The following is a 144,179-nucleotide window of genomic DNA, read 5'->3' on the forward strand; positions in this document are numbered from 1 at the left end:
TATTTTTTTTTAAAAAAATCCCTCGAATTTTTGGTCGTTTCAAATTCAGCTCAACTCCTCCTAAATCATCATATTAATCCCCAACTGGTTTCCCATTTTATGCCACAATCCTAATTTAGTCCCTTATTCTTCAATTGACCTGGTCCTCAATTTTCTGAAAATATTCCTCAATTGGTCCTTTTAGCTTAAATATTTTCAAAAATTCTCAAAATAACTTTGATTGATTAAAATGCATGAAATTATGAAAACACCAAAAAAAATTGTATTAAAATAATGTCAATAGTATTACTTTTTTCTATTTAAAATTATGGATCGAATCTGATAGAAAATAAAAGATAATTGAAAAAGAGAAGAAATCTGTTGATTCTCTTATATTATTATTAAACCATAAAGCACTTTTATAGGCAAGTACAAAAGACAGGCGACGAAAAAGAAGATTCAAACTAATTCTCCTAAAGTCAAGCTAACAAATCAACTTATGCTTGAGACTATGACTTTATTGACTAGTTCAATAAAGTGGACTCAGAATAATACATCCAAAGATATTTATTTTTATTATCCCAACAATCCCTCTTGTAAACTTAAGTCTTTTAGACTTCAGTTTATTTGCAGAACATCATCCAATGTGCAAACTCCCATCAAACTCCTCAAATATTGAAAAGCGGCAGACTTGAGGGGCTTGGTAAATATGTCAACTAACAGTTCTTCACTTCTGCAATACCTTAGCTCAATTGTTCTAGCATTGGTAAGATCTCTTAGAAAATTAAATCTCACATCAATATGGTTGCTTTTTCCATGTAGCACAGTATTTTTAGAGAGCTTGATAGCTGAACTGTTATCACAAAATATCACAGTAGCTCCAACTTGCTTGAATTTTAGTTCTTCAAGTATATTTTTCAACCAAATTGCTTCACAAGCACAAGCTGATGCAGCCACATATTCAGCTTCCGTCGTCGACAATGGGACGATCAGTTGCTTCTTGGACGACCATGAAACAGTCCCTGTTCCCATTATGAAAACATAACCAAAAGTACTTTTCCTATCATCTTGATCCCCTGCAAAATCACTGTCAGTAAACCCAAGTAAATCAACTTTTCTATTTTTCTCATAAAACAACCCATTATTCCTTTGTTCCTTGCAGGTAACGAAGGATATTTTTTGCTGCCAACAAGTGCATTTCAGTTGGATTCTCCATATATCTGCTGATCAAACTCACAGAATGCATTATATCTGGCCTTGGGGTAGTTAGATACATCAAACTACCCACAATTAGCTTGTAAAGCTTGTCGTTCACCTTCTTCCCTTCATAGTTCTTGTGTAGCTTTACACCAAACTCAGCCGGAGTGCACACAAGATTGAAATTTGTCATCTCAAATCTGTCCAGAATTTCTCGCACAAATATCTTTTGAGAAATGAAAATTTCATTAGCAGACTGATTTATTTCTATTCCTAGAAAGAATCGCATCATGCCAAGATCTGACATTTCGAACTCAATCATCATACAAGTTTTAAAATCTTCAAACATTTCACCACCATTCCTAGTATATATAAGATCATCCACATATAAACAAACAATGAGCATTTTCCCATGGTTTCCAATTTTAACAAAAAGTGTGTGCTCATAAAGGCATTTTTGAAAGCCTTCTTTGAAAAAATACTCTTCAATGCGACTATACCAAGCTTGGGATGCTTGCTTTAGTCCATAAATAGCTTTTAGTCAATTTTTATACACTTTATGCTCATTTCCAATCTTAACATAACCTAGAGGTTGGTCAATGAATATCTGCTCTTCCAAATCTCCATGTAAAAATGTAGATTTAACGTCCAGTTGGTAGATGGGCCATGAGTTTTGCACAGCCAAGGCAATTACCATTCTGATTGTGTCATGCCTCATAACCGGAGCACATAATTCCTTAATCAACTCCATATTCTTGCTTGTACCCCTTAGCTACTAGGCGTGCCTTATATTTGTCAACTTCATCATTTTCTTTCAGTTTTGTTTTGAAGATCCATTTGAAGCCAATTGTTTTGTTCCCTTTTGGAAGATCACACAACTCCCAAGTATCATTTTTGGTAATGAATTTTATTTCATCATCCATTGTCTTTCGCCATTTTGGTTCTTTGATAAAGGAAAGTGGGTGGGTGGATCTTAAATTTTATCAAAATGATTTACCTGATAGTTTGTCATCAACGTAGGTTTCCTTCGAAATTTTCTACAGTGGAAGAAGCTCCATCCGTTGAAGTTTCATGTGTAGAAATAGCTGGAATTTTTTGTATTTGCAGCTGGTTTTCTCCTTCTTCAGCTTTATCATCAACAATAATTGGAGTAAGTTTCTCCTCATTCCAATTCCAGGTGTTCGCCTCATCAAAAATGACATCCCTACTAGTAAAAATCCTTTTTGTCAAAGGATTAAACAATTTATATGCTTTAGATGTTTCACTTACACCCAGAAACACACATTTTTCACTCTTCTCATCCAGCTTATTTCTTTTCACATCTGGGATATGTGCATAAGCGACAACCAAAAACTTTAAAGTAATATACAATAGGTTTTCTTCTACTCCAAGCCTCTTTCGATGTCATATTTTTTAATAGCAAATGTAGGACTTCTATTTAAAACATGAATGCTCCAATTCACTGCTTCTGGCCAAAAATTCTTTAAGAGTTGCCCTCTTAGAAGAAGGCTTCTCACCATATTGAGAATGGTTATGATTTTATGTTCTGATACACCATTTTGTTGCGGTGTATAATCTGTCATGAGCTCCCTCCGAATCCCATGTGCATCACAAAAAAACATTGAATTTTTTTGAACAATATTCTCCTCCACGATCTGTGCAAAGAGTTTTAATTGTTTTTTCTGTCTCATTTTCAACACGTGCCTTGAAACTTTTAAATGCACTAAAAGCTTCTGATTTATCCTGCAAGAAATAAACCCAAGTCTTCCGTGTACATTCATCAATGAAAGTAAGTATATATTTTTTTACCTCCATTGGAAGATGGTCTAATCAGTCCGCATATGTCGGAATGAACAAGCTCCAAATCATTTTTTGCTCTCCATGAATTATGTAATGGGTTGGGTGCGTCCATCTGCTTATGGCCCATCTGCCCTTTTGCTCTGGGGGACCAGACCCATACTCATGGCTTTCTCCCCACATGAATCAGAGATCAGAAGAATTTTTACTTAAGCCTGATGGTACAAGTTCGATCCCTGGGGAGGGCAAAAACTCTCCCAGCCAGGTGGGGAGAAGGCCATGAGTATGGGCCTGGGCCCCAGAGCAGAAGGCCAGATGGGCCAGAAGCAGAAGGACGCACCCGGCCCATTACAAAAAAGGGCGAGCTCAAGCAGTACCAGGGATCAAAAGAATTTGCACTTATGTATGGAGGTGCAAGTTCGATCCCTGGGGAGGGCAAAAACTCCCCTAGCCAGCTCAAGTGATACCAAGGATCATAAGAATTTGTACTTAGGCCTGGTGGTACAAGTTCGATCCCTGGGAAGGGCAAAAACTCCCCCAGCCAGGTGAGAAGAAGACCATGAGTATGTGCCTGGGCCCCCAGAGCAGAAGGCCAAATGGGCCAGAAGCAGAGGGACTAGGGGTGGAATAGGGTCAGGACCCGTCCCGTAACCCTCCTACCCAACTCCCGTCAAGAAAACAATTAGAAATTTTTTTATCTCCCGATCCCGTATCTGACACATGTCGGGACCCGAATATTCAGGATCCCGAACATTCGGGATCCCGTCGGGTAGGGAGAAAAAATCCCGAATTTTTTTTTTCAAATTCAAAATTTCGTTATAAAAACAAAAAAATGTGATTATTTCTTTAAAAATGCTATTTAGAAACTTATATTTCTAAATAAAAAATAAATATTCAACTTAAAACATATAATATTAAAATATTCCGGATATATTTCGGATAATGCTTTGAGGTTTTGGTAAAAAAAAGGAAATGCATCGGGTAATTATTATTATTAATAAAATATTCGGATACAATTAGTAAATAAATTTAGTTAAATATATAGTCAAATTTATCTCTTGTTATACATATTTGTTATAATTAGATAATTCTAAATATGAATTAATTAAGTTATTAATTTATTTTTAAAAAAAACACAATAATAAAATATTATTTCGTGATTTCACGATTCAATCGTTTCAACAATAAAAATTATGCCAATTAAATCCACAATTAATTGTTATATGATTTGAAACATAATAATATTTAACTTTATATATTAATAAAATTATTAATAAAATATATTATTATATTATTTCGGGACGGGTCGGGAATCCCGTCGGGATAAGGTTTTTTTCCCAATCCGTCTCCTGATATTAATCGGGACGGGAAAAATCCCAAAAGTTCGGGTCGGGAAAATTTCGGGAAGGGATTTTTTGGGACGGGAATGAGATGGAATTCGGGAAGGGTCGGGATTTCGGGAATTTTTTCCATCCCTAAGAGGGACACACCCAGCCCATTACAAAAAAGGGCGAGCTCAAGTGGTACCAAGGATCAGAATAATTTTCACTTATGCCTGGAGGTGCAAGTTCAAATCCCGGGGAGGGCAAAAACTACCCTAACCAGGTGGGAAGAAGACCATGAGTATGGGCTTGGGGCCCTAGACCAGAAGTCCAGATCGGCCAGAAGCAATGGGATGCATCCAGCTCATTACAAATTACCTAGAGGAAATTGAGAACGGTGTTTGCCAACAACACAATCCTCACATACTTGGGCTGGAATTTGAATTGGTGGAAGAATTGTCACCATATTCTTTTGTGCAAGAGTTTTCATTCCACCAAAACTCAAGTGACCATAGCGATAATGCCAAATCCATGATTGATCTCCCTCCTCAACTAGCAAACAAGATTGAAAACTTTCAATATTTAATGGGAATAGTCTGTTTGTGCTCATTGGGATACCTGCAATAGCTCCACTGGAAGAATCATAAATCTCACCGACACTTTTTCAATAGTAATAACACAACATTTTTCTAACAATTGACCAACACTTAACAGATTGTTTTTCAAATATGGAACATAGAAAACATTGGTGATTTTCTTCAAAAAAACCATTCTTGGTTTTTACAATAATATCATCCTTTCCCATAACATTTACTATAGAGCAATCACCAAAGCTGACAACAAAATGAAAATCTTCATTTGTGTGAAAAATAAGACTTACTTTCACTCATGTGATTACTACACCCCGTATCCAGATACCACACATCTGATTATGGTTCTTGGTTGGCTTGAACAACCATCAACAAAGTTTTACCCTCTCTATTTTCTATGAAATTTGATTTTTCACCCTTGTATTTATCATTAGACAATTTAGCATTGCGTTCATAGCAAAAATGACCAAGACCGTGACATCGAAGCACTCTACCTTAGATTTATCAAACTGTTGGCCCTGTCCTCGTCCTTTTCCTTGTGAATTATCAAATTCTTTATAATTTCTATTGCCTCGATCTCCTCTTCCTTGACCTCTGCCTCTGCCTCTGCCTCTATGATTTGAGGAATGAATAAAGGCAGAAGCTTTTAAAGCTTGATCTTCTGAAGTTGAACTTCTGTTATTTTTTTTGTTCATGAACTAGCAGTGAGCTTTGTAGCTCATCAAGAGACAATGCATCCACATCCTTTGATTCTTCAATAAAACAGACAACATAATAAAATTTATATGTCGAGGAGCGTAATCTTCTCACCATGACATTCCATGTTGTTGGCTATCCCCATAGTCCTAGCACCGTAGTTGGTAATTGATTCTACTTCTTTCATCTGAAGAGTTTCAAAATCTCTTCTTAAAGCTTGAAGATGTGCTCGCTTCACTCGAGATGTGCTCGAATATTTTTTCTTCATAGAATCCCAAATATCCTTGGAAGTTTATTTGCAAAGAATGGTTTTCAAGATAGATCGATCAATTGATTAAAACAAATAATTTTTGGCCTTTAAATGTTTGAGCTTCAATGCTTCCCATTCTTTTTGCTGAACATCAGAGAGCACTCCAACAGTTGTTGTTGTCACACCACTTTGATAATATGCCAATACTCCTTATATCTAAAAAAATTCTCCATGAGCATGCTCCAATGGTCATAATGACCATCAAACCGTGGGATTGTTGGTTGGACAAAATTATCAGAAGCCATTTGTCTCATTTTTTTGTTTTTTTGCAAAAAAAAAAAAAAAAAAAATTCTTCGCTTGTTTAATAATCCAGCTCTGATACCATTGATAGAAAATGAAATATAATTGAAAAAGAGAAGAAATATTCTGATTCTCTTATGTTATTATTAAACTATAAAACCTTTTTATAGGCAAGTACAAAAGACAGTCGAAGAAAGAAGATTCAAACTAATTCTCCTAAAGTCAAGCTAACAAATCAATTGATGCTTGAGACTAGGACTTTATTGACTAGTTCAATAAAGTGGATTCAGAATAACACATCCAAAGATATTTTTATCCAAAGAATAATGGTCGATTCTATTGTCGTGGTCTTGGGCAATCTATCTATCTATCTAACTATATATTCTATTTTTACTTTTATCTTAGAAGTGTGTCCAAATAGTGTGTTTTACGTACCTGCCTCTGGCTGTTTTGCTCTCAGCATTGGGAAAATTTAGGCATTTCATTTTGTATGTTGTCTACGTATTAACACTGTGTATTAATTTGTTCCATCAATTTGTAACGTTGAATAATTCATATTGTTTACGCATTATCATTTGTTACTCTTCCAACGTGAGGGGTATAAATCAACAGCTTCTGTGTTTGGGTTGCAAGTACTTCTTCTCTCCTTGCTTTCTTTATTGATTTAATGTATGCATCTTATTTTTGAGTTTTAGTATGTGCCTGCTCATCCTTTTAATTTCCTCTTTTTCTTCTTCTGTCTCTTGGTGTGCCGCAGGGGTTTAATTTTAAGAATTTTCGGGTATAGGAATTGGTATTCAATGTTATGGCTCAAATGCTTTTTTGTATCGTTTAATTAATGTTCTCTAAAATTTTTTTGGGTCGGTCACATGTGATATTGGATTGGGCACCATCATTTTTTTCCCAGTACAGTCCTCAGCACCTGGTACAACCCATCACTGAGTCCTTGATGAAATCCATCATCACTAAGAAACACCCCTATCAGGGTCAAGTTCCAACAACTGGTCTAGGAAAACCACCTAGACAAAACAACCTAATGAACTGGTGTAACTAAGGCTTTATTTCGGTATTTATTCTTCTATTGGGTTGTGTATTATATTGGGTTTCCAGTGGTTCATCGGTTTTATTCTGTCGGGTAAGTATTTGGTTTAAGTTTTTCACAGTTTCTCCAATTACTGTTGTTTAATCTCATGTGTAAGTATGATTAGTAGGTGATTTCGGAGCGGGTCAATACAAGTACCCAGTCATTTGCATGCATCACAGTAGGTTTGTATACTCATACTTTAAGTTCTGAGCGTAGTTACTCACGTCCATGTTGTTGTATTTGTTGGACACCCCATTCGACGGGGCAGGCGTGCAGGTGGACCAGGAGTGAGACCAGTGGTTAGTCGGTGATCAAGGCCTGGTAGCAGGGGTCACCGGTGGTTTCTAGATTAAGCTTGATATGTATTGCTATTCGTTTTAGATTGCTTCTACCAGTGGTTTTTCGCTGGATTAGTATGTTTACTTATTTTTCGTAGTAACTCTATTAAGTTATCTGATTATTGTTATTGCATGCTTAAGAATCTGGTTAGTAGGTGATCCGTGTCGGATCACTACATTGATTGAACCAATGATAATCGAAAAAGTCTTTTGATATGTGCAAATAAAGATTGAACTTGATTGATTGCATTTTGAAACTTGAGGCCGGAGTTAATGTGTGAGGACCTCAGTTCTAATCATTTAATCGAGAATACATCAAACAATAGGAAATAAGAAGCCAACTCAAGAACATATATTTTTTTTTTAAAAAAAAAGGACAGCCTCGCTCAAGCAGCATAAAACCACGCTCGAGCGAGCGTTGTTCTGCCTCAAAAATAAAAGAGGCCTCGCTCGAGCGCAAGGAGAGTGCACTCGAGCGAGAAAAGCTCTGCCCGAACACCAAAATCCTGCTCTTGCTGTCAAAACTCAATTCAAATAATACTCGGTACATAAATACATGCAATATCGTAATTTCGACAATCATATCATGCTTTCCCAAAAGGATAATGCTACATGTACACGGAGGGTTACACGTTGGGTTATACAATGCACTTGAAATTACATGATTATCCTACATGAATTTTTGAAAGATTTTTTCCGAATAAAGTGCAAGGATAAACATGTAATTTCAAGTGCATTGTGTAACCCAACGTATAATCCTCTGTGTACATGTAGCATTATCCTTCCCAAAAATACTCAATTAATCATAAATCTCAATAGTTATAATTCTAAACATGCTTCATCAAGTCTAAACATGTTTTCCAATATACAAAAAGTTTCAAAAGCTAATCGACTTCTAAACCGATGCCTCACGTCTATCATTCATTCCCGAGCTAGTCATGATGTCTCTGACCAGTTCCTGCCCCACTTGCTACCATGAACACATACAAAGCAAAGCAACAACCGGATAACTCCGGTGAGAATAAAATCCCAGTATAAACAACGTAAACATCAAATATCAACGAATATATCAAAATCATGATATATCAGAAATATTCTTCGCTGATAATTAAAATAAAATGCATGTGTTTAAAAATCGGATTATCAAATAGGATAATCAAAGGAAATTCGGTTCTTCGCTTGGGATCCCGAGGACAAGATCTTGCAACAAACCCACCTACGCTCCCGATCGGGGTGGTGTTACGTATATTCATCCTCTAGACTTTGGTGTGACTATAAGGAGTATTCGGGCTCTGGGAGAACTCACACAACCCAGGCCACTCGATTATAGCCCCCAAAACGTCTAATTTGTATCTGGGCAACTCAACCCTCTCAAATCAAGAATATAGGCTCAATATGAATGCAATATCTATTCACAAACATATCCTCAATTCATTCCAAGTTTATATCAATTCAAAACATGGATTTCTATTTCAAAATCGAACCGGCGGCATAACGACTAAAAATCGAATATCCAAAAAATTTTAAAAATCAATATCAACTTATTTCCAATTCCAAATCATCATTTAAACATCATAAAATCTGAAATCTAAGCAACCCAAAACCCATAATTTTCGAATATACTTCCAAAAATCAAAAACATGTTCAAACGGCCATCTTTTCTTGATCAGTCTTAGATATGCTATCGTCGTCTATCATAGAACATATCTAACCAATAAAAATCCAATTCCAACAACCTCTAAAAAATAAAACATAATAGAACTTAATCAAACTTACGTAAGAACAAAGCCTTCAAGTGGTGATCGCAAATATACGATCAAATCTGAATTCTACCGGACAGATCATCTTTAATCGGAGCTTGGAGCTTCAAAACCAAGCAAAAAATGGAGAGAACCCGGTTGGGGAAGGTGATACACACCTAATACACGATGCATATACATATATATATATATATAATCTTTGACTTATTCAAAGTCAAATCGCACTTAATCCCCTGAACTATTCAAATTTTTCCAAACAATCCTTGATCAAAGATACCACTTCTATTTCAATCCTCGAATTTTCATAATCTCGGAATTTAAATCTTAATCCCAAAATTTGTCGAATTAAATAAATTCAGGGCCTTACATAATGAATGTATGAAGTGCATAATTTTATTGAAATTTAGGTGCGTAGATGAGATTGAAAAATCACACACACACGAGAACTCTTGATTAAATTATCCGACATGTGGACTGAATATAAATGTCTGAGGTCGATTGTATTACAAAATAGCATGCCTCCTTGTGTGTTTCATTTTTCATGTGAATTATTTTATTGTTTGCATATTTTGTTTTGCTCGGGTCTAGAAAAAGTCTAAATTTGGGGGAATTTTATGAGTGCAATTTATGCACTTGATTGTTATATGATTTAGCTTGGATTTTGTTATGAATCGAGATGTATTATGCATATTTTGTTGTTGTTTATGTGGAATGCGGAAAGTGGATAAAATGTAAGAATTACATGAAAAGAGAGGTGTTGAGGATATAAAGGAGGTAGAAGAATTAAGACATTATTTTGGAAGCACATAGAAAGAGCCTAAGCACCAAAAGAGACGCCTAAGCGCATGAAATAATGATGGAGGTCAAAGCAGTGGCGCCTAGGTTCCTCAATATAGTGTTGGTGCGAGGGGGTGGCGCCTAGGCGCCAATACCTGGCCATGACCAGCGCCTAGGAGCTACTATCAAGCGCCTAGGCTCCGACCCCTGCAAAAAAACATGAAGGAAAAATAGTTTTGAGCAACCGAAAAGACCGAAAGTGTTGGGCTTTAATTGCCGGGATTTGAGAATTATAAAAGACAAACTCTAACCTACAGAAATGGGGATTGAGAGGCATAAAACACGCACACAATAGATTAGAACGACACGAGAGAGAGAGAGAGAGAGAGAGAGAGATGAATGCACAAGTAAGGATTTGAATAAGGATCGATTGCGAAGATGAAGAACACTGAATCTGGGGACAAAGACGTGAATTTGGCTTCACTATTCTTTCTGTTTTCTTTCATACTTTTAAAGGTTGATGTCTAGATTCATTAACATGTCTTGTTTTTGTTTTGTTTTTGTTTTGTTTTTGTTTTTTGCATCATGAACATGAACTAAATTTTTATTTCTACTAAAATAAAAACCTAATCAAAGATAAAGTTTATCAATAAGGAAATCTAGAGTTTTTATGGAATATAACTCTCTAAATTATTTCTTTATCCCAATAAAATTATCATTTATTCAAAAGTTTACCATAGATTGAATACCATAATTAGGACTCCAAAAATATGACATTATCCTCTAAAATTTCGAGCTCCCAAGTTTATAATTTTCGTTGGTCAGTAATCATAAGGTGTGCCTACGCCATATGTCAAATCCTCTTCTAGTTTGACTGCTTCAGTTTCTCTCCAAGGCGTGCCTACGCCTTGCTTTAAAAATTCTTCTATTTTGGTTCTTCTTTGAAAACTCTATCTTGAAAACTTCAAATGTGATAAAAAAAAAACACATTTTTAGCCTAAATTTTCTCAAAGATCATAAAACTTGCTCCAACTACAAAATAACATAAAAATGCATCAATTAAGCATATTAAAAAGATGAGAACAAGGGAATATGATACAAATACATGAACTATTATGAACCTATCAATGCCACTATGGTTTGATTTGGTCCGGACGGTTTGATCTGGTTTGGTCCATCTGAACCTGTCCGATGGCTCCGAGCCTCTTCGGGCCTTTCGGGCTTGTCCCAAGCTTCCCGGTACTGATTTTTGATTTGTTATGCTTAATTAACTATCTTTTAAATATGTTTTAGAATTTAATTATGTAAAAAATATTTCGGGTCACCACATTATATGAGACATTCATTTTTATATATATAGTATAGTTTTATAGATGATGATATAATTATAATTTTTTTTAGACTTCACCAAAGTAATTGAAAATTAATTAGTATTTGATGCAAAATTTTAATTAGATAGTAAGATATTTCATAATTAAATACCTCCTATGTCACATTGCCAACTCTTTCCTTTACCTTTAAAAAAAATTGCATGTACTTCCAAACGTACAATGTTTATTTTAATATAATCGGATTGGAGTTTGAGTCGATCCTATAGAGAATGAATTAAATAATATTATACTATATATTTGAAACTAAAATAATTTTAATCCTATTCAGAGATACAAGATTAATGAGTTGATTTTAATTAACTAAATATTGAAAAAATAAAATAAATAAATTTGCAAGAAGAAAGATCAAGGAAAGACAAATTCTAGAGGTTCTATTTGTAGTGACCCAAGTACTATTTTATCTGATTAAAGTATTAAACATGATTAAGAAATCATTAATTAAGCAAATCATGTCATTAAATAGTTCAGAACCAAAGGATTTTGAGTTCGAAAACACCGAACATGAGATTGGATCGTCCAAACAAAATTGGAACATCCGATAAAAGTTATTCCTCGCAAATTAAGGTGTCAAAAGTGAATGAACACGTGGGGGATCGGATCTACCGATCATGAGTTCAGAACGTCCAAACATAGTTGTACGCTTAGGTTTCAAGATGTTGTTGACATGTTGATGCATGCAGAGATCGGATCGTTTGAACTAGGTACCGGATCGTCCGATCGTTGCTTGTAAATAACCATATTATCGAGGGTCGGGCAATAGAGAATTGCTACCAGAGCTATAGCGGAGCTATGCTCGATTTATACCCTTTGAAATCAAAGGGTTATCGACGAACGCATATATAATTCTAGACTCTTAGTAGCTATTGAGAGCAGCTATTAGCTTAATTAAAGCTTTTAAACAAGTAATAATGATTGTATGTTCCCTTGATCTATAGGCTTGAACCCTACACTCTGTGTTTCTAGGATTACTACATAGAGGTACAAAAGTACTATTGCATTTTATATGACATGTCTTTATGTGCATATCTTATGCCACGACTATTATGTTGCATATATTTTCATGTTGAGTTTATATCCTTGAGATCATCTCTTAGCGAGGGTCGCTTAGCCTTATTTCTTTTAGTGGGTGGTTGGAATATATTAGTACGTGGTCAGGTCACTGTTCTTCACAGATTTTGGTATGGGAGTCACCTCCTGGTACGATTGCGCAGAGTGCTATATACCATGGCCGATGACGCCATTTGACTGAGCAGAGTCTGATTAATCATGATTTTTGGTACCCCGTACACTAACATAAATGCACTATACATACTTTGTATACTCATGCTCTCGTATAGAGTGTTCTTATCACCCACGTCTTTGGTTTTGTTTTTGGACACCCTATTCCACAGGACACGTCTTAAGTTGTATGGGCCTGCAGGAGCCGTTGTTGAGCTTGCAGGGAGTGGCTTTGTCTCGAATGACATTCCTTGTCCTTGTTTCCTTTGGGTTTTAGTACATTATTCGATAGAGTTGTATAACGATTGACATTTACATTTTTCCTTTCAACCTGGTTGTATAATGTTTATGCTTAAGTTTTCCATTGTTATCTTATTATCTATTGTTAAGTTATTGCATGCTTATAAGTTCTGATTATTATGTGAATCGGGACGGGCCACTACATGATTTTATTTTACTATCAACCAATTTAATTCCTAAAAATATATATATCATAAAATATTCTAGTTTATTAGCCAAGAATTCTTAGTATTTTATACTCACTTTCCTAATTAATAAGTAGAAATTTGTATATAATATTAAACTCAATATTCCTATCTAAATTTTAAGTGTAAAATATGGTAAATATCACAATAATTCTTCTAATGGCTTCAATGAAGTTATAGGCCCCCCGAACTCTATAAACACCAACAATATATTTTCTTATGGTCCTATTCAAACTCTCGTTTCCTGAGTGTCAGAATTCAAATTATATAACTAATCAACTAGTGTTTAGTTAATTGAAGCAATCAATTCATCATGAAAATACAAATAAATCGAATGAATAAGTCTAATATATCAATCAAAATATAAAAAAAGAAAACATGGTCTCAAGTAAATTTAAGTTTTTCCTCCATATAAAGGAATTAGTTATAACAAAAAAATGAAATAAAAGGAAAATCATGTTCTTGAACATCATCCTAAATATCAAAAGGAAAAAGAAATAAGAAAAAAAATAGAAGATTTTGATTCGTTCCTTTCCAGGATGTCGCATTCTTCATTTCCGGTCCAAAATTTCTTAAGCTTTCCAATCCTCTCTATCTCAGTTGTCATCTGATATGCAACTCTTGAAAAGTGACTAAAATTCGCCTCAAAGTTTTCTTTTAAACCCAGGCCCGGACCTGTTATATGACAAATGAGGCAAGTGCCTCAAGCCCAAAAAAATTGGGGGCACCCAAATCTTTAAAAAAAAAAAAATCAATATGATAGTTCATGGCCCATTTTAAATAAATCCATAAATAATAGTTTATAGACCCTCTCTTAATTTCTTTCCAAAGAAAAAAAATGCTCTATCTTAGTTAGTTAATTTTAAACGTGATAATTAAGAAGAAAATGAATCGACAGATTCACCATCACCGTGAGGGAAAAGAAATCTGCAGAGTGCAGATTGAACAAAATTTCACATTCAAATATTCGAGCGAGGCGAGAGAAAACAGAGCCATTGAGGTAAGAAAAATCTCTCATCCTTCTACCGCTCAAGCATATTTAGATTTTGGTTTTTCATAATACTGAATTCTTTCTTTTTGTATGTTTGCTTGTGTGACTCATCAGTTGTCACTCGTGATAAATTTTTTTCTAAGCTTACTTTATTTGGAAAGATCGAATCTAGTTTAGAATTATCATTGGATTGATTAAATACTTTTGGAATGAACTCTTTCTAGCTACCACAGACTTTTCTTCAAATTTTCCAAATTGAAGTTGAACAAAACTTATCTTCGATCAACTATGTCGCAAGAAAAACTAAATGTGTTAGCTATGTTATCTATCGAGAAAAAAATTGTTGAGAAAATTGATTATGCAAACTTAATTAATACTTTCACTTAAAAAACTAGCTATATTCAAGTAACTATATACTGGTTCATAACATGAATTTTATATTTTGTTTGGATCTTCTTTATTTTTTTAGTATTTGCTTATAACATATTGTTTTTGATGATTTATTTTTGCTAAATTTTATTTGTAGAATTCATGTTACGAATACTATTATTTCTATATGAATATTTAGCTTGAGGGTACCATTTTTGGTGCACGCCTCAGTCCTCAAAATCTCAGGTCCGACATTGTTTAAACCATGACGAAAAAATTCCAAAACCTGAAACATACGTAGCTCAGAGGCACTGGTCAACAGGTGTGGGGGTGGGGGTGTTGGTCGATGTTTTTTACGCAGCCTAGCGCGGGTGCGCTGCCCATCACTTCATATTTTCTCAATTCTCGCTCCAATCTCATTTTTTCCTTCGTCCCTTCATGCTAACTTTCTATATTTTTGTCACATTTCACACTTTTTCTAAACTAAAAATGGTTATCTAAATTCCTACAAACGACAAAAACAAAAACAAAATACATATGATATTTCTCTAGAAACAACAAAAAATAAAGTCAAATCATATAAATAGAAGTGCAAAACTTGCACATAAAAAAATAAATTTTTTTTCTTTACTTTAACTTTATATTAATTTTTTTAAAAATAAAAATAAATAAACTCTTTTATTTACTTTAACTTTATAAAATATCAAACTTTACTGTCATTTTTTTTAAAAAAAAAGTAAATTTTTTTATTGAGGTGCAATAATTATTTTTCTTAGGAAAGCGATCGAACCGTGGTGTTTGAGCTGTTGTACGGTTTAAAAAAAATTTGAGTTATACCATTATCAAAAGTTTTTTTGTAAAACTGCAAACACTTGGTCCTACAAATAGTATCCAAACCAAGGTTACGAGTTCAATTATCATTGATTGCAAAGAGTGAAATTATTGGGAGGGGATGCTGAGATGCAATTATTGTCTTTACTAAAAGAACTATCAAATTTAAGAAAACAACAAACGCTAGGTTCTACATCTTTTCTTTACTTTTAACTTACAACTATCAAACTTTACTATCTATGAATGCCAACATCAGCATAATTAACTGCATGTATTATTCCTAGTTCAATTCCACCAAACAGAGGACAGTAATAAATATCAAACCATATGATATACTAAATTAAGGGTATAAAATCTGTCTAAAATTTATTTAATTTATTTAAGAGTAAATAAATTTTTTACCTCATAAATACAGTAAATAAATCATACTAGCTAGATATCGTTTTACCTTCTTTCGAAGAGATAGGCAGATAGCGCTAGTAGTGATTAAAGATCAATTAAAATCTATACATATATGTATATATCAAATATTTACCAATCAATAAATTAATACACATGCAAGCTATAATATATTAATAGTGATTCTTGGCACGCCTTGCATTTTTTTAAATAATTAATTCGATTTATATTTAGATAATGATAATATTATAATTGCAAAAACTAAAAAGTAGTGAAGGGTCATAGTGCAATTTGAAAATATTATATTTCAAGGGGATTATACCGTAATTGTAAAAACTAATAAGAGACTAAACTATAATTTGATATAACTCAATAATAAAAAAAGTAAAAACACAAAGATAACAAACCACAATTTAAAATGATGGAAGAAAAAAAACTATACCAAGACACCAAATTTGTCTATGTTATGTCTAAACTTAATATAGTAGATTGTGATATAAGCTCTTGTGCCCGCCCAAACAATAATATCCCATTTCATTTGAGTTCAAAATAACCATAGCAATGCCCTCACGGGGATGTTCAAGTTGGTGGAATAGGTGAACTCTTGGTCAAAGGTCAGGAGTTCGATTTTCCCTGCTAACACATTTTTGGACTAGCCTATCGCACAGGGTTTATCCAGTGTGGTTTACCTGACTAGCGTAGTTTGCAGGCTATTGCGTTAGTTTGGGGGTTTACCCAGAGCGCACTGAAAGGTAGCGGCTTCGGGTTCCCACGTAAAAAAAAAACATAGCAATTAAATAATTAGTAACTGTGTTATACAAATTTGTAAAATATATTATCATATTAAAATTTCCGTACCTCATCCTTGATAGTTTTTAATCTTTTAAAATTCTTTATGTTCCATAAATATTATATATTTAATTAACATATTAAAAAAAAAAAGAAGAAGAAGAAAAGCAATGGCTTAGCAAACATTAACATTTAGTGGAGGCTCGGGTCCTTTTTCTTTTAATTTAACTTTAACTTTAACTTTATAAGCATCAAACTTTATCGTCTTTTTTAAAAAATTATTTTTATTTGGGCTCCACATCAAAAGGCAGTCTCCTTTACAATAATTTGAGATGTATGATTGAATTTATAATAGCCTACCAAAGCCGTCGATTGGTTCCGATCAACAAATTAAAGAAGGAATAATAATTAATTTTAATTTGAAACTCTATAAACCAATAATTCATAGTTAAAAAAATTGACAAATAATAAACATGGGAAGTCATAAAATTAAAACTGAGATTGTGGGAAGTGAATTCGTTGATGAGAAGTTATGAGTTATCACATATTTTCTTTGGGCCCACTTTTCTCAAATTGATTCTTCTTTCTTTCTTTTTTTGAGAACAAATTGATTCTTCTTTCTATTTTCATGGTTTACCGATTTCATCCTTAAACTTTCTCAAATATAATATTTTTATTTTTAATTCCGTATAAAAAACCATACAAAATCACAACGTAATTAAAACTATACAAAATCACTATCTATAATTTCGTAATTAAAAGCATACAAAATCACTACCGTAATTAAAACTATACAAAATCAATACTAACTTTTCGGCCCATTCTTAAATACAACAAAATCTAAAAATTAACAAATATATAGATAAATGAGTTATTACAAAATATAAAACATTTTCCATCTTGGTTACGAAATTAAATTATAATATTCATATAATTAAACATTCCATAATATTTGCATATATATATATTATATATATATATATATAATTAAAATTACATAGCATTATTTACATTATTGGAAAAATTACAAATTTAGTCCGATATGTTTGTCACTTTGCGATTTTGGTCCTCTATGTTTTCAGATTTCAATTTTAGTCCTGCATGTTTTGATTTTGGCAATTTCGGTCCTTTTTATTCGAAAATGCTTATGTGGCACTGTACACATCAGCTCCAGATCAGCACTGAATTGGTGCCACGTCAGCGCCACATCGGAAAAAAGGACTAAAATTGCCAAAAAATAAATATAGCGGACTAAAACTGAAATATTAAAATATAAAGGACTGAAATCGCAAAGTGACAAACATACCGGACCAAAAAAGCAATTTTCCCTACATTATTCCCTGATTTCAGCGTTCATTTGAGAATATTTACTTTCAAAAAAATTAAAAAATTATAAATAAACATTTAAAATAAAATCCAACCTAAGATTCAAAAATGGAAATTTTCAGAACAAAACCGGAAAAAAAATATTGATTTAAAAAAAAGCATACTCTTACAAATTATTAAATCAATTATTTTATATTTGACATATTTTGATGAGAGAGGAATCTTTACAAAACATTCAAATTCCAAACTTAATCACAATATTATGTAATTAAAAATTACATAATATTTGCAATTTTTAATTCTGTATAAAAAGTCATACAAAATCACAACCGTAATTAAAGCTATACAAAATCACTATCTATAATTTCGTAATTAAAAGAATACAAAATCGCTACCGTGATTAAAACTATACAAAATCAATACTAGCTTCTCGGCCCATTCTTAAATACAACAAAATTTAAAAATTAACAAAAATATAGAACATTTTCAGTATTTAATTGAGCACAATTATTGTATAAATATAATTATATTTTCAAATTCAATCAAATAGTCACAACACAGTCTCCGCTCGATACGCACCAAATGACACCTTTATCAAAAGTTATTCGTGAAATAAATCTTTCAGTTGACATTGGGCATTTAAATTACGATTAAAACGTTGTTACGATTTATCTCCATATAAAAGTAAGAAAGATCCGCCAATGGAATGCATATTCCAAGATGCTGAGGTACACAAACTTTTTGTGATTTATATTCATTCATCTTATATTTTAATTCGATTTGTTATATTTTTTATCGCTAACCTTTTTTGATTTAAATTTATCATCAATCTAATTACTACGATTTGTTATGATTTTTCTCTCTCTCAAGAACACACATAAATGAAACCATAAAATATGGTGCAAACAAACTCACGCTATCAAATATTTGTTCAAATATATAAATAAAGGACACGATCGTGTAACGACATCATTCTATCGGATTTCAGATGATGAGAGTTTGAGAAAAATGTTGATGAAGTAAATATGTACTACGGTGATGAATGTAGTTAATTCAAATAAGGGAGGGTTTTTTTTGTATATGAATATGGAGGTATTGGAAAAACATTTGTCTGGAAGACTCTATCTGCATTCTTGGGATCGAAGGGAGAGATTGTGTTGAATGTGGCATCCAGTGGTTTTGCATCTCTTTTAATGCCTGGTGGAAGAACAACTCATTCACACTTTGCGATTTCATTTAATCCTAATGAAGATTCAACATGCAATATCAAACAAGGAAGTCCTGATCTTGCGGAGCTTATTGAAAAATCTAAGCTTATCATTTGAGATGAAGCTCCAATGATGCATAAGTTCTGTTTTGAAGCTTTAGATAAAATCATGAAAGATATCATGAGATTTGTCAAACCTTTGAGCCTTCGTTTTCTATTTGGGGGTAAAATTGTTGTTTTCGATGGTGATTTTCGTCAAATATTTCATGTTATTCCAAATGGCAGTAGGAAAGATATTGTTATGGCGACTATCAATTCTTCTTATATATCTAGAGACATTGTACGGTTTTGAGATTGAAAAAAAACACGCGACAACAAAATTTAGGTTCTGATGAAGAATTTGATAAAAACAAAGCATTTTTCTGATTGGATTGCTAATATAGAAGATGGAAAAATTGGAGAACCAAATGATGGTTATGCGACAATCGATATTCCAGATGGACTTTTGCTGAAAGATTGTAACGATCCTATTACATCGATAGTCGAGAGTACATATATGTCACAAACATTTCTATTAGTGATATTGCATATTTTTAGCAGAGAGATATTTTGGCACCGAATCTTGATGTCGTTCAATCCATAAATGAATAAATGATATATCTGAATCATTCTGAGGAAAGATTGTATTTAAGTTCTGATATGGCATGTCACTCTCATAAAAACGTTGATTTATTGCATGATGTCCATACCCCTGAATATTTAAATGGAATAAGATGTTCTGGAGTACCAAATCACGAGTTGAACTTGAAACTTGGAACTATGGTTATGTTGATGCGGAACATAGATCATTCTCTCGGTTTAATGCAACAACACTAGATTGATAGTGACGAGACTCGGAAATCATGTTTTGGAAGGACAAAGTCTGACTGGAAATAATGCGGGTCACAAAGTGCTTATTCCAAGAATGTCTTTAACCTCTTTTGATCCAAGACTTCCTTTTAAATTTCAAAGAAGACAATATCATTTGATTGTATCATATGCAATGACAATAAAAAAAAGTCAGGGTCAATCAATGTCTCATGTAGGACTTTTTTTTAAGAATCCCGTGTTTAGTCTTGGTCAGTTGTATGTCGCTGTATCTAGAGTTATCAATCTTAAGGGTCTCAAAATCTTGATAATGTGATGGTAAGACCAACCAGAAAAATTCAACAACAAATGTTGTATTTAAGGAAGTTTTTTAAAATTTATAAGATTATTTAATTTGTTTGTTTTATAATTATATGACATATAATTCATATTTCGATTATTCGTTCAATTGTTTATTCTCACTATTGAGGTGACACCCAACTATTGGACCTACAATTCATCGCATCCAATAGATGAGTCAAACATCATCGGTGGGCACAGAAGTGAGCAGCATAACAAAATTATATATATATATATATAAATTAAAATAAAAAATAAATTGATATATTTTATAAATGTCCAAACCACAATTCACGATATTTCGCAAATTAATATCTTAATTTCATCTGATTAAATAATCAGTTACAAATATCACATGCAAAAGTTTTAATAATCTCTAACCAGTGCTGATAAATTATCTCATATATTTTAATTCAAAAGTAAAAATAATTTCTATTCCTTTTATTTTTCTCATCAGTTTTTAATTTCTTTCTATGGATAAAACTGAAAATAAATCAAACTAATTGAATTTTATTGCAAATAAACATTAGAAAAATCTACAAAAGGGCGCCTAGAATCTATATGCTCTCAACGTCCATTTTCATTTGGAAGGTCACTAACTATTTTAAAAAAAAATAATTGAATATACGTGCTATCGTTAGTTGTAAATTGAGTGATAATTTGTAATGTTTTGGTCAACTTTACACTCACTTCCACCTCTCAACCATTTTTTAAAACCTAAATGTGAATTTATACTTGGTTAATTAATTCTTTTAAAAAAAATTGCAAATCAATATCTTACATCTTAAATATTATTTTTAATCATTCATTTGTATGTGTATGTGTAGTGACCCGACTCTTGTTTCAGTAATTAAAATGTCTAAGCATGTTTAAATGAATAAAACATGGTTAAGGAGTCCTTATTTGAGAAAAATAAGTAGAAATCGGATTCAGGACGTCCGGTACTATGTCTGGATTTTGAATCATAAATGAATCGGAAGGACTGAACCCCTAGCCAAAAGAGTTCGGAAGGTCCAAACGAGTTCGGAGAGCAAGGGTCGAGTTCGGAAGCACCGAGACGTTCGAAAGGTCCGAACTTGAGATCGGAACATTCGAATTAACTCTCTTGGGCAAAAAAAGTCATGGGCTCTTATTGGTGATTTGACGGTGGACAGTTTGGAAGCTCCGAACCCCCAGATCGGAACGTCCGAACTTTTTCGGCAGCCCGAGTTGTCCAATCACAATACACGTGTACGGTGAACACAAGATCGAAAGGTCCGAACCCAAGTGTATAAATAGGGGTTCGAGGCTCGCATTCAGAATGCATTTCTCAAGAACAACCAACCCCATGAATACAAAAAATTTCTCAAGAAACACAAGTACATATACACTCACAAATTAAAACTCATACATTTAGATATAATAAATATAGATAATGATAGATTTTTAAGTATACATATGTGTGTGTGCAAATTCTATTTTTAAAATCAACAAAACTTTAGTATCATATTTTTATAGTTTCTAATTCATAAATCAATCAATTATTCTAAATTTATAAATTTAATAATTAATATTAGGTTATTTGGCTTAATTTTTTGTTTGTTAGCTTCATTAACTACATAAAAAGAATTTTAGTAATCGTGTTAAAAACTATTACATACACATTGAATAATATTTTCCTCGTAGAATAATATTGATTCAATATATGTGAATTCATATCATATAAATTTGACATTTCAAAGTATTGATTGTATTCACTCGATTTTATATATATTTATTTTGTGGCTTTCGATTTCTTGGTAGAGTAATCATATATTGTATATGTTTATTTTCTAATAGGACCTTTTTTTATTGTCCTTTTTTTACTTTATTATTAATCTTTTTCCGTTTTGCTGTAGAGAGATTAAATATAATAATGAATAAATGTAATCGGAAGATATTAAGAATTATTTGATGAACCACATTACAATATAATAGTAATAAAATATAAATAGAATAATAATATAAATAGAACATATAAAAAAATACTAGTAAATTATACTAAGAATTATTTGAATAACCACGTAATAGAAAATAATAGATAATAGATAGATAGAAAATAGAAATAATAACAATAAATAATAAGAATTATTTGATCACTCATAAACTACGCAAAGTTAGTCTTCCCTATGTAAATATCCAAGTCAACGAAAGAACACTAATAAATACCCACGAATTCTTGTGTGAGCAATCACACAAGAAAATCGAGCGCAATAATTTTTTTTTAAAAAATGGCAGAATATAAGCTCTATGAAGCTGCATCAACAAATGATGCAGCAACTTTGCACCGATTACTCGAAGAAGATCAATTTCTTCTTGATAGAGTTTCATATACATGTAACAACAAGACCCCCTTACATGTGGCAACCATGAAGGGGAACTTGACATTTGTTCAAGAGATCATCAACAGAAATCGTCAACTCGCCGAAGAGCTGGATTCCCAACAATCGTCCCCTCTTCATATAGCATCAGCTAAAGGGTACCTAGATATAGCGAAAATATTGTTATCGGCTGCACCGATCAGCGTGTGTCTGTCACGTGATGTCGTAGGAAGGAATCCTCTTCATCTTGCAGCCATGGAAGGCCATGATCTTGTGGTGGCGGAGCTGGTTCGGGTGTGTCCACTTGCTGCTCGAGAGAAGGTAGATGGAGGCCAAACTGTGTTGCATTTATGCGTTAAATACGACAGATTAGAGTGCCTGGAGATTTTGGTGCCTGTCTTGAATGAGGAGATTGTGAATGCCAAGGATAATAACGGGGACACCATAATGCATATGGCTAAGAGGGATAAGCAAGTTAAGGTAAGTTTCTTTTCCTTTTTTTTTTTTTTTTTCCTTTTCCTGCATGTCCGGACTAACGCAATAGCTACAAACCAGGTTTTTTTGTTGTTAGTACTTTTGCAATAGTTGGAAAAAGGTCTATATAAGTAAACTCATTTATGTTCCTTTAGATGTAGTCTCGCAAGCATCGAATTTAGATATGAATTCGATCTACTAATACTAACAAAAAATCATGCACACATGGTGTACTCAATTTACATAATCTTAACCACATTGTGCAGATTATCAAATACCTGGTGGAAAGCGGCAACGGAAACATGATTAATGCAAAGAATTCAGAGTGTCTGGCCGAGAAAAGAGATTCGATAATGGTGGTGGCTGTCCTCATAGCGACGATGGCTTTCCAAGCCGGGGTAAGCCCTCCAGGCGGGCTATGGCAGGATGATTTCATGATCCAAGATTCGCAAGGCAACTCCAGCTTGCCGAATCCTCACTATGCAGGAGAATCTGTCATGTCCTATAGACACCCGAAATACTTCAAGAACTTCACACGAGTCAACACCGTTGCATTCGTCTCTTCTCTCAGCATAATATTGTTTCTCATCAGTGGACTGCCGTTTAAGCGCAGGTTACTTATGTGGTTTCTGATGGTTACCATGTGGCTGACGGTGACTTCAGTGGCTGTGACTTATGGAGTAGCGATTCTTGCGATAACCCCAAAAAAGCATAAACACTCGGTGAGCCATGTTGTAATTGAGACTGCCATTTCTGTGTGGTGTGGTGTGATGGGGATTCTTCTACTCGGGAACACGCTTCGGCTCATCCATAAATGGTGGAAGAAAGGGATATTCATAAGGTCACTGGAAAGATTCAGAAAGTACTGGGATGAAATAAGATCATTGAAACATGATCATCAAAATGGAAGACTAGGAGAATCTGTTTAAATTAAATTAAGATGGTTCATTCATTGAACATGCATGGGAGTCATTTGATTTTAATAATTTGGACTGTACGTGTGTGCGCTTGCATGTGTTTGTGATCTGGCCTAAAGTTTCTGTCAATATCTTACAACGTTTGTTTTGAATAATCAAACAAATGAAGTGTGCAATATATAAGTGTCAGGTTTGGTTTTGCTAGCTCCATTTCTTTAGAATTAACATCTGCTAGTTACATAATTGTTTTTTCCACTTCTGAACCTTGAACTAATCAATTAACACCCAATAATGAAAGATCAAGATTTCGACATTTCGGAAGAACGTGCCTAAAACAAAAGGCAATCTAAGATATTCTCAACTTATTTTGTTTTTAAAAAGTAATAAATAGAGGCCATATATATGTTTAACTTTTAGAAAACTGCCTTTTTGGCTTTTGAGCATTTTTTTTGGGGGGATAAGGGTCTAAATCCAAAGTTTAAGAAGTTCTTTCAAATAAATGCTTTTTGATTTTTTTTGATTTTTTTAAGAAAACGTTGATGTCCAAACTCATAAGCAAAGATCAAATTAAGGTACGAACTCAAACTTAATTGAGCTTGTCTCAAGTCGAATCAACAACTTCCAGTCCCAAAAAATGGTCAAAACTTCATACGGGATAGATTATAAGTGTTTGATGGTTACGGTGTGGCTGACGGTTCAACTCACGGATAAACTGTTGAAGAGAAGGGTGATAGTTATAAGGCCATTGCCAAGATTCAGACTCGATCGGCAGCAGGGGCGGATTCAGGATTTCGATCATGGGGCCGGCTACAAGCTAGACACGAGATTAAAATAAAAAAGAGAAATTACAGTATCAGTTATATTCAGCTAATTAATCATAACGATATGTTTCGAACCAAATAATTTATACATTAAAGGAATTCGACGTTCATTAAAATTTTTAAAGTTTTCGATGATAATATCAATAAAAATATTTTTAGCAATTTCTCTTTCATCACATATCATCAATGCATCCAAGAGAAAAATCATCCTCCATTTAATTTGCTCTTAAGCCTAGTTTTGTTAATACTGAGAATGTTTTTTTTCTATATTAGCTGTAGAAATTGAAAGAATAACCACTGATGTAGCAAAAAATTGATATTACCCGATTGGAGAGAATTTGGGTAACTTGTGGAGATCTGGATAGTCGGATTAATACTCGAGCTGTTCCAAAGACCGAACTTCGTGGGTTGTCACCTGCATCACAAAGCAAAGTGAGTGGCGCCGGGGGTTGCCCGGCGAAAACACTCCGACGCTCAAGTCAGTATTTGCCCAATAAAAGTTTTAGAGAACTAGAGCATGTGACTATAGAGTGCGTACCTTAATAATGAGATGAATTGAGTTATTTATAGATAGTCGAAAAGTTTCATGTGCTTGAGCCTCTTATGGATTTTTAAGAATTTATGTGCCTTGACAAAGTGTCCAAATAAATAATTAAATAATATGAGACCCAAATGGATTGAGTCATTGGGCTTGGGCCCGAGAGAAAGTCAAATTGTGCCATAACCCATCAACCACAACCATGATCATTCTAAAACAAGATTTTATATCTCATTCTCTATTACTTTAAAAATTTATATATGTCTATCTTCAAATATATATATATATATATATATATATATATATAGAGTTCTTTTATGGTGCCCAACACTATATGCCCACTTCATGCCCACCATGTATAAGTCAACTCATCTATTGTATCGGTCAACTCATCTATTGTACATGGTGGGCATGAAGTGGGAATATAATGTTGGGCACCATAAAAGAACTATATATATATATATATATATATATATATATATATATATATATATAAAGTTCTTTTATGATGCCCAACACTATGTGCCCACTTCATGTCCACCATGTACAAGTCAACTCAACTCATCTATTGTACATGGTGGGCATGAAGTGGGAATATAATGTTGGGCACCATAAAAGAACTATATATATATATATATATATATATATATATATATATATATATATATGGGAAACTACGTGAGCAACAGCTGACGTGGCAATCACTCATTGGATATACAAGGTGCCACGTCAGCTGTTGTTCACGTAGTTACTCACGGTGGTTGCCCATGTGATCGAAACTATATATATATATATATTCAGCTGTCCAACTAATGATGTTCAACTCGTCCCCGACCAATAAAATTCGGTACCGTGTTTAGTGATGCAAAAAATTAAAAAAAATGCAACTAAAACCCGGTACCGTGTTTTAGTGGTCGGGGACGAGGTGAGCAGGAATGGTTGGGCAACTGAAAACTTTTATATATATATATATCATTTTATTTTATACTCAATTGGTCTCATATATATATATACTTGCTTTTTTTTCACAGATATTAACAATTTTTTTTTTTGGAAATGTCAAATGATAAATAACGTTCCAAGTTTATCTTATTTAATGAATACTTGTATGGTGTAAAAAAATTATTGAAAGTAATCTATATATTTAATTAAAAGTCTAATTAAATATGAATATATTAATGAAAGAAAGTAGAAAAAATATTATTAATTATCTTACAAGTCTATATCTTAATTGTGTTTTCGATTAATATTTTATTTTATTTTATTTTATTTTTTTATTATAATGTCATTTTATTTTATATAATTTTAGAGAATAAATTTTAAATTTTTTAGTAAATAAATAATTTATCATTAGTTAAAAAAATAATAATATAGATATTTGGTGACATTAAAGAAGAAGGAAATAAGAAAAAAAAAATAAGGATGTGAGAGAGGAGGGAAAAAGTAAAACAAAAGAGAGATAAAGAGGGAAAAGAGAAAATAAAATTCAGATGAGAATAGAACCTAATTGGTAGCTAGGTAAAGGTTATGGAAGAACCTTTTACCGCTAACCTACATGAGCTATCGTTTATACTTAGGGGGCCGTTTTTATATATTTAATTTTTTAAAAAATATTAATTATATAGTACTAAAAAAATTAATTTTTGTGGGGGGGCGTGGCCCCCCGGGTCCTATGGTGGATCCGCCTCTGATCGGCAGAAAGTGAGCGTGAAATATGATCAAATTGGAAGCCAATAATCTGTTTAATCAATTGTGCTTATGTATGTTTTGAGGTACCTTTGTAAATATGTGACCAAATTTTATGCCATATTACAACGTTTCTTGGTTGCACTAATTAACTTGTACAGAGACCACGTAAGAAACTTGAAAACCACTTCAAATTAACTTATTCGATATTTATGCATCTTGTTTTTGTGGCTATTAATGAAAATTCTTGTTTGTCATGTGGTGATGATTAATAAAGCTCAAAAAAATGATGAAAACGACAAAAAAGTCAACAATATGATGCCACGTGAGCAAAGCCCGTGAAAAGTGCCGAAAAATTCAGAAGAAGAATTGTCAAAGTTCAGCAAAAAGGCCATGAGAATATATGTGAACTTACATGGGAGTTAGATTGAAGAAATTTCAATTGAAAGATATTGAGCACCCATGCTCGCATTCCCCCAAACGTGGTAAAGAAAAATTCCAAGAAATATCTCTATCTCAACTACGCTCAAACCCATGTGTGCATGCCCTCAAGCGTGGGTCGCAAAGAAAAGCAAAGAAAGTGCATTTTCTTACCCACGCTCGGACCCACGTGTGTGTGCTTCCGAGCGTGCCTCACCCTGCACCTGTGTGAAATATGAAAACTCAAATTTTGTTGGTTTTATTCATTCTTGAATTAAAATTTATTCTTTCAAAAAAGATAGGATCATATCTATGCACAATTTAAAGGGCTTTTTGAGGGAAGATAAATAGAAAAAGAGCCTATGGACGAGAAAACATACTTTTGACATTTCACAATTACTTGGCGGCTAGCTATGGCAAAGAGGAATAAGACTTGAACGAAATTCACTCCATTCACGCTTAGATTTTTCATTCTTCCTCTTCTTAAATATTATTTTCATGGATTTTAACATTGACTTATATCTTTGTTTTGAATTAAAGGAGTAGTTTTCTTTATTGACTAATGTCACGATAGGGCCGAGACGAGACTATTTTTTATATGTGATTTTGATTCAATGAAACTTATTTGTTTCTTGCATTTATTGATTGATATTTTTGTTTATCCTTGCATGTGAATAATTGGATCAATTATTTGCAAATTTGTTGTTTGATTTCGAACCGAAAGGCTAGAGATTGAATTTTATCTTCATAATATCAATCAATAGATTGTTAGAAATAATATTCGATTTAGTGTACGGTTTTAGGTGACAACTGAGATTCCATAGATCTTAATGTGCTTTTATTTAATTAAAAATTCAAATAGAAATATCTGCTAAATGAAAATAAGTTTATTAAAAGTATAAATAGGTTGATAAATAATTTTGGGAATTTCGCCCTAATTAGGCATGTAATGTTTTCATATTTACTTTGAAATCCAACTCGTCATATTTACCAAGAATCTTTCAAATTGCCCTCCCAAAGTTGCGGCTTCCACGCGCAACTCTTTGAATCCATAATATTTTTTCAAAGTAATTAATTTCGAGTAACACTCCTATGTGACGGTCTCGTTCGTGAGACGGGTCAACCCTATCCATATTTATAATAATAAGTAATACTTTTGGCATAAATTGTAATACTTTTTAATGGATAACTCATACAAAAGACCCGTCTCATAAAAATAACCCTTGAGACCGTCTCATAGGAGTTTTTGCCATTAATTTCATAGATTCAAAAAAAGAAATTTATTACATTGGTTATTTTTTTAGCAAAATAAAAAAAAACCAATGTAATAATGTTATAATTTATTAAAAACATATAAATATTAGTACTTATGTAAATTTTATATTATAACCAGGATTCAGTCGGATGATGATGATGATGATGATTTTTTAAAAAAATAAGGCTCAGTTTGCCTGTTTCACATACATTAACAATTAATTGTAATGTACCGAATTATTTCATGCGACAAATTCTACATATTAATCATGCATTGATATCGTTAGAAAAAACAGTTGCAATTTGATGCATACGAGACAATCAATCATATTAAACGGACCTTAAAATAAATAAACGAAACACGTCACTTGTTAAATTCATAAATGTGCGTTAGCATCTTAGACGAAGTATTCAGAGATAATTTTAAATTCACTTGCCCAATTATCAGACAATATATATATATATAATTAATATTGACTTCTGCAAACATTAATTATATGCCAAGAACGGGATCGAATGCGGGGTAAAATGAACCAACCAATTAGAAACTAATACCGAGTCTTCCATCCCGATCATAAATACCCACGAATTCTTGTTTGATTACGCATGGAAAAACAAGACCGAAATCAGAGAATTAGTTATGGCAGAAAATGTTCTCTACGTAGCTGCATCAACAAATGATGCAACAACTTTGCATCGATTACTCGAAGAAGATCCATTTCTTCTTGATAGAGTTTCTTCTTGATCACTCACTCGTGTGACTGCATCATTTTATCAAAGTGATAATGAAGAAAACTCGGGTAAGCATGTTGACGAAGTTAATAAGAATTATGATTGCAGATATATTTCTCCATGTGAGGCTGTTTCGAGAATTTTTGGATTTGACATTCAGTACAGAGATCCACCAGTCGAAAGATTGAGCTTTCATCTTCCGAACGAACAAAATGTCGTGTTTTCGGATTTGGACCAGGTTGAAAATGTTCTTGATCGTTCTACTTTTAATCAAAGCATGTTTTTAGCTTGGTTTGAAGCCAATAAAAAATATCCCGAGGCAAGAAAATTAACATATGATCAATTTCTAATGAAATTTGTTTGGAAGCAAGAATCATGTGAATGGGTTCCAAGGAAACGAAGATTTTCAATTGGACATATTTTTTTTGTTCCGCCTGGAGCTGGGTATTTGTATTATCTAAGATGTCTGTTGAACGTCATCCGTGGTGCAAAATGCTACGATGATATTTCTTTTGTAAATGGTGTTTAGTATCAGTCATTTCTCGATGCTTGCTATGGATTAGGATTGTTAAATGATGACAAAGAGTATATTGATGGTATCGTCGAGGCAAGTCAATGGGCTTCAGCTCAATCAATGAGAGTCCTTTTTGCTACATTATTGTCTTCGGATTGCATTAGTCGACCCGAAGTAGTTTGAGAGTCCTGCTGGACATACTTATGAGATGATATTTTGTACAGACAACTAAACTTGCTGAAACATCAAGGTAAAAACTATTTTTTGCAATATGACATTTATTTTAGAATATGTTAAAAAATTGTTAATTTCATTGTTTTTTCTCAGAATTGCAATTAAATGATGAGGAAATCAAGAATTATTCATTGGTTGAAATCGAGAAGCTTTTGAGAAGTTGCGGAAGGAGTCTCCGTGATTTTCAATCAATGTCATTTCCCGGTGATCAATATTTTGAGGCTTCACGAAACAGGTTAATACAAGATGAGTTGCGTTTTGATAGAAGAGCTTTATCAGAAGAATATGACAATCTTCTTAAAAATTTAAACCGTGAGCAACGTCACGTATATGACACGGTGATGGATGCAATTGATTCAAACAAGGGTGAAATGTTCTTTGTTTACGGTTATGGTGGTACATGAAAAACGTTAATTTGGAAGACCCTATCAGCAGCCTTGAGATCAAAGGGAGAAATTGTCCTAAATGTGGCTTCCAGTGGTATCACATCTCTTCTTCTTCCTGGTGGAAGAACATCTCATTCTCGCTTTGCAATTCCGTTTAATCCTAACGAAGAATCCACATGCAATATCAAACAAGAGATTCCTCTGGCGGAACTCATTGTGAAATCGAAACTTATTATATGGGATGAGGCTCCAATGATGCACAAGTTTTGTTTCGAATCACTGGACAGAAGCATGCGTGACATATTGAGATTTTCAAATCCTTCGAGCTTTCAACTCCCTTTTGGAGGCAAACTGATTGTATTTGGTGGTGATTTTCGATAGATTTTGCCAGTTATTCCGAAGGGTTGTTCATGCCACTATTAATTCGTCATATCTGTGGAGACATTGCACAGTATTGAGATTGACTAAGAATATGCGACTTCAGAATTTGGCTTCTGATGAAGATGGTGATGAAATTAAGAGATTTTCTGATTGGATTTCGAATATAGGAGACGAAAAAATTGAAGAACCAAATGACGGCTATGCGGAGATTGATATTCCAAATGAAATGTTGCTTAAAGACATCGATGATCCTATTGCAACAATAGTTGAGAATACATATCCGTTGTTTGGTAGTACAGTTTGTGATACAACATACTTCCAGCAGAGAGCTATATTAGCACCAACTCTGGATGTTGTTCAGTCCATAAATGAATACATGATATCAATGAACAATTCGGAGGGAAGGATGTATTTAAGTTCTGATTCGGCATGTCATTCAGACAGAAATGTTGATTTATTGAATGACGTTCATACTCCCGAATTCTTAAATGGAATTAGATGCCCTGGATTTCCAAATCACGAACTAAATTTGAAGGTTGGAACTCCTGTTATGTTGCTGCGAAACATAGATCATTCTCTTGGATTATGAAATGGTACTAGATTGGTTATCACAAGGCTTGAAAACCATTTTTTGGAAGAAAAAATTCTTACAGGAAATAATGCAGGTCATAAAGTTCTTATTCCAAGAATGTCATTGACCCCTTCTGATCCAAGACTTCCTTTCAAGTTCCAACGAAGACAATTTCCCCTAATTGTTTCGTATGCAATGACAATTAACAAAAGTCAGGGACAATCATTATCACATGTAGAACTTTTTCTGAAGAAGCCTGTTTTCAGTCATGGCCAAATATTGTACCTGTATCCAGGGTTACAAATCCTCAGGGCCTCAAAATTTTAATATGCAATGTAGACGATAGCCAAAAAAACTCAACGACAAATGACAAATGTTGTATTTAAAAAAGTTTTTCATAATTTGTATTTTTTTTTTTTTGCACCCTAATATCTTAGTCACTATGAAATTTATGAGCTTACTTATTACTGCACAACAATAAATTTTATATTATATAATTTTTTATTTTTAATAAATGAATAACACTCCGTGCATCGCACGGGTGAAACACTAATTTTATAAAAAAAAATTTATATATTATATCACATACGCAACTATGTAGGCTTCTATAGTTGATTTCTATAATATACATGAAGATGCCGGTTCATAACAGGGTCAGGACGTTCCCATAATTGGCAGACATACTTACGTTAAATTTTGTAAATTTTTTTTTTTTTAAATTAAAAAAAAAAATAAACTTACAAATTTTATATTTTTAAAATTAATTATATAATAGCTCTAAAAAAATTAATTATATAATATAAAAAAAAACCCACTTGGGAAGTGTTAAATGGAGTGGGAGAAGAAGAAAGCTTACGGCTGGGCGATTCTGGCTGGACTCAACGCTGCTCTCTCCGCCATTTTCGCCAAGCTCTTTGCAGCTCAGGTGATTCATTTCAGAATAAAAAATTGATACGAATCATCAGATGTAATAATGTGTGGGAATCTGTATTTGAAGTAAATCTGATTTCAATTTCAGCTGGGTGTGGCTTGAATTGGCGCCCATCATCGTTTTGATTCTTCTAAATTTGAGACCTTTATCTCTTTCTGGATTTATTCTTCCAATTTTCAGTTGTCTTTGTTGGGGATTTTCGTCTGGACACGGCTTTGGATTTATTTAGTATCGTGTGTACTTGTTTATTGGTGTTCTTCATGTAATGCATACTCGTCTTCTTAATTGAAATGGAATTGGTGCCAAGACAGTTTAAATTCGCAGCTTCAACAGTTCGAATTTCGTTATTTTTTCGAATGCGAGTTTAGGGCTTTATGAGATTGTTTGCATCTTTGGTCTGTATTTTGGATTAAGTTCAAATGGAAACCATCTCAAGTATTGATCTCATATTTTCTGTTACACTTTTGATACATTTTTTAAAGGTATCATGAGAAAATTAGGGCCAACTAGGTCTTAAATGTGTCTTATACATGTTCACACTTTGCGCGGGTGCGTTCAGTATTAATTGAATCAGATGAACCTTTCAGAGAAAGCAATTTTTGTCTTCATTTTGCATCTTACTTGTATTATTCTCTGCCTGCTCACTTGAGTGCATGCCTGTATAGATGGTTTATTATGTGATTTGATGCATTGTTGGCTTTCCCTCCTTTATAGGAATTCTCTAATTTAGGCTGCCTTCTACTTTTTATTTAAGGTGCAATGTCTGTTGTGATAGCAGAATTGGGCACCGAGCGTATGAAGTTTTTTTTAGTAGTTTTGCTCTGTAGGCTCTGCTAATTCATCAGGGTTGAGATGATGCTTCATTGAACGAGTGTGTATTTATTGGAGTCCTAGATGAATTTTGTTGAATGAGTGCATAATTATTGACGTCGGTTATGTCCAACTTCTGTGTAATACTTTCAGATGCCAAGAAAGTAAAGGTTTGATCTTTGATGCATAAGAGTAAAATGTTCAGAAACAATTCAATATTTGTTTGAATAATTCTATATACAAGTACCTAATAAGTGTCCTGGGCCTCGTGGCACACCAGAAAATAGTCTTAAGTTGCCTTTGGATGGAAGAATTTCATTTGAGAAATGGATTTTGTAGAACAAATTGAAATAATTTCAATAGTCAAGAATTCAAAAACACTTGGTTTGATTCAAAAATAATTAAAAATTTAAGTTGGGGAATTAACATTCATGAATTTGAAAGTTCTTCAACTATTTGAGTTAAATTGCATCAAGAATTAAAAATCCAAATAATTATTTTCAAATGCAGACCTAAATGTGCTTCCAATTCATTTGAGAGATACTCTATTGTGGCTGGGTCTCTCTTACGCACTTCATTGCATGTTGGCAGATTAAGTATGCCTTAGTGGTATTTTTCAGTGTTCTGATGTGGGGATCATGGATTAAAAGCACAAAGTCGCTCTCATCTTTACAAGCTACAGTAACAAACTTCGCGACAAACTTTGTCTTTTCTGGATTGAGTGGATTCTTTCTCTTTGGGGAGCCACTACAGATTAAGGTAATTTTGCGGCATATATATAACACATTCATGAAGCTTGTAACTGTGTTTGCAATCTATAAATAGTTGAAAAGTTCTAGGACCTTTTGCATTTTGCGTTCTTCAAGTTAAGCCCTCTGCTTTCCCACTTAGCCTTTTTGGCATATGATGTTATATCATTTTAGAAACAATTTTTTGTTCAAAAGCTCAAACTCGTAGAGAACATTGTACAGAACAGGGAAGTGCATTATTCTTTTTGTTAATTTCCTGGTCTGTTGGCCTAGATATAGGGGAATTATTCTTAATTAATTTGAGGATTCTGGATTAGTCTTAGTTTCTGTCGTATGTGCTTTAACATATAATAATAAGCTCTTGCTGAAGGGATAATATCCCATCGAGTATTCTTCTGCCAATTCTTCATCAACTCAAAGCCAACCTTTTGCTACTGCACCAGCAATGAATTCTGGCACAGCCAACCAATTTTGAGAAACCCTTACTTTTCAAATTACATTATTACAGAACAAAAACTCAATGTGTTAAATTATCGAGTCTTCCCAATCTGTATTGTTGATAGTAGAGGGAAAGGGAAAATTTTGTTTTATAACTGGTGTTAATCCAACACCAGCAACAAATTCCATTGAGTGAATTTTATTGTGATGGCTTGGTCGGTAAATTTGATTAAAAACAGTGTTGTGCGAACTCACTTCTTTTGCTAAACAGCAATAAAGATTTCAAAGTACGACACTCTTATGCAATTATGACAGCAGATAAATTCATTTTATGATCACAATTGGTATTGTAAAGAGATGTATATTTGGGGACAAAACTGAGTAAACGTTGAATAAAAATTATGGAAACTTTGAAAACTACTAGGTGGCATTCAATTTGGAGATGGTTTTTGTTTTTGTGTGTTTTTTTTGGGCTGTGAAATAAGGAAATGGTTCTTTTATTATAAACATAATACTGTTGTTTTTTTATACTTCAAGTTATTATAATTGGATTCGCCTCAGCGAGTCAGCCCCCAAAGACTATGAGGTGCTTTGTCGTCTTACAGTCATTTAGACGAAGAGACAACCAAATGGAACGTTGTTTTGAGTCTTTTCAAGTTGTTCCATCCTTTATCCTCTGTGTCATACACATTTGATCTAAATGTAATTAGTTTCACATTGAAAGGCCTCCGAGTCTGAGAAATAGTGCAAATTGATCACCTCCTACGTGTGTTGCAATCCTGTTTAGTTACTTCATGCTGGGAATATGCTCGAGTCTTTATCAACTACCCAGTGTGGTTATATCAGTTTTTGGACACCCAATTTGTTTTGCAGTGGTTTGCAGGCGCTGCATTAATAGTGATTGGTGTCGTAGTGCTTACCAAGTCGAACATCACGAAGGAGAAACATGCTTGAGTGAGATGTGTTGTACTCCACGGGATAGCTGAAAAGTTGCCATCTTTTCGATCTGGTTAGCCATTTTGCCTGGTTTTATCGTCCTCGAAGCAAGTGAAAGCATCTCATTGTTAGAGCTTTTACCAATTTTAACCATGTTCCAAGTGCAAAGACATTTTCCCTGGCCTTTAATTTGCTATTTTCAAGTCCAAAAGTTTAAAAATCACCATAATTTATTTTAAATTTCTTTAGAGGCATTTTATTCCGTTTGATTGATTTATTTAGAAAAAAAACCTTATCGATGAAAACCATTGTCCAAGAATCGAATTTTATATTAAAACTTCTAAAAATATATTTCTAAAATTGGATGTAGTCTTCCACAGCCAAAACTCCTTAATATATGCTGTGGAGTCTTCTCTTGAATCGGAAAAATAACTAGAGCACATTGCTAAATCTAATGTTCAACAAATAAGTTTTGAGCCCAATGGTTGGATCTTTTTTATTAGGCCTATGTTATAATATAATTGTTAAATACTATTAGCATAAGAATAGGATCTTATTCTAAATTTCAAAAAAGTCCAAAAGTTATTTGAATATGCGATGTCATAAAAATATATGAATTTCACATAGTCAAGTTAAAATTGGATTATTGAATGTACTACGAGGGTACTATCGAATGTTGAAAATCAGGAAAATTTCGGAGAAAATCTGGCATGAAAGATTGGAGAAAATAAGATGAATAGTTATTTTAAGATGTAATAAAATTAATTGTAAGATGTAGGGATGACAATGGGGCCATTTCTCGTTATTTTTAATTGAGATTCTCCATCTCCGTCCTCGCCTAGATTTAATCCTCACCTTTGTCACCATATATATATATATATATATATATATATATATATATATATATATATATATATATATATATTAATTATTTAATTTTATTGTAAAATACAAAAAATAATTTGGTGTAAAATTTTGATTGTAAATAAAATTTTAAAATTAATCAAAATATTTAAATGAAAAATATCCATACCAATCAAAATTGTTTTTTTAAATAAAATATTATATATAAAAAAATTAGTAAAAATTATATATTTATTTAAAATATATTTGAAATAAATAGTAAATATGCATAACAGTGTTCTAAATGGCGGTCGAGGCAGCCGCTTAGGCGGTAGGAGGCCCTCGATCGCCCAGCCTTGGCATCAGGCGGCCTCTTCAGGTGGCCCCAAGCTGTCCGGCGGGCGAGGCGGCGGTGGCCTCGGGCGGGTGAGGCAGCCAAGGCGATCAACAAATTTTAAATTTCAGTCAAAGGTCATAGTCAACTAAATTTAAAACCTAGTCAAAGTCTACCAATTTTAAAACCTTAGTCACTTGAAAACACTACTCACTTTCTTTTGTTTTCCACTTTTGCTTCAAGTTTTCTCACCATCAACCACTAGGTCCGCCGCCGCCCGCAAGCCTTTAGGTTAGATTTTGTATATTTAACATAATTTCACATAATTTAAGCCAAAGTATAATGATATTGTTTGAGATTATGGGGTGTTAGTATAATAAAAATGATTACTATATGTGATTACATATATAAAAAAAATGCTTAAAAAAATTCAACCGCCTAGGCGGTATACCGTCACAAACTGCCCCGCCTTTTACAACACTGATGCATGATTAATATTAATAGTTTATTTATTTCTAAATAAATTAAGTTCAAATAATATTTTTATATTATAAAATTTATGTTATCATAAGCAAATGCATTATATATAATTCATAAAAATAATGCAATCTTATTACTATTTTTAATTTTAAAATTTAGGATAATTTATAATTATTTCAAGATTTGAAAAAATTTATACATCATCATTATCGTCGTCGTCATCGCGGTGGATTCGGGATGGAGATAACATGCCTATACTCAGCCCAATATGTTTCGAGGATTTTTAAAAATCCGCAAACTCGAACTCATACCCGAAAATCTCCCCCAATTCCATCCCGTTTCGGGTTTTCCCCACGGGACCTCAAATTTGTGGGAAAAATTGTTATCCCTAGTAAGATGTAAGTAGTGTTCTAAAACGCGGTGTCTAGGCGCTGGAATATTGTCCACCGCCTCGATTTTTTGATAGTTGAAGCTACTGGGTGTTATTATATTAATTGAACGCCTAGGTCGTCTAATCGTCGCTTAGGCTGCTCAAAATCTGCCTAAGCATTGTGTTGCGTATTTTATTTGTTCGCAAACACATGATGTCAAGTCTTAATATATAATAAATAAAGTATCGTTCCCACGGAGACTGAATAATCAATATTAAACCAAATTTTTGTAACTAATATGAATTAACCCTATTGGAGCGTCAATGTTGGTAAGATCTCTATACTTATTGCATAATTTAAAATGATAAAAATTAAATGACGATAATCAATTGGCAAGATAGTTCTATAGATGCGACTTCGCTCAACCTTCCACTATGATTAAATCCTAATGAGTTATGTCATTACTCCTTCAATTCATTAAATTAGAATTCGGTTATTGTATGTCTCATTTCCCAAGTGATGAATAGACGTTGATTATATGTCTCATTTCCCAAGTGATGAATAGACGTTGATTATCTAATATAGATCGCAATATTCCTGTTAACAATATAAAGTCAGATCATCCAGTCTAGTACCAATCATAGTTCATGTTTCTTAGTATAACTCAGCACTGTGCCTTGATGAAAACTATCATCGCTCGCCAATAATGACGCTAAGTCATCTCCTAGACATTGGCCTACAAAGCCACGCATTCACTGAAATGGAAGTTATCACGCCTCTGATGAACTTCATCGTCTCTACAACTAAATATTCACCCAAGTCTCAATCAATGAGCTGGTCAAATCCCTCTACGGGACATGGCCATCATGGGACATCCTCCCGATAGTCATACATACTTGCAATCACTGTACACACATCAAGACTAAGGCAAGCTCCCACCAATATGCTCGACTGAGACATTCCACAGTGCACAGAAATATGGAAATGCTTTCTATTTCGTCTCGAAATTCGATAGTCATTGCACCTGGTATAACTCACCTCGAAGTTTCTGATGACACCATCATCACTAGATACCTATCACGCATCCGACCATTGTCCATTGATAAAACGCAATATCCTTGACAAACAGTCTGTACGGTGACTCACTGATTGGAAAGAACAAAGTTTTTTCATCGCTACCTTGCGAAGTCTTCAATTGCCACAACAATCTTGTTGGTCACTAAGTCGATCAACGACTACCTCGATCATCTCAATGATCTCACGCACCACACGTTGAAAATTAGTTACACACTCTGCTGGATCTCGATAGCTAGATCCCAGCTAATGTCACACCTCACGATCAGACAACTGATGTCCATACGAGTACACAATCCTCGTTAGATCTCTAACCCAATGGTATACTAAGACATCATCACAAGAACACTATCCGGGGAGCTACCAATTCCTTAGCTTGTTTTCCCTGTCAAGTTAACACCTAACTTGACCATACAAGTTAATTGTAATCTTTCAGTAGATTCGTCTCTGGCAAACCTAAAGATTCCAAAGCATCACCTGCTCCGAGAATGTACCAAGTACTCATCTCCTAAGCACTAAGCGACAAAATACTATCCCAAGTACTTTTCGATTGCTATATCCAAATCATCACTGATTGGATTTACCCTATCAATCTCATCGAACTACTGATGCTCGCACTCGTCCGATCAGACAACCACTGATCATCTAAACCTACGTGGCTCAATTAATAACCATGACTCAGCTGCCACGAAGAACTATTTCCAAACACTAGGAATACCTAGATCGCTCTGGTTTCAACACACCCATACTTGATAAACAGAAAATAGCTATTAGTAGCTTATCGACACAATTCGTGCCTTACTACTGACAGCTGCCTCGTATACTGAACTTAATCAACCTAACTCTGACAGAGTTAGACAATTGCCACTAGTAGTCATTAGCACAATTTCTATGCCACCTTAGCACTACCAATCGTTGTCTCGTTCACCCAAGGCGAACATCAAGACAAACTAAGCCCAAGATTCGCTCGCGATCTATCAACCTAGACCATTTCCATCTCATGGAAAATCCTACGCTCAACCTCTAAAAATATCAGACAGTACTTAGCGCAAACACTGGACTCACTATCCTTCCTAGTTCATTCAGGATGAACATCACGATTCGTCAAGTTCAGAAATCATAACTAACGAATCTCCAAGATTCTCACAATCTCCGGACACACTCCTGATTATATCTCTCGCTAAGATTGTGCAACAATTCAAGACTAAGGTAGCTTACCACAATAACCCACCTGAACAACTACGAAGGCTTCAGGGGTATAGGCTACGCTTCTCTCACATCTCAAATAATCTTGTACAATCCTTAACATCTGATATAATCCATCAGAGATGAAGTCAATCATCATGGAGTAGTCCTCGTATTCGAGTTGAAGTTTTAAAACAACATCTCATCCAAGTTCTTGGATGACTCCTAACAGAGGGAACCCTAATCGCAACTCTGATGACAACCCCTAGTCATCGCTGGTAGAAATCCGTCCACCTACTAGATCCACACGTCTAGCAGTAACCCAAAGGTTAAAACCTATATGCTCAGAGTACACACTCGTCAAGGAAATCCCTCCAAGACCGGTTTCCACAGCAGAATACTCAACCTATATCTCTGGCACACCAGACGATATCGAACCATCGATATCAAACCTGATATCTAATCCAAGGATATACCCTGTTGTGACTGTCGCCAAATCCCTAGACTGAGTAGCCTTCCCACTGCCATCTCCTGAAGCACAAAGGCTCCCAAGTAACGCTGGCATAGGGTCGCGCCCCATCACGTCTAGTCATGGTCATAGTCCACAACTCTCGGCATATACTGGACCTGGCATCTCGATGAAAACCCAATCATCACAAGTCTAAACCTAACAAAGGTCGGACAGCCTACTGTTATAAGAAAACAACCTAGAACAAAGCCAGACGTTCTAAACCGAACAATACCCTTAATGCCTCTAGATGAATCACCTCATCACTGGCACTAACTTAGTCCACTAACTAACTAGGTCAATCCTAGGAAAACGCCTAGACTAACCACAAGTCAAACAGTCACAGTCGGCCCACTCAAATCCCATGAGCTACAATAGTTGAACACTAATCAACTAAAACCAAGCCAACCTTCCGCACAATCATGCAATCATTCACGAAGTGCTGGATAAATAGTACATGTATCATTTATTTCAAGTTATGTACAATTCTCTTTATTACAATAGCAATGTAATACACACAGTATTCAAAATACAATGAAATGTACAACCAAACTTGAAATGATACAACCATAGTATGATGATTCATTACAACTGAAATACTGTTTACAACTACAACAATACAATATTTAAAATCATCATAGTAATCTTAGTTTCTTAAGCATGAAGCTTCTAATCGATTTGGGTCCGGCATATCCACTGGTATTTTGGTATGGGAGCCACCTCTTGCAGCGACGGCACAACGTGCTACATACCAGGGCCCGGTCTGTCTCCGTTATCTGATCCTTGACCTCGAGTTTATAGGGAGTTCACTTTGCATGCATTTATACTCATACTCTCGTGCTGAACGTTTTATGCTCATGTCTCGTACTCTGTGTTTCTGGACACCCTATTCCATGGGGCAGGTTTGTGATTGGACGAGGCGGGTGGATCCAAGAGGGGCTAGGCAGTGGTTGTTCAGCTGGAGCTTCGTTTAGGTTTTTTTATTCTGTTGTTTTGGGGTTTATACAGCTATTCGATTTGGTTGTAAATTTTTTTGGATATTTACATATTCCTTTTCTTGGGATTATATAAATGTTATGGTTTCCGCAGTTGTATTCTGATTTCTGTTTAATTGAGTTAATTGCATGCCTAAGTTCTGTTTAGTAGGTGATCCGGGTAAGGGTCACTACATTTATGGTATCAGAGCATGCATAATATTCTTGGGATTTAGATTCTGCATAAGGTAACCGTGAGGTACTTTTGTAGATGGCGAATTACGATGCCCAGAGTAGCCATGGTAGTGGAGGTGGACGCTGGGGAGATGACGATCGTGAGCGTCGTCGGGACCGTCACCAACGTCGTCGTGATGAGGAACGTTTTAGCGATCGCCAATTCTTACAGATGGCACCGAAGTCCTTGGTTGGAGGTGAGTCACCGGAGGATGCGGAGAACTGGTTAGACCGCATGGAGACGGCTTTTCAGACTTTCCATTGCACCGAGGAGCAGAAGATGGAGACCCTTGGCTATCTTCTGGATGGGCGAGCCCGTAGGTGGTGGAGGTTTACTTCTGCACCCTTTGTTACGGCGAGAGGAGTGGCCACCTGGGCCGAGTTCCGCACAGCTTTTCAGAAGCTGTATTTTCCTCCTGCACTCCGTCAGTCGAAGGCGGGCGAGCTACTGAGTCTGCGACAGGGAGCCATGTCTATTGACGAGTATCAACAGAAGTTCTTTGATCTGCTATCCTATTGCCTCGAGATTGCTGACAGCTCTGGGATGAAGTATAATCTATTTCTTCAGGGCCTTAACCCTGAGATCCACGAGCATGTGGCGGTCGGCGATGACATGTCCTACGAGGGTTTGGTGAGCCATTGTCACCAGGCAGAGGACAGCATTCGGTGTAACAGGTCTTTTTCTCAGTCGAGGCCTGCTAGTTCTTTGGGTCCCCGTGCCCAATCATTCAAGAAGTCTGGATCTACTTCTTCCTCTGGTTCTGGAGGTGTTGTTCGCTTTGGGAAGAAGGACAAGTGCGATCATTGCGGGAAGAACCATCCGTCAGACAAGTGCCGTAGAGCTTCTGGAGCTTGTTTTCGATGTGGAGAGGTTGATCATATCTGGAGGGATTGTCCACTATCTGGGGGAGGCGGTTCTGGTTCAGGATCAGGTTCTCAGGCCACCGTTCAGCAGAGGTCGCTGGGACAGTCTGCTGGGAGTTCTCATTTGAGACCGCGGGCTTCTGGTCAGGTGTTTGCCTTGAGACATGATCAGGCTGTGGAGGAGAATGAGAAGGTCATCGCAGGTACATTTCTACTTTATGGTATGCCTGCTATCGTACTTATTGACACTGGTGCATCTCATTCCTTCATTTCTGCACGTTTTGTTAAGAGGCATAAGTTACCATGCATTGCACTAGACGTAGTAGTTTCTGTTTCTACTCCGACGGGTCAATCTGCTTTGGCCAAGCGTCTAGTGATGGGTTGCCCTTTAGAGTTCGAAGGGAACATTCTGTTGGCGAATCTCATGGTCCTTGCGATGGACGATTTCGATTGTATTCTGGGATAGACATGCTGACTACCTATCGAGCTTCAGTGGACTGCTATCAGAAATTAGTACGCTTTCATCCGAATGGGAGTGATAGCTGGTTTTTCTATGGTGAGGGAGCGTGATCCCCGATGCCTTTGGTATCAGCTTTGAGAGCCTGTCGAGCTCTAGAGTCTGGCGGGGAAGGCAACCTTATCTATGCAGTTGATTTGTCCGCTGAGAGTATTGGGATAGAGAGTATTCCTATTGTGGATGAATTCTCAGATGTATTTCCAGATGAGATTCCGGGTTTTCCTCCTGCTAGAGAAGTCGAGTTTGGCATAGAGTTGATGTCGGGTACTTCGCCTATTTCTCGAGCATCGTGTCGTCTGGCTCCATCAGAGATGCGAGAGTTGAAGAATCAGTTACATGATCTTTTGGACAAGGGGTACATCCGTCCTAGTGTATCTCCTTGGGGAGCTCCTGTTCTTTTTGTGAAGAAGAAGGATGGGTCTATGCGGTTGTGCATTGACTATCGGCAGCTGAATCGAGTTACTGTGAAGAACAAGTATCCGTTACCTCGTATTGATGATTTGTTTGATCAGCTGCAGGGTACTTCGGTTTACTCCAAGATTGACTTGAGATCTGGGTATCATCAGTTGAGAGTCCGAGATCAGGACGTAGCCAAGACTGCATTCTATACTCGCTATAGGCATTACGAGTTTCTAGTGATGCCATTTGGTTTGACTAATGCGCCGGCTATATTTATGGATCTGATGAACCGTGTCTTCAGAGAGTATTTAGACAAGTTTGTCGTGGTCTTCATTGACGACATCTTGGTGTATTCGCGTAATGCGGAGGAGCATGTTTCTCACTTGCGAGTGGTACTGCAGACTCTTCGGGACGAGCAATTGTACGCCAAACTGAGCAAGTGTGAGTTCTGGATGGATCGAGTGGTCTTTCTTGGCCATATCATATTCAGGGAGGGGATTTCTGTTGATTCAAGCAAGATTGAGGCTGTGCTGAATTGGTCGCGTCCAACGACGGTTGCTGAGATCCGTAGTTTTCTGGGTCTAGCAGGATATTATCGACGCTTCATTCTGAACTTCTCTCAGCTAGCTCGACCGTTGACGCAGCTTACCCGCAAGGGTGTTAATTTTGAGTGGTCCTCCGAGTGTGAGGAGAATTTCTGTGAGCTTCGACGTCGGTTGACTTCTGCACCAGTGTTGGCATTACCGTCAGGATCTGGAGGGTATGTGGTATATATTGATGCTTCTCTTCAGGGGTTAGGTTGTGTCCTGACTCAGAATGGGCATGTGATTGCATACGCTTCTAGACAACTAAAGCTTCACGAGGACAACTATCCAGTCCATGATTTGGAATTGGCAGCCATTATGTTCGCTTTGAAGATCTGGCGTCATTATCTGTATGGCGAGAAATTTGAGATCTTCACCGACCACAAGAGTCTCAAGTATTTGTTCACTCAGGCGGAGTTGAACATGAGGTAGAGACGTTGGATGGACTTGCTTAAGGACTATGATTGCGAGATTAAGTACCATCCGGGAGCTGCTAATCTCACCGTTGATGCTTTGAGTCGCAAGGTGCGACTATCCGCGCTGCAGACTTGTTCGATGTCTAGTGCGATCAGTGACTGTTGTACTTCAGAGTATACCTTCAAGCATAAGAAAGGTATGCAGAGTATCCAGATGTTTGCGATACTATCTGAGCCAGCTTTGTATTCGAGGATTCGGGATGCTCAGATGTCTGATTCGAAGACCCAACGTTTAGCTCGTCTAGCTAACGAGGGTAGCTCGTCTGGATTTCACTATCAGTCAGATGGTTTTCTGTGTTTGTCTGGTAGACTTGTGATTCCGCAGGATAAAGAGTTGCGAGATGAGATCTTGTCTCAGGCACATCGCACCAAGTTGAGTATTCATCCGGGAAGTAACAAGATGTACAAAGATCTACGTACTCGGTTTTGGTGGAAGGGAATGAAACGCAGCGTGTATCAATATGTCTCGAGATGTTTGGTGTGTCAGCAGGTCAAGGCAGAACACCGACGATCTGGAGGTTTGCTTCACAGTCTGCCTATTCCTGAGTGGAAATGGGAGTTTATCACGATGGATTTTGTGACCCATTTGCCGATGTCCTCGAGGAATTGTGATGCTATCTGGGTTGTGGTGGACCGACTCACCAAGTCAGCGCATTTCATCGCCTATAGTCGAGAGTACTCTGTGGATCGCATGGCACGACTGTATGTTCAGGAGATCGTTCGACTTCATGGAGTGCCTGTGAGCATTGTCAGCGATCGAGACCCCAGGTTCACTTCTAGGTTCTGGGGGAGCGTTCAACGTGCGATGGGTACTACTCTGAGTTTGAGTACTGCCTATCATCCGGAGACAGATGGTCAGTCAGAGCGCACTATCCGTACTTTGTAGGATATGCTTCGAGCTTGCACTATGGATTTTGGTTCAGCCTGGCAGGATCATTTGCCATTGATCGAGTTCGCGTACAACAACAGCTATGATACTAGCATTGGGATGACACCTTTTGAGGCGTTGTACGGGCGACGTTGTCGTACTCCACTCTTCTAGGAAGAAGTGGGGGAGAGACAGGCTAAGGGACCAGAGTTTATCCAGCAGGCAGTAGATATTGTTGATCAGATCAAGAAACGGATTAAGACTGCACAGGATCGTCAGGCCAGCTATGCTAACACTAAGCGTAGGCCTTTGCAGTTTGATGTCGGGGAGAAAGTGTTTCTGAGAGTGTCACCTTTCCGCAAGATTCTCAGATTTGGCCTTAAGGGCAAGTTGTCTCCCAGGTTTATCGGTCCGTTTGAGATTTTGGAGAATATTGGCGATTTGGCTTATCGTTTGGCTTTGCCACCGTATCTGTCCAGTATTCACAACGTGTTTCACGTATCTCTGTTGCGACGGTATGTGGCAGATCCGTCTCATATTCTACAATGGTCTGAGGTTCAAGTGGATAAGGATTTGACCTATGTTGAAAGACCTATTCGTATCCTGGATCATAAGGATAAGGTCTTACGGAACAAGGTCATTCCTTTGGTTTTAGTACAGTGGCAGCGTCGATGCGCTGAGGAAGCTACTTGGGAGCTCCAAAGCAGGATGCGTAAAGAACATCCTGAGTTGATTTGATTTCATTTTGAGTTGTAATCAGTTGTGAACTCTGTAATCGTTTAGTTAAATGAAGAATGTTTTGGATTTTAGTTTTACATTCAGTACTTAAGATCGGATTTCGAGGACGAAATATCTTAAGTGGGGGAGAATGTAGTTACCCGTATCCAGAATTAACGATTTACAAGTAATTAATAATACGATCATGATTAGATGTAATAAAACGGGATTAAGGGAGTCCCAAATGGATTAACAGAGTTCGGAAATGGATTCAGAATGCTCGATAATGGTAAGAGGGTTGTCGGGTTCGGAGGCTCCGTTGGTGAGTTCGGACGGTCCGAAGTCCGAGTTCGGACGGTCCGAAGAGTGGTTCGGACGCTCCGATTGTACTGCCGACAATCGTCATGGATGACGTCATTATGCTGACGTAAGCAATGACGTAATATTGGGTTCGGACGATCCGAAGTCCAGTTCGGACGATCCGAACGTGTTCGGAGGCTCCGAAGTCCAGTTCGGACGATCCGAACTCCGTCTATAAATAGGGGGTGCCGAGATCACATTTGAGTGCACCAATTCCTCTCTTCTCTCTCGATTCCTTAGCCTTCCAGCTCAGATCTAGGGAATTCTAGGTGTCCCGTTGGGAATCCGGAAGTGGCATAGCAGTCCAGGCGTTGTAGCGAAGCTGTGGCCTAGTTTTGAGGCATTCGACAGCAAAGGGCTAACGACGGACGTATAGCTTTTGCTTCCTAAAAATATTTAGGAGTATGCTTTAGCTTAGTTAAGGCTTTTAGAGCGCTATAATGATAGTAGTATCATTTGACAGTGTAGCGCGGATTATAGGCGTGGACCTAGGGCTGATAGCACTTGCCTAGTATTTAAGGTACGAAAGTACTATTCGAGATATCCTGACTGAGTATGCATGTATTATGTGACTGCATGATTTATATGTCATTGATTTATGCTGCATTCATTTGCATATTGAGCTATCTCGTTCGAGATGTATGTTAGTAGGGTTTTTCCCTATCCTGTTAGTGGTTGGACTTCCATCAATTTGGGTCCGGCATATCCACTGGTATTTTGGTATGGGAGCCACGTCCTGCAGCGATGGCACAGTGTGCTACATACCAGGGTCCGGTCTGTCTCTGTTATCTGATCCTTGACCTCGAGTTTATAGGGAGTTCACTTTGCATGCATGTATACTCATACTCTCGTGCTGAGCGTTTTATGCTCACGTCTCGTACTCTATGTTTCTGGACACCCTATTCCATGAGGTAGGTTTGCGATTGGACGAGGCGGGTGGATCCAAAGGGGCTAGGCAGTGGTTGTTCAGCTGGAGCTTCGTTTATGTTTTTTTATTCTGTTGTTTTGGGGTTTATACAGCTATTCGATTTGGTTGTAAATTATTTTGGATATTTACAGATTTCTTTTCTTGGGATTGTATAAATGTTATGGTTTCCGCAGTTGTATTCTGATTTCTGTTTAATTGAGTTAATTGCATGTCTAAGTTTTGTTTAGTAGGTGATCCGGGTAAGAGTCACTACATTTTATATATCATTGCTTCTTTCTTGAGCATAATCGCGCACATCCAGTTTTTTCGGTATGTCTAGACACCCCATTAGACGGGGCAGGTGCAGGTGCAGGTGCATGTGCAGGTGCTCCCAGTAGCTTGGAGAGACCAGCGACCAGTGAAAACAACAGGATTAGCAGTAGGTTTTTATTTGCCTTTAGGCTTAATTATTTCGATTGGGTTGTATAATCGAATTTTTTTAGTCGGTTGTATTCTGTCAACCCGATTTTATTTAAGTCTTCCGCAGCGAATTTATGTATTTATTTAATTTCATGCTTAATTATGCTCTAAACTCTGATTAGGTAGTGGATCCGGGTTGGGTCGCTACAGACATTCACTTAATCATCATTCTTTCTTATTTTAAAGCTGGGTTTTCATCCCCTAAAGTTGTATATTTGAGTATGTGCTCCCATCTTTTGATTTGAGTAAAGTTTTAAAAAAGTTGAGATATTCCTTCGCTTTTTCAATTTAAGTGAAGGTTTGTGTTGACGTGATTAAAGTAAAAGTTTGAATCTGAGTTAAAGTAAAAGTTTCGAATGAGGAGAGTTGATTGTGACAATAGACAGGCAATGTTGGTTGGGGGATGCCTCGGCTCACTTTCCAAATCAGATGGGTAGTGTGCGGTCGGGAGACATTTCAGAACCCATACCAAATAGACGGGTAGTGTGCGGTCGGAAGAAATCTCGGAACCCCTACCGAATTAGACGGGTAGTGTGCGGCCGGAAGTCATCTCGGAACCGCTACCAAATGAGAGTAAAGGGGCAATGTGGCGTCGGAAGAGATTTTGACGTCCTTGCCGGCATAGTATTGTTGTCATTGATCGATCAAAACAGTGGGTCACAATCAAGGATCTAAATTCACAGATGAAATTTCAAAGTTAAAGTTTAAGAAAGTTTATGTTTGAAGGCGTGAGTAAAGTTAAAGTTTCAAGTGCGAGTTTTAGTTAATGTGAAGCGTGAGTTTGATTTTAAATTAAAGTTATGAAAGTTAAGTTTAAAGGCATGAATTTAGTTGAAGTATCAAGCGTGAGTTTTGTTTAAAGGTGTGAGTTCATTGCATGCGACTTTCCTTTATAGTTGTATTTTTAATACTTTTTTCGAGTAAGTTTCAAGGTATTATAAGTACTAGTATTTTAAGTAAAAGCATGTATTTTTAAACCTTCGGTACTTCATGGCTTATACTTGTTGAGCCTTTAGGCTCATTACCTTTGCTTGGTGTAGGTTAAACTTTTGTTGAGATCAAGGGACATGACTCTCGAGTAGATTGCGATGCGAGCACGACACATCCGTCCGACCTATATTGGTCTTCCGCATTTGTTATTTTAAATGTTTAGTTGCAATGTCCTTTATTTTGTTTATTGGATTGATGTAACTTTAAGAATTTCTAATTTATGTTTTAGTTATTGGAAAATTAATCATATTGTCGTTGTGTATGATTCAAAAGTTTTAGCAGAGGATGTTTATGTTTTATTTCCGTATTTCAGAGATTCTTTTACTATTTGGTTATTTAGTGATAATTATGTCGGTGAATAGTTTTATGGGGTACTATTGACCTGTCTAGTGTAAGTTTAGAGAGTTTAACTTCCGAGTCTTGTTGTTTAGTTCAGTCTGTTAGTGTCTTGGTTGAGACATGAGGTTTGTTAATGTTTTAAAAAGGTCATGCCGAAATTTTTTGAAAAATCTAGCATTTGTTTAGTTATTTATTATTATTTATTTAAGAGAGGTTAGAGTCGTTTCAGTTTTAATCATCAAAAAGAAGAAGAATTAAGAAGAAAAAGATGAAGCATTCTTCAAAAGCCTTAAATCTTCCAAGCCCTAGCCGTTGTTCTTCAATCTCTAACTTAATGTCTCCAAATCTCGTGAAATCTTCTATTTAAACGCCCTTAGATTCTCTGATCTTTGAAATTCCTTTTTTAAGATCCGCCTAAGATATCTTTCCTTATCGCGATCGCGCTCGAGCAGATAAAAGTCACCGCTTGAGCGCATAAGTTTTTGTTTTTTTCCTTGGATTCTCGTCAAACGCGCTTGAGCGGCTAAAAATGCCCGCTCGAGCGCATACTTTTCTGCCCCATTCTTCAAATTACGCCTTCACACGCTCAAGCGGGTAAAAACTACCGCTCGAGCACAAAAATTTATGTCTGCCTCTTCATTTTATGCTTGAACGCGCTCGAGCAGGTAAAAACTACCGCTCGAGCGAATAGCTTTCTGACAAAAATTCAAGATTTCTTCCTTGTACCTACAATTCTACCAGGAGAAACGAGAAGTAGACCGCATGCATAAATACTAAATAAATTAAACATGAAAGACCTAATGACGTAACAAAGGCATGCAAAATAGACTCGTAAATAACACAAAATAATAAATAAAAAAGACATTTATCAGTTGAAACGACCCAAACTCAAGATTTTTCTTTTTTTTTTTTGAATTTACATATATGCCCATACATATATGCAACTATATTTAAAATAGATTTTTCAAGAAATATAATACATAATAAATTGATTGTATGCTAATAATTTAAAACACTCGAACAATTAAAATCCATGCATGTAACGTAAAATGCGGAAAATCAAAGCTAAAGGACAATACACATGCAAACTACAGTTTCAAAACCAAGTAAAACTGTGAAAATAGTAAACATGTGTGTAAAATAGTTTAGTACAATCCCATAATAAAAATCTCATTATCACTGAAACATAAAAAGCGCAAAGGTCACGGGTGTACTAGCTTACTCCGGATGTTCAGAGACCCACATCGTCAGTCGGAACCACATCCACTTGACTAACATCAAACTCACCTCCACGCCATTTAAATCTAATGAGCCTAGAGGCTCAGCATGCTCCACCCAATAATAACAAATACTACATAATAAGATCGCATACAAGCATATATCATATAGAAATATCCAAAGGTAACTCATGCATGCACGATTGTATAAGCGTTTGCATAATACGGAGTCATAAACATAAACATAACATCATCATGATCTCGATCATAAACATAATACGTAACATAAATACATAGCATAAGCATTGGCATGTCTTAATAAAAAAAATCATATTCTTGTGGGTCATATCAGTGAAGTGCAACCAAAAGCGATTGATCAATATAAAACCAACGTACGTGGAGGCGAGGTTCACCGAACCTTTGTGGATTCCCTATGCCTCTATGCCGCATACTTCACCCAACCTTTGGGGATCCATAGACTCCTAGACATGTGGAAAGGTCATCGGGCTCGGTATCCCGACCTCCAATCCTGTATTTGTCACAAATCACATCAACTTCCCAAAATATTTTCTTTACATGCCCATAATCTTATCATAACATACATGCATGAATCATGAACTTAAAAATATCATTTTCCTTAAAATTCTGCCGTAAATATATATTTAATTTATTTTCCATAAAAATCATACTTATATCAAAATATACATATACATCCATTAAATATATATTTATGGACTAATTTATTTGGCTAGTTCGAGTTGCTGCCCCTTAACTTAATTCCTTAAACTTAGACTGGTCCATTAACACTTATCCTAGCCCAAAAATACTTAAGACTTAGCCCAATCATACATAAATTGACCCAATTAGACTTATATTGGCCCAATTAAAAATACTTAATGTAGCGACCCAACGCGGATCCACTACTAATCAAAGAGTTAAAGCTTAGTTAAGCATGCAATTAAAACTAATCATAAATACACTGCGGAAAGCTTAAATAAATGTTGATCGGCAGAATACAACCGGTTAAATAAATTCAATATAAAACTCAATCGAATAAATCTTAACAATAATAGAACCTACAGCTAATCATGTTGTCCTCTCTGATCACCAACTACTCCAAGTCACTGGGCGCACTATCTGCACCTGCACCTGCCTCATCTAATGGGGTGTCCAGACACACAGAAAACACTGGACGTGAGCGACTATGCTCAGTACGGAAGCAATGATATATAAACAAATATGATGCATACATATGGATTTAAAACTCGGTAAAACTCAGTCTGCTCAGGGGAACCAACAAATATACAGTACCGTGCTGGATAGCTAGTCCGCGGGGTACTCGTATATTCCCCTACCACCTTAGCATCAGTCTCTGCCATCGCGGCTTCTCCCGAGCGGCATTTCCAGGGGCTCTGGAATGGTGGCCCGCGCGCGAGCGAGATTCCATCTCGCGCGGGCGCGAGCCTTTGGTTGAGGCTCTGGATGTGTAGCCTGCGCGCGCGCGAGATGTTCATCTCGCGCGAGCGCGTGGCCTTTAAAAAAAAAGAATTTTTTTTATTTATTGTTTGGACCTTGGATTATTGTATGCTTTGTTATTAGTATTATCCGAGATTAGATGTTTAGAACCGAGGTCTCACATTAAGTGGTATCAGAGCGATAAGTTCTTGGTTGAACTAGAGTGAGCGGGGTAGATCGAGTCTGCGTGTATTGGCTCCTCGCATGTGATTGAGTTATTTTACTGTTTATTTAGTTCCATGAAAGCATGCTTTATTATTTGAGAATTAATTGAATTACATGCTTATGTGATTAAATTTATAAAGCATGATCTACTTGAGATATAATTGTTTCTGTTATCGACTGGTATCCGGTATTCTGAACGATTGTAAGGGAACCGATTGTAGCGATTGAGATATCTTGTGTCCTAACCTTTGATTATCAGATGGGTCCTCGTCGAGTTATTAACAGAAACCCACCGCCAGTTACTCCACCGAATGAGCAAGCTAGTACTGAAACTGTTCAGATGTATGCTACAGCAACTCCTATGGAAACCTTACTGAAGAGGTTTCAGTCGTTTAATCCGCCTTTGTTGCTAGGTACAGAGAATCCGGTTGACTGTGAGAGCTGGTTGGACGACATTGATCAGTTGTTCGATTCCCTTGATTACTCTGACGACCGCCGAACTAGGTTAGTCATTCAACAGCTTCGTGGTATTGCTAAAAACTGGTGGATCATGACGAAGAGATCCATGGAGAATCGAGGTACAATTATTACTTGGTCTCTTTTCAAAACTGAGTTTTATAAGCGGTTTTTCCCTGTTTTGTACTGAAAGGACAAGGGAGCCGAGTTTTCCAATCTGAGGCAATGGAACTTGAACATTGACGAGTATGTTGCCAAATTCGATAGTCTGTTGCGTTTTGCACCGCATATCGCCGACAATGAAGAAGCCAAAGCCGATCAGTTCATCAACGGTCTGAACCCCGACATCTTCACGTTGGTAAATACAGCTAGGTTTGATAACTTTGCGGATGCCATGAATCATGCAAAGGGAGCGGAAGCAGGTTTGTGGAGAGAGAGAGGAAATCAGATGGTACCTCAGCAGTCGAGACAGTCTCAGAACCAACCATCTCAGTATCAGAATCAGTCACCTCAGTATCAGAACCAATCTCAGAGGTACGAAGGAGGAAGCAGTGGTGGTAACAGGAAGGATCATTACAAAGCAAGGGGAAAACAGTTCAAGAGGCAGGGGAACAGTTCTTCTAGTTCCAGTGGTTCCAACCAATTCGGTTCAAGACAGAGTTCTTATGACGCCTAAAATTCAATATATTAAATCTCATGCATTAAATTTAATAAATATTAGGATTATTATTTTTATGTTTAATTGATTTAAATTCTTTATGTGAGTTATGTGTTAATAAATATTTTTATTATTTATTCAGTGATTTTATTTTACCAACTATTTAACTAATGTTTTTATTTGTTTAAGTTTATTTATCTAAATGATTTTATTTTGTGCAATTTAAATTGTTTTAAATATTTTAAAGGTTTAAACTTGCATACTTAAATTATTTTTAATTTTAATTTTTAATAGTTTAGTTTATTCTTTTAAATGATTTTAATTGTTTAGTTTATTCTTTTAAATGATTTTAACTGTTTATTTTATTTGTTTAAATATTTTCGAGCGTCCAACTTATTTATTTTAAAATAGCCTAAGTTTAGTGGTTAGTTATTTTAAATTATTTTAAATGTCTATGTTATTTATTTAAATCCTTTTTAATTTTCCAAATCATTTTAAAGGTTTTTATTTCTGCTTGTGTATTTATTTAAATTGCTCCTAACCATTAATCTAGTTTGTTTAAATTATTTTAAATCGTTCTGCTTTTTATTCAAATATTTTACTCCTTACCGTGACATCAAAATATTTTAAGTGTTGTATCTGATTTCTAAATTTTAGCCTAAATTCCTTTAAAGTTTAGGTCGCTATTTTGAGAGTAGCACTTTTAATTATTGTAGCACTTTTGTACACTTGAACTTAAACTAAACCCTAGCCTCCTAAACACACACACAACACGCCTAAACTCACACAGAAACTTACTACACTTTTCCCCTGTTCCTCCATTTCTTCAAGCACAATCGATCGGCTTCTTCCCCTCTCCTCCAGCTTTCCGCCGCCGACAGTCCCATCACCACTGGCCGCCGCCAGCCACCAGTTCCGGCGAAGCTCTTCCTTAGGCGAAGCTGAACGAGCTATCCCTCCATTCTTTTGCTCGGTTTTCAGCTGGTTTGAGTCCCTAATTTCGATTTTCCTCTACATAGGCAAGGATATGGGCTCCTTTCTCTCATCAACTAGATTATTATGCATTGTGTTTGAAATTATGTGTTGGCATTTCAAATTTTCAGAAAACATTCTTGTAGTGCCCTGTTCAATCCCTTTTAAATCTTTCTGCCGAGATTTGTCATTCATTCATGCTTGAGAAAAGTGATATTATGGTTTCTTGGTGAAGATTGGACTTGGAATGTTGAATGCAATGATGCTGTGTGTTTTTCAAAAATTCAGATTCGTGTTTTCCTAGCATTATGTTTTGAAATCAATGTGTGGTCCTTGTGTTGATTTGGATGGTGTTTTAGGAGCTATCATGGTTGAGATGTAGCTCACATGGCAGCACTTATGGAGTGTGAGTTTTCTAGCAAGTGTGAGGCGATGGGGCTGTCGATTGGAGGTTGTAGGAGTTGGGTTTTCTGGGGGCTTGAAGCAGGGCTGTTTTCGAGTTGGGGTTAGGCTTGAAGCAGGGCTGTTTCGAGCTGGGACTTAGCTTGAAGCAGGGCTACTCGAGCTGAGGATGTTTTGGGAAGGGGGGTTTGATCATAGGTTATTGGTTAGGAGCATAGAAATCCAAGTTTTAAGTGTCCAGAAAAGTGGGATGATAAGGACTTGGATGAGTAGAATTTGCTAAGTAACAGGGCTGTTCAAAAACTGATTTTTTAAAACAGAGTTAAACTCGGGTTTTGATTAAGGGCTCGGGTCTGGAATTAGACTAAGATGTTAGGAATGTGTCGGTTCAAGCGGAAATTAATTCGATTAAGTTTTGGTTGAGTTTTAGGCATTTGAATATAGAGGTGCAGATTTTTTCTTTAAATCAGGGCTGTCCGGAAATGTATAACTAAGGCAGGGTTAAAAGTAGAATTTGATTATGGGCTCGGGTCTGGAATTTTTTTGGGATGTTAGGATTGTGTCGGCAAAAGCAGGAATCAATTCGGATAAATTTTGGTCAAGTTCTAGATTTTTAATTGCTTAGGTGCAGAATTTTCGAATCAAAACAGGGCTGCTGCCCGGAATTGTGTTTTTTGTAAAATGATCGCTTAGGAAATAAATTCCGAGGATGATTTTCCTACTTATTTCTAAGTGTCATGGAGTCGTGGCTTCAAGCGGAATCTTTTTTGGTCAAGAAACGAGCAAGTTATTAATTTTAAGGGCAAACCGCTCGAATTTGTCGTAAGTGCAATTTATGGGTTAAATTCTCCATCCTTTGGTTTAGTTCCTAAATCACCATCCCGATCATCCATGTGTGAGTCATATGCATGATTATTGATTAACATTTTCATGTACGTCATATTTACATATGCATGCTAAGTCTCATATTCAATAAAGGAAAGAAATATTTTTGAACAAAGTGAGATGGTTGTGACTACATATTCATGTGTTCGTGTGGGGCTGAAAGACTTTTTGGCCTCCCTTACCAATTCATAATGGGTTTCCTTACCTTAGCATGTGTTCGTGTGGGGCCGGAGCTATTCTGGTCTCCCTTACCAATAGGGCAAGTACGGGTTGGGTTTCATCTCGACCTCCTTGCAGCATTGTGCACTATAGCCATGATCATGATCGAAATCATAGAGTCACAATCAAGGATCTAAGTTCACAGTTACAGTTACAGATTCAAATTCAGTTTATGCAGTTTCATTGATTATACATGACTTAGTCATGCATATGTTTCATTCATGTTCTTTCATTCATTTTGAAGTTTATTTACTTGTTTAAAGTAAGGGCACAAAACAAAGTTATTTTTAGTATCAGCTATTTTTAATCTGTGTGTGCTTGTATTTATGCAGTACTCGTTATCCCCCCCCCCCCCCATATTTTTTCTGAGTCTTTTAGACTCACTACACTTATTGTTTTCAGGTAGAGTGTATTTCTTTGAGCTCGAGAGGCAAGACTATCGAGTGGACTGCGATGCGGGCACGACACATCCCTCTGACCTATGCTCGTCTTCCGCATAGTTATTAGAATTTCTATGTTATGGATCATTTATTTTGCTCAGTTGTCAAATGCATATGTATTGTTTCGATAGCATTGTTTATGAGCATGTAAATATTAGATTTCTAATCTTGTGGATATTTGATATGTCGAACCTCTCTCTTGGGCCTCGTTCTTGTCTCGGCCTAGTTTCTGGTGTCGTCAGTATCTATTTCCTTTATTTTATTTTGGTTGCTGTTTGAGACAGGTTTGTTGTAATATAAACAGAGAGGTCATGCCGAAATTTTAATAAAAAAATTTAAGAATTTTGAAAACCCGTATTTTATTTAGTTATCATTTAAAGTTGAGTCAGGGTCGTTTCAGTTCTGGATCTTCATCTATGTTCTGCAACAAGTGTGGAGGTAGACACTCATCGGACCAGTGTGTAGGAGTCTTTGGGAACTGCAATACCTGTCAGCAATCGGGATACTTTTCTAAGGTGTGCCCTCAGCGTAGTAGAGATCGAGCTCAGAGTGGGAGTTCATCTAGACCTACATCTCAGCTAGAGAGATAGTCTTCTGCAGTTCACTCCTTCCAGCCTCAGCAGCAAAACAGATAGGGAGGTAACCCTAGTGCGAACCAGCCTCCGAGACAGCAGGCACGAGTCTTTGCTTTGACAGAGGATCAGGCTTAGGCAGCACCGGACAATTTTATAGCAGGTAACCGTTTGATTCTCGGTTATTCTGCTCATGTTTTGATAGATACAGGTTGTAGTGACCCTTACCCGAATCACCAACTAAACAGAACTTAGGCATGCAATTAACTTAATTAAACAGATATCAGAATAAAACTGCGGAAACCATAAACGTTATACAATCCCAAGTAAAGGAATCTGTAATTCATCCAATAATATACAACCAAATCGAATAGCTGTATAAACCCAAAACAACAGCAATAAAACCTAAGCGAAGCTCCAGCTGGCCAACCACTGACTAGCCCCTCCTGGATCCACCCTCCTCGTCCAATCGCAAACCTGCCCCATGGAATAGGGTGTCCAGAAAATACAGAGTACGAGACGTGAGCATAAAACGCTCAGTACGAGAGTATGAGTATACATGTATGCAAAGTGAACTCCCTAAAGACTCGAGGTCAAGGATCAGATAACAGAGACAGACCGGGCCCTGGTATGTAGCACGATGTGCCGTCGCTTCAGGAGGTGGCTCCCATACCGAGATAACCGTGGATACGCCGGACCCAAATCGATGGAAGTCCATCCACAACGGGATAGGGTACAACCCTACTAACAGACATCTCGAAAGAGATACAACAAGATGCAAATGAATGCAGCATAATATCATGGCATAAAAATCATGCAGTCACATAATACATGCATACTCAGTCAGGATATCTCGAACAGTACTTTCGTACCTCAAAACAGAGCAAGCTCTACCAACTCTAGGTCCACGCCTATAGTCTGCTCTACACTGCCAAATGATACTACTATCATTAAAGTGCTCTAAAAGCCTTAATTAAGCTATTGCATACTCCTAAATATTTATAGGAAGCAAAAGCTATACCTTCGTCCGTCGTTAGCCCTTTGATGTCGATGCCTCCAGAACTTGGGCACAACTCCGCTACGACTACCGAACGCCTCGCCGACCTCTGGACCAAGCCTAAGAAGACTAGAACAGCTCCAAAAAAGACTAGAATGGAAAGGAGAACTCGGAATTGGAAAATGAAAGTGAAGCCTCGGCCTTATATTTATAGACAACGATCGAAACTTCCGATCCTTGATCGGAATGTCCGAACCTCGATCGGAACGTCCGATCCTGCCATCGGAGCTTCCAAAGATCCTGATCTACCACGTGTCAAAACATCACTTGTTGACTCCGGATAGGGGTGATCGGAGCTTCCGGTCCTGATCGGAGCTTCCGATCGTGCCACACGTCATGCCTGACGTAATACCGATCGGAGCTTCCGATCCTGTTCGGAGCTTCCGATCCTGATCGGAGCTTCCGAACTCACCTTTGAAGCTTCCGAACTTTACCCAAGTAATTATGACTAATCCCTTAATTACTGATTTTGGTTACGGGCTACTACATTCTCCCCCACTTAAGATATTTCGTCCTCGAAATCAGATCTTAAGTACCGAATGCAAAATATAGAAATCAGAAACATTCTTTATTCAAATCAAACAATTACAGAGTTTGCAACTGAATACATCTTAAAGAAAGAAATCAAAACAACTCAGGATGGTCTTTACGCATCCTGTCCTCAAGCTCCCAAGTAGCTTCCTCAGTGCCTCGGCGCTGCCACTGAACTAAAACCAAAGGAATGACTTTGTTCCGTAAAACCTTATCCTTATAATCCAGGATACGAAGAGGTTTTTCAACATAAGTCAAATCCTTGTCTACCTGAACCTCAGACCGCTGCAGAATATGAGATTCATCCGCCACATACCGTCGCAACAGAGATACGTGGAACACGTCGTGAATACTGGATAGATGCGGTGGCAAAGCTAGTCGATAAGCCAAATCACAAATGCTCTCCAAGATCTCAAACGGACCGATAAATCTGGGAGACAACTTGCCGTTAAGGCCAAATCTGAGAATCTTGCGGAAAGGTGACACTCTCAAAAACACTTTCTCCTCGACCTCGAACTGCAAAGGCCTACGCTTGATATTAGCATAGCTGGCCTGACGATCCTGTGCAGTCTTAATCTGTTTCTTGATCTGATCAACAATGTCTATCGCCTGCTGGATAAAATCCGGTCCCTCAGCCTGTCTCTCCCCCACTTATTCCCAGAAGAGTGGAGTACGACAACGTCGCCCGTACAACGCCTCAAAAGGTGCCATCCCAATACTAGTATGATAGCTGTTGTTGTAAGCGAACTCGATCAACGGCAAATGATCCTGCCAGGCTGAACCAAAATCCATGACGCACGCTCTAAGCATATCCTCTAAAGTATGGATAGTGCGCTCTGACTGACCATCAGTCTCCGGATGATAGGATGTACTCAAACTGAGAGTAGTGCCCATCGCACGCTGAACACTCCCCCAAAATCTAGAAGTAAACCTGGGGTCCCGATCGCTGACAATGCTCACAGGCACTCCATGAAGTCGAACGATCTCCTGAATGTACATCCGTGCCATGCGATCCACAGAGTATTCTCGGCTATAGTCAATGAAATGCGCTGACTTTGTGAGTCGGTCCACCACAACCTAGATAGCATCACAGTTCCTCGGGGATATCGGCAAATGGGTCACAAAGTCCATTGTGATAAACTCCCATTTCCATTCAGGAATAGGCAGACTGTGAAGCAATCCTCCAGGTCGTCGGTGCTCTGCCTTGACCTGTTGACACACCAAACATCTCGAAACAAACTTATAAACACTGTGTTTCATTCCCTTCCACCAGAAACGAGTACGTAGATCCTTGTACATCTTGTTGCTCCCAGGATGAATACTCAACTTAGTGCGATGCGCCTGAGACAAAATCTCCTCTCGCAACTCTTCATCCTGCGGAATCACCAGCCTACCAGACAAACACAGAAAGCCATCTGACTGATAATGAAATCCAGACGAGCTACCCTCGTTAGCTAGACGAGCTAAACCCTGGGTCTTCGAATCAGACATCTGAGCATCTCGGATCCGCGAATACAAGGCTGGCTCAGATAATATCGCAAACATCTGGATACTCTGCATACCTTTCTTATGTTTGAAGGTATAACCTGAAGTACAACAGTCACTGATCGCACTAGACATCGAACAAGTCTGAAGTGCGGATAGTCGCACCTTGCAACTCAAAGCATCAGCGGTGAGATTAGCAGCTCCCGGATGGTATTTAATCTCGCAATCATAGTCCTTAAGCAAGTCCATCCAACGTCTCTGCCTCATGTTCAACTCCGCCTGAGTGAACAAATACTTGAGACTCTTATGGTCGGTGAAGATCTCAAATTTCTCGCCATACAGATAATGACGCCAGATCTTCAAAGCGAACACAATGGCTGCCAATTCCAAATCATGGACTGGGTAGTTGTCCTCGTGAAGCTTCAGCTGTCTAGAAGCGTATGCGATCACATGCCCATTCTGAGTCAGGACACAGCCTAACCCCTGAAGAGAAGCATCCGTGTAAACTACATACCCTCCAGATCCTGACGGTAATGCCAACACCGGCGCAGAAGTCAACCGCCGTCGAAGCTCACGGAAATTCTTCTCGCACTCGGAGGACCACTCGAAATCCACACCCTTGCGGGTAAGCTGCGTCAACGGTCGAGCTAACTGAGAGAAGTTCAGAATGAAGCGACGATAATACCCTGCTAGACCCAGAAAACTACGGATCTCAGCAACTGTCGTCGGACGCGACCAATTAAGCACTGCTTCAATCTTGCTTGGATCAACAGAAATCCCTTCCCTGGATATGATATGGTCAAGGAAGACCACTCTATCCATCCAGAACTCACACTTGCTCAGCTTGGCGTACAACTGCTCTTCTCGAAGAGTCTGTAGTACTAACCGCAAGTGAGAAACATGTTCTTCCGTATTACGTGAATACACCAAGATGTCGTCAATGAAGACCACGACAAACTTGTCCAAATACTCCCTGAAGACACGGTTCATCAGATCCATGAATATAGCCGGCGCATTAGTCAAACCAAATGGCATCACTAGGAACTCGTAATGCCCATAGCGAGTACGGAATGCAGTCTTGGCTACGTCCTGATCACGGACTCTCAACTGATGATACCCAGATCTCAAGTTAATCTTGGAGTAAACTGACGTGCCCTGCAGCTGGTCGAACAAATCATCAATACGAGGCAACGAATACTTATTCTTCACAGTGACTCGATTCAGCTGCCGATAGTCAATGCACAGCCGCATCGACCCATCCTTCTTCTTCACGAAGAGAACAGGAGCTCCCCAAGGAGACACACTAGGACGAATGTACCCCTTGTCCAAAAGATCCTGTAGCTGATTCTTCAACTCACGCATCTCTGACGGAGCCAGACGATACGATGCTCTAGAAATAGGCGAAGAACCCGGCATCAACTCTATGCCAAACTCGACTTCCCTAGCAGGAGAAAAACCCGGAATCTCATCAGGAAACACATCTGGAAATTCATCCACAACAGGAATGCTCTCTATCCCAATACTCTCAGCGGACAAATCAACTGCATATATAAGGTAGCCTTCCCCGCCAGACTCTAGAGATCGACAGGCTCTCAAAGATGATACCAAAGGCATCGGGGGTCGCGCTCCCTCACCATAGAAAAACCAGCTCTCACTCCCCTCCGGATGAAAGCGTACTAATCTCTGATAGCAGTCCACTGAAGCTCGATAGGTAGTCAACATATCTATTCCCAGAATGCAATCAAAGTCGTCCATCGCCAGGACCATGAGATTCGCTAACAGAATGTTCCCTTCGAACTCTAAAGGGCAACCCATCACTAGACGCTTAGCCAAAGCAGATTGGCCCGTCGGAGTAGAAATAGACATCACTACGTCTAGTGCAATGCATGGTAACTTATGCCTCTTAACAAAACGTGCAGAAATGAAGGAATGAGATGCACCAGTGTCAATAAGTACAAGAGCAGGTATACCAAAAAGCAAAAATGTACCTGCGATGACTTTCTCATTCTCCTCCACAGCCTGATCATGTCTCAGGGCAAACACTTGGCCAGAAGCTCGTGGCTTCAAATGAGAACTCCCAGCAGACTGTCCCTGCGACCTCTGCTGTACGGTGGCCTGGGAACCCGATCCTGAACCAGAACCAGAACCGCCTCCCCCAGATAGTGGACAATCCCTCCGGATGTGACCAGTCTCTCCACAACGGAAACAAGCTTCAGAAGCTCTACGGCACTTGTCGGATGGATGGTTCTTCCCACAGTGATCACACTTGTCCTTCTTACCGTAACGTACAACACCTCCAGAACCAGAGGAAGAAGAAGATCCAGACTTCTTGAAAGTTTGAGCACGGGGACCCAAAGAACTAGCAGGCCTCGACTGAGGGAAAGACCTGTTCCGCCAAATGCTGTCCTCTGCCTGGTGACAACGGCTCACCAAATCCTCGTAGGACATGTCGTCGCCAACCGCCACACGGTCATGGATCTCAGGGTTAAGGCCCTGAAGGAACAGATTATATTTCATCTCTGAGCTATCAGCAATCTCGGGGCAATAGGATAGCAGATCAAAGAACCTCTGCTGATACTCATTGATAGACATAGCTCCCTGTCGTAGACTCAGTAGCTCGCCTGCCTTTGACTGACGGAGTGCAGGAGGAAAATACCGCTTTTGGAAAGCTGTGCGGAACTCGGCCCAGGTGGCCACTCCTTTCGCCGCAACAAAAGGTGCAGAAGTAAACCTCCACCACCTGCGCGCACGCCCATCCAGAAGATAGCCAAGGGTCTCCACCTTCTGCTCCTCGGTGCATTGGAAAGTCTGAAAAGTCGTCTCCATGCGGTCTAACCAGTTCTCCGCATCCTCCGGAGACTCACCTCCAACTAAGGGCTTAGGACCCATAGCTAAGAATCGACGCACAGTGAAACGCTCGTCGTCATGATGACGATGACGCCGTTCTCGACGAGGCTCCCGGTCGGCATCACCCCAACGCCCACCAACACTGCCATGAGAACTCCGGTCGTCATGATTTGCCATCTACAAAAATACCTCAAGATGAGACTAAATCCCAAGAATTCTTTTGCATGCTCTGATACCATAAATGTAGTGACCCTTACCCGAATCACCTACTAAACAGAACTTAGGCATGCAATTAACTTAATTAAACAGATATCAGAATAAAACTGCGGAAACCATAAACGTTATACAATCCCAAGTAAAGGAATCTGTAATTCATCCAATAATATACAACCAAATCGAATAGCTGTATAAACCCAAAACAACAGCAATAAAACCTAAGCGAAGCTCCAGCTGGCCAACCACTGACTAGCCCCTCCTGGATCCACCCTCCTCGTCCAATCGCAAACCTGCCCCATGGAATAGGGTGTCCAGAAAATACAGAGTACGAGACGTGAGCATAAAATGCTCAGTACGAGAGTATGAGTATACATGTATGCAAAGTAAACTCCCTAAAGACTCGAGGTCAAGGATCAGATAACAGAGACAGGTCGGGCCCTGGTATGTAGCACGCTGTGCCGTCGCTTCAGGAGGTGGCTCCCATACCGAGATAACCGTGGATACGCCGGACCCAAATCGATGGAAGTCCATCCACAACGGGATAGGGTACAACCCTACTAACAGACATCTCGAAAGAGATACAACAAGATGCAAATGAATGCAGCATAATATCATGGCATAAAAATCATGCAGTCACATAATACATGCATACTCAGTCAGGATATCTCGAACAGTACTTTCGTACCTCAAAATAGAGCAAGCTCTACCAACTCTAGGTCCACGCCTATAGTCTGCTCTACACTGCCAAATGATACTACTATCATTAAAGTGCTCTAAAAGACTTAACTAAGCTATTGCATACTCCTAAATATTTATAGGAAGCAAAATCTATACCTTCGTCCGTCGTTAGCCCTTTGATGTCGATGCCTCCAGAACTTGGGCACAACTCCACTACGACTACCGAACGCCTCGCCGACCTCTGGACCAAGCCTAAGAAGACTAGAACAGCTCCAAAAAGGACTAGAATGGAAAGGAGAACTCGGAATTGGCAAATGAAAGTGAAGCCTCGGCCTTCTATTTATAGACAACGATCGGAACTTCCGATCCTTGATCGGAACGTCCGAACCTCGATCGGAACGTCCGATCCTGCCATCGGAGCTTCCGAAAATCCTAATATGCCACGTGTCAAAAATTCACTTGTTGACTCCGGATAGGGGTGATCGGAGCTTCCGATCCTGATCGGAGCTTCCGATCCTGTTCGGAGCTTCCGATCCTGATCGGAGCTTCCGAACTCACCTTCGAAGATTCCGAACTTTACCCAAGTAATTATGACTAATCCCTTAATTACTGATTTTGGTTACGGGCTACTACACAGGTGCTTCCCATTCCGTTATCTCTGAGAAATTTGTGTTGTTGCATGCTTTGCCTACTGAGTTGTTACCTACTGTAGTAGCTGTTACTTCACCTTTGGGTGGAGGAATTGTTTCTGTCAGATTAGTCAGGAACTGTGAACTCTGTTTTGAGGGAAATTTGTTAGAGTTCGATTGTATTGTACATGGGTTGTCATATTTTGACTGTATTGTTGGTATAGATGCTTTAACCAAGTACAGGGCAACCGTCGATTGTTTTCAGAAGGTTGTCAGATTCAGACCTGAAATGGCAGACGAGTGGAAATTTTTTGATATGGGTTCTCGATCTAGAATTTCTTTGATTTCAGTGTTATCTATGACTCTTTTGTTACAGAGAGGTGCAGAGGGATTTTTGGTTTATGCAGTTGATGTACTGAAATCTAGCCCTGAATTGGTTGATATACCAGTGGTTAGAGAATTTGCTGATGTGTTTCCGAAAGATATTCCTGAATTACCGCCTATTCGAGAGATCGAATTCAGCATTGATTTAGTGTCAGGTACTCAACCTATTTCCAAAGCTCCGTATCATATGGCACCGATTGAATTGAGAGAGTTGAAAGAACAACTTGAGGATTTGTTTGCCAAGGGATACATCAGACCTAGTGTATCGCCTTGGGGTGCTCCTATTCTGTTTGTTCGGAAGAAGGATGGTTATATGCGGCTCTGTATCGACTACCGTCAACTGAATCAGGATACAGTAAAGAACATGTATCCTTTACCCCGAATAGATGACCTTTTTGATCAGCTGCATGGTTCTTCTGTCTATTCGAAGATTGATCTGAGGTCAGGTTATCATCAGTTGAGAGTGCGAGAGGAAGATGTTCCTAAGACCGCATTCAGAATGAGGTATGGTCATTTCGAGTTTAAAGTTATGCCGTTCGGTTTGACTAATGCTCCAGCGGTTTTTATGGGTCTGATGAACCGTATCTTTCAGCGCTATTTGGATGAGTTTGTTATTATCTTTATCGATGATATTCTTATCTATTCGAAGAATCGTACTGACCATGCAGAGCATTTGAGGACCGTTTTGCAGATTTTGCGGGTGGAACAGTTGTTTTCTAAGCTATCTAAATGTGAATTCTGACTGGATCGAGTTGTCTTTCTTGGTCACATTATTTCTGAAGATGGGATTTCTGTCGATCCCAGCAAGATTGAAGCGGTTATGAATTGGCCTAGACCGACATCAGTGCCTGAGATCCGAAGATTTATGGGTCTAGCTGGTTATTATCGCCGATTTATCGAGGGATTCTCATATATTGCCAAGCCAATTACCCAGCTGACTGAGAAGAATGCGCCTTTTATCTGGATTGCAGATTGTGAGGCTAGCTTTGTTGATATGAAGAGGAGTGATAAGTGTATTTTATACACTTAATTTATATATGATTTTAATGATTAAATATTTGTTTTGAGCAGATTTATGCGTAGTTTTGTTGTTTTTGTGATTGTAGGAAATTATTGAAGTGTTTTGGAAAAGAAGAAGAAACTTAGAATTTTGTGGAGAAAAGAAGAAAATAAAAAGAAAATAAAATAAAAAGGAAGAAAAAAGATAAAAGAAAAAGAAGAAAGAAGTCAGGAGAAGGAAACAATCGAGAAACGAGATGGGCTTCTTCAATTTGGGCCAAATGATTTGCGCTTCATTGAGCGCTAACAAGAAGAAATCAAGCGCTAACGCGCTACATTGTGAAGGCGTGAGAAAGTGGATTCCAGAGAGTTATTCCGCTTGGGAGTGTGAGGCGCCCGCGCGACGGAAATCTGAAGTTGGGAATTTTTATCGGGAATGAAACTTTTAATAATTTCTTGGGCTTTTTGCTGGGCTTTTGCATAACCATATAAAAGGGATATTTCTATCAGACTTGAGAGAGAGAGTCGCCACAACAAAATACATAGTACATATCAGAGAATTGGGAGAATTGATCGTGAGATTTCTAGGAAGAATTCTGAAGCTTTATTTGAAGAACGAAGACGGAGTTCGATCGACCGGGCACGGCGTCGACGAGATTTGTTTTCTACTTTTTATTTAATTTTGAATATGTCTGGATTTTTGAACATGTTTTGTTTTATTCAGAATTTTATTATGAACTAATTTTTAGAGTCTAGAGGTCAGATGGAACCTGATGTAGATGCTTTCATGAATTTTTGATTTTATTGAATTGAGTTTCTTCTAGATTAATTATTTTTTCTAGAATTGATTGTCTTTTCAATTATCTGATCAATAATTGATTTGTAATATTTATTTGAAATCTGGCACTCGGGAGAGGAGATTTTGAATAGGACCAATAAAAAATACACTGTTAATTATTTATATCGCTAGGGAGAGTGTATAATTTTAACAGAGCTTTTAAAAAGAACATTGTTTTGAATTCATCACTGCAATTAAATTTTTAATAGGGATATTGAAATTGAATTGTAGTTGATATATTTTATTCGGCACTCGGTAGAGGAAATAATACACTTAGGTGTTCTTGGCTATTAATTCATTGAAATTCATGAAGATTAATTAATTAGGATTGATTGTTGTTGAAACCAGGTGAAATCTAAACCTCTAGACATTTTTTCTGATTGATTATTTCTGAAAGTTGTGTGCGTGCTATAAAATCTTCTTCTTATTTTTATTTTTATGCAAATCTCTCAAATATTGATTTTCTAGATAAAGTTTGGAGTATTTTAATTACAAGTATTAAATATTTTCAATTTACTCTCTGTGGGATCGATTCTTGATTTTATCACTATATTAAAACTTGACACTCGTACGCTTGCGAGGAATTTTCACAACAAGTTTTTGGCGATGTTGCCGAGGAGTAAATTTTGATTATTTTTTAGTCTTGTTACCAATTAGTCTAGATTTTAATTTAGAGTTTTTTTTTAATTTTATTTTTAAGTTACTAATTGATTTCTTCTTATTTTTAATTGCAGTCTATGCGACGATCTCAAAGTGCGAATACTCTACTTTTTGATCCGGAGATCGAGCGCATTGCACGTGCTTTAAGAAAAATTAGAAGAGAAGAATTAAGGAGAATTGCTGAAGAAGAAGCACAACAACCTCCCTTGGTGCCAATTAGAGATCACTTCCGGCCGACGATCCAGACTCACTATTCTGGAATCGCTCGAGGGACCATTAACGCCAACAATTTTGAACTAAAGCCGGCGTTAATCAACATGGTGCAATCAAACCAATTTAATGGGAGCGCTACAGCTGATCCTCACCTGCACCTGCGGACCTTCTTAGAAATTACCGATACGGTAAAAATTAATGGTGTGTCTGAGGATATTATTCGTTTACGCTTGTTTCCATTTTCTCTCAGGGATCAAGCAAGGAGTTGGTTGCAATCGCTGCCACTAGGAAGCATCACTACTTGGGAGGGGATGACAGAAAAATTTCTTGCTAAATATTTTCCACCTGCTAAATCCACCCAACTGAAGATCAAAATCATCACTTTCCGGTAGATGAACACTGAACAGCTATACGAGGCATGGGAAAGGTACAAAGAATTACTTATACGTTGTCCTAACCACAATTTTACAGATTGGGAACAGATCGAATGGTTTTACAACGGACTGAATGCGCCTACGAGGATGAATGTGGATTCTGCGGCTGGAGGTACTATATTTGCAAAGGACCATGTCCAGGCCTATGATATGTTGGAGCAGATGACAATCAACAGTTTTCAATGGTCATCTGAGCATATGGGAGTCAAGAAGCCAGCTGAAGTGTATGCAGTGGATCCTCTCACATCCATCACCGCTCAACTATCTGCACTGACTACACAGGTAGCTTCTTTGAATAAGATTAATGTTGTAGATTCAACTGGATTTGAAGGATCACATACCCCAGAGGAAGTTAATTATATCAATCCTAATGGCTACCGAGGTTATGGAGCTTACAAAGGTAATCCTGTCTCTAATACTTATCACCCTAGCCTGCGTAATCATGAAAATTTTTCTTTTGCTAACAATAACAATGTGTTGAATCCTCCTCCGGGATACAACACAATTAAGGGTGTAAGGCCCTGAAATTAATTATTTCGGATTAGCAAAGTGATTATTATTTAGTTTGAATTAATGGAAATTGTGTGAGCCGGGATTGAATCGATTTAATTGGGAGTTTCAGGGACCGAAATGCAAAATTGGATTTTTTTTATATATTATATCAAGCCACTTGACCAATCAACCCATCACTCTCCTTCCTTCCTCCCACTCTCTCGATCTCTCTCTCCTCGAAAGCCATGGAAGACAATTCTTCAAGCTTTTCTTCCGTCTGATTTGCACGATCCGACCGTTAGATTTCAGATTCGAGTTGAGATTCACGATCACCGCAACGAGGGCATCGTTTTGACGTAAGTTTTGCTACGATCCATAAACTTTGACTTTTGTTGGGTTGTCAGAATTTGATGATTTTTGAGTATTTCGTTCTTGAGCTAGCATAGACCGTGTATTCGAAGTCGGTTTGGAAAAAGAACGAAGTTTGGATTTTATATGATTTTTGGAGCATAAATTAAAAAATGGGGTTTTGAATATTGTTGAGATTTGTTGTGTTTTGGAGGAATTGGAGGATGATATGAGATGCTTTGAGTTGTTTGATGATGTTGTTGATTTTTGGATTGACCGTTTATAGTCGTTATGCCGTCGAAATCGAGTTTTGTATTATCGGTTCTATTATTTTGGTTTGATTTCCGGGTTTGTTTGAGTTTTTGAATTGATATCGAATCCGTATGTTCAACATTTTCATATTTGGTTTGACGATTCGGGTTTGAAACGAACTTTGAAGTTGAATCGATTCGAGAGTTGAAGATGGTATATTATTGAGCTTCTTGTTTTGATTCGTTTTGATTCGATTCGATATTGATTTAGTTCGTTGTTATTTTCAGATTTGAATCCTCGACGAACTTGAAAGGTAAGAAGACGACAATTGAATGAACGGGATGATTAACTCGAATTTGAATTAATTCGAGTGCCCAAAAGAAATCACATACTTGTATGCTATTGGAATTATTTTATTTTAACTTGAATGAGTTTAATTTCACTTGCATACATCTTGAGCCGAAGATTCAATTCGTTTTGAACATAGACGATTTAGGGAGCTATATTGAAGTGGCTTTGGATTTCGAGTTTTTCCAATTGCTAGAATACTTCTTATAGTTGCTCTGAAGTCTAGGGGTTTGAGTTGAGCGACATCCACCCCGAATGGGTATGTCGGTGAGTTGTTCGTGAAAACTTGACTTCGGGATCCCAACCGAGTACCGATTGATATTCGATTATCCGATTAGATAATCCCGAGTTTTGAAGTCATGCATTGCATTTTAATGCATTTCGAGTTGAGTGCTGATATGCCTTTTTGAATTGATTGACTCGTTGTTTTATATAACATGATTTGATATACTATTTGGAATTGCTTGATTTGTCTCTTTTACTGGGAATTATATTCTCACCGGATTATCCGGCTGTCGTTTTGTTTGTATGTGTACTTGACGGCATGTGGGGCAGGATTGAGTCAGAAGATGCATGACTAGATCGAGTTGGAAGTGATAGAGTGAGACACCGTCTAGAAGTTTGTCATTTTAGCAATCTTGCATTATAGGGGTTGATGAAATTTCATGTCTTGAATCATGTTTAGGAAACTCGAATTTATTTGACTTATCGAATGACCCTATCATCAAACTTAGATTGTATTCTACTTGTATTGTATTGTATATGCATGTGGAGTTGTAGTGCATATTTATATTTTGAAGTATTGAATGGCTTGAATGGAGTTGGTTAGCCTTAATTTATGTTCTGTTGTTTTCTGGTCAAAAACCTTGCGTTTTTGGGTGCGCTCGATCGCACGAGTTCGTGCGATCGAGCGCGACACTATTCACAGAGAACTGGATTTTTTGGGTGAGCTCGATCGCACGAGTTCGTGCGATCGAGCGCGGCACTTTTCATCCAAAAAAAAAATTCTTTGCTTTTAATCTTGGTTCTTTTATGCTCAATTATTGTTTATCCCAAGAGTAGATGATTAGAAAATGGGGTTTCACATTAAGTGGTATCAGAAAGATAAAATTCTTGGAATCAAATTAGAGTGAGCGGGGTAGATCAAGTTCGCATGAATTGAATTCTCGCATGTGATTGATTTATTTAAATGATTTATTTAAGATACATGCGAGCATGCTTTATTGCTTGAGAATTATTTGAATTACATGTGTAATGCCCCACTGTATCAAGACGGGTCTTTTCAGCGTGCTTATGTTCTCACTCACACGCACCCTGGATTATGTGTTATGGATTATGTCGGAGTGATCATGACGATAATAATTGCGGAATAAAACAATCAATAAGGACACCAAAGATTTTACGTGGTTCACCCAATATAGGCTACGTCAATGGAGCTGCTGCAATATATATTACCAGAGAAATATTACAAGTGTATACAAAACACTATATCTCTCACACGATCCCAACCCCGAGTATTACCGAGAAAATAATTTCTCTAACTCACACAAGAGAACACTCAAGAAAACCCAAGAAACTTTTTTCTTTGTTTCTTATTTCCTATGCTCTATGATTTTGGGATAATTGGAATGAAGAGCTAAGCTGCCTTTTATAGGAAAACCTTTACGCGTGAATTGCATTTAATTCACTTCCCCAACTTTCCAACCAACGCCTGCCACCTAACAATTTGTTCAAGAGATCATCAACAGAAATCGTCAACTCGCCGAAGAGCTGGATTCCCAACAATCGTCCCCTCTTCATATAGCATCAGCTAAAGGGTACCTAGATATAGCGAAAGTATTGGTTTCAGCCGCACCGGACATGTGTCTGTCGCGTGATTTTGGTGGCAAGAATCCTCTTCATCTCGCAGCCCTGAATGGCCATGATCTTGTTGTGGCGGAGCTGATTCGGGTGAGGCCACTTGCTGCTCGAGAAAAGGTAGATGGAGGCCAAAGCGTGTTGCATTTGTGCATTAAGTATGATAGATTAGAGTGCTTGAGGATTTTGGTGACTTTCTTGAATGATGAGATTGTGAATGCCAAGGATAATGATGGGGAAACCATAATGCATATGGCTCTTAAGGATAAGCAAGTTGAGGTAGTTATAATATAGTAATACTAATTAATGAATCTAGCTTGTATTAACTAATTTAGATTCATTTTTATTTATAGTTTCTTCATGGTTGTCATTCATTCACGTTGTTGAGTGATTGAAAATTGGACTTTAAACTTGATCATGTTGCTTTATATTTATCTCCTTGTTACTAAACTAGAAAAGATGAGAAGTGTTTCCTAGAACCTCTCCCAAACATTACCATATATAATATGAACCAATTGCTTTCAGATTATAAAATACATGGTGGAAATCGGAAAAATAAACATGGATGAAGAGAATTCAAAAGGCCAAACTGTCCTAGACATGTTGGATGGAACGTCAAAAGATAGCGCGTATTTGGACATCCGAAAAATCCTCCTCTCGGCTCTCTGCAAATCGAGAAGAGCACCAACTGAATCATTCAAGTGGCTCACAAAAAACGAGACTCGATAATGGTGGTGGCGATCCTCATAGCAACAATGGCTTTCCAAGCGGGGGTAAGCCCTCCAGGCGGGCTTTGGCAGGATGATTTGGCCCAAGATTCCCAAGGCAACTCCGTGCTGAATCCTCACTATGCAGTAGAATATGTCATGTCCTATAGAGACCCGAGATACTTCAAGAACTTTGTACGAGGCAACACTATTGCTTTCGTCTCCTCTCTCAGCATAATATTGTTTCTCATCAGTGGCCTGCCGTTTAAGCACATATTTTTTATATGGTGTTTGATAGTTGCAATGTTGCTGACGGTGACTTCGGTAGCTGTAACTTAAGGTGTAGCGATTCTCGCCATAACTCTGAAAAAATATAGACATTCTCTTAGCCATGTTGTTGAGATTGCTATTGCAGTGTGGTGTGGTGTAATGGGGTTTCTCCTGGTTGGAAATCTGGTTCGGCTTATCGCGTTATGGTTGAAGAGAAGAGGGACGATTAGACGGGCATCAGGAAGATTCAGAAACTCGACGAAAGTAAGAGTGATTTGATTCTTGACTGTGTTTGTGTCATCTTACAGTGTTTGTTTGTTTGAAAAACAAATGAACTGTACAATAGCCAAAGAAGAATGAACTCTCACGTTTTGCTTCATTTCTTTGTTACTAATATGTGGCATGCACGAGCATAAAACCTCCACAGCATTGTCACACGAATAAAAATTATACACGTGACAATGTTATAGGAAAATATACGTCGTAGAAAATATTTTTCATATTTTAATTAGTAACCACACAAGTTTTATAAAAAAAACATCGACGTGAAATAAATAATAATCAATTGATATAATGACTTTTAATGAAAAAACAATAAAAATGATCAAAACCCAAAAAAAAAAAATCAAATTATTGGACTCGGACCAAATTTTGAAATTTGTAATTCACGACCTGATTTCCCATTAATGGCAATGTTTCCAACTTTCCAAAAAAAAAAATAGTGAAAATGAAAAATGAAGGATGGATAATTGAAATTCCGAAAACGCCCTCCAGCCCACGCAATTCCGGAAACGAAAGACCAGATTCTTCTAGAAACTCCGAGTCGCTTCCTCATCAGAAGCTCATTTCTTCTCCTCTCTGGATTCAACCTGAAGCTTCTCCATCCTTCCACTTCTTCACCATAAATTCACCACTCCCGCCTTCCATCACACCAAATCGAAAACTTAATTTCTACAATCTTCTCTGAGAAATCGAAAATCGAAAAAGAAAATGGATTTGAGATTCCTGGGACTCGAAACTCCGCTCCTCCATGCCCTACACCACCTGCTGGATCCTTCGACGGAATCTCCCAACAACAGATCAACAGACGCTAACAAAAGATCTCACGTGCGTGATGCGGAAGCCATGGCGGCGACACCGGCGGACGTGATAGAGCGACCGGATTCCTTTGTCTTCGAGATAGACATGCCTGGGCTGAAATCCGGTGACATCAAAGTCGAGGTGGAAGATGACAATGTGTTGGTGATCAGTGGTGACCGGAAGGCGGAGGATGAGAAGGAGGGGTTCAAGTACGTGCGGAAGGAGAGGAGGATCGGGAGACTCATGAGGAAATTCGTGCTGCCGGAAAATGCGATTACCGACAAGATCACGGCGGTGTGCCAGGACGGGGTGCTGCGCGTGACGGTGGAGAAGCTTTCGCCGCCGAAACCCAAGAAGCCTAGGACTATTCAAGTTGATATTGCTTGATAAAGCTTGTTTTTTAGAGTGCACCCGTTGAATAAATTGTCTTCCTAGTTCCACAAATTGTGTACTTGACTTCATTTCTTCATGTTTTATTTATGAATGATCTTTTCTATTAGGGGTGTAAACGAACTGAATCGAGTTGAATAATGGTAAAATTTTAAGGCTTAAATTCGGATCGATAAAAGTATATTCGAGTTCGAGCTCGATTCGAAGTTCGATTATTTCAAATATTTGGGCTCCAGCTCGGCTCGAAATGAAGTTTGAGTTTGGTTCGAAATATTCGAGCATATTCGTGAACTATTAGAATATTATGGTTCGAAAAACTCGAAATATATATATTTATTATATAATTATATTATATTAATTAAATATTAAAGTTCACGAACTGTCGAACAGAGTAATTTCTTCGGCTCGAGTTCGGCTCAAAAAAAGTATGAACATATTCGAATTCGGCTCGAGTTCGATAAGTTCGAATACAAATCAAATATTTATCGAGCGGGTTTGTAAAGCTTACGAACATATTCAGTTCGTTTGCACACCTATTTTTCATAGCAGAATGAGTCTCCAACATATTTGGAAAATCTTTCCATGGTTATTAACTCTTTTTAGTTCTGGAGAAATTTTTACTAGTATTTCTAAACTTTTATTTCTATAAAATTTTGAAATTTTATAAATAAATAATAAATAAATAATACTTCCTACAAGCTCTATTAGGCTCTACTATAACAAAAATCAGAGCAGCAAGAACATTTTATTTAATAAAAAATCATAAAATCTAAGATGTTCATAGGCATGTTAATAAAGTAGGATTGTGGGATATCAAATAAGCATTTCGGTAGTCAAAGTTGACTAAATTCTGTGAGAAAAGAAGTACAAACTAATGTGCGACCCGCAGCTACTTTTTGGTTCACGCTTGGCAAAACGTAACATATGTACTAACGCTATAATAATATGCAAATCACACTATCCACATCAAACACATCAAACAAATTATTTGGTGTGACAAACTCGTCTGATAAAAATATTGGTAGAAGAATTGAACTTTTGAATATTGGTCAAATATTACACCTACTCCTTCATTGGGTCACCTTGAGACGGAATATTTAATTTTTTTATGTTGCTACATACTAAATTAAATAATTGCTAAAAATTAACATAAATAACTCAACACAATCTCGGATTTTCTTTTCTTTTTCTTTTTAAGTAACAATCTCTGTTTTGGTTATTTATAGATTTGGTTCATCGCGAGAGTCCATGAATTTGGTGCAACCCACATAATTAGATTTTTTTTATTTTTTTTGGTACTGTTCTTTTAAATTGACTGATATGTAAAAAATTTAATTGGTACACTTCTCTCTCAAAAAAAAAAAAAAAATTTGGTACCCTTCTATATTTGTAAAAATTTTGATATTTAATCTCACTAAAATATAAAAGAAGAATAGAAAAGTGGGGTTCCATAAATTTTCGAGTCAGGCCAAAATTATTAAAGTTACACTTGGCAACAATTAATTTCAATTTCTTATGTAACCTCAAACTCATTAGAGATATAATTATTCATGGGACACGATGGACGACACTAGTTGCTAATTACTTGTTTCCATAACCTAAGCACTTAATATATATATATATATATATTTAAAATATATATATATTAATTAATTTGTACCTAACGATCACAGTACTAATGACTTTTTCTCTTTGCTAACATGTTAGTTATAATATACTTTTGACATATTATCCAAATTAACAATCACTATTAAGTTCATTAAGGTCAATTTTTATTATGGATTAAAATATTTAGGGCGCTGCCCTTTCATATCAAATAAATCTTAGAGTGTAAATTAGTAAAGACTCCTATATTAATTAATTTCTATTTAATTTGATGAATTTTTATCTAAAAATATAATTATATCATCATTATACAATTTAATAAATGAAAGTTTATTTTAACTTTCCTAAAAGATTTTTTTTCCTTTTAAATATTTCAATTCAATTTTATCCATTTTTCAAGTCCAATCACATATTTATCTATATCTTAAAATTATTTCAATCCTAATAAAAAAAATATGAAAATAACAAAAAAATAATGTTCAGATAATTATTCAAATTGAATAAGGAGGACACTAGAATCTATTCACTAGCTTGTTTATCAGTCGGGAAGTAAATAAATTTACCGAAGAACAAGAAACAGAAATAAAATATTATATAATTAGTTGAAGGCTTGTAGTTTATTTGGTATCAAAGTTCTATGTTTGAGAGGAGATATCTTGTTGGGACTCAATCATAAAAAATAAATAAATAAATAAACCTCCCCCAACAAATTTATTTATCATTTTAATTAAAATAAATCAGTACGTGAGTTTCCAAATCCTTTTGGTGGTTGGTTTCTTTCTTAACAAGTATAGAGAATGACCCAAAACAAAGCACCGCGTCAACCCAAGTAATAGCTTCCTTGCACAACAAAAGAAACTCGTGCAAATATTCTGGCCAACTTTAAATAATTTTAATTAAAGGGATTCGACTTTTATTTATACTAACATGATTCATTTTGCCTGTTTGGTATTTTCACAAGGATATTAATTTAACATATTTTACAATAAATAATATATAAAATAAACAGAGATGGAAGCCAACAAATTCAATTAAGACGTCCAAAATTATTTTATATTGGATGAAGGGCGATGTGGGAAAATCATTTAGAAAACTGTTATTGTAAATTTGGATGGAAACATACTAAAGGTGAGACAAAGTTGAGGGTGTGGGTGCAACCACCGGACCTCATTGGCTCCATACCTGAAAATAAATAAATGAGTAATTCTCGTGTGAGACGATCTTAATTCGACGCATGCATAGTTAGACTTTTCGCATTAAAAATAATATTTTTATGGATCTAGTCGAATATAAGTTTCGTGTCACAAAATTGACCAGTAGGACCGTCTCACGATATCCCCACATAGTGACATAACAAATACACAAACGAATTTAGAGACGATCGAATAAAAACGCATCACTTGTTTTTATTTAAATATGCTTCATGAGCATCTTAGATTTGTTCAAGAATGATTCTTAATTTAATTTAACGATTAAACAATAATTAATCATGAGTATATTGATTTAGTAAGAAACTGGCGAGAAAATTACTTCCCCGCTTGGAATGGAATGGTAGCGATCATAAATAAAGCACCCTAAAATAATATTAATTCTTGAATTTGTTGCGAATGCTGATCGAACCAACCCAGAAACTGCACGAGCTGAAGTCTTCCCCCCATGTAATTAAGTGCCTGAGTCCAGTGAATCACACAAATAAATACACGAATTCTTGTGTACACATTCATTACACGTGAAAAAAAATATATATAATGGGTGCAGAAAACAAGCTCTATGAAGCTGCATCGACAGATAATACAGCGATTTTGAACCTACTGCTCGAGAAGGATCCTTTTCTTCTCGAAAGAATTTCGTATACATGTAGCAACAAGACTCCCTTGCATGTGGCGACCATGAAAGGGAACTTGAGATTTGTTCAAGGGATCTTGAAGAGAAATCTTCAACTTGCCCAAGTGTTGGATTCCCAGCACTCGTCGCCTCTTCATGTAGCATCAGCTAAAGGGTACTTAGATATAGCGAAAACGCTCTTATCGGCTGCACCGGACGTGTGCCTTTCGCGTGATTCTGGAGGCAAGATTCCTCTCCATCTTTCAGCCATGAATGGCCATGCCGGTGTGTTGGCGGAGCTGGTTCGGGTGTGTCCCCTTGCTGCTCGAGAGAAGGTAGACGGGGGCGGAAACGTGTTGCATTTATGTGTTAAATATGATAGATTGGAGTGCTTGGAGACTTTGGTGCCTGTCTTGAATGAGGAGGTTGTGAATGCCAAGGATAATGATGGGAACACCATAATGCATATGGCTATAAGGGATAAGCAAATTGAGGTGATCATATCATCGTATATGTTAATATGTTTGTCTAATATATATCAATCCGATCCAAGCAACACCAAGAACGACTCAGAGGAGTCTCAGTATACCAACAAACACCCAATCAAGACTTTAACAGGTAAGGCAGTAAAATCAAAGCAATAAAACCAAGAACACCCTATTTACGTGGTTCGGCTATAACGAGTCTACATCCACGGGAGATAGCCACTTTTTATTAAACCAAACCAAGATTCAATACACTTCATCTATAGAACAACAAAGAACAAAAATTAGACACACAGATTTACAGATTCCCGGATAGAGCTTCAATCCTCAATCCCTAGCTGCTCACTAATCCTTCGAATTATTTCTTCTGTTCTACGATTCAGCTGTGTATTCCCTTGAGGTTTTCCAAGTTTCTGGAGAGTTGCTACTTGATGTGAATTAATCGTCTTATCTGATTTCTCTGTGTGTTTTTTTTTTTTTGGTGCCTCAAGAAAAAAGACCCGAATCAGTTATAAGGCAAACACCCGATCCCAACGGCTAGCACGATGATGGGCTTCCTAATAATTAATTATCCTTCTCGGGCCCAACATGTTTAAGTCATGGCCATTGACTTAAACTTGTGTTGGCCCAAAAGATTTAAGGAATCATTCCGAGGCCCACTAAATCTATAAGGCATGGTTTGATAGACATATCTCAACAACAGTATATATACTAATTTGTTTACTTCCCGTTTCGAAAATTTCATGTTATTCTATATGTATTTAAAGGTGGATATTTATCTCTTCGGATTTGCCAGTTAATCTTCTTTACTTGAATAGTGTTCCATTAATATGGTAAGTCAAATAATTGTTTAATCATCTTTAATTTTTTGCTGTATTTGGAGAAAAATGTGAGTATAAATTTATTTTTAAATGTTGCAAACAATACCTTCTGAATTTTGAAATCACAATTTGAACTTGTATCGTATATGTTCCTTTAGCTACAGTCTCCTTTCACTAAGGTAATGTTTGGAAGAGCTCTTCTATAAAGAACTTGTCAGCTTTTTCTAATAAAATTTGATATTTTTGTCAGCTTTTTCTAATAAAATTTGATATTTTGTCAAAGAAAAGCTGAGAAGTATTTGTTATAATTAGCTCCGCGAACCCTACCTAAATTAGATTCGAATCGAATATATCTATCTACTTATAATACAATCTGCTGACATGGTGTACTCCGTTTATACATTATCTTAACCAAAAAATGTATGCAGATTATCAAATACCTGGTGGAAACCAACAAAATAAACTTGAATGCAAAGAATTCACAGGGCCAAACGGTGGAAGACATATTGGACGAAACATCTCATGAAGACGACACAGTTTCGGACATCAAGAAAATCCTCCAACCGGCTCTCACCAAATCAAGAGGCACCCGAACCCAACCGGTCAAGTGGCTAACCAAAAAACGAGACTCGATAATGGTGGTGGCAATCCTTATAGCAACAATGGCTTTTCAAGCCGCATTGAGCCCTCCAGGCGGGCTTTGGCAGGATGAACTGACCCAAGATTCGCAAGGAAACCCGGTGCCGAATCCTCACCACGCAGGAGAAGCTATCATGTCAAATAGTAACCCGGAATTTTTCCAGAACTATATACGAGTGAACACTGTGGCGTTCGTCTCCTCTCTGAGCATAATATTATTTCTCATCAGTGGTCTGCCGTTTAAGCACAGGTTTCTTCTGTGGCTTTTGATGGTTGCAATGTGGCTGACGGTGACATCAATAGCTATAACTTATGGCTTATCCATTCTTGTTATAACCCCGAAAAGGTATGCGGAATCTAAGAATCATGTTGTTGAGACTGCTATTACGGTGTGGTGCGGCGTGATGGCGATTCTTCTGGTTGGCAACACGGTGAGGTTCATCGACAAATGGTTGTGGGCAAAAGGGATAGTTGTAAGGCCATTTGCCAGATTCAGAGCGAAGTATGATCGAGCCGGAAGACAGGAATCTGCTTAAAAGATGATTGTTATTTGATTCTAGTGCATGTGTGTGAGTTATCATTAATTGAACGTAATTTGGTCAAATTGTGTGTGATTTTTACACCCTTTGTTTTGAATAACGAATGGACTTGACAAAAACCATTTTGTAGTTACCTACCAAAGACAAAAAATAAGATGTTTTATTTTATAGCTCGATTATATATTCTAGAAGGTCTCCCAAACACTACCTAAAGCTCTCTTGGATCCAATGTCAACATCCTAGTGATAATATACAGGCTTATCAGCGGGGCCTTCCAGTTCCAGTAGCCGTCACCTGTTGTTCGGCGAGGAAGTAGGCTTTGGATAGACAATATCGGCGGTGGAAGTGAGCCCAAAACAAGCACAGCTTAAACATCAAATTGATACAAGCTAAGTCCAATGCGTTAAAAACATTACTAATTTCTGCCGAATCAATTAATCAACTAGCCCACTAATAACATGCCGACCTAATAGGCCAATATGGTAGGTTAATATTTGCTCAACTTGGAAAACATTTTGACTTTTGAGAAAAATTTTCTCGAAGCCAAGTGAATAGACATTACGTGTATGAAAAAATGGCATAATTGGGTTCATAGTTTCTTTCTTAGTTTAAATGGCACTTTAAGCATTTTGGCAACAAAAATGTCTGAAGGTTTTCTTACTTTTCTTGCAACTTTTACTTTCTTTCCAAGTACACCGGCGCGGTCTTCCGAGTGCCGAACGATCTTCCTCACAAACAGAGCGATGAAGAACCCCTCTTTATCTTCCACTAAATCTGTCCTCAATAAATGTTCAGCTGGAAAATGATAAAAGAAAGAAAGATAGTCATGCATGAGTACGTGATGTTAAATATGTCAAAAAAAATTATCTAACGTACCTGCTTCATATTTATGACTAAAATGTGACAAATGGGAGCCAAAATTTAGAGTGATTATTAAATATTAACCTATTAGAGGACTTTTCAGCTGCCCAACAATATTTTCACACCTCGTTTTTTTTTTTTTTTTTTTTTTGCATCACTAAAACATGGTACCGGGTTTTAGTGGTCGGGGACGAGTTGGGCATGATTGGTTGGGCAGCTAAAAAATTCTCTAACCTATTATACACATTATTTTACAATAAAAAAGACTTACATCCATCAAAAGTTGGGAGACCCCGTCGAGGCCACTGCGGAAGAACCGTTTCCAGTTGAAAACCATGAGAAGAAGCAAGGTGTAGAACCGAGCTGATAATGTCTTCATTCTCTATTTGATGGATGGAGCATGTGCTGTAAACAATTCTCTCAACTGCGGGAACTATAACAAATCCAAACATGTAGACTAATGTGATTTCGTTTCTGATCGTACAAATCAGCGTGAAAGAAGATGCACAAACATCACACAGCTAACCCAAAAGCATCTTGAATGACATTGGGCATAGAAAAAGTTTGGACAAGGCCAGTTTGATACCGGCGACCAAGGAAACGAAAAACTATGCTGGAGCAGGAATGATCTATCAGTGTGTAGGCTTACAGGATAATGCGTGTTCCAAAACCCTCTTCTGAAAACCCGCAAGCTTTCTAAGTCGCTTTATTTCATCATCAGATTGACCTGGTTAAAAATATCAACAATGATAGCATATCAATTACACAATGGAGAGCGTGAAAATAAAAAGATGAAAGAATAATACACCTTCGGATATAAAAGATTTTTATTAAACAAATGATTTTGAAGTGACTGTCTATTCAAAAATTGTACGTGTAGACCAAATGCAGGGTGGTGCTAACAAAACCACATGACAGGAATCAACTGTAGACACAAACCCAAAAATACCTGCTCTATGTGATGGGAGTAAATGGTCCAGTCTATCTAAAACAGTGCCAGACCCAGAACAAGATGGATCTAATAATATAGCACGAATCTGCAGAAAGAATATATGAACAAATTGTTTTTGAGAAATTCAACTTATAGCATTTTCTTTGAGCGTTCAACTATTAGTTGTTAGGAAAAAATCAAGAAAAGAGATTTAATTCAACCATTCATGATACCTTGGCACATGAAGGATCACTTGGATCGAGGTTTAAGAAATCTTCATGCTTAACTTTCACATCTAGGCAAGTTAAGTCTACCATCTTTCATCGTAAACTTACTAAACACAAGTTAAGAGATACTGATTAGTTAGGATGCTATCATTTGTGTTGCATAACGTTGGAATATCGAAGAGAATTCACAACTGTTTCATATTTGAGAAGTTAAACTAAAATAAATTAAAACCATTTTGAGCAAAGTTTTCAACTGTATTCTGTTTTGAAAAAGGATACTCGAAGCCCCAGACAATATCACATTATCTTTCAGGCGCTTGACCCTTTTTTCATCACGCTCACAAGCTATAATTTTTCCCTGACCCTTCATAAGAGCGGCAAGGTGAAGAGTTTTGTTCCCCGGAGCTGCACAAGCATCAATGACCTTAAAAAGTACACTTATGTCAAGAAACATCTAAATATGAAATTGAACAAAACGTGTGGGGACATCATAAGTACCACACCTCCCATCCTGGTTCAGGTCCAAGGGCTACAGCAACCATGGAACTTCCTTTACCCTACAAATCAAAAGCAAAAAACGCATCAAAGATACTACATATTCTTTTGGCATAAATATTATGCAAGAAGACATAGATGCTTTCCATTTTCACCACAGAATACCTGCAAAAAGACACTTCCATTCATGACTAGTGGATGATTGTGCAAATCAGCACGTGGTTGGAGAATTAACAAATCAGGAATCATGTCATCCTTTTTTACCTGATTGGCATATGTTATAGTCAAAGAACTGTCAACAAGATCAGTCACTTAAACGAGAATTTATACTTAATCAGAAAACAATAAATTAATCACCTTAATTTCAATCTTTTTCCTGAAATCATATTTTTATCAATTTCTACATTTCCCAAAATAATGATTACATCAACTTATTTTATCACCATCCACTAAAAATTTATAATATTAAAGTATAATATTACTTATATTCATCATTTTATATGTTCAATTTTTAAAAATATCTTACTCTAATCCATCATTCATGCCAATTTTATTTCAAAATTCAAATACGATTTAATTTACCAAACATAATCTTATATTATTAAACATGCACATAATCTTAATTTACTCCCGAAATCATTTCTCAAAATCTTTTCCAAAAATATTTTTCCAAAACATTAAAAGCAAAACCAAACATTGTGAGTGTTTCTGGTTGGACCCGATCCAACCGATCCAAAGGCTTACTTTTCGGGAATCCTGTCATTATAATATTGTATTATTTTATTATTCAGCAACAGTCCGTACTATATATAATATAAGTACATCGAGCATCCAAACAACCCCGCACTCTGCCAGACCATTGAGGAAGCACAATGTAATACCAGGCAAGAAAAAGGTATTCACTTTGAAGCCAATAAAAGTCAAAGGACATACCTTGTATTGTTTCCTTAATTCACCAATAACTGATTCTGTATCCATATTCAGAGTATTTACGCGAACAAATCGTGGCTTTTGTAAATCTGCAGAGACTCGTATAAATTATATAAAGGCGTGATAATGACACTGAAACAACTATCACGGCAATGCATGTCACGTTGTCTACGTAAACGTCCTCTTTTAAGTTTTATCAACTTTAAACTACACTTCTCAGGGCGTATCACACACAAGAAAACAAGTATGACCTAGAAGGCTAGAAATTTTTCAAGCTTTCACTGCTTCAAGACAGTTAAGGCCTAGACTAATCTCTATGTGACCATCAGAAGAACCAAGCACATTTTTCCGAAACAAGGACAGAACAAGTGAAATTTAATCAAATAAAAAATCAAAAACTTAAGATGGTAAAAACAGAGTAATTCCTTCAATCTGCTGACCATAACTCCAATTTCTACACTCAGAATAAGGTTATAAAAAATGGATTAAAAGAAGCAAACAGAAAGACGGTAGTAGGTATGTACCATTAATTTTATCAAGAACCACCAAATCTTTTACTTCTTTTGCTCCATTACGAGATAAAATTAGTGACAATGCCGACTGCAATGCATCCTTCTTCAGCATAACATATCTTTCTGCATCACCAATTAATGCACCCTCCTACAAAAAATTACTTTCAAGTCAAACAATAATGCCCAAAAACATAAGAAAACAGGACAAAAGGCGCAAATACAGAAACACAAAAAAAAAATGAAACCTTGCTACTCGCACTCACCATGCTATATTAATAAGTAACGCCAAAAAGAATTTACCTGACCAAAAAGAGTATCATATGTAATTATATATATCAATTCCTTCTGCCTCTGTAAAACAAGTACCAGAATCAGTATGGCATTGTACATTATGGAATGCTAGCACCAAAAACATTATCATGATCGACAGAGAAATACATAAGCAATTCAATCAGAAAATTGGACTCATTTCATACAGTACATTCTGAATATATAACCGAAAACATATTATTCTTCCTCAATCACCTTCCACTTAGCACTTAGAATATTTGCATCCTCCAACACATCCTTGATAACTGAGAGATCTGCACACACAAAAAACAAAGCACAGCGAGTCAAGAACCTCCCTTAGAATAGAATATTCTTCTAAAAAGCCAGTAAGAGTGTTTCTAGCTTACGCTTCAGTGTCTCACAAACAAGAGCAAAGGTAGCTCTCTTGTTTCTGATGGAAGGACTGTAAACTAAAGATTTAATAGACCCGACGGCTCGCTGCCTAGCGTCACCCTGGAGTGTGCTGCGCAATACCTTTGCGGCTTCTCTCCGCGCGAAGTAAGCGGAGCGTTCGGCGTTGGTACGCCGCTTGTTTACCGGCTCCGCGTGATTTTGCGGCGTTTTTTGCGTTTGCCGGCTAGCAATCGGCTTCCTCCGCGCCATGGCTGAGTCTAAGTAGCGGAATTGAGGGAAGAAGTGAAGATCAGAAATTACAGTAGGTTTTCAAAGTGTACCGTAAAAACGTGTTCAATTTGAGTTGTTAAATCGCATATCCAAATAAAACCCGCTTCTTGCAATTTACGAAATTACCCATCAGGGTCAATTTCAGTGTCTGCAACTAATATCATATATTGAAAACGATCCAATTTTACCAAATTATTGTCAAACGTTTTTATCATTCAAAGTTTTAATATTATTATTATTTGTATAGTACTAACTTATTTATTTTTATGTCGATAACTCGTTATTCATCTGTTATCAACTTTACAAGTTCAAGTTTTTTGTCGATAGTTTATGATTCATTTAATATTAAGTTTTCATGTTCAGGATGAGATCTTGAATTTATTATTTAATTATCATAAATATTTATCCAGATTAAAAAAAACTTAATTATTTCACATATTCCAAATTAAAAGTTGATGTTCTCATTGTTTAGTAGATGTTACCATTTCCCCCCTCCTAGCAAAAATATTTAAAATATTTAGAGCATAAAGTTGTAAATATAATTTCTAGAATTTCGTACGATGGAATAAGATAATTTAAATAGTGATGATATCTGATAATGACACAACCTTTCTATATTTTCACATTTTCCCAGTAATTTTCACGAAAGGTACGTATAAGCTTTACGGGTTTTATATTATAACAAATTAGCAAGTTAATATATATATATATATATATATATATATATATATATAACAAATTTGTACTAAACTATTGAATGATTAAATATTATGTATAGTAGAATTTTGTTGAAAAATTTCAAAAGTATTTTGAATAAAATAGTCAAGTATATGTCCGCTTTGATTGAACTGATTTGATTTGAAGTTGATGATTTGATTTGAAATGAATTTGAATTATTAATTCCAAATTGCTCTCTTCGGAATATTTGAAATTTATGTAAGCTACGGTTAAAATTGAATAATTTTATATGAATTGGATTTGAAATTCACTTGAATTGTTTCCATCCATGTAGTTCAAGAAATTTAAAATCAAAGAAACTCATCAATCCATAGCTTGTCATTCGTTTTCAGTTCAATCAATTTAACTGATAACATTAACAATAATGATGATAATGAATGTGTGGACTTTAATTCTCTCCCAAGTAAATTCATAAGAAAAGTTGTTTTTTTTTTCAATATGTTTGTCACTTTGCGATTTAGATCCTCTATATTTTTAGATTTTAGTTTTAGTCTGTTATCTTTGTTTTTTTTGCAATTTTAGTCTTTTTTCGTAAATAATGTCACGTAAGCATTTTCGAAAAAAAAAAAACTAAAATTGTCAAAAATAAAAACATGCGGGACTAAAAATAAAATATAAAAATATTAAAAACTAAAATCGCAAAGTTACAAACATACATAATCAAAATTACAGTTTTTCCTAAATTCATACTATATATAAAACATACCAACTAATATCCTCCTTTATTCTAAAATAATATTCCAAACACATTAAATTGTCAAAAATTTGATATCGACTAGCATCAAAGTTCCATTTTTTTTTTTTACATAAAGCATAATTCAATGTTCCAGATGACATAATTAAAATCATTGACTTGTAGACGGTGTTTCCATTGTCCTTTGTGAAAGGTTGATACATTGCCCAAGCACTAGACCGCTATCAGAATTAATATTATTAATTCACGTACTTCCGGCTTGGTGACGACTCATGAACATTGAACAATAATCAATCATACACAAAATGATCGTGAATTGACTTCTTTAATTTCAAAGAATTACAAAACTCGTGCCAACATCAAATCTTTACAAATTTGATGATGTCGGAATTTTACCTCGGGTTCGGTCTGGTAGAATGGATCCTCCAATTCCTTTATAGAGTAGGTCGGGTCGGGTATCAATGAAATCTGCGCAAGCAACAGCTAGGTCAAGGGGCGCCGAAAGTTTTTTCGGCGTGACCTCTCCGATGCCTAAGTCAGTGTCTTGAAGGCAGAAGGTATGATTAATGCGAAAACTGAGAGATATGAATGCGTGAATGTAAAAGTGAGAGTGAATGTGTGATGAATAATGAAGAGTAAGTAATGAATAATGAATAGTGGTAATAATGAATAATACCTGTATTTATAGGAAAAGAATAATAAGTTACCTAGTAGAATTATAACATGTCTTGGACTAGAACTCTTCATCCATTGGTCCCTTTGTAAGCTTATCTCTATCTCGTGAATATTTGAAAAGATCCGGGCTTATCTCATATATATTAGAGTCCTACCTGAACTCGAAAAAGATGCATGCGGCCTATTAGGCCCAGCCCAAGTCGGCCCATAAAATACCAGCCCTGGTCATATCTGGTAGACCTATTATAAACGGGCTCAGGTTGAAATATTTTCTCGGGGTAACAAAATTCGATTCGTACATATGGAGTTAACTAATAGCTAATCTGACATCAATATCTTAAATTTGAGATAAAATTGATAATCGAAACTCCATCGAAACAAACTCTCGTAAATAATGAACGAAACTTGACTTGAACAGAGGCAATCTATTGTCCCATAGTGAAAGATGAACATATTGTCCAAGCACGAGACTGCTAGCAGACTTTCACTCCCCAAAGAAAGAATCACTAAGTCTGCCCACAAGTCGAAGTCGTCCATGACATGCCCCACACACACTCAGTCCACATTTTTTCAATCAAATTCCCCTTCAGTGAAACGCATTGAAATTTCATTGGTTTGGTGATGTAAATACATGCGCTTTAAAAGAAACAAATTTGAATCTTAACCGAGCTGGGCATGTTAGGCAATTTCTTGGGCCCAGCGCCAGTTTCTTAGCCACCACTGAAGAGCAATAACCTGCAGCAACCATGAAGCTTCTTCCTACAGAATAGGAAGCTTACCAAGAAAACGAAACAAGTAAAGCCATATTATCCTCCACTACTGAGCTCTCAACACTTGTCATATATATACACACACACACAAATGCAACTTCATCGCCACACGATCATGGCCAACACTTACCCGGCGGCGTCCACGGGCGCCTTTTCCACCTCGCACAGCTCACCTGCGGGCAGCAGTTTGTCCCCCGAGACAAGCCTCGAGGTCTCCGATTTCTTCGAGTTGAATGACTGGATTCATGATCCAGCGTTTCTCTCGTTCGCCGAAGAATATGGTCATCTGCAGAATCCAGTCTTTGCGTCTGATCATTATACGGTGGTTAACTCTACTGGGATTAGCATGATCAGCGGCGAGTTTCATGATGATGGGATTATGAACGGTAAGCAAGTTACTCTAAAGCGTTAAAAATATGTCATTTCTTGAGTTATTATTGTATGGTTAATACAAAGTTCATTCTGGTGATTATCAGGAGACAGAGGAAGTGGGAAGGAGAAGAAAGAAATCAGAGACAAAGTTGCTTTTCGAACCAAGTCACAGATTGAGATACTGGATGATGGATTCAAGTGGAGGAAGTATGGGAAAAAGATGGTGAAAAATAGCCCAAATCCAAGGTAAAAAATAACATCTCCAAGCATGGTCTTTCTAGTTTCAAAAACATGTAACTTTGTCTACAATTCATATAAAGAAGTAATGAAGATCGATCTGCTTGTTTTCTTGGAGTAACGATATCATGTAATCAACAGGAACTACTTCAAGTGCTCAGTCGAAGGGTGCCCGGTGAAGAAAAGAGTCGAAAGAGACAAAGATGATCCACATTACGTTGTAACAACATACGAGGGGATCCATAACCACCAAGGCCCTTACCTCTGAGTTTTCAGCATGAGAATTTCATAAATTTACTCTCTTCTCTACCATGTAACTTTGTATGCTTCTCCAAGAAGTAGAGTCAACGGTTCAGATTTCTTTTAGGTCATGATTCTGGATATCTAGCTAGGTCTTTGAAAGTCAGGGTATTCCTACTATTTCACAGTAATTCTAGGACTAAGGCCTTTCAGCTCATGTAAGAGAAGACATGTAGTGTACATGTATAAGGTTGTTTTCTTCAGTACTTCTCATGCTATTGTACAACGAATGAATCCGTTCAATTGTTTGAATAAACCATTTTTGGAAAGTGGATATGAATTAAATCCAAGTACTAACAAAAACCCCTCATTATAGTCTTGATTTCTTGCATGAGCGAACGGGTTCAGGCACCTGTTGCCAACAGGTACACGCAGTTTGAGAGAAGGGAATCGATGATTTTAGTAGGCGCGCGACTGTTCCTTCCCAGATTATCACCATATATTGCCTAGTGATGGACTTGGCACAAGCTTATGATTATATAAAACTATGTTACACTCGAAGGTGTAAAACTACCGATGGTGAATCACGAATATTCAAACTTTCAAGCATTTGAATCAAGTTTCCCCAAGTTCAAAGATACAATCGTGATCTTACTATATGCATGATTCTAGAATAGGAATGCATTTTAATCAACTTCGAAGACAGGTTCAAATATGGCTGCTACTCCATGGTCTTAAAATGAAAGGGAACATATATTTTAAGTAGAAATCATGCATTAAATGGTTTGTTCAAATTATCTATATTCTACAAAATGTAATTAATCATTCAGAGTTCAAAAGGAAATTAAAATACTTTTCTTTACACTTTATAAGATGGATAGGGGCCCTCTTGCAGGAGTTGATTAGTTTGTCCAGTCAAACACTCTCAAATAAATTGTGTAAGTCAACCACACCATTGAATTGACGACAGGGATGGATTCAAGATATCAGAAAATGTCAAAAGAGAAAATTTATAACTCTATATAGGCATGGATTCAAGATATCAGAAAATGCAGCTTCCCGGAATCACTATACAGGTAGTGACTTGGGTAGCGCTTAGGATTGCTTCTAAAAAGTTCAAAATTTTGTGAAAGAAAAGCTCATAAGCACTTTATAGACACTACCTTGATCCACTTACGGCAAACGATTCAATAGTCAAATGGGCAGACTATTGACCTTCGTTTCTGCGTTGTTCCAGTTGCAGAACTAGTAGGTGCCAATAAAGGAAGTGTGCATGGCTGCACATTTTCATCTCAAGAAAAATAAGTGAATAGGTCACAACTTAAGAAAGGAAACAACAATAATAACAGGAGTGATCGACTCTTACTACTGGAACATCAGTATGATTATGTAGCTTAAAACACAAAAGTTCCCGGATTTCGAGTCAAGAACAAACCAAGTGAAATCCTCTCAGGATATTATTGTGAAATTTCCTCGCAAGCGTACGAGTGCCAAGTTTTAGTATAATGAAAGAGAGAGTGTCGATCCCACAGGGAGTAAAATGAAAATATTCAATACTTGTAATTAAAATAGTTTTAATTTTATCTAGAAAATCAAACTTCGAGAATTTTGCAGAATAAATAAAATAAATAAAAAGAGATTATCAAGCTCACACACACACAAATTTCGAGAAATTATCAATCAGAGAAAAATAGTCCAGAGGTTTTGATTTCACTTGGTCTCGACAATATTCAATCCTAATTAATCTATTTTATGAATTTCCTTCGATTAATAACTAAGAACACTTAGATTATTCTATTCCCCTCTCCCGAGCAACAAATAGAGTGTATCAACTACAATTCGATTTCAATATCCCTATTAAAAATCTAGATGTAGTGATATGTGTAAAATGATGTTCCTTAAAGGTTCTATTAAAGCTATATACTCTCCCGAGCTATATAAACAATTAACAGTGTAGTTCCTATTGATCCTACTCAAAATCCCCTCTCCCGAGCAACAATTCTAAGTAAATATAACAACTCAATTTATGGTCAGTAAATTAAGAAGACATTCAATTCTAGAAACACAATTAATCTATAGAAATTCAATTTATTAAAATCAAAGATTCATGAATATGTCTCAACCAAGCTACGTCAACCTCTAGACTAGAAAAGTTTAGTTCATGCTCGAATTCAATAAAAACCAAATAATATTTAATATCTCAAACATAATTCAACAATCAAAAGAAAATAAAAAGAAGAAACAAAGCCGTAGTCTTTCTTCCGTGTCCGGTCGAAAAGTTTTCGTCTTCGTTCCAAGCAATCTTCAATTCTTCAACTCCAAAAACTCACAGAAGTGCTCTCTCGAATATTGTGTGTATTGGCGGCTGATAGATAGTTTTTTGACTCAGAAAAATTCCCTAAATATGACCTAACAATCGTCCAAAAAAATACCAAAGATATCCTCCAAAGTTTCCATAAACAGTCGGACTCTAATATTCCAAACAGACGACGGCGCGGGCGCGCTCTCAATTCGCAACACAAACTTTTGAACAATCTTCAACGGCGCGGGCGCGCCTAGGGATAGCGCGGGCGCGCCCTCAGCTCGACTTTTCTTCTTGAGTTCTTCAGTAACAGCGCGGGCGCGCCTAGGGATAGGGCGGGCGCCCCTCCAGCTCGAACTCAGCCTTTTTCTTCTCTTTTCCAACTCTTGAATTTCCTTGTAAACTTCCATCTTTTAAGCTTATTTCCACTTGAACACATCGAAGTCCATAACTTCCTACAAGCACAAAAACAACAACAATTTCACGCAATATCTACCAATAAATTCCAAAAGTCAAGTAAAACCATATACAAATTAAGTGCACAAAATGCACTTATCAAATTCCCCCAAACTTGAACTTTTGTTCGTCTCGAGCAAAACTAACACAAACTCCACTCAATTGCAAGAACAACAACCATCCAGAATGACTATGGATTAATGACCTCAGTATGGAATTTCAAAACAATTTAAATCCAATCATCTCTGCCCTACTAACACTTGAAAAATAAGTTAGCCAGAAAAGTAATTCAACCTCATAAACTCATAAACTCCGCAACTCACGTTTCAAAATACTCTTCTCTTAACTCAATTCAAACATTCACAAATCATGAGGACTTTCATGGTAGAACAAGATCAAATTCAAGGATATATCATCACAACCACACTCAATTGGTTTAATTCAAAGAACGTAGTGTGTGCAAGTTTCGATCAAGAATTCATAATCATTAAAGTTTCAATCAATAGTCCATAGGCTAAATTCTCGCAACCCCTCTCCACTAGTATATTGGGCAACTGTGACTCGGTCAATAGGACTTAATAAGCTTATAATGCAAGGCCTGGCTCATGGCTACAAATGAAGGAAAAAAATTCAAATAAGAAGTAATTCACATTTATGCTCAAACTCTAATGTCAACTCCTTTTCATTCACAACTTCACACTTATTTCACTTCATTGATTTTTCAATTTTTTCACAACTTTTCTTTTCACAACTTTTTCAACTCTTTTTTTTTTTCTTTTCTACTACCTTCCTCATTTCCATTCATCCACCACACCATTCCATTTTTCACAAATAAAAACTAGGAGCATGTAATAATTTAGCATTCAAATTACTCCCTTAAAGGTAGGAACTAGTATATAAGCTATTCAGGTAGTCAATGTAGGACCTTGAAATAATGACGAATGGGGGTTTCATCACACGTTTACACGCATGTCATTCGATTTTCAATAAAGCTCAAACAAGGTACTAGGGATAACATATATAATAGGTAGCTTGAAAGGCTCAAACGACTTTAGAAAAATCGCCTAAATCATTCCTAATCACAGTTTTGCCCGTATTTTGCCTCGAGGGGTGTCCGAACTAGTTCTAGACAAGTCTCAATCCACAATTAAATCATACAAATCTCAATCAGTGCAGAAAGAAATAATCATCAGCAGTAAATGATGATTTTCACAAGTAGTTTCAGAATTCTCGTACCTCTAAGTACAAATATGCGTGTAAGCTCAAATGGGCAACTAAGGATAAATTGATTCAATAAAATTCAAGGCCCAAAAAAAATCCAAACAATGCCTCAATCATTTTTATGTTTGTCTGTCTCAAGATTCAGATTCAAGCAAAATCACAGAATATATAGGAGTTCAATTGTTCACTTGGTTTCGTTTATTTCAAAATTTTGTCAGCTAGGCAGGTAGTCATGGACTTCAGTTACAAAACGAAAATTAACATCATTGACCATCAATCCATTTCATTATGATTTCTCAACATCATTCACCAAAAAACCACAACTACATAAATTTCTCAAATTCAGCCACACACCAACACAACACAACTCCTAAGAACCAAACAACTAAAATAAAAACAAAACAAACCAAAAGCAACTAAAAAAAAACAATAAAAATCAAAACTGACACAACTCCTCCAAACTTAGTACATTCATTGTCCTCAAGGAATTAAAACAAGAAAGCATAAAGGACATGTACCACAAACGACGACCATCAGTGGTCGTCGCCATCATCAGCGGCATCATCATGGGACGGACCAGAAGGGCCAAAAGTGGTCGGCCACTGTGGATACAGAGGAAATGGATGAGTCGAACTAGCAGCCTGTGGAAACTGATGTCTCAAAGAATCTGTAAAATCCATCATGTAGTCCATAAAGACACCAGTAGTCTGCTGAAATATCCGAAACTCTTGACGATTCGCTCTCAATTCATCCTCCAGAATAGCAACATGATCGGGCGCAACAGGGGGTGCTTGAGGTCGGGGTGCAGAGCCGCTTCGTGCAGCTGCTCGCTCATTAAAATCTCGCCTCTCAGCGCGAGTTCGGTGCTCAGAAGCCGGTATCATGCGAAAAGGAGTATGACAAGCAATAGGAGCAGTAGCTTTCAACAATTCTTCATTTTGGCCCCACTTAACTCCAGACGCTTCACAAAGATCAGTGATAAGTGCGGGCAATGCAAACCCGCCAGTCGTCTTACCTGCCGCCACACCCTGAATAGTTGCTTGACAAATCTGTCCCAAGTCGATTGCTTTGCCCTCCAAAATACAATAAACAAGAATCGCTCGTTTTTGTGTCACCTCATGCTCGTGGTAAGTCGATTTAAGACGAGCACACACAAAGTTATACCACAGCTTAGCATCAGGAATTAGCTCGGTCTTCTTCAACTTAGAAGGCTGATGATCATGGCCCATGCGCCATTCCGCGCCCGGAACACAAATACGGCTCAGAATCGCCGCGTAATCCACTTCATTCGCTCGGTACTCCGCATACTCATCGTGAAATACTGGCGGAAGGTTGTACAGGGTGTTAATAGTGTGAGCATCAAAAGGCACCAGCTGGCCTCGGACAAGAACTTTCAACTGCATGTGCTTTACTTTCAAGTTCGCATAAAATTCACGAACGACTGGGACGACTGCATCCTGAGGTGGCTTAAAAAAATTTAACCATTGACGCCCATTCACAGCCCTACCAATTGTATGCAAAAACTCATCGTTCCCAAATCCCAATGTTGTATCAAACCCACGCTCCGGTAATATCATTTTGCCTAGACAATTTTGATAATGCTGTTCGGCACTCTCATTCCAAAAATGCTGCGGCTCAGGCTCCGGATTAGCATGAGAAGAGGATGCAACAGATTTTTGCTTCTTCTTTGGTGCCATGAATCAAACACTTAGTATGCACCACAAGTCACACAACAATTAACCAATTTATCACAATCATAACTTCCCCAAACTTAAATCTAATTCACAATCCACACCCAACAACAACCGCGTCCGCAACAATTCAATAGAAATCAAACTTCAAAGATCAATTAATCAATTAAGACTTCACGACCCACGAATCGCACGAGTAGAATTTCGAAATACTCACCACCCAAAACACTTTTAGAAGTACCAAAAGAACGACTTACTCCATATGAGTCCGAGAAGAGTAGATAATCAAAAGCTTCCCCAATGTACAATCCTCCAAAAATTAAATGAGGCGTGCCCTGGATAAAAGTGGTTCGACCGTCCCGCGTCAAATAGATGATAAAAGAAATTAGATTGTGGGGGGTGGAGATAAAGAGGTACACGAGCCGATTATAACAATAGAAGAGGGGAAGAAATCGTGAGGAAGAAAGTGGACAAGAAATTAGGAAAAAGTTTTGGGAGAAAGGAAATAAAAGAGTAGGTTATATGGAAGAAATCGGTGACGGGGCGGGCGCGCGTATGGTAAGGGCGGGCGCGCCTTCGATTCGATTTGTGAGTTTTGGAATAGCAGGGGCGGGGCGGGCGCGCCTTCATCTCGAAAAATTTGGCACAAATTTGGTACAGGGACGGCGCGGGCGCGCCGAAGGAGGGGCGGGCACGCCTTGAGCTCGAAAAAATTCACCATTTTAATGCTAGAGCGGCGCAATTAATAGAGCGGGCGCCCCTTTGGTTCGAGATTGGTATCCAAAATCCTGCAAAAATCATAGAAAAAACCAAATTACTTCCAAAACAACAAATTAAAAGTAAAAACGAAAAAACAAAATTAAAATGAGAAAGCAAAGACAAAAACTAAAAAAATTTGGGTTGCCTTCCAAAAAGCGCTTGGTTTAAAGTCATCAGCCCAACGCGCACCAGTCTTTAGTTGGGATCATCAAGCAATGCACTGGATGCGGGTAGTACTTTGTTGCCAAAGTAGTGCTTGATTCTCTGCCCATTAACCTTGAAAGTTCTTCCATCTGTACACCGCAATTCAATGGCACCATGTGGATAAACTGTCTCTATGAGAAACGGTCCTGACCATCGCGATTTCAACTTCCCTGGAAATAATTTCAACCTAGAGTTAAATAGCAAAACTCTCTGACCCTTTTCGAATTCCCTATGCACAATGACTTTATCATGCCACTTCTTTGTTTGCTCTTTGTAGATCTTGGCATTCTCATATGCTTCACTTCGGAATTCATCCAATTATTCAACTGTAGTTTCCGCAACTCTCCGGATGCTTCGAGATCCATGTTTAGCTTCTTGATAGCCCAAAATGCCTTGTGCTCCAATTCCAACGGTAAATGACATGCCTTACCAAAAACCAACCTGTAGGGAGACATCCCAATGGGTGTTTTGAATGCAGTGCGGTAGGCCCAAATGGCGTCATCTAGCTTGATTGCCCAATCTTTCCGATTTGTCTTAACCATTTTCTCCAAGATTTGTTTGATTTCCCGGTTAGAGATCTCCGCCTGGCCATTGGTTTGAGGATGGTATGCACACGCCACATTATGCCTGACACCATACTTAGTGAGCAAGGTATTAAAAATCTTATTGCAGAAATGCGTATCTTCATCACTGATTATTGCTCGTGGAGTTCCAAACCGCGTGACGATATTCTTTTGCAAAAATTTAAATACAACACGAGCGTCATTAGTCGAGGTGGCAATGGCTTCCACCCATTTCGAAACGTAATCAACTGCTAATAAAATATAAGTGTACCCAAAAGAAGGGGGAAAGGGACCCATAAAATCAATACCCCACACATCAAATAATTCTACTTCTAAAATATTTGTGAGGGGTAATTCATACCTTCTTGAAATATTTCCCGTTTTTTGACACTTATCACATGATTTCACCAAGGTATAACTATCTTTAAACAACGTAGGCCAATAAAAACCAGATTGTAGTACCTTAGCAGCAGTTCGGGTGGCTCCAAAATGTCTTCCATAGGGGGAGGAATGGCATTATTACAAAATTTCATTTGCCTCTTGCCCCGCCACACATCTCCGAATCACTTGATCGACACAACGTTTGAAAACATAGGGATCATCCCACAAGTAGAACTTAACGTCATGGAAAAACTTCTTTTTTTGATGTCTATTCAACTTTGGAGGCATAGCACCACAAGACAAGAAATTCGCAATATCAGCAAACCATGGAATAAAGGAACTTACCTCAAAGATTTGTTCATCCGGAAACAATTCCTTTATGCTCTCCTCCTCCTTCACGTCTTCTAGCTCCAATCTTGACAAGTGATCAGCAACTTGATTTTCGCTATCCTTTTTGTCCTTGATTTCAAAATCAAACTCTTGTAAAAGTAGAATCCACCTTATCAAGTGTGGCTTGGCATCCTTTTTGGCAAACAAGTAGCGAATTGCTGCATGGTCAGTATAAACAACTACTTTAGTACCAATTAAATATTGACGAAATTTATCAAAAGCAAAAACTACTGCAAGCATCTCTTTTTCGGTGGTAGTGTAGTTTTGCTGTGCGGCATCCATGGTACGACTGGCGTAATATATAGCTCTGAAAATCTTATCTCTCCTTTGGCCTAATACCGCGCCCACTGCATAGTCACTAGCATCGCACATAAGCTCAAAGGGCTCCTTCCAATCCGGCACAATCATGATGGGTGTTGTGGTCAATGCCGTCTTGATCTTTTCAAAGGCCTGCAAACAATCATAATAAAAAATGAATGTAGAATCTTTTTCAAGTAAATTACACAGGGGTTTTGTGATTTTAGAAAAATCCTTGATGAAACGCCGATAAAACCCTGCATGGCCTAAAAAACTTCTGATGCCCTTGATATTCTTCGGAGGTGGAAGCTTCTCAATTGCAACCACTTTGGCTCGATCCACCTCTAATCCATTGGATGACACTTTATGTCCAAGGACAATGCCCTCTTGAACCATAAAGTGACATTTTTCCCAGTTAAGAACTAAATTCTTTTCTTGGCACCTCTGCAAAACAAGAGACAGATTATGCAAGCAATGATCAAAAGAGGAACCAAATACTGAAAAGTCATCCATACACCGCTAAAAAGTTGCAGGTGCATTACACAGTCCAAACGGCATCCTCCTGAAAGGAAACGTTCCATAGGGACACGTAAAAGTAGTCTTATCCTGATCTTCCGGTGCTATAGCAATTTGATTATAGCCTGAATAACCATCTAAGAAACAGTAATAGCAATAACCAGCAAGTCTATCAAGCATTTGATCAATGAAAGGAAGTGTAAAATGATCTTTACGAGTAGCTTTATTCAACTTCCTATAATCTATACAAACTCGCCAGCCAGTTACTGTACGTGTGGAGATTAACTCATTATTCTCGTTCTTAACCACAGTAATCCCACCCTTCTTAGGCACTACTTGAACAGGAGATACCCAACTACTGTCAGAAATAGCATAAATCACTCCCGCATTCAACAGCTTTAAAACTTCTTTCTTAACTACCTCTTTCATGGCGGGATTCAACCGTCTTTGATGATCAACATAAGGAGTATACGACTCTTCCATCAAAATTTTATGCATGCAAATTGTTGGACTAATACCCTTAATGTCAGAAATTGACCATCCTAGAGCGGTTTTAAAATTTCTCAGAACTCTCAACAACTTATTTTTTTCTATAGCAGACAAATGAGCAGATATAATAACAGGACAAGTAGAATTTTCACCAAGAAATTCATAACATAGGTGCGCAGGCAATGCTTTCAGATCATGAGTTTCAGGGGATACCTCTGGTGCGCTATTTTCCAAATTTTCAGATTCCTTAGAACTCACCATTTTTTTTCTTTTGGAGCGCTGTCTAGGAATACTTTTTGTTCATGTAACTCCCAATCCTCTTCCTTCTCAACCACCTCGTCTGCCACCAAACATCGTTCGAGCGGATCCGTACTTCCTGCACATGAAAAAGAGTTATGAGAATCAATAATTTCAATGCTCTTACATGTACTAACCTCATTTGGGCCCCTCATGGTGTGATAAATATTAAAAATCACCGCTTCACCACCAACTCGAAGTGTAAGTTCTTCCTTGTGTACATCGATCAATGCGCGTGCAGTAGCTAGAAAAGTTCTCCCAAAAATCAAGGGAGTTTCTTCATCTTCATCCATGTCCAAAATCACGAAATCTGCTGGAAATATGAACTTATCGACCTTTACCAAAACATCCTCCACAATACCCCGTGGGTATGTGATACTCCGATCAGCCAGCTGTAATGTGATGGTGGTCGCCCTGACTTCTCCAAGCTCCAAAGTCCTGTAAACAGAAAAAGGCATTAAATTTATACTGGCTCCTAAATCACATAAAGCTCTATTTATCTTAGAACCACCAATAAAACAAGGGATAGTAAAACTCCCTGGATCCTTCAGCTTTTGTGGTAACTTTTTCTGCAGGATTGCGCTACATTCTTCTGTCAAATTCACCACTTCGTTGTCCTGCAATCTCCTATTCTTAGACATTACATCTTTGATGAATTTTGCATAATTAGGAATTTGTTCCAAGGCATCTGCAAATGGAATATTGATGTGTATCTTCTTGAAGATATCTAGAAACTTGGAAAACTGTTCATCAAGTGCCTTCTTCTTAAACCGCTGTGGATAAGGAAGTTGTGGCTTGTACATCAGTTTAGATTCAGCTTCCTTCTTGGGCTCTTCAACCATAATTTCTTCAGTCACTGGTTCTTCACTTTCTTTGGCTTTGCTCTGCTCTTTTTCTTCTAACTTCTTCCCACTTCTCAACTCAACTGATTTGCACTGCTCTTTTGGATTCACTTCAGTATTGCTGGGAAACTGTCCTCTATTTTGATCCTTCAAAGCATTTGCAAGCTGTCCAATCTGTGTCTCCATGGATTTCATCATAGCTCCCAAACTACACATGTGTGTCTCCATGTTGTCCATTCGAGTTTCAATCCTCGACATCCGCTTGTTAGATTCAGTAACAAATGTAGACACCATATCCTCCAACGATGCTTTACCTTCCCCTTGATTTGTATTGAATCCCGGAGGGGGTTTCAACACATTCTTGTTGTTGGCATAAGAAAAGTTTTCATGGTTACGTAAACCAGGATGATAAGTATTAGGAGGAGGGTTACCTCGATAGTTTCCATAGCCTCTGGGATTTATATACTGAGCTTCCTCAGGTGGATGAGATTCATCTATGGCAACCGACACACCTACAGGTTCTGCGATATTCACCTTGTTCAGAGAAGCCACTTGTGTACTCAATGCAGATAGCTGTGCAGTAATGGATGTAAGAGGATCCACACTGTACACTCCTTTCTTGACTCTCATACGTTCAGATGGCCATTGATAACTATTGATAGTCATATGTTCCAGCATATCATAAGCCTGAATGGGGTCCTTGGCAAATATGGTACCTCCAGCAGCAGAGTCCACAAACATTCTTGTAGGCGCATTCAGTCCATTGTAGAAAACTCTATTTCTTCCCAATCTGCAAAATTATGATTAGGACAACGCCTTAACAAATCTTTGTACCTTTCCCATGCCTCGTATAGCTGTTTTGAATCATGCTGTTGAAAGGTACTGATCTCAATCTTCAGCTGGGTTGCCTTGGATGGTGGAAAGAATTTGTGGGGACCTCGGGTGCTAATCTCATCTTATAGGGCGATTAATAACAAGAAATATTCAATCAGAATATTAATCTGCTTAAAAATCAAATAAATAATACAGGACATTTGACGACGCAAAACCATACATTTGGCGACGCAAAAACACGTCGCAAAAGATCAACAAATTTTTTTTTTTTTATTTTAGTAGACCTTGACGCGCGGGCGCGCCTCATGTGGCGCGGGCGCACATAGGGCTCGGTCCAAGGCACCCAAGGTGCCTTGGTTAGGCGTAGCCGCGCCTCTGGGCTGGGCGGGCGCACCTGGCCCTCTGATTTGCCTTCCAAACAGCTGAAAAATGATGTCTTTGTCCCTGTTTTGATCCTCAAACATTGACAACCATATATATAGCATGAATTTAACATCAAAATCTAGATGAAAACATGCAAATCCATGAACTAACCAAGTAACTAAACAAGGAACTTGACATACAACCATAAGATCTTACATACTCTTGTTCTTGACAACATACATATCTATATGCTCAAATGCTCTTATTATTGCCATTCATACAAGTCTTTATATGCAAGTGTTTATAACAAAACATAGACAAGATCTAAATGCAAAGGTTGACATCAACTCTACTGCATAAACCCGAGTTCACCACATGCTACTCTTGCTCTCGTTCTTCTTACAATCTTCTTTGTCCTGTTCTTGCCCCATCTATTCCCATGCACACATACAAACATAGAAATAGCCGGATATCTCCGGTGAGAATTGAATCCCAGTAGAAAACAACTAGATCATGCATAACATATAGTTCAAAGAAATACTCATATAAACCTCTCAACAAGCATTAAACCAATCTATTGCAATGCATGATTTTAAAAAAATCTGCTATCAAGTTATATATCAGTTCTTGGGATCCCGGGGAATAAGAACACAACAAATCTCCCACCTACTCTCCCTTTCGGGGTGGCGTTGAGCTCTTTTCCCGGACTTTAGCATACTATATCAAGTTTCTAACAATAGGAGTTGATCTATCTCCTAAAGTCCTTGATATATATCCAAACGTCCATATTTTTTTGGCGAATCTTCCATTTCAAATCTCAAAGGGTTGTTGGCTCAAGATGAATGCATCAAAATCTAGAAGCATAAGAGTAAAAGCCAACTAATAACAAGCTAAGTCAAACAAGCAAGTAAATGTGCAAATACAAGATATATAAACACATAGTATGTGGTTTTGGAAGGGCATTCAAGCAAAGTCTCTTGAATGTACAAGCCCTTATTCTATGGTTGTCTTATACCTTTCAAACTTGGTTTCAAAGCTCTTCAAATCTGATATAGTTGCACAACAAGAACACAATCAAAATCTGCTCATTCTCTTCTCAATCTTCAAGGCTAACAAGTCACAAACCTTGTTCTTCCGTCGATTGGTTTCGAAGTCGTGATTCTTAACTTGAAGTCCCCTGTTTTCAATCTGAAAATACATCAAACATGTCTAAGAACATCAGCAAGAACTCACATCATACTCAGCTCAAACAATCTAGACTCAAACTTAATCATTTTTCAAACCGACGGCATAACGGTACGGAATCGGTAGCCGAAACTGAAATCCAACCAATCTATCATTCATATCTACTTCAAATACATGATATACCAGCCAAAATACATCAATATACCAGCATATCGGCAGCTACCATTTCGAAATACATGCTGAAAAATTCATAAGAAATAGAAACGTCATCCAATCTTCGACCCGATTGCGATAATACAACACATAGAATCTCAAGAACACATATTCATACTCAAATTCTGAGTTCCTTATCATCTCAATTTCGAAATATGCTGAATCATAAAGATACTTACACCAAATCGAAGCTCGTCTTTCAAGGATCGCAGAACTATGCCCGGAATTTAATTCGATCGGACGGATCTTGAAATATTTAACTTGGAAGACAAAATTCCAAGGTAGAAGATGATGTTCTCGATTTTGGGCTGAAGGAATTGATAATTCTGATTCAAAATGCTTACAATACACGTTCAGATTCATGTGTAGACAAGTGTCCTCCACTAGCTATAAAAATTGCACTTTGACCCCTCATTTCTTCACTATTTGCAAATTGGCCCTTGAAACTTCTATTTAATTCAATTTCAATCCTAAATAATTTAAGAATATTAGAATTTAAATCTAAAATCCAAAAATTCTCAAATTAAATATTCTCGAATTAAAATTAAATAATCTCGGGCCTTGCAATTCTCCCCCTCTAAGATATGATTTCGTCCTCGAAATCGCATGCAGTCTATACGCATATAAGATAAGGAAATAACAGAAATACTGAATAAGACTCACATCAGTGAAATAGGTTTGGAAAGCGTTGTTTCATATCTGATTCGACTTCCCAAGTTCCTTCTTCAAATCCATGTCTACTCCACTGAACTTTCACGAGAGGAAAATAGTCTTGTTTCTGAGTTGTTTTTCTTTCTGATCAAGTATCTGTATCGGCTTCTCAAAGTAACTCAGAGTCTCATCTAATTCTGCTTCATTTGGCTGGAGAACATGAGAAATATCAGGCTGATACTTCCGCAGCATAGAAACATGAAAGACATCATGTATTCCAGAAAGAGCTGGAGGAAGAGCAAGTCTATAGGCAAGATTGCCTATCTTCTCGAGAATTTCGTATGGACCGATAAATCGTGGAGATAACTTCCCTCTCTTGCCGAATCTGACAGTGCCTCTGAAAGGTGAGATCTTCAAGAACACTCTGTCCCCCTGTTCAAAACACAAAGGCCTGCGTCTGACATTTGCATATTTGGCTTGTCGATCTTGTGCTGTTTTCATTCTTTTCTGAATCAGTCTTACTTTCTCGGTCATCTCTCGGATCATATCTGGCCCAATATCAGGTGTCTCTGAAATATCATCCCAATAAAGAGGAGATCTGCATTTCTTTCCGTACAATGCTTCAAATGGAGCCATCTCAATACTAGTCTGGTAGCTGTTATTGTACGAGAACTCCACAAGTGGTAATGAATCTTGCCAACTAGTGCCAAAATCTAGCACTACAGCTCTAAGCATATCCTCGAGTGTCTGGATAGTTCGCTCTGCCTGTCCGTCAGTCTGAGGATGATATGCAGTACTCAAATGCAATCGAGTACCAAGAGCTTGTTGCAAGCTGTGCCAAAAGTGCGATGTAAATCTAGGGTCTCGATCTGAAACGATAGATTTAGGCACACCATGTAATCTTACCACTTCTCTGACATAAATCTCTGCCATATGATCGTGTCTGTATGTCATTCTGTACGGAATAAAACAGGCTGATTTCGTCAATCTGTCGATAACTACCCAAACAGCATCACAACCTCTAGATGAACGCGGTAGCTTCGTTACAAAATCCATAGAAATATGATCCCACTTCCATTCTGGAATAGGTAAGCTATGCAATAAACCACCTGGTTTCTTTCTTTCAGCCTTTACCTACTGGCAATTCAGACAACGAGATACAAACTCTGTAACATCAGATTTCATCTGTTTCCACCAATACTGAGTTTTCAAATCATTGTACATTTTTCTGCCACCAGGATGAACACTGTATCTGCTACAATGAGCCTCTTTAATATCTGCTGTTTCAAATCTGAAATATCTGGAACAACAAGTCTGTTATTCACATATAAAACACCATCTACACTAACCTTGTATTCAGACTGATGCCCTGATCTGACCATGTCAACGGACTTTTGAATACTCTGATCATTTCTCTGTGCTTTTTTGATTCTAACCAACAATTCTGGCTCAGCTTGAAGTGCACAAATTCTGATAAACTTCATATCTGTTTCAAATATCAATCCAGAAACACAGCAATCTTCTACCAATTTAGTGATACCTATCGTAGATAAGGATAAGGCACATACCTTTCTACTCAAGGCATCTGCAGCTGCATTGGACTTTCCCGGATAGTATTTAATCTCACAATCAAAATCTTTCAATAAATCTAGCCATCTTCGTTGCCTCATATTCAGCTCAGACTGTGAAAATAGATATTTCAAACTTTTATGGTCAGAATAAATCTCAAATTTCTCACCGTATAGATAATGTCGCCATATCTTCAATGCAAATACGATGGCTGAAAGTTCCAGATCATGGATAGGATATCTGGTTTCGTGTGGCTTCAGCTGTCTCGAGGCATAAGCAATGACATGTCCTCGCTGCATAAGCACACAACCTAATCCCCTGTGAGAAGCATCACAATATACAGTAAAATCACCAGTACCTGAAGGAATAGTCAAAACTGGTGCACTCGTCAATCTCTTCTTCAACTCAAGGAAACTGGCTTCACATGCTTCAGTCCAGACATACGGTGCATTTTTCTGAGTCAACTGAGTAATAGGCTTGGCAATACTGGAGAAATCTTTAATAAATCTGCGATAATAACCTGCTAAGCCCATAAAACTCCGTATCTCTGGTACAGATGTCGGTCTAGGCCAATTGATCACAGCTTCAACCTTGCTAGGATCAACAGAAATTCCATCTCCGGATATAATATGCCCAAGGAAGACCACTTTCTTCAACCAGAATTCACACTTTGACAGTTTGGCATACAAATTTTCTGTTCTCAAAGTCTTTAAAATAATTCTGAGATGCTCGGCATGATCACACAGATTCTTAGAATAAATCAGAATATCGTCAATAAAAATAATAACAAAGTCATCGAGATATTTCTGAAATACTCTATTCATAAGACCCATAAATACTGCTGGAGCATTCGTCAGACCAAACGGCATAACAATAAACTCAAAATGACCATACCTCGTTCTGAATGCGGTCTTCGATATATCTTCATCCCGAACTCTTAACTGATGATATCCGGACCTTAAATCAATCTTGGAATACACTGAGGAACCCTGCAACTGGTCAAACAAATCATCTATTCTAGGCAATGGATATTTATTCTTTACCGTCGCCTTGTTCAATTGCCGGTAGTCAATACAAAGTCTCATTGAACCGTCTTTCTTTCGTACAAATAGAACCGGAGCGCCCCAGGGTGAAACACTCGGTCTAATGTACCCTTTTGCTAAAAGATCTTTAAGTTGTTCTTTTAATTCTTTCAACTCTATTGGTGCCATTCTGTAAGGTGCTTTAGAAATCGGTAACGTACCTGGCATCAATTCAATACTGAAGTCTATCTCCCGAGCTGGAGGTAATCCTGGAATTTCATCTGGAAAGACATCAGCAAACTCACTAACCACTGGCAGATCTGCCAATTCTGGGCTAGTTTTCAACACATCTATTGCATAAACAAGGAATCCCTCTGCCCCTTTCTGCAATAAACGAGTCATAGATAGAACTGATATCAAAGGTATTCGAGATCTCGAACCTTTACCGTAAAATTTCCATTCCCCTGCCATTTCTGGTCTGACTCTCACAACCTTCTGAAAATAGTCTACGGTAGCCCTGTACTTGGTTAACATATCGATTCCGATAATGCAATCAAAGTCTGACAACCCAAGCACAATACAGTCTATCTCTATCACATTATCTTCAAACTGTAGTATACAATTTCTGACAGATTTCACTGATAGTATACCGCTCCCCAAAGGTGAAGATATAGATACTACTGCAGATAATGACTCAACAGGCAATGCATGTAATATAGCAAATTGTTCAGATGTAAACGTATGGGATGCACCTGTATCTATGAGCACATAAGCAGGATAACCACAAAGAGTACAGTTACCTGCTATAACGTCGTCAGGTGCTGCCTGAGCCTGTTCTTCAGTCAAGGCAAAGACTCGATCTTGTTGTCTTGGAGGTTGATTCGTTGTTTGGCTACCTCCTGCTCTATTATGTTGCTGAGGCTGTGGCTGGAAGGAGTGTACAGTAGATGCTTGCCTTTCAGGCTGAGCCACTGATCGTGATGACCCCGCACCTTGAGACCTCACTGAACCACGCTGTGGACACACCTTGGCAAAATGTCCTGGCTGATGGCATATGTTGCAATTCCCAGACACACCTCTGCACTGATCACTAGGATGTCTTCCTCCACATTTGTTGCAATACATTCCTGTATAGCCTGAACCTTGTCCAGCACTGCTCTGTCTTGGCCCACTAGAGCTGGATGAACCACTGCCTGACTTCTTAAACTGCTTTCCTTTTGCTTTCAGATAATCTTTCTTACCACCGCTGCTGCTACCTCCCTCAAATCTAGGAGATGATTGTTGAAACTGAGCTGGGGGTTGTGGTTGTCGTTGAGACTGTGCAACAAACGATGCTCCTCGCTGTTTAATCAAACCAGCCTCCGCTCCCTTTGCTCTATCAAGTGCATCAGCAAAGTTATTCGGCCTCCCAGAGTTCACAAGGGTAAAGACATCTGGATTCAGTCCATTGATGAACTGATCAGCTTTGGCCTCCTCACTTCCAGCTACATGTGGAGCAAACTTTAGTAATGTAGAAAACTTGGCAACGTACTCTTCTATATTCAGATTCCCCTATTTCAGATTTGCAAACTCTGCACCCTTGTCCTTTCTGTACGACACTGGAAAGAAACGTTGATAAAATTCTTTTGTAAATACTTTCCAAGTGATAGGTGTACCTCGATTTTCAAGAGCTCTCTTGGTTGTTATCCACCAACTCTTGGCAACCTTGTGTAGTTGGTGCCCAATCAGTCTGACTCTTCTGTCATCTGCATAATCTAGGGAATCAAACAACATTTCCATATCCTCTAACCAGCCTTCACATTCAACTGAGTTCTCGGTTCCTTTCAAAATAGGCGGCTTGAAGGATTGAAACCTTTTCAGTAAAGTCTCCATAGGTGTTGCTGTAACATCCATTGGATCATTGGATGTACTGCCCTGTTCTGGTCTAGGAGCTTCTGCGGCTTGTGGTACATCTGCCTGTTCTGGCAGAGGAACGACCAATGTCTGTCTAGTAACCGGCGCTTGACGAGGAGGCATATCTGATATTCAAAAGGATTAGCACACAAAAGTATCAATATATCAGACTCACCCATTCTGTTTCAGCCCCCCTCTGATTAGCATTTTCATGCCTTCTCTAGAGATCAAGTTCTGATCCAAAACCGGTTCTAATTCATTCTCAAATAATACATACTTGATAAAGCAATAAATCATGCTTATAAAATCAATACACATAATCATGTGATCAATTTAATCTAAAACATTAAATCATGCAAGCAAAATCAATCAATCAAGAGGACTCGATCTACCCTGCTCGCTTCTCTCTAATCAGTCCAGAACTTACTCTCTGATATCACCTGTTGTGGGGACCTTGGGTGCTAATCTCATCTTATAGGACGATTAATAACAAGAAATATTCAATCAGAATATTAATATGCTTAAAAATAAAATAAATAATACAGGACATTTGGCGACGCAAAAACACGTCGCAAAAGATCAACAAATTTTTTTTTTTTTTTTTAGTAGACCTTGACGCGCGGGCGCGCCTCATGTGGCACGGGCGCGCATAGGGCTCGGTCCAAGGCACCCAAGGTGCCTTGGTTAGGCGCGGCCGGGCCTCTGGGCTGGGCGGGCGCGCCTGGCCCTCTGATTTGCCTTTCAAACAGCTGAAAAATGATGTCTTTGTCCCTGTTTTGATCCTCAAACATTGACAACCATATATATAGCATGAATTTAACATCAAAATCTAGATGAAAACATGCAAATCCATGAACTAACCAAGTAACTAAACAAGGAACTTGACATACAACCATAAAATCTTACATACTCTTGTTCTTGACAACATACATATCTATATGCTCAAATGTTCTTATTCTTGCCATTCATACAAGTCTTTATATGCAAGTGTTTATAAAAAAACATAGACAAGATCTAAATACAAAGGTTGACATCAACTCTACTGCATAAACCCGAGTTCACCACATGCTACTCTTGCTCTCGTTCTTCTTACAATCTTCTTTGTCCTGTGCTCGCCCCATCTATTCCCATGCACACATACAAACATAGAAATAGCCGGATATCTCCGGTGAGAATTGAATCCCAGTATAAAACAACTAGATCATGCATAACATATAGTTCAAAGAAATACTCATATAAACCTCTCAACAAGCATTAAACCAATCTATTGCAATGCATGATTTTAAAAAAATCTGCTATCAAGTTCTATATCAGTTCTTGGGATCCCGGGGAATAAGAACACAACAAATCTCCCACCTACTCTCTCTTTCGGGGTGGCGTTGAGCTCTTTTCCCGGACTTTAGCATACTATATCAAGTTTCTAACAATAGGAGTTGATCTATCTCCTAAAGTCCTTGATATATATCCAAACGTCCATATTCTTTTGGCGAATCTTTCATTTCAAATCTCAAAGGGTTGTTGGCTCAAGATGAATGCATCAAAATCTAGAAGCATAAGAGTAAAAGCCAACTAATAACAAGCTAAGTCAAACAAGCAAGTAAATGTGCAAATACAAGATATATAAACACATAGTATGTGGTTTTGGAAGGGCATTCAAGCAAAGTCTCTTGAATGTACAAGCCCTTATTCTAAGGTTGTCTTATACCTTTCAAACTTGGTTTCAAAGCTCTTCAAATCTGATATAGCTGCACAACAAGAACACAATCAAAATCTGCTCATTCTCTTCTCAATCTTCAAGGCTAACAAGTCACAAACCTTGTTCTTCCGTCGATTGGTTTCGAAGTCGTGATTCTTAACTTGAAGTCCCCTGTTTTCAATATGAAAATACATCAAACATGTCTAATAACATCAGCAAGAACTCACATCATACTCAGCTCAAACAATCTAGACTCAAACTTAATCATTTTTCAAACCGACGGCATAACGGTACGGAATCGGTAGCCGAAACTGAAATCCAACCAATCTATCATTCATATCTACTTCAAATACATGATATACCAGCCAAAATACATTAATATACCAGCATATCGGCAGCTACCATTTCGAAATACATGCTGAAAAATTCATAAGAAATAGAAACGTCATCCAATCTTCGACCCGATTGCGATAATACAACACATAGAATCTCAAGAACACATATTCATACTCAAATTCTGAGTTCCTTATCATCTCAATTTCGAAATATGCTGAATCATAAAGATACTTACACCAAATCGAAGCTCGTCTTTCAAGGATCGCAGAACTATGCCCGGAATTTAATTCGATCGGACGGATCTTGAAATATTTAACTTGGAAGACAAAATTCCAAGGTAGAAGATGATGTTCTCGATTTTGGGCTGAAGGAATTGATAATTCTGATTCAAAATGCTTACAATATACGTTCAGATTCATGTGTAGACAAGTGTCCTCCACTAGCTATAAAAATTGCACTTTGACCCCTCATTTCTTCACTATTTGCAAATTGGCCCTTGAAACTTTTATTTAATTCAATTTCAATCCTAAATAATTTAAGAATATTAGAATTTAAATCTAAACTCCAAAAATTCTCAAATTAAATATTCTCGAATTAAAATTAAATAATCTCGGGCCTTACAGAATTTCTCTAAGAATTTCACAGCCATGCCCTCCCAAGTTGTTATGCGTCCTAGTGGCAATGACTGCAGCCAACTCCGTGCCTTGTCCCTGAGAGAAAAAGGAAACAAACGTAAGCGTATTGTATCCTCAGAAACACCACTTATTTTAACAGTATCAGTAATCTCTAGAAAAGTGCGCAAGTGTAAGTGAGGATCAGCTGTGGCAGTTCCATTGAATTGGTTCTGACCATGTTGATTAAGGCCGGCTTCAACTCAAAGTTGTTGGCATTTATTGTCCCTCTAGCGATTCCAGAATAGTGAGCCTGGATCGTTGGCCTAAAATGATCTCTAATTGGCACCAAAGGCAATTCATTGACATCTTCTTCAGCCATGTTTAATTGTTCTTCTCTCCTAGCTTTTCTCAAAGCTCTTGCAGTTCGTTCAATCTCTGGATCAAAGAGCAAAGAATTCGCACTTTGAGATCTTCGCATAAACTGCAATTAAGAACAGTAGCAATTTATTAGTACTTAAATCAAAATAAAGAAAACTCTAAATTAAAACTTCGACTAATTGGTAACAAGACTAAAAAATAATCAAAATTACTCCCCGGCAACGGCGCCAAAAACTTGTTGTGAAATTTCCTCGCTAGCGTACGAGTGTCAAGTTTTAGTATAATGAAAGAGAGAGTGTCGATCCCACAGGGAGTAAAATGAAAATATTCAATACTTGTAATTAAAATAGTCTTAATTTTATCTAGAAAATCAAACTTCGAGAATTTTGCAGAATAAATAAAATAAATAAAGAGAGATTATCAAGCTCACACATACACAAATTTCGAGGAATTATCAATCAGAGAAAAATAGTCCAGAGGTTTTGATTTTACTTGGTCTCGACAATATTCAATCCTAATTAATCTATTTTATGAATTTCCTTCGATTAATAACCAAGAACACTTAGATTATTCTATTCCATCTAGATGTAGCGATATGTGTAAAATGATATTCCTTAAAGGTTCTATTAAAGCTATATACTCTACCGAGCTATATAAACAATTAACAATGTAGTTCCTATTGATCCTACTCAAAATCCCCTCTCCCGAGCAACGATTCTAAGTAAATATAACAACTCAATTTATGGCCAGTAAATTAAGAAGACATTCAATTCTAGAAACACAATTAATCTATAGAAATTCAATTTATTAAAATCAAAGATTCATGAATATGTCTCAACCAAGCTAAGTCAACCTCTAGACTAGAAAAGTTTAGTTCATGCTCGAATTCAATAAAAACCAAATAATGTTTAATATCTCAAACATAATTCAATAATCAAAAGAAAATAAAAAGAAGAAACAAAGCCGTAGTCTTTCTTTCGTGTCCGGTCGAAAAGTCTTCGTCTTCGTTCCAAGCAATCTTCAATTCTTCAACTCCAAAAACTCACAGAAGTGCTCTCTCGAATATTGTGTGTATTGGCGGCTGATAGATAGTTTTTTGACTCAGAAAAATCCCCTAAATATGACCTAACAATCGTCCAAAAAAATACCAAAGATATCCCCCAAAGTTTCTATAAACAGTCGGACTCTAATATTCCAAACAGACGACGGCGCGGGCGCGCTCTCAATTCGCAACACAAACTTTTGAACATTTTTCAACGGCGCGGACGCGCCTAGGGATAGCGCGGGCGCGCCCTCAGCTCGACTTTTCTTCTTGAATTCTTCAGTAACAGCGCGGGCGCGCCTAGGGATAGGGCGGGCGCCCCTCCAGCTCGAACTCAGCCTTTTTCTTCTCTTTTCCAACTCTTGAATTTCCTTGTAAACTTCCATCTTTTAAGCTTATTTCCACTTGAACACATCGAAGCCCATAACTTCCTACAAACACAAAAACAACAACAATTTCACGCAATATCTACCAATAAATTCCAAAAGTCAAGTAAAACCATATACAAATTAAGTGCACAAAATGCACTTATCAGCTATGTAGTTCGATGTAGTTACAATGTCAAATGAGCTTTCTCTAGAAACATGAAAGAGAGGAGAGACACTCAAGAAACGCCAGCGATAAGAACTTGAGAACTTTTACTAAGTTCCAATGTACCATATACACAACTTGCTAAATTTGTCTCAGCGGGAACAAACTTCTAGTCATTTACTGGGATTGTACATCATTTCATTATTATCACAAATTCCCGACAGATAACCACGTAGGCTGCTATTCCACTTCCAAAAGGAAAACAATGTCTAGGAAAGCATATAATCAGAGCAGACAAATAACACACGATATGGCAGAAAAAAGTAATAATAAGGGTAGGTATTCGTGTAACCAAGTTCCAACTGGTGTCGCACCGAAGATAGCGGCTGCGGGTTCCCACATCACAAAAAAAAAAAAAAAAAAATCCAACTGATGTCAAGAGTAGAAAAGTTGGTCCATAATGGATGATGACTTGTAAAAAGTCAAGACTATGAAACTTGTCTACCCAGCAATTTCAAAGAATTTTACTTTGTACAGTAAAGAAACTTCCATAATGTGCCACTTAGAGTGAAGACCACGTCAAACCTTTTAGAATCTTCCCTAAGAGTAATCAAAATAAATAAAGAATGTCCCCCTAAAACTGATGCCTAGGTTTAGTGGTTCAAAAGTATAAAGAGATCACGAGGATTAATTACCAATCAAATGCCAGTTGAAACACCAATTAAACTACATCAATTCCATGAGAATTTGTTTTACGCCATAAAAAAGAGAACCAAAATCCAAAAATAAACATTCTACGCAGTCTTTTGATCTTACAAGCCAATCCAGAATTTCTTATGGAGCCACTCTGAGATATAACTTGTCTGACCCTTTAAACACCAAAATCCAGGATGACCCACTCTAAATGGCTTCGGTTCACACATTAATAATCTAAGCACGTATCTTAATAGAGAAACTATAATGTGAGCATTAACTATATCATCGATAAGGATCTGATGCTAGTCCTTCCCTAGATCAATTCTTCTGCTACACTGGCACTCAAACAGAGGATCAATATAACCAACCAAAGTCCATAAAATTCTACATATAAATACAGAACAAAACTTTAAAAATAACAAGTATTTCAAAATTTCAACCACTTCATAACCAAATGAAACAAGCGATCTTACAAAATAGTAAAATGTGACTACTAAAAAAATTACATCAATTTCTAGGATTAATCTTTGGCAAAAGATCACAAGAAAACACCAGTATGGCCTTTAAATTCAGCTCGACTGTTTAAATCCACAATGCCATCGGCTTCCGAGGATCGACTTAGATGCTTATCATCCAAATGTTGCTGTCAAACTCCCAAAGAATAAAACGATCAATACTTTTCTTACCAGAATTCCCAAGATAAATAAAATTTTAATTCAACATCCAATTAACAAAAACTTATCATACAGATAAAGCATTCTCTGTACTTCTCCCACTCAAAAACGCACTCTTCTTTATTAAATAAACCCTTCAAGAACCTTCTCCGAATAGCACCTGCACAAAGCCAAAATAGGTACTAACCGGTTAGGGCTTCACGAAATTTTCAACACAAAAAGAAAAACAACAGAACAATATTCCACCCCCAAAAAAAAATCCTCATTCACCACAAAATGTCATCTTTTTCTGAAATTTCAACATAAAATCCACTCAAACAAAAAACCCAAAAAATCAAACAAGAAAAGGATTACCTGTTAAAACAACCGTGATAAGCAGTTCTAAGATGAGCACAAGGTGAAGTTGCGGTTTACGATTGGTCAGTTTTCTTTCGGCGCAATTTCTTGGCAATATTTTCTTTCTCGTGCTGTCGGAGTGCCGTTCATGTAGCGACGAAGACGGTTTGGACTTTTGACGGGAAGTCCAAAACAGCATAACCATTCCAGCCCAATTCTGAGTGTGAGGCCCATTAATTCTGAAACCCTTTAGCCCATTTATAATAATAACATAATATAATTTCCACACCCATTGAAGATTAAAATATTATGCCTTTCAAAAAAAAGATTAAAATATTATATTTAATACGAAAATTTTATATTACCTCAAAGTAAGATCATCCACCGTATACTATTTCAAAAAAAAAAAAAACATCCCACCGTATACGATCTCCTAAGTTTAACCATCGTGTTTTTTTTTTTTTTACTTGGAACAAGTAGCATTTATTTTATTTTTTAAAAGGTCACTCGATATAATAAAATTATCGGACACCCAACAAAAAAACGTAGGAGAAGAAAAAATCAAACTTTTCTAGGAAATAAGCTACAATATTCGTCGTCCTCCTAGCATGAGTAAAATCAATAATTGCTAACTCATAAAACGAGTCATTAATCATAATTCAACAGTTGAATTATGTGCCGCAAAACATAAATAGAGATGACAATAGGACGGTTTCGGAGCGGACTTCGTAGAAATTAGGATCCGCCTGCTAGGAAAAAATCGAACCTGGACCCCTCCCGCCTCAAAACCTGGCGGATCCAACCCGAGTTAAACCCACCGACCCGCTAACATTTAGTTTTAAAAAATTTAAATTAATTATTATTTATGATATGTTATGTATATATATATATATACGGTATATATTTGTAATATATATAATAAGTATTGCATAATTGCACTATATATATTTAATATAATATGTTTTATATGTAGGGAGAATTTGTGATAAATCCCTCATAGCAAACTCGAATTCATCCTCAGTCCCCGTTTCAGACATTATTTGTTCTTAATCCCTGACAAAATCCTGCTCTTTGTTTGAACTTTCTATTTGGGTAAGTTTACAAAAATGCCCCTAAAATGATTTATGAAAAAAAAAACAGGATTGTTCCACTGTAATCGTTATTTTCCCTCTGTTTCTTCTTCTTGATTCTCCTCTCCCGAATCTTTTCTTCTCTCAATCTTAAACGTTTAATCCATCAACCAAAGTCGCAGATCTGTGTTTACTCGGGTAATGTTGAAGATCTACATTGACGTGGGTTGAGGGAATTTCCCATCTTTGTGCTGAAACGGAAATTTTCACATATTTGCAGGTTAGTTTTTAGATTAGAAATCTTATAAATTTGGAGTGAATAAATTATTGTCACGGCTTGATGTATGACTTACAAATTTAAAATGTTGAATTGATGGAATTGTTTGAGATTTTTTATGATTATAGAGGTGGTGTTGAATTTTCGGGCATCGCGTTTGTTTTACAGATTAGCTTACTAATATCAATTTTCACGTTTGTTGCTGGGAATGCAGTTCATTTCACGAGTTTTTGTGATAGATTAGCTTATATTTCGTATTGTTCTCGATTATAATGTTTTAATTCTTAATTTTGGGGTTTTAGTTCTATACTATTACATTTATACTGTGATTTAATTTAGTAGACTTAAAATCTAGTATTCTGAATTTGAAATTTTGTACTGTTTATGTGTAATATATGATGAAAGAATATATTATTACTTCGATTTATTGTATTGAAAAGCATTCCCCTTTTGTAGTTTGAGAATGAAGTTTTACAGACTAGCTTACCAATATCAATTTTTACGTCTGTTGCTGGGAATGCAGTTCATTTCATGAGCATTTGTGATATATAAGCATATATTTCGTATTATTCTCGATTATAATGTTTTAATTCTTAATTTTGGGGTTTTAGTTCAGTACTATTACATTTATATTGTGAAAAATTATTTGAATTAAAATCTAGTATTCTGAATTTGTTATTTTGTACTGTTTGTGTGTAATATATGATGAAAAAATATATTATTGCTTCGATTTACTGTATTGAAGAGCATGCCCCTTTTGTAGTTTGAGGATGGAATCTGGAAGTGGTCCTTGCAATCTTTCATTTTTGGGTTGCTGTAAATTCAAGAAGCAGTTGTTTGTCATATCAATTTTCAGTGGTTGTAGCTTGACGGATGTTTTTTCTAGTCTGAGCAAAAAATGTGCAGAAATATCTCCGGAATCCACTATGCTTCAATACGTAGCTCCACTGCATAAGATGCTTGTGTCTTTGAATGATGATGATGATGTCCTTAATATTATTCATCTTCATATGTGTGTAAAGCTTACGACGATTGAATTGAGGGCAGAGAAAAGAAATGAACAGTTTAACAACTTGAATGATGGGAGGTAAAATTCATTTACTTATTATTAAACGTATATTTTCATTCTCCTATTTCGATATGTTTAGTAACATGTTTAATATAAAAAATTAAAGGTAAAATATTGTAGATTGCTTTGTATAAATTATCAATTAGTTGCTTGAAACCAAGATTTATTTTTAGTCATTATCAATTTGTTTTTGTGGTTATTGTTCTTTTTTATCTTATTAAATGTAAATTAAACTGTAAGGGTTTATGAGGAAGACACGCAGTCGAAGAGTGACAACGAGGTTGAACAGTCCCCTTGCGCCAATACTATAGATGTTTGGATTAATTGTATTCATGGTGTAGGACAAACATTCAAGGGTGCTGGTGAATTTAGGAATTATTTGAAAAACTTTTCTGTTGCCACAAGACGTTCATTTATGTATGTAAAAAATGACAGCGAGAAGGTAATTGTGATTTGTAGTGAAAAGAGCTGCGGTTGGAGAATTTATGCTTCGAAACATAAAAGAGACAATCTATTTTCCATCAGAAAATGTAAACTGCAACATAATTGTGGTGAGAATAATCTACGTAGCAGAGGGCATCCTAGAGCCGATGCCTATTGGATAGCGAATGTTGTGAAAGAAAAATTGAGAGGGGAGCCCTCTTATCGTCCGTGTACAATGCAGATGGACTTGCAAAGAGATTTCGGGGTAGAGTTAGAATACCGCAAAGTGTGAAAGGGTAAAGAGTTGGCGATGCATGATATTCATGGCATAGATAAAGGATGCTATGATAGATTAAGATGGTATTGTGATGCTGTTAAAAATACTAATCCTGATAGTGTTGTAGAGTGTGAGATTGAACCTTTGATTAAAAAATTCAGACGGTTGTTCATTTGTTTTCATGCATGTGTCGTCGGTTTTGTTAGTGGTTGTAGGCCATTGATATTTTTGGATGGTACTCATATAAAGAATAAGTATAAAGGATGCATCTTAGTTGCTGTATCGAAAGATGCGAACGATGATCTTTTCACAATTGCTTATGCCATAGTAGATTCGGAGAATGATGCGAACTGGGATTGGTTTTGTTATCATTTGAGTCGTGTGCTCCTTTACTATCAATGCATTCCATTCGACGAGTTCATATTTTTGTCGGACAGACATCCCAGTATCATCAAGGCAGTGAATCAAGTATTTGTTGGGAGTCACCATGCTTATTGTTTGAGACATTTAGTGGATAATTTCGTTAAGCAGGTAAATTACAAATTACGAATCCTTGAGCAATTTTACTTTAAATTTCTCATATTATCTGATAATTTTAAGCTAGATAACTTTTTAACAGAATTTATTCAAAACTTAATCTTGACTGTTCAAAAAATATGCAGGGGCTAGCGATTACTGGAAGCTGGTTCGAGCATGAAATTGCCCTCGAAAAGGCACACACGTTCGAGTGGAAGCATTGCTGGATTGCGCTTGGTTTGAGGCTTTTGTGGAACCATCTGCTGTCACATTTTAACTTGAGCTGGGGTCATAGTGTAGTTAAGTGTATTGTGTTGTCTTAAGTTCTTCTGAAACCAACTCTCTGTTTGTGGTAAACAAATATGTAATGTTTGAATTTGAGAAATGATAATTGTCATTACTTTTCAGTGGACGATGCCTTCTCAGTTAACTAATCAAATAAGTCGTTGCTTTACATTTTGAAATGGCAAGTGCTAAGTGATATGTATTTCGTACAACTTGTATTTAATATGGAATAAAGCTGCATAAAATTGGAACTTAATGTCGGATTATTACAATACACAGCGCTACAAGTAATATTAGCACAAGAACGAAACATGTGCAACCAAAGCAACAACATATTCCTATAATATGGTCGTGTACTGATGCACTAGTAGGCTGGTTGTGTAGCGCCTCAAAGGACGAATGCTCGTTAAGCTTGTAATTCAACTGTTCCGTTGAATCATGGACGGAGGAGGAGGCAGAATGTTGAGGCATTGAATACACGCAACTCTCTTTACCTTGCTTACTTGTGTTTGGTTTCAACTTTGACGATTTCTGAAGAGATTCATCGTGATAATCATCGTACCAGAAAAAGCGATTTTGATGTTGCAGCTCACGAGGACAGAGGTAATACAACTCCCCAGGGCGGGTCGAACGTGGTCCGACTCTTCGTAATATCATTTCTCCAAAACCACATATACATTGTGGTGCAATCTTCATTTCCATTGTGCTAGATCTTGAGAATTGAAATTTTATTTCGAAAAGCAAAACCCTAACCAAACTGAAACCAAGAAGCTAATGAAAGAGACGAAGTGTACCGACAAAGCTTAATAATGAGGGTGTAGGTGGTGGTCAAAGTATTTGATTGGTCAATGTCCACTAAGGTAGTGTGTTGCTCGTGGCCCACAATGTGTGTCATGCAGCGTATTGTACCATCTTGAAGCATGTTCACAAGAACAAATCATATTGTGCCGTATTTCGGGAGGATTATTCTCAATTTATATGTAATTGTTCTACATAATAGACATTTTGATCCAAAGACACTTCCAATAGGGGAGTGTGATCCTCATGTCACACAATGGTTGTCCTACAATCAGAACGAATTGTTCTCGATTAAGTTATGATTATCCCATTATTGTTTACTAGTTGTGCTCGATCTCAGAGTATCGTGTTATTATAGATGAGTGAAATTATACCAAGTGGAAGTCCATAAATTGGTGTATTAGACGAGAAACAATCACATCAAACAACTCTCAAGTTTGGAATTCGAAAAATATACCAAAATAGTATACAATGGTTGTTAGTGGACATCCACAAATGGTGAATTATCAATGTATTCCTCCTACACCATAGACAAAGTGGGGCACAAGCCATTACAAGACAAACACTTGGGTGATGGTTCCATCAATCTCTATAGATTGAAATATCATCTTCACTTGTGCCGTATTTCGGGAGGATTATTCTCAATTTATATGTAATTGTTCTACATAATAGACATTTTGATCCAAAGACACTTCCAATAGGGGAGTGTGATCCTCATGTCACACAATGGTTGTCCTACAATCAGAACGAATTGTTCTCGATTAAGTTATGATTATCCCATTATTGTTTACTAGTTGTGCTCGATCTCAGAGTATCGTGTTATTATAGATGAGTGAAATTATACCAAGTGGAAGTCCACAAATTGTTGTATTAGACGAGAAACAATCACATCAAACAACTTTCAAGTTTGGAATTCGAAAAATATACCACAATAGTATACAATGGTTGTTAGTGGACATCCACAAATGGTGAATTATCAATGTATTCCTCCTACACCATAGACAAAGTGGGGCACAAGCCATTACAAGATAAACACTTGGGTGATGGTTCCATCAATCTCTATAGATTGAAATATCCTCTTCACTTGTGTCATGCAGCGTATTATACCATCTTGGAGCATGTTCACAAGGACAAATCATATTGTGCCGTATTTCGGGAGGATTATTCTCAATTTATATGTAATTGTTCTACATAACTGACATTTTGATCCAAAAACACTTCCAATAGGAGAGTGAGATCCTCATGTCACACAATGGTTGTCCTACAATCAGAACGAATTATTCTCTATTAAGTGACGATTATCCCATTATTGTTTACTGGTTGTGCTCGATCTCAGAGTCTCGTGTTATTATAGATGAGTGGAATTATACCAAGTGGAAGTCCACAAATTGGTGTATTAGACGAGAAACAATCACATCAAACAACTCTCAAGTTTGGAATTCGAAAAATATACCACAATAGTATACATTGGTTGTTAGTGGACATCCACAAATGGTGAATTATCAATGTATTCCTCCTACACCATAGACAAAGTGGGGCACAAGCCATTACAAGACAAACACTTGGGTGATGGTTCCACCAATCTCTATAGATTGAAATATCCTCTTCACTTGTGTCATGCAGCGTATTGTACAATCTTGGAGCAGGTTCACAAGGACAAATCATATTGTGCCGTATTTCGGGAGGATTATTCTCAATTTATATGTAATTGTTCTACATAACTGACATTTTGATCCAAAGACACTTTCACTAGGAAAGTGTAATCCTCATGGCCCACAATGTATGTCCTACAATCAGAACGAATTGTTCTCGATTAAATAATATTTATCCCATCCATGCGTACTAGTTGTGCTCGATCTCTCACTGACTTGTTTTTAAAGATGAGTGAAATTAGAGTAAATGATAGTCCTTAAAGACGAGAAAACATCATATTAAACAAGTAATAGTTTGGATTTTGGACAATATAGCCATATTATATACATTGGGTGGCAATGGACATCCACAAATGGTGCTCTCATTGGGTCATGATCAATGTCTCTCTCCTACACCTTAGACAATGTAGAGCACAATACATTACTAGACAAACACTTGGGTGATGGTTCCACCAATCTCTAAGGATTGAACACACCTCTCCACTTGTGTCATGCAGTGTATTATATAATTTTGGTGCATGTTAACATGGACATGCCTTATTGTTCCTCATATGGAAAAGATTATTCTTCATAATTCAAAGATTGTTTCTAATACATGACATTTTGATCCAAAGACACTTTCAGTAGGAAAGTGTAATCCTCATGGCCCACAATGTATGTCCTACAATCAGAACGAATTGTTTTTGATTAAATAATATTTATCCCATCCATGCGTACTAGTTGTGCTCGATCTCTCACTGACTTATTTTTAAAGATGAGTGAAATTAGAGTAAATGATTGTCCTTAAAGACGAGAAAAAATCATATTAAACAAGTGTTTGTTTTATAATTGGAACACTTGGGTGATGGTTCCACCAATCTCTAAGGATTGAACACTCCTTTCCACTTGTGTCATGCACCGTATTGTACCATATTGGAGTGGAACACTTGGGTGATGGTTCCAAATTCATATTGGATTGTTCTACATAACTGACATTTTGATCCTAAGATTCTTCCACTAGGGGAGTGTGATAAAATACTTGCAGCCAGTCGAGCACGATATGTGTCCATCTTCACTGTATTCTGATATTCCCACATCTCAGCCGAGTCACGGGCTAGACACTCTACCCACATGCATGCAAAAACACCACAATCAATTTATATGTAATTATTGGAGCATGTTCACAAGGACAAATCATATTGTGCCGTATTTCGGGAGGATTATTCTCAATTTATATGTAATTGTTCTACATAACTGACATTTTGATCCAAAGACACTCCCAATAGGAGAGTGAGATCCTCATGTCACACAATGTATGTCCTACAATCAGAACGAATTGTTCTCTATTAAGTGACAATTATCCCATTATTGTTTACTAGTTGTGCTCGATCTCAGAGTCTCGTGTTATTATAGAAGAGTGAAATTATACCAAGTGGAAGTCCACAAATTGGTGTCTTAGACTAGAATAAATCACATCAAGCAACTCTCAGGTATGAAATTCGGAAAATATACCACAATAGTATACATTGGTTGTTAGTGGACATCCACAAATGGTGAATTATCAATGTATTCCTCCTACACCATAGACAAAGTGGGGAACAATTTTTAAACATACTTACATACTGTATCTTCATAAACCATAAAAGCATACAAAGACTATACATGTTAATCAAAGTTGTTTTTCAGCATTCCCCTTTCGTGACATAAAATACTTGCAGCCAGTCTTGCACGATAGGTGTCCATCTTCACAGTATTTTGATATGTCCACATTTCATCTGAGTCACGGGCTAGACACTCTACCCACATGCATGCATAAACACCACAGTCAAGTGTTTCACCTTGATGACGCATACGTTCCCTCAACACAGCGGAGTCGGGTATGATGAAATTTGAATGATGACGAACCCAACCAACCAAAAAACATGCCTTCAAAGATAAATATTATAAAAACACATTTATAAAATTCACAAAATATGACACAACGAAAACTCACCAACGTTCTACATGCCCCTAGGCTGAACGAATCGGGAAGTGAATTCCACATTTTGAACACCCCTTTCTTTGCGTGAAACACTAGCAGAAACCAATGCGCTCTGCTATTGATTGGAAAAATGAGGTATTTGCATCTCTTAAACAAATCACCATTCATTTTCTGCAAAAATAACTTTGAGGCAGAAGAGAGTCGCGAAAAAAAGGAGTCGTAATCATTATTTTGAACCTTCATTTTTTTCCCAAATTTTTTGAGGTGCTCAAACAATTCTGCCTGCAAATGAAAGAACAAGAAAAATGAAAAACTAACTCAAGTGTATAGTATATCAAACATAAAATATTAAAATTTTACTAACCTGCACCAAAGTGTCCATGCAAAATATTTCATTTCCATTATCCACACTGAATTTTTCCATCATCCGCATTTGAACATTTATAATCTCATGACTAACAAGCTTACCAAACAAGAAATCACAGAAAATGGACCCTGGTAAATGGACAATTCCGTCTAGCCAAACATCAACACTACAAGAAAATACGAATTATTTTGTATTAAAAAAAGATCCCAAAAAAAGATTAAAATTAATACACGATCTTTCAGATAGAAAGTCATACGCTATGTCATCACTCAAAAGATATTCTTTCAACAATTTTTTCTCTTCGTCAGTGGCTTCTTCATGTCCACAGAAATCTGTTCTACCTTGATATTCACCAGTCCAAGCCTTACTCAAGTCGTTATGAGGTAGCTCCTCAACATCAATTACTTTATTTGCCTACGTCAGAATACACAAAGATGGTAAAAAACAATAAAGATTTCCACGAATTAAAATATAGGACTTCAATATCAAATAATCAAGGTTAAAGGAAGGTTTCTATCAAAGTTAAACCTTTTTTCTTCCCTTCCACTTTGGCGTGGTACTGGGTGGAGTCACAAACATTGACGATTTTCTTTTCTTTACCCGATCACCCCTCGTTCTGACATTATCGACAACAGAAGATTGAAAATTAATGATTTCCTCAACCTTCTCAGAATTATCGTCAGTCTCGTCCACCCCACCACTTTTGTCAAAAGTATCCTCATCAATACGACTTTCAACCACGTTGGTTGAAATATCACCCGCAGAAACATTATTCTCTTTAACCACTTTTGTTACAATATTATCCAACAACTTATCAATCTCATTCAGATCTTCACTACTACCGTCACATGATCCGTTAAGAGAATTCTCTCCATCAGCTTTGCTTTTTTTCATTCCCATGTCACCACTTTCTTCATTTTTATCCCTCCCAAGCTCAGCACCAACAACACATTTTCCATCCCCCAAGTCATCAACACCTATACTTTCTTTCATCTCAAACTCGATACCAGCCACACCCTTTCCCTTACCCAATCCGTCAGCACATACATCTTCACCCTTCTTCAATTCACCAATATCTGAAATTTTTTCTCAACCAATTTCTGAACAACCTCACCTTCTGCATTCAAATTTTCAGATAAATCAACACAATTGTTGACAGGCACATCAACAAAATCATTTAAATTACCTCATAGGTCATGACTCGCACTCAACTCCTCTTGCTCATCGGTTTCATTCATTCCATCAGCAGCATCATCAACACTCAGATCATTATCAACTACAATGTCCTTGCCTTTGCGATTTCGAGCAAATTCTTTCTCCAAATCCAGATTTTCTTTCAAATCAAACAGCTTCATCTTAGCGCCAACTCTCTCATGTTTCAGCTGCGCACAAGTTCTTTTCAACATTTTAATCTCAGCAATTTGTTTATTCACAATTTTTTCTAGTTCACAATTATCTCTGATGCCTCCTTGTTCCTTTGAAACCGGCAGCAACAACTACAACAACAAAGAAGTTAATGAAGAATATTTTTTATTTTTAAAATGTGAAATGAAGGATGCTACTCAAATTACCTTGTTCTCCAACAACATTTCCTCTTCAGGAAAGGGATGAATCGACAAAACCTGATCCAAAAACAAATATATATCATGCAAACCTCCAGCATTCGAAATATGATTAGTAAAAAAGAAGATAACTTGGTTGACGATATGGCATCAAAAGCCACTTCAGCTTTCACAGCATCCAACTTGATCTTGTTTTTTTCCAAACGAAACAGGCGGGGGCAGATATGAACACCACGAGGGACGGCTAATGACGGCACTTTTTCATAGAACCAAGCCTAAGCAAAAAATCATATAAGTAAACAAATTCAACAAATTAATAGCACAATAACTCAGATAATTATATACTAACCATCAAACCAGCCGTGCAACCATCCAAATACAATTTACTCGCTTGATTGTCCAATTCTCGGTATAAAAACCTAAACGCAGCATCTCCCCATCCAAACTCAAAAAAAGTGCTCAGTTCATCAATATAGGGAAAGATAAAAGCAGGAGTAATGTAATTACTAGTCGAGAATATTACAGAATTAAATATGAACAAAATGAACATTCGAACAAAGTCATCAATGTCAGCTTCGACATTACTACTCGCAAGGAAAACAAGCTTCTTTTTTATAACGATCCTATGAGTGTTGCTTATTTTCCCTCCGAAATGCCGAGACAGAAAGCTTGATTCAAGCTTGAGGTCCAGATCAACTTGTTGACCTCTTTGATGCAAACCAAGCACGATTGAGAAGTCTCTTGATGTGAAAGGAATGGAAATATCGCCACCAACAACGAACGAGCATGAAGGACTATCAAATCTTTTAAACAGATAGTCAATTTTGCCACTACTCACAGGTAGAACAGGCATGTTTATCCATTTACCAAATGGAGTTTCTTTTATTTTGCTCATTTGTTCATTCCCTATGACCACCTTCAACTCCTCTATTATTTTTTTACAATAGGCGGGAGAACATCGAGTAAATATAACCTTGCCACTTTTGATCGACTCAAATTCATCACATATTTCCTCTTCATCAGCCATTTCTAATATTTAAAAATCATTACAAAAATTTTACATTATAAAAATAACATAATGGAATATTGCATGGAAAAGAACAAAAACTTCAAATTTGGGAACAATTGGATACTTTTATACATAAATTTATCAATTGTCTTCAACAATATAACATTATTGAATATATATTCAATAAATCACAAACATCACAACAACATAACAATATAGAATTCATTTACGAAGATATACTTCAAAAACAATTTCAAGAACAAAACCCTAAAAATTGGGGATAAATAATTTAAACTGAGGAACTGTCAAAATTAAATACAAAATTTAGGAATAATGATGCGAATGTTTCGACAAATATATGCAAACAAGAACGGTACTAAGACAATTGAGCCATGAAACCCTAAAAATAATGGAAACACATAAATATTAAAGATTCTTACAATGAGGACCAAATTATTCCTCTAAACGAACAATTTTTCTCAGTTACTCGAGAGACTAATCATATATAGCGGCCAATTTAACAAATTTAAAACATGGTTCACCAATTTTTTATTTTTTCGACTTCTTCACCGTGCTAGATTTCTTTTCCTTCTGGACTCTAGAAGCTCCTTCAACTGACTTATCTTTTGAGTGTCTGCTTCGTCTAGTCAACGGTGCCATTTTCTGATCTCAAAAACTTGTCGCAAAAGATCACTGCTTTCCTGCGGGAAGAATCGGTTGGGTGAGGGAGGGAAACTACCGATCGTCTCTGTTTTCTTGTTTTTTGTTTATTTGAAAAATAAAGTGAGGGATAGTGTTGGGTGTTTAAATAAATTTTAGGGGCATTTTTGTAAACTGACCCAAATAGGGAGTTGTAACAAATAGCAGTCTTATGTCAGGGATTTAGAACAAATAATTGCTGACTTGGGGACTGAGGAGGAATTTATGTTTACTAGTAGGGATTTATCACAAATTTGCTGTTATATGTATATACAATTAATCAGATATGATATGAACTTGGTGGAAGTCGGGGTGTTTTTTTTTTTTTTAAATCACTTTGAGGCCTTCCCAAACTACTAATAAGTAATAACTCCCATGAGTCAATGATGTAGGTTTTGGCAGAGGCTTCCAAAGGTTACATATACACAGGGCCGGATCTGATATTTTTTAGGCCTGAGACGAGTTTTAGAAAATGGGCCCTCAAATAATACAATGTAGTTTAGTTAATGAGATGTTTCTCTAAAATAAACACCTAAAAATGTAAACTATAATATAAATACCAAATAACATATAATATTCAAAATGTATGTAAAATAATCAAATAACATAAAATTAAAGTTTTTTTTTTCACCTAATATCGTTTTTAAGCCTTGAATATTGCAGAAACCCGAAATAACTTATTGGGTCAATCAATACAGTTGGATTCCTTAAATTAAAACTATTTTTTGGACCTATGCTTAATATTTAGTATTTTTATTTTTTGCCGTCCTAATTACATGGGCCTGAGGCAGAAGCCTCTTGGGCCTCCCCTCAGGTCTGGGCCTCCTCATACATGTGCCCTTCACGGTCGCGAATAACTCCTCCAATTCCGCATACTCTACTCTACTTGAATATTAAATGCTAACATCCATGTTCTTGGTGGAGATGTCCAACTGGATGATTCCAGCCGAGATGAGCCATGAGTTGTTGAGCCCACTCTTGCAGCTTGTCTATGTTCTTCCAGGAATTGTAGCACGCGATCGAGTGGTGGGAATAGCTCCTTTTTTGTCTTCATGGACCGCACAGCATCTCGCATCCCAAACCATCCATGCTTTGCAAATAAGTTCTTCATACTCCTAGGTACCGTTTGGTTTGTGTGATGTGATAATTGGTGGATAGTTTAAAAGAATGATAAGAAAATGAAATATATAGATAATTAATAGGATATGATAAAATATATTGTATTTGGTATAGTTGATTATTTAGATATGATTCGATATGATAAGATATATTGTGTTTGGTGTGATTTATATTTGATTGATTAAATTCAAAAGTTTGTATGTTATCCCCATAATGCCCCTATGTACACATTTTTTTTTAATTATTCAACGTCTGTTTTCTCATCCACGAATTAATCTTTCTTCTTCACCCAAAAATCGATAACCTTCTTCTCCAAAACAAAGAATGGGTTTTCTCGCCTCCCATCTTCACTTTCATTGAGGAAATCAACACTTGTGGAAGATTCTTGTAAAGAGTGAATGCGATTATTGGTAAGCCACCATATATTTCACTATAAAATCTAAGCTCTGTACAATTGAAATTTTTTTTTATGTGAACCTATAATTTTTTCTTTCATTTCGTCATTCTGGGCCAAGTGACCAAAATTCCAGCCACATCAATTTTGTTTTTGTTAGTGTTTTAACATTTAAGCGCCATTTTGTTGTGAAATTTTTGGCACCCAATTTGGTGAAAATTAAAGGCTACGTAGATTGAGTTCTCCTAAATCTGGAAATTTATTAAGGTAAAATGGTTAGAAAGTTCAGAAATAATTTGATATGATTTTTCTAATATTTTATTGGCCACCGTAGAATGCGAATTAAATTAACTCTTCCTTAATTTTACTTATATGAATTTATTAATTTCGCAGGTGTTATGGAATTCAAGAATCGACTGCAATGTCAATGTGGTAATGGGCTAATGCTTTTACGCAAGGCTGGGGAGTTTTCTAGTCGTCCAGGAGCATCTTACTATATCTGCCCGACTAACTTAAAGCATCAAAACAGATTTTTTTGGCATGAGGATTACCACATAAAGCATGGCGCCGCTACTATGCAAACAACTTCAGAAAGCAAAAGCCATTCAAGTTGTGGCACTGCACAGAACAACATTACGATGAACGGAGTGATGCCTAGCAAACAAACATATCCGATATTATTTAGGCCACATGCTTGCGCATCCAACTTTGACAGCATCTCCCCAGCTAACTCAAACAACTCCTCATCTGTCAATGATACCCGAATGAAGCATGGTGAACAAATATGTTGTTGTTTTGGTTGTGTTTGTTTATTTTTTTGTGTGATCCTCTTCATAATATTATGTGTTTTTGTGTCAAAGTGAATTCTTGTGAGCACAAAGACCAAGTATTCAGGTTTCCCCTTCTGTATTGATGTTGTTTTATTTTGGATGAATTTGAGAAAGAAGTATGCTGGTGTAAGAATGATGGTTATCAATTTATGTCTATTGTTCTAAAATTAGAAGCTTTGCTTTTTCATATTAAGACTTCTCAATTTTGTGTTTCTTGCACAATTTAAATTTGTAACTTTGATTTGTTTTAATCATGCTCACTTCCCCCAATTCCCACTTCAAATATGCATGTACATATTATATGGAACCAGAAATTTAAATCAATGAAATGATCACAATATCCACCAAATTCAGACGACCATAATTGAGTATCTGTATGAAGTGACTGTGCCATAAATTTGGTAGTTGGAGGTTAGTAAAAATTTACTTCACATTATTTAATTGCTCATTAAAATTTACCTTCTATATAAGTTGGTCTCCATCATTGGACAATAGCACTTGCTCCAAAACATATCTAAATATTTCTTCGATAGAATTTCTTGCTACCAAAATGTCCAACAGTGTTGGTTTCTCTGAAGAGTCTGTCAATAGCAACTTCAAATGTGGGGATTTCAATGTACCAGATATTATAATCAGTGACGATGATGAAGATAATGGGATAATAATAGTTTCTGACGACGAAATGAGCAAGAAAATCAAGACACCCCCGAATGTGCGCACCACTCACAAGATGGCTCCAGTATTCATAAACCTTGGGGAAAAGTACGCAAATGGGAATGAAAAGCTAGAGGTCAAGATGTACGGGACCTCTGGGACATCAAAGGATGAAAAGAAAAAATATTGCTTACCCCCAACTGAAAATTCCAAAAAATGCATTAAACTTTACTACAGTGTTCCAAAGGTGAAGCATCCACTCACCAACATGGGAGACATGAGTAAAGTTGTGCCTGGAACAAATGCATCTCCTTGCTCCACAAACAAACCCAGTCGCTAATGATATGGTATTATCTTGTGGGTTCTCACTTTTTGTTTTCAAGATTCATATGTTTTGCCTACATGATGCTTGTAGTGATATTAACTAAGTTATGGATGGTAGACGTGTTTTGTTTGGTGGTGAGCTATTATGCTCATTGAAGATCCTTGATGTATGAAAATCCACAAAATGTTCTATATGAACCATATATGTTTTATTATTGAGGGTGGAGATATTTTGTTTATAATTATATTTGTGCTATTATCTATATTACTGAGTCCGTAAACGAAACAATTAATTATGATATTCACATAATAATGAGGCTTTTATCGTTATATGTATTTTTTATTAAAGAAACTAAAGAATGAGTTACCAACTCACAAATATTGTCACTAAAAACATAATTCAGATGATCCTACACATAAATCATGAATTAAGGTACCGTTACTAGTATTATCCAAATATTCATACACATGTAACATAAGAAATTTAATGCCAACACCATTTCATACTATTTCACATATCTGAAATATTGTAGCCTCGCACGAGCTATGCATTAACAGTAGTCTGCGACAAAATAAGTTACAAAATATAAGGTTCATACCTAATGGATACCACCAGTACATCCACCAAAACATTGATTCTTCATACAGTAGAAACATAACACTATATACTACTACTGCATGCAAAATAGATGATGTTTCACATCCCCAAAAACATTGGCATTCTCAGAAGAACTTTAATGCCCATTCAGAAGATCCATAACCAATTCCACCCTAGCATCCTCAGGCAGACTAAAGAAAAGAGCCATTGTCTTAGGTTTCTCAACTAGGATTTGAGCAACACCAACTCTTTCTCTCAGGTTCAGAACGGTGATTTGCAGTAGTGCATCAAACACTTCTTTTGTTGCTTTTAACATCTCACGATCATAACCAAGTTGTTTTTTTAGCTCAGCCATTGTTTCCCTAGTCATGTTTGTGAAGTTTTTCATGGCATCAATGAAAAGGTCTTCAAGTTGCACCTGTTTCTTGCGCTTAACACCTTTGGATTGTTTACTGTCTGATGCATTAGATGGTAACGGTGTGTTGATAGACATCGACTCACCACAGTCGTCAATTTTGCCCAGTAACGCATCCATTTCAATTTCAATGTCCACCTTCGAATTGTTGTTGTTCAGATTAAGGACCTCTTGAACGGCAGATGTGAAGCTTTCCACATGTTCACCAGTTGCACGATCATTCCCAAAGATCTCTCACCAATCATGATAGTATGGCCATGGCTTATAGCGCATGTTCCGAAGAGTGTTGTCTGCCTGGGATACAATAGGATAAACAAGTGTCATTATGTCAGACCATCTGAGTTATATCACAATAGTTATATTTGTATGCAAAGTAAATACAAGCTAACTGCAACTCAAGAAAAATAAATATGATTATTAAATTGTATTATAATTGTTAAGGATGGAGAATATTGATGCACCACTAGAATATATATGGTACCTTCACAACAGCATCCCAGGATTCATTGTCAGCGTCAATCGTTTTTTCGGTCTCATTCCAGCCAATTCCACTTTTACTTAGGATCGTCATCAGTGCACCATGTGTTTTCTTCCACACATGTATTTTAGAGTTGATATGTGGATTGGCCTTCAAGTTCGTATTCGGAAAGATTTTTCTCATTTGCTCCTCCAGAAAACCCAAGTAACCACATCGAAATCCATTTTCGCTTTTCCATCCACGAGTAATAGCATCTTTCATTGCTTGCAACAGTACTTCTTCCTCACGTATGGTCCAAACACGTCGAGATTTCTTGGTCTTCTTTCCGCTGACATATGTTTTCTTTTTAGCAGCTCCGATTTCCATTTTGTAAGGTGTTCAAACTTCAACACCTACAATGAAAATAAAATTTAGTTTATACAAATAATTTTACTTGAAAAAAAAATTACAGACATTTTCATAATGTATGGTTATAACAAAGACAAGAAGAATGATTTCCAACAAACACAACAATATATCCATAAAACTAGAAGGATTACATAATGAAATCAGTACAACATAGAAACACCAACACTTTTTAAATAACGTCAACAATAATACATAATTTTTCCTATGTGCTTGCATTGTCATGATACATTGACATCGCTAAATTCTCTCGCCACATATCCCAAGCCGGAGAAGAACCGATTTTGTCTATGAAATCATTATCACCGATATTAGTGGATCCAATGTCCACATCTTCCACTTCTGCCAGGACATCTTCAGGCATTTCAGTGCGAACGAAGTTATGTAGAAAAATGCAAGCCATGACAATTCGATTTTGAACTTTTATTGGGTAAAAAGAGGGACTACGGAGGATGGCCCATCGACGTTTCAACAAACCAAAAGCCCTTTCAATTACATTTCAGGCAGAACAGTGTTTCAAGTTATAAAACTCCTTATAATTTTGGGGGCCATTTGCACCACTACTCCAAACATCTCTATGATATCGTATTCTTCTATATGGTGTTAAAAATCCCTCTACATTAGCATACCCATTGTCGCATAAATAATAATTACCTGCAAGTGGCAATCAAAAAATTACAATAATCAGTCATAAATGAGTAAATAAGGACAAAACATGCAAATGTACCTTATTTCTATCAAAGTTTATTAATGCTGGAATAAATTTCATCTCAAATGCTTTAATTGTACACAATGTAATTGTATTTTGAAATTTAAAATTAAATTTGTTAATACAGCTTACCCCGGGGAACCTTTAACCCATCAGAACGGTTAATTGCATCTCGAAGAACCCTTGCATCCGCGGCCGATCCTTCCCATCCACATAATGCATATATGAATTTCATATCCCGATCACACACTCCCAAAATATTTAGTGATTTTGTACCTTTTCGTGTCCTATATTTTTCCTTATTGCTATTGGATACATGAACACTTATATAGGTACCATCCAACGCCCCAAGACATCCCTATACGGTATATGAATGTCATTCAATTTGTACATATATTCCTCCCTTAAAAGCTCCACAAATATAATTTGGTTAGGTAAATGTGTCTATAAGTATGGTAATACATACCTTAAACCACTTCCACGTCTCATTAGTGCAATCTTCCTCAACTGGAACAGGCTTTACGGGAAGTATGGGATGTAATATCAATACAGATTTCAAAACCTCTTGAAAATGAGTACTGACGGTGTAACCGCTATGCATGTATTCATGGCTTATGATTCTATTTTTTTTGTGATGTGCTAATATCGACAAGAACATTGCGACTTTCTCCTCAACCCTAATATATTTAGACTCGCTAAGCCCTCCTACATTTGTGAGCAAGTAACATAGTCTAGCAAATGCATTACGACACATCCTCAAATTTACAATACATTGTGTATCTCCTATGTCAATGATTCTATGTAGGTGGTGTATTTGTGAGTGAATTCTTCCTGTGATGTTGTAGGAAATGGAATGTATTCCTTGAGCTCTACGGTTTTGAAATAATAAGAACTTGGCATAAAGCCGTGATAATATAGTGAAAAACACAAAGGACCGCATCAACAGTTGGTGTAGAACTATGAACACACAAACGTCGCGATCTTCATTAGCCATTATGATACTACTGCCACCACATTCAAAAATTTTAAATGAAATGAAATAAATGAAACAAGGAAGCAAATACTTAAAATTATATAGCAAAAAAATCATGGGCATCGTATTTCAATGGCACCGTGTACTATATTGTAAACCCTGTATTTCTCAACCCACCTAAGTAATGACCGATTCTATTTTTTTAAAAAAAAAGGGAAAAAATTGGGTAACTAAGTTTTGCAAACACATCGTGTTTATGAATAATAGGACAAGTCCCACTTCTTCAAACATACTCGAAAATTTTAAAAAATATATATATAAAGATAAGTAAAGCAAAAAAATGGGTGTATGCACGTCAACAATGTCGTCAACATCGTCATTAGTTGAAGAGGACATGTATTTTTATATATACATTTTTGAAGGCATATAGATACACCACAAAAGCTTCACAATCCATCGATTTCACCTCAAAACCTTGTCAACAAGCATTTACTCAACAAAAGCTACAAAATTTATTTGCCATCTCACCTGGTTACAGGTTTGGTAAGCAAATATTTTACAATTCATACCTGCAAAGACTGGAGGAATGCTTTTGGTGGACTCTCTGCTTCGGCTGGGAAAAAGTGGAGGGAAATGTAATATAAGCTCCGAAATTTGTGTTAGGGTTTCAAGAAAAAGGCAAGTGGGAGGGCAGCAGCGTCATTTGCCATCTGACATCTATATCACTATGTAGATACGGATTTTCAATCCTTGGTCAATGAAGGGTTGACATATCAATAATGAATTGCAAAGTATCACGGGCCCTTGAGATAATTTTATTTTCATTAAAATTACACCAAACGACGGATAATGTTGGATAAATACACTTATCATTGCGTTATAAAGAAGACCAAACAGTGCCCTAATGTATCATACTTCTATCAACGGATTTAGCATCTTACAGGCCACGCTATCTTTCCAGCAAGCTCTTCTTCACTAGCGGGCAGTAGACGAGGGCATCACATGTCAAATATAATATTATAATGGCATAATTGGCTCATATTGGCCCATATTGGGAGATGATTGTTTTTATTTTTTCAAAAAAAAAAAGTATTCATTTTAAAAATACCAAACTACCTTTAAATTGAGACATTTTAACTGAATTAAAAAGTCAAGAGTCGCTTCTATTGAATTTTAAACAAAATTAAGACCTTTTGATTGAATTAAAAATTCAAAAATACCTTCTACTGAATTTAAAACAAGACCATGCCTATATATTTAATTGGACCACGCTATAATCTTGTTGTGTTTGTCTTGTAAAGAAACACAATTATAACAGAGGGAAAGTCTCGATAAATCCCCATGAGCAAACTTAAATGATTCCTCAGTCCCTGTGTAAGAGTTTATGTGTTCTAGCTCTCTGACAAATGCTTGCAATATGTTTGAGCTTCCTATTTGTGACAAATTGACCAAACTACCCCCAATTTCTTTGATAACCCCACAATACCCTCTACTCTTATTTGAAAATAAAAGAAAAAAAAGAAACAGAAAGGTAAAGAAGAACGATCAGAGTAAGTACGATCGATAATTTCCCTCCTTTTTCTTTGTAGATTGGATTAATGAACGATCTGTACTTTCCTTCCATCGCCTTGGGTTTCTTTGTAGATCTGCGTTGACTGAAGAAAATCGTCAATCTTTGGGCTCAGTGCTCATAGTCAATTTTTCCTAGATTTGAAGGTTTTAATTTCGATTTGAAATGTTATAAACCGTGGGCGAACATTAGATTGTCCCAAATTGGTGTATTGTGTTCGTGTTTAAAATGCTGAATCGATGAAATTGTTTGAGATTTTGTTATGATTTTAGAGGTTGCGTTTAATTTGTGGCATCGCGATAATTTTACAGATTTGTTTACAATATATATTTTACACGTCTGTTACTGGGAATGCAGTTTATTTTGTGGAATTTTTTGATAGATTAGCTGGTATTTGTTATTGTTCTCGATTATAATGTTTTAATTCTTAATATAATGGTTTTAGTTTTAAAGCGTACTGTAATTGTTCTTGAAGTTGTTATCGTGTAGTATTTGTTTGTGTGTAATGTGTTATGAATGAGTGTATCATGTTTTGATTTTTGAGCCTGTGTTTATGTAGTTTGAGAATGGAATATGAATGTGATTAAAGCAATGTTACGTTTTTGGGTTGCTGTAAATAAAAAAAGAAATTTGTCATCTAAATCTTTAGAGGTTGTAGCTTGATGGATGTTTTTGTGAGTCTGGGCAAAAAATGTGCAGAAATATTTCCTAAATCCATTATTTATGGAATTGTTTGAGATTTTGTCATGATTTTAGAGGTTGCGTTTAATTTGGGGCATTGAGATAATTTTACAAATTTGCTTACAATATCCATTTTATATATCTGTTACTGGGAATGCAGATCATTTTATGGAATTTTGTGATAGATTAGCTGGTATTTCTCATTGTTCTTTATTGTAATGTTTTAATTCCTAATATAATGGTTTTATTTTTAAATCCTACTGTAATTGTTATTGAATTTGTTATTGTGTGCCTGGTTTTTGTAGTTTGAAAATGAAATCTGGAAGTGGTCCTTGCAATCTTTCGTTTTTGGGTTGCTGCAAATACAAGAATCAATTGTTTATCATCTCAATCTTCAGTGGTTGTAGCTTGATGGATATTTTTATGAGTCTAGGCAAAAAATGTGCAGAAATATCTCTGGAATCCATGATTCTTCACTACGTAGCTCCATTGCATAAGATGCTTGTGTCTTTGAACGATGATGATGATGTCCTTAATATGATTCATCTTCTTATGTGTGTAAAGCTTACGACAATTGAATTGAGGGCAGAGAAAAAAACCGAACACCTCGGCAACTTGAATGATGGGAGGTAAAATATTACATTTATTTATTATTAAACACAATTTCGTACTTCTGTTTTGATTATATTTTAGTACCATGTTTAAGAAATTAAAAACGAAAGGTTAAATATTGTAGATTGGTTCTTACACATTATCAATTTGTTATTTATTTTAAACAAATACAAATCTGGCAGATATTTTATATTTTTTCTTGTAGTTATTGTTCTTTTTCATATTATTAATTATATATTAAACTGGTAAGGGTTGATGAGGAAGACACGCAGTCGAGGAGGGAAAATGAGGTTGAAAAGGTCCCTTGCTCCAATACCATAAATGCCTGGGTTAATTGCATTTGTGGTCTAGGACAAACATTCGAGGGTGCTGCTGAATTTAAGAAATATTTGAAAAACTATTCTGTTGCTACCAGACGTTCATTTGTGTATGTTAAAAATGACAGTGAGAAGGTTATTGTCATGTGTACTGAGAAGAGCTGTGAATGGAGAATTTATGGTTCGAAACATAAATCAGACAATATTTTTGGCATCAGAAAATATATGTTGAAGCATAGTTGTGGTGGGAACAATCTACATAGTAGAGGGCATCCTAGAGCTGATGCGTATTGGATAGCGAATGTTGTGAAAGAAAAATTGAGAGGAGAGCCCTCTTATTGTCTTTGTACAATGCAGCAGGACTTGAAAAGAGAATTTGGGGTAGAGTTAGAATATCACAAAGTTTGGAAGGGTAAAGAGTTGGTGATGCATGATATTCATGGCACAGATGAAGGATGCTATAATAGATTACGATGATATTGTAGTGCTGTTAAAAAGACTAATCTCGGTAGTATTGTTGAGTGTGAGATTGATCCTTTGACCAAAAAATTCAAAAGGTTGTTCATTTTTTTTCATGCATGTGCTGTTGGTTTTGTTAGTGGTTGTAGGTCATTGATTTTTTTGGATGGTACTCATATAAAAAATAAGTATAAATAATGTATCTTAGTTGTTGTGTCAAAAGATTCAAACGATGATCTTTTCACAATTGCCTATGACGTAGTAGATGCTGAGAATGATGTGAACTGAGATTGGTTTTGTTATCATTTGAGAAGTGTGCTCCTTTCCCATCAATGCATTCCATTCAACGAGTTCACATTTTTTTCGGATATACATCCTAGTATTATCAAGGCAGTGAATCAACTATTTCCTGGGAGTGGCAATGCTTATTGTTTGAGACATTTAGTGGATAATTTTGTGAAACAGGTAAATTCTAAATCACGTATCCTTGACCAATTGTACTGTAAAATTTTCATACTATTTTATTATTTTAAGCTGAATGTAAATTGTTTTTCTTCATTTTAGGTGTTGAAAAGTTATCCCAGACATAACAAAAAACATTGGTCTTCGGTATTCAAGAAAACTGTGTATGCTCCGTCCTTCCAAGAATATGAACAACATATAAATAGTATATTCGAGTCAATGCCACTTGATAGAGGGTTTATTCTAAATTCTGATCCACAGAGTTGAGCAAATGCGTTGTTTGTTGGTAACAGATGGGGTGTTATAAATAATAATATTGCCAAGTGTTGGAATAGTTGGGTTAGGCCAGCTCGTCATCTGCCTATTGTTGGTATGGTGGATCACATACGCGTGCAGATAATGAGCATGATGCACCAACAACGTGAATCAACTTTATCCATGAATAAAGAATTAAGTCCAAGAAAAGAAAAGTCTGTTGCAAGCGTATATATCGAATCAAGAACATTAAGAGTGCATCGTTCGTGTAATTGGAAGTTTGAGGTTGTTGATGGTGAAAATTCATTTGCCGTGGATTTAGCGGATAAAACTTGTTCATGTAGAGCTTGACAGATCAATAAGCTTCCATGCAAGCACGCCTGCTCTGCCATTGAGTCGAAATCGCTGTCATTATATGATTTTTGTGGCAGGTATTTCAAAATCGAGATGTATCGCGCGGCTTACAAAGGAATTATTAACCCAATCCCAACATTTGACACGAGTGAGGCATGTGTTGATGAATCCGATATAATCCAAGCTCCTTGTGTGCGTAGTCAGCACGGGAGTAGGAAGACAAAGAGGATACCATCGCAAGTTAATATACGTGTATCAACATGTGGTCGTTGTCATACGAGAGGACACAACAAACGCAGTTGCAAAGAACCTATATAGTAGTTGTAATTGCTTCAAAAATTTGTGTTTACATTTTTTTGTTATTAGTAAAATTTTGTAACAGATTTATTAAAAAATTAATCTATTTTGCGCTACACATATTCAGGAGAAAGCGATTATTGGAAGGGGGTTCGAGCATGGAATTGCCCTCGAGATGACATACACGTTTGAGCGGAAGCATTGATTGATTGAACTTGATTTGAGGCATTTGTGGAACCAACAGTTGTGATATTTGAACTTGATATGTGGTTGTAGTGTACTCTAGGCATTTTGTGTTGTCTTATGTTCTTCCGAAACCAACTTCTTTTGTGGTAAACAATTATGCCACACATTTGACTACTATGTAATGTTTGAATTTGAGAAATGCTTTTTTTCATGGATGTTTCAGTGAAAGATGTTTCCCCAGTTACGAACTAATCAAATTAGTCGTTCTTTTTAAATTTTCAAATGGAAGGTACTAATTGCTATGTAGTTCATACAATTTGTATTTAATTTGGAATAAAACTGAATAAATTTGGAACTTATTGTCTGATTATTACAATAAACAGAGCTATAAGTAAAATTAGCACAAGAACAAAACACGTGCAACCAAAACAACAACATATTTATACGATATGGTCGGACACGGGTGTTCTAGTAGACTGGTTGTCTAGAAAATCAGAGGACGAATGCTCCTTCTTCTTGTAATTGAACTATTCTGTTGAATCATGGATGGACGATGATGCAGATTGTTGATTCATTGAATATGCGCAGCTCTCTCTACCTTGCTTACTTGGGTCTGGTTTGAAATTTGATGATTTTTGAAGAGATTCACCGTGATAATCATCGTGCAAAAAAAATCGCTTTTTATGTTGCAGCTCACGAGGACAAATATAATACAATTCTCCCGGGCGGGTCGAACGTGGTCCCGCTCTTCGTAAAATCATTTCTCCGAAACCACATAAACATTGTGGTGCAATCTTCATTTCAATTGTGCTCGATCTTGAAGAATGAAATTTTATTTTGAAAAGCAAAACCTTAACCAAACGAGAAAGAAGAAGTGAAGTGTACCAACAGAGCTTAATAATGAGGGGAAGATGAGAGTTAAAGTCTATTTTTATTATTTTTGTTTTATTGTGAGGGTCAAAAGAGTAATTTCAATACATGTGACATGTCATCTTGTTCCGTAAATCAAACAGATAATTCTGCATAATTTAAGGATTGTTTCATATATGTGACATTTTGAGCCGATACACCTTAGTTATCTTGGTGCATTTGCAAACGATAAATATCAAGTTCACAATGACATGTCATCTTGTGCCTTAAATCGAACAAATTATTCTGAATATGTCTTGGGTTATTCCAAATATTTGCAGTGTATTATATGATTTTGTTGCATGCCTTTGTGTTCCTCAAATCGAAAAGATTATTCTTTATAAGGCCAAGATTGTTCCTAATAAATGAAATTTTGATCCAAATCCAATTTTACTAGGAGAGTGTGATCCACATTGCCCACAATGTTTATCCTACAATTAGAACACATTGTTCATGATTTAATAATATTTATCCCATCCCTGCGTACTAGTTGTTCTCGATCTTTCATTGACTTGTTCTTAAAGATGAGAGGAATTAGAGTAAATGATAGTCCTTAAAGACAAGGAAACATCATATTAAACAAGTTATGAGTTTGGATTTTGGACAATATACCCCTACTATGTACATTGGATGGCAATGGACATCCCCAAATGGTGCTCTCATTGGGTTATAATCAATGTCTTTCTCCTACACCTTAGAAAATGTAGAGCACAATACATTACTAGACAAACACTTGGAACACATTGGTTCCTATCAATCTCTAAGGATTGAAAACTCCTCTCCACTTGTGTCATGCAGTGTATTATATGATTTTGGTTCATGTTAACATGGACATGCATTATTGTTCCCCATATCGAAAAGATCATTCTTCATAATTCTAAGATTATTCCTAATAAATAAAATTTTGATTCAAAGCCACATTTACTAGGAGAGTGTGATCCACATGGCCCATAATGTTTGTCCTACAATTGGAAGACATTGTTCATGATTTAATAATATTTATCACATCCATGCGTACTAGTTGTTCTCGATCTCTCATTGACTTGTTCTTAAAGATGAGAGGAATTAGAGTAAATGATAGTCTTTAAAGACAAGGAAACATCATATTAAACAAGTTATGAGTTTGGATTTCGGACAATATACCCCTACTATGTACATGCATTGGATGGTAATGGACATCCCCAAATGGTGCTCTCATTGGGTCATGATCAATGTATTTCTCCAACACCTTAGACAATGTAGAGCATAATACATTACTAGACAAACACTTGGAACACATTGGTTCCTATCAATCCCTAAGTATTGAAAACTCCTCTCCACTTGTGTCATGCAGTGTATTATATGATTTTGGTTCATGTTAACATAGACATGCCTTATTGTTCCCCATATCGAAATGATTATTCTTCATAATTCTGAGATTGTTCCTAGTAAATGAAATTTTGATCCAAAGCCACTTTTACTAGGAGATTGTGATCCACATGGCCCACAATGTTTGTTCTACAATTGGAACACATTGTTCGTGATTTAATAATATTTATCTCATCCCTGCGTACTAGTTTTTCTCGATCTCTCATTGACTTGTTCTTAAATATGAGAGGAATTAGAGTAAATGATAGTCCTTAAAGACAAGGAAACATCATATTAACAAGTTATGAGTTTGGATTTTGGGCAATATACCCCTACTATGTACATGCATTGGATGACAATGGACATCCCCAAATGGTGCTCTCATTGGGTCATGATCAATGTCTTTCTCCTACACCTTAGACAATATAGAGCACAATACATTACTAGACAAACACTTGGAACACATTGGTTCTTATCAATCTCTAAGGATTGAAAACTCCTCTCCACTTGTGTCATGCAGTGTATTATATGATTTTGTTCATGTTAACATGTACATGTCTTATTGTTCCCCATATCGAAATGATTATTCTTCATAATTCTGAGATTGTTCCTAATAAATGAAATTTTGATCCAAAGCCACTTTTATTAGGAGAGTGTGATTCATATGGTCCACAATGTTTGTTCTATCAATTGTAACACATTGTTCCAATGAAATGTCATATTGAGCCTTAAATCAAACAAATTATTCTTAATATTTCTTGGGTTGTTCCAAATATCTGACATTTAGACCCGATATCAATTTCACTAAAAGAGACTGATCTCGATGACCCAAATTGCGATGCCTAAAATCCAATCTACTAAATCGCACGAATTAATTTAATAAATATTGGGATTATTATTTTTTAAGTTTAATTGGTTTAAATTCTTTATGTGAATTATGTGTTAATAAATATTTTTAATATTTATTCAAATGATTTTATTTTACTAACTATTTAATTAATAATTTTAATTGTTTAGTTTATTCATTTAAATGATTTTAACTGTTTAGCTTATTTATTTAAATACTTTTGATTGCCCAACTTATTTATTTTAAATAACTTAAGTTTAGCGGTTAGTTATTTTAAATTATTTTAAATGTCTAGCTTATTTATTTTAAATGCTTTTAACTGTCCAAGTCATTTTAAATATTTTTATACCGCTTGTGTATTTATTTAAATTGATTTCAAATGTTCATCTAGTTTGTTTAAATAATTTTAATCGCTTTGTTTATTATTTAAATATTTCACTTATTGTTGTGACATCAAAATATTTAAAGTGTTTATTTTAATTTCTAAGTTAGTTTAAATTCCTTCAGATGTTTATTTGTTTAATTATTCAGTTAATTATTCTTGAGATTCTCGATTTCAGTGGCTTTCGGTTTCGGCATGAGGTGACGGTGGATTTTGGCGGTAAATTCTTAAATAATATTTCAAGAGTTAATATTTGTGAGAATTGAGGAAAATAGATGAAATGTTGATTTTAGATTTTTTCGGGTGTCAAAAATCGCTTTTATCGCATCATTGAGTTTATTTTTAAACTTTTTCGAAAGATTAGCACTTTCAAGCCCAGACTAGTGAAATTCAATTTTTATATATTTTTAATTTTGGGATTTTGAAACTTAGGAAATTTTAAAGGTGCAAAGTTTAGTAGTGTTAAAGTTGTATTAAAAGAGTAGCAATTTTGTTAGTGTGAGTAGAACTTTTAAATCTCACTCACACACCCACCTATACTTACATACACATATACATACACACTATTATATCCCAAAACAAATAATAGAAGCAAACCCTAGTCCCCAAATTATCACACAACACGCCTCCTTCTTCTCCTTCTTCTTCAAGGCTAACCCATCGGCTTCTTCCCTCCTCGCCGGAAACCCGCCGTGCATCCGCCGACCCTCCTCCTTGCCGACCGGAGCTCAACCTTGGGAAGGTTTAGCAGCTGATGTTCACATTTTCCAGCTCCTTCTCCATCTTCTTTCTTGAGTTTTTGAAGATTGAGGCAAGTATAAGCTTTCCTTGGGCTCTCAATCAAGCTAGCTATGTTCTTGTGTTTATGGTTCCATTAATTTTCAAAATTCCTAGAAATTCCAGCATGTTAGGTTCGATTTTTACCTATTTTTCAGCATGTTAATATGTTATTTTCGAAAATTGATGTATGCATTAAGTTTAAGGGGTTACATGGTGATTGTGATTGGAAAGTTGAGGTGTTTTGAATGCTTGTTGTATTTTGAAAATTCCAGAAGTTGTATGCCCTTAAATTCGAAAGTTTGCATGTGTAAGGGCTAAAATTGAAGTGATTTTGAAGCATTTTAATGATTTGCATTGGGCTTGATTGATTGTTCATGAGTTTGATGCATTTTGGTGCATGATCATGTGATTTTCGAAATGTGGTGTTGGAGTGTGTTTGAGGGATGCCTAAGTGTTTGTTGAAAGTCCTAAGACATGTCTATATGTGTGTTTGGTGGTTTGGAGGGAGGTTGAGGCAAGGGAAAAGGGCTTGGGATGGTTTTCTCCAAGTAGAATGGTTGTAAGGTGTTGATCTCCATGGGCAGGGGAGTCTGGTTTCGGGGCAGGGGAGGAACTGAACGAGGTCTGGGCGTGTAGTGACCCTTACCGAGGTCACCTACTAAACAGAACTTAGGCATGCAATTAACTTAATCAAAACAGTAATCAGAATACAACTGCAGAAACCATAACATTTATACAATCCCAAGAAAAGGAATCTGTAATTATCCAAAATAATATACAACCAAATCGAATAGCTGTATAAACCCCAAAACAACAGAATAAAAACCTAAACGAAGCTCCAGCTGATCAACCACTGCCTAGCCTCTCTTGGATCCACCCGCCTCGTCCAATCGCAAACCTGCCCCATGGAATAGGGTGTCCAGAAATACATAGTACGAGACGTGAGCATAAAACGCTCAGCACGAGAGTATGAGTATACATGCATGCAAAGTGAACTCCCTATAAACTCGAGTTCAAGGATCAGAGAACAAAGACAGACCAAGCCCTGATATGTAGCACGCTGTGCCATCGCTTCAGGAGGTGGCTCCCATACCAAAATACCTGTGGATATGCCGGACCCAAATCGACGGAAGTCCATCCACAAACAAGATAGGGAAAAACCCTACTAACAGACATCTCGAACGAGATAGCTCAATATGCAAATGAATGCAGCATAAATCAATGACATATAAATCATGCAGTCACATAATACATGCATACTCAGTCAGGATATCTCGAACAGTACTTTCGTACCTCAAATACTAGGCAAGTGCTATCAGCCCTAGGTCCATGCCTATAATCCGCGCTACACTGCCAGATGATACTACTATCATTATAGCGCTCTAAAAGCCTTAACTAAGCTAAAGCATACTCCTAAATATTTTTAGGAAGCAAAAGCCATACCTTCGTCCGTCATTAGCCCTTTGCTGTCGAATGCCTCAAAACTAGGCCACAGCTTCGCTACAACGCCTGGACTGCTATGCCACTTCCGGATTTCCAACGGGACGCCTAGAATTCCCTAGATCTGAGTTGGAGACTAAGGAATCGAGAGAGAAGAGAGGAATTGGTGCATTAAAATGTGAGCTCGGAACCCCTATTTATAAACGGAGTTCGGATCGTCCGAACTGGACTTCGGATCATCCGAACATGTTCGGATCGTCCGAACTGGACTTCGGATCGTTCGAACCCAATATTACGTCACTGCTTACGTCAGCATAATGACATCATCCATGACAACTGTCGGCAGCACGTTCGGAGCGTCCGAACCACTCTTTGGATCGTCTAAACCTTGCCTTCGGACCGTCCAAACTCACCAACGGAGCCTCCGAACCCAACGACCCTCTAACCATTATTGAGCATTCCGAATCCATTTCCGAACTCTGTTAATCCATCTGGGACTCCCTTAATTATGCTTTATTACGTCAAAACATGATCGGGTTATTAATTACTTGTAAATCGTTAATTCTGGATACGGGTTACTACATTCTCCCCCACTTAAGATATTTCGTCCTCGAAATCCGATCTTAAGTACCGAATGTAAAACAAAAATCCAAAACATTTTTCATTCAACTAAACGATTACAGAGTTCTCAACTGATTACAACTCAAAATGAAATCAAAACAACTCATGATGTTCTTTACGCATCCTGTTTTCGAGCTCCCAAGTAGCTTCCTCAGCGCCTCGGCGTTGCCACTGTACTAAAATCAAAGGAATGAACTTGTTCCGCAAGACCTTATCCTTATGATCCAGGATACGAATAGGTCTTTCAACATAGGTCAAATCCTTATCTACTTGAACTTCAGACCGCTGCAGAATATGAGACGGATCTGCCACATACCGTCGCAACAGAGATACGTGGAACACGTTGTGAATACTGGACAGATATGATGGCAAAGCCAAACGATAAGCCAAATCGCTAATGTTCTCCAATATCTTAAACGGACCGATAAATCTGGGAGACAACTTGCCCTTAAGGCCAAATCTGAGAATCTTGCGGAAAGATGACACTCTCAGAAATACTTTCTCCCCGACATCAAACTGCAAAGGCCTACTCTTAGTGTTAGCATAGCTGTCCTGACGATCCTGTGCAGTCTTAATCCGTTTCTTGATCTGATCAACAATATCTACTACCTGCTGGATAAACTTCGGTCCCTCGGTCTGTCTCTCCCCCACTTCTTCCCAGAAAAGTGGAGTACGACAACGTTGCCCGTACAACGCCTCAAAAGGTGCCATCCCAATGCTAGTATGATAGCTGTTGTTGTACGCGAACTCGATCAATGACAAATAATCCTGCTAGGTTGAACCAAAATCCATAGTGCAAGCTCGAAGCATATCCTCCAAAGTACGGATAGTGCGCTCTGACTGGCCATCTGTCTCTGGATGATAGGCAGTACTCAAACTGAGAGTAGTATCCATCGCACACTGAACACTCCCCCAAAACCTAGAAGTGAACCTGGGGTCTCGATCGCTGACAATGCTCACAGACACTCCATGAAGTCAAACGATCTCCTGAACATACAGACGTGCCATGCGATCCACAGAGTACTCTCGACTATAGGCGATGAAATGCGCTGACTTGGTGAGTCGGTCCACCACAACCCAGATAGCATCACAATTCCTCGAGGACATTGGCAAATGGGTCACAAAATCTATCGTGATAAACTCCCATTTCCACTCAGGAATAGGCAGACTGTGAAGCAAACCTCCAGGTCGTTGGTGTTCTGCCTTGACCTGCTGACACACCAAACATCTCGAGACATACTAATATACGCTGAGTTTCATCCCCTTCCACCAAAACCGAGTACGTAGATCTTTGTACATCTTGTTATTTCCCGGATGAATACTCAACTTGGTGTGATGTGCCTGAGACAAGATCTCCTCTCGCAACTCTTCATCCTGCGGAATCACAAGTCTACCAGAAAAACACAGAAAACCATCTGACTGATAGTGAAATCCAGACGAGCTACCCTCGTTAGCTAGGCGAGCTAAACGCTGGGTCTTCGAATCAGAGATCTGATCATCCCGAATCCTCGAATACAAAGCTGGCTCAGATAATATCGCAAACATCTGGATACTCTACATACCTTTCTTATGCTTGAAAGTATACCCTGAAGTACAACAGTCACTGATCGCACTAGACATCGAACAAGTCTGCAGTGCGGATAGTCGCATCTT

At 36.9% G+C, this 144,179-nt stretch overlaps 9 protein-coding genes, 1 long non-coding RNA gene and 1 pseudogene across 13 annotated transcripts; 8 read left to right on the forward strand and 3 right to left on the reverse strand.

Moving 5' to 3' along the window:
- Positions 1–22,474: 22,474 nt before the first annotated feature.
- Positions 22,475–24,229, forward strand: LOC140875481 (uncharacterized). Its single transcript, XM_073279167.1, has 2 exons — positions 22,475–23,122; positions 23,383–24,229. The coding sequence occupies exons 1-2, from the start codon at positions 22,553–22,555 to the stop codon at positions 24,043–24,045; spliced, it is 1,233 nt and encodes a 410-aa protein (XP_073135268.1). The 5' UTR covers positions 22,475–22,552; the 3' UTR covers positions 24,046–24,229.
- A 5,308-nt stretch (positions 24,230–29,537) lies between these two features.
- On the forward strand, positions 29,538–30,636 carry LOC140872942 (uncharacterized). Its single transcript, XM_073275869.1, has 4 exons — positions 29,538–29,552; positions 29,645–29,722; positions 30,014–30,095; positions 30,326–30,636. The coding sequence occupies exons 1-4, from the start codon at positions 29,538–29,540 to the stop codon at positions 30,634–30,636; spliced, it is 486 nt and encodes a 161-aa protein (XP_073131970.1).
- Positions 30,637–31,090: 454 nt separating this feature from the next.
- Positions 31,091–31,588, forward strand: LOC140872948 (uncharacterized). Its single transcript, XM_073275876.1, has one exon. The coding sequence runs from the start codon at positions 31,091–31,093 to the stop codon at positions 31,586–31,588; it is 498 nt and encodes a 165-aa protein (XP_073131977.1).
- Positions 31,589–32,387: 799 nt separating this feature from the next.
- Positions 32,388–48,765, forward strand: LOC140875867 (uncharacterized). 2 transcript variants are annotated; one of them, XR_012148607.1, is made up of 4 exons: positions 32,388–32,495; positions 33,903–34,070; positions 35,372–35,507; positions 48,650–48,765. XR_012148607.1 is itself a non-coding variant. In XM_073279690.1 (3 exons), exons 1-3 carry the CDS (start codon positions 32,400–32,402, stop codon positions 35,450–35,452), a joined length of 345 nt encoding a protein of 114 aa, XP_073135791.1. In that variant the 5' UTR covers positions 32,388–32,399; the 3' UTR covers positions 35,453–35,766. The 2 variants fall into 2 exon arrangements, 1 of the variants encoding a protein (XP_073135791.1); XM_073279690.1 differs by lacking the exon at positions 48,650–48,765 and having other exon boundaries at positions 35,372–35,766.
- LOC140872955 (uncharacterized) lies at positions 41,475–71,963 on the forward strand (annotated as a pseudogene).
- Positions 71,964–72,588: 625 nt separating this feature from the next.
- On the forward strand, positions 72,589–73,273 carry LOC140875112 (17.9 kDa class II heat shock protein-like). Its single transcript, XM_073278657.1, has one exon. It carries the CDS (start codon positions 72,675–72,677, stop codon positions 73,149–73,151), a length of 477 nt encoding a protein of 158 aa, XP_073134758.1. The 5' UTR covers positions 72,589–72,674; the 3' UTR covers positions 73,152–73,273.
- Positions 73,274–76,507: 3,234 nt separating this feature from the next.
- LOC140872959 (uncharacterized) lies at positions 76,508–79,085 on the forward strand. Its single transcript, XM_073275901.1, has 2 exons — positions 76,508–77,077; positions 78,318–79,085. Exons 1-2 carry the CDS (start codon positions 76,508–76,510, stop codon positions 79,062–79,064), a joined length of 1,317 nt encoding a protein of 438 aa, XP_073132002.1. The 3' UTR covers positions 79,065–79,085.
- A 159-nt stretch (positions 79,086–79,244) lies between these two features.
- Positions 79,245–84,001, reverse strand: LOC140883966 (25S rRNA (cytosine-C(5))-methyltransferase NSUN5). 2 transcript variants are annotated; one of them, XM_073290609.1, is made up of 14 exons: positions 83,701–84,001; positions 83,549–83,607; positions 83,324–83,374; positions 83,036–83,171; positions 82,515–82,600; positions 81,747–81,845; positions 81,590–81,643; positions 81,366–81,510; positions 81,093–81,154; positions 80,878–80,965; positions 80,578–80,655; positions 80,200–80,361; positions 79,729–79,862; positions 79,245–79,384 (listed from the first exon to the last, which is right to left on the reverse strand). In XM_073290609.1, exons 1-14 carry the CDS (start codon positions 83,954–83,956, stop codon positions 79,358–79,360), a joined length of 1,437 nt encoding a protein of 478 aa, XP_073146710.1. In that variant the 5' UTR covers positions 83,957–84,001; the 3' UTR covers positions 79,245–79,357. The 2 variants fall into 2 exon arrangements, with proteins under 2 accessions (XP_073146710.1, XP_073146702.1); XM_073290601.1 differs by lacking the exon at positions 79,245–79,384 and having other exon boundaries at positions 79,502–79,862.
- A 2,832-nt stretch (positions 84,002–86,833) lies between these two features.
- Positions 86,834–88,066, forward strand: LOC140875441 (probable WRKY transcription factor 59). Its single transcript, XM_073279124.1, has 3 exons — positions 86,834–87,240; positions 87,331–87,472; positions 87,605–88,066. Exons 1-3 carry the CDS (start codon positions 86,946–86,948, stop codon positions 87,729–87,731), a joined length of 564 nt encoding a protein of 187 aa, XP_073135225.1. The 5' UTR covers positions 86,834–86,945; the 3' UTR covers positions 87,732–88,066.
- A 21,685-nt stretch (positions 88,067–109,751) lies between these two features.
- On the reverse strand, positions 109,752–112,295 carry LOC140875046 (uncharacterized). 2 transcript variants are annotated; one of them, XR_012148303.1, is made up of 3 exons: positions 112,163–112,295; positions 111,882–111,968; positions 109,752–111,777 (listed from the first exon to the last, which is right to left on the reverse strand). It is a non-coding gene; the product is annotated as an uncharacterized lncRNA (long non-coding RNA). The 2 variants fall into 2 exon arrangements; XR_012148304.1 differs by having other exon boundaries at positions 109,752–111,785.
- Positions 112,296–129,530: 17,235 nt separating this feature from the next.
- LOC140872969 (uncharacterized) lies at positions 129,531–130,635 on the reverse strand. Its single transcript, XM_073275911.1, has 4 exons — positions 130,501–130,635; positions 130,167–130,392; positions 129,836–129,979; positions 129,531–129,679 (listed from the first exon to the last, which is right to left on the reverse strand). The coding sequence occupies exons 1-4, from the start codon at positions 130,633–130,635 to the stop codon at positions 129,531–129,533; spliced, it is 654 nt and encodes a 217-aa protein (XP_073132012.1).
- Between the last annotated feature and the right edge of the window lie 13,544 nt (positions 130,636–144,179).

This window comes from Henckelia pumila, chromosome 1, assembly GCF_033568475.1.
Source record: "Henckelia pumila isolate YLH828 chromosome 1, ASM3356847v2, whole genome shotgun sequence".
Lineage (NCBI taxonomy): Eukaryota > Viridiplantae > Streptophyta > Magnoliopsida > Lamiales > Gesneriaceae > Henckelia > Henckelia pumila.

Bases quoted from the DNA above. Each gene is read 5' to 3' on its own strand.
- LOC140875481 (XM_073279167.1), top strand. From the start codon at position 22,553: ATGGCAGAATATAAGCTCTATGAAGCTGCATCAACAAATGATGCAGCA. The intron at 23,123-23,382 runs GTAAGTTTCTTT...CACATTGTGCAG, and splicing joins AGAGGGATAAGCAAGTTAAG to ATTATCAAATACCTGGTGGA.
- LOC140875112 (XM_073278657.1), top strand. From the start codon at position 72,675: ATGGATTTGAGATTCCTGGGACTCGAAACTCCGCTCCTCCATGCCCTA.
- LOC140872948 (XM_073275876.1), top strand. From the start codon at position 31,091: ATGCGACTTCAGAATTTGGCTTCTGATGAAGATGGTGATGAAATTAAG.
- LOC140875441 (XM_073279124.1), top strand. From the start codon at position 86,946: ATGCAACTTCATCGCCACACGATCATGGCCAACACTTACCCGGCGGCG. The intron at 87,241-87,330 runs GTAAGCAAGTTA...GGTGATTATCAG, and splicing joins TGATGATGGGATTATGAACG to GAGACAGAGGAAGTGGGAAG. The intron at 87,473-87,604 runs GTAAAAAATAAC...TGTAATCAACAG, and splicing joins AAAAATAGCCCAAATCCAAG to GAACTACTTCAAGTGCTCAG.
- LOC140872969 (XM_073275911.1), bottom strand. From the start codon at position 130,635: ATGCATAGCGGTTACACCGTCAGTACTCATTTTCAAGAGGTTTTGAAA. The intron at 130,393-130,500 runs GTATGTATTACC...TATACCGTATAG, and splicing joins AGACGTGGAAGTGGTTTAAG to GGATGTCTTGGGGCGTTGGA. The intron at 129,680-129,835 runs GTTCTGCCTGAA...AAATGCCTGAAG, and splicing joins GTTTTATAACTTGAAACACT to ATGTCCTGGCAGAAGTGGAA.
- LOC140883966 (XM_073290601.1), bottom strand. From the start codon at position 83,956: ATGGCGCGGAGGAAGCCGATTGCTAGCCGGCAAACGCAAAAAACGCCG. The intron at 83,375-83,548 runs GTGATTGAGGAA...CTTGTTTTACAG, and splicing joins TTCTAAGTGCTAAGTGGAAG to AGGCAGAAGGAATTGATATA. The intron at 80,966-81,092 runs GTATCATGAATG...TTCTTTCTGCAG, and splicing joins GTGATCCTTCATGTGCCAAG to ATTCGTGCTATATTATTAGA.
- LOC140872942 (XM_073275869.1), top strand. The intron at 29,723-30,013 runs GTTGAAAATGTT...AATGGTGTTTAG, and splicing joins TGTTTTCGGATTTGGACCAG to TATCAGTCATTTCTCGATGC. The intron at 30,096-30,325 runs GTCAATGGGCTT...GTTTTTTCTCAG, and splicing joins TGATGGTATCGTCGAGGCAA to AATTGCAATTAAATGATGAG.
- LOC140872959 (XM_073275901.1), top strand. From the start codon at position 76,508: ATGGGTGCAGAAAACAAGCTCTATGAAGCTGCATCGACAGATAATACA. The intron at 77,078-78,317 runs GTGATCATATCA...AAATGTATGCAG, and splicing joins TAAGGGATAAGCAAATTGAG to ATTATCAAATACCTGGTGGA.
- LOC140875867 (XM_073279690.1), top strand. From the start codon at position 32,400: ATGGAGTGGGAGAAGAAGAAAGCTTACGGCTGGGCGATTCTGGCTGGA. The intron at 32,496-33,902 runs GTGATTCATTTC...GCATGTTGGCAG, and splicing joins CCAAGCTCTTTGCAGCTCAG to ATTAAGTATGCCTTAGTGGT. The intron at 34,071-35,371 runs GTAATTTTGCGG...TTTGTTTTGCAG, and splicing joins GGGAGCCACTACAGATTAAG to TGGTTTGCAGGCGCTGCATT.